This window comes from Panthera pardus, unplaced genomic scaffold (assembly GCF_024362965.1).
Source record: "Panthera pardus isolate Hobbes unplaced genomic scaffold, ASM2436296v1 HiC_scaffold_25, whole genome shotgun sequence".
Taxonomy (NCBI): domain Eukaryota; kingdom Metazoa; phylum Chordata; class Mammalia; order Carnivora; family Felidae; genus Panthera; species Panthera pardus.
The window spans coordinates 47153796-47297974 of NW_026526821.1; positions in this window are offsets into that span (position 1 = coordinate 47153796).

A 144179-nucleotide genomic window follows, 5' to 3' on the forward strand; every position below is an offset into this window, starting at 1 on the left:
GCCCCTCCCCTGCTTGGTCTCTCCTTCGCTGGCTCACTCTCTTTCTCTTTCTCTATCTCAGTCTCTCAAAAATAAATTAAAAAACATTTAAAAATACTTGCAATGTGAAGACCATTGTGAATCATTATATTATTATACCCATAGTATAGTAATTTTTTACTATTTTTTTGAGCTACATGGACACAGTCAGCCAGTTTCATGTGTCTGAGCCTGCCCAGCAGTTATGAAATAGAAGTCACCATTCATTGAAGTGTTGTTATGTGCCAGGTAGCCCTCCAGACCCCTTATATTAATAACTCAATCCTCAAACAGTCTATGACTTAACATTATCATTAGCCCTGTTAGGGGATATCGTCAATAATAATAATAAATATCTTGGCCAAGGTCACGAAACCTAACATTTCAACTCAAGTTCAATCCCAGAAGTCAGGATTTCAACCCAAGTCTGTTTCATGAACCTGGCCGAGTCTACCATGCTGCTCTCAGTATTTGTTTATTTTTTTTAAGTTTCTTTGTCTACTTATTTATTTATTTAGAGCATGAGCAGGAGAGGGGCAGAGAGAGATGAAGAGAGAGAATCCCAAACAAGCTCCACACTGTCAGCACAGAGCCCCACATGAGTTGTATCTCACCAACTGTGAGATCATGACCTGAAGTTGAAATCAAGAGTTAGACACTTAACCAACTGAGCCACCCAGGCGTCCCCAGTATTTGGTCATTTACATGACTCTGGGAGCCTCAGAAGTAGCAGCACTTTCCTGTTCACTCTAGTATCCCCAGCATCTGACAGAAAAATTAGACATTCATACACATTTGGAAAAGGAAAAGAATCATTTTTAAAAACACCTTGAAACACTTTAGTCTATGGTTTCACCTGGACTAGAACAAGCCCAACAACTACAGCAAATTATGAAAACCCAGCCTTAGCAACTCATTTGGTCAAAAGGGACTGAGTGCCCACTGCATCCCTGGCATCATGCAATGAACAATGGTGAAATCGAATACTTTTCTCCCAACCCAGATTAAGCTTAACAGGCTGAGCAGGGCTGTCTACTCTGAAGGCTCCTGGCTGCTCCCTGTGTGATCTGCCTCAGACCCTTTGCCCTCCTGGTGTGCCAGGAGCTCTGACATTGACAAAAAAGAGACCCAAGTCCATCCTCTGGCCTTTAGCATATTAACAAGGGAGCTCCGTTCCTCCTTGGGTCCCCTCCCCCTCTCCCCTTCTTCCCCTGTAATTATAACAGGTTAATATCTCAGATTTATGGTGAGAAAAAAATGTGCCAGCACGGATAGTGTTTCAGAACTAATTGTGAGTCACCGGATCAGGTTTCTAAAAGTTGAATGCACTGTGGAAAATATTCTCTGACCACCGAGAATTAGAATCACTTCTTATGTGACTCCTCTGTGACTTATAGCTTGTAACTGTTAACTATTTCTAAGGGAAGGAATTTGCTTCAAATTGTTTTTCTTTTTCTCCATTTTCGTTTTCCAATGTATCGACAAAACCACCATGGTGTATTTTTGTTTAAGAAGAAATAATATAAAAACATTCTCCTCTGTTCTCCTCTTGAGTTTGGTGAGTAATTATGGTGATGAATAATTTTCCATTCTCAGATAAGGATGAAAAGGACTCTTCCTTTCACATCCTGCTCCTGAAGTACAGGTCTGGAGGCAACAGGGAGTGATTGGGGTTTCAGAATTCCCAGGGGCAGACAGCCGGCTCTGGCTCAAGGTCTCCACCCCTGAGCCTCCATTCCTTATCTATGTTGTCTCCCAAGCTGAGACATTTCTCAAAGTGAAAAGGACGCTCACTTTTTTAGAATTACCCTGGGTTAGCTAGAAGCTGGATTGTCTCAGGTAAACCTTGCTCTGATGTCACCATGGTCCCAGGGAAACATAAGATCCCTCCCAGCTAAAACATCCAAAATTACAGGCATTTGGACCCCTACTGTGTGTCCCACAAGGGCCCAAGTAAGCTCCATGAGCCATCATTAGCTATCAAGCTTTAGCAGTAAAGGAGAAATGAACTCTGTAGGGGACATATCCAATTCCGATTTAAATTTAATCTGTGTGGTCAATTATTTGTATAATAATGGAGGAAAATAAAGACTATTTCACCAAAGTCAACTCTGTAATTTTAGAGCCTTTAAGACATTTGAAAATGCCTTGTGCAATTATGTGGCGCTTAATACTCAGATAATGGAACAATGAAAGATGTATGTTTGCATTTTGTAAAATTAAACTGTATGCAGTTATTTATCTTTTACCTTAATTGTTTGAGCTTGTTTCTAATGTAAACTGTTGTAATTTTAAATAAATACAATAGAAAAAACTTTCATAGGTATCAAGAATCCAGAGTAAATTTACTTTGCAAATAGGCTTTGTAGGTATGTTTTATGCTGAGGATCTTAAACTGACACTTTCATTCAAAAATCTTTTGAATTACTCACTGTTTGCCTCTCTGAGGTCAGATGGATTTTGAGGAGGCTGGATTTCACAATGGAGTTTGGGTGACTTCATCTTATTCCAAGTCTTGGAATATGGGAAATGTACAAAATTGGTGTGCTGGAAGGTTGGAAGTACATTCTGGATTGACGTTCATGCTTTCATTTTTTATGTTCTTCTTTCATTCCTGGGTCCAATTTGGTCTCCTTTCTGGTCAGATTTCTCATCTGCTTCCACTTTTCTAGGTTGATATATTTATTATAAAAAGTTGTAAGTATCTGGGGGTGGGGGATGAGAGAATTTATAGTATATGAATACATTTTCTAATATTTAATATGGTCAATATGAGCCAAATATACTATTGTTTGAATTCCAATGTTGTGGGTCTTTCTGATGTGATTGTCATACCATGACAACAAATACTTGTATGATAAATAAAGACAGAAGGTAAAGCAGAAATGATTCCCCTTGGACTTCAGAGCATTGCAGGATGATGCTCAAGCACATCTTGATCGATATTTTATAACTTCAATGTCACTGAGTCACTACAGCACAGAGCTTAGAAATATAAACTTTGAAACTTGATACACATTCCAGCTCTGCCATTTACTCACTGTGCAACCTCAGGCATGTCACCTGAACCCTCTGAACCTCAGTTTCCTTATCTGAAAAATAAGAATTGTAATCATACCCAAGTCTTGGAGGAAGGGGTTGTTTGTTTCATTTAGTGAGATTTGAACATATCAATATATATATATTTTTCATTTTATTTTTTGAGAGGGAGAAAGAGAGAGTAGGTGCACACATGCGAGCAGGGGAGAGGGAGAGACAGAATCCCAAGCAGGCTCCACACTCAGCATGAAGCTCTATGCAGGGCTCTATCCCTTGACCATGAGATCATAACCTGAGCAGAAATCAAGAGTCGGATGCTCAGCTGACTGAGCCACCCAGGCACCCCTGAATGTATCAATATATTTTTAAATTAACAGTACCCAACACAGATTAAGCCTTCTATGGGTTATGCATCGGGTAAAGTTTTATTTTGGAATAACTTCAGATTTACAGAAAAGGTGTAAAAAATGTACAGAGAACTATAAATTTTTCTCTCTACTTGTCAATATTTTGACATCTTTGGATATCATTATTAGTTTTCTATTGCTATGTAACTACCTATCATAAATTTAGCAACTTAAACCAGTGCACATTTATTGTCTCACAATTTTCAGGGGTCAAGGGTCCATATACAAATCTACTACTGGGTTCTCTGCTTAGGGTCTTGCTCTTGTTTTCAGAGTTCTCTTCCAAGCTTGCTGGTTGTTGGCAGAATGCAATTCACTCCATTGTGGGACTGAGGGACCTATTTTCTTGCTACATATCAGATGGGGATCATGCTTAGCTCCTAGAGGCCTCCTGTCATTTTCTGCCATGTGAGCTTCCCACAGCATGTCAATTTGACCTCCAATAGAAGAGTATTTCTCTGAAGGTTCACCTTTAGTTAAAGGGTTCACCTGATTAGGTCAGGCCCACCCAGGGGAATTTCCCTTTTGATTAACTCAGAGTTAACTCATAGTCTGTCTAATCATGAGAGTGGTATTCCATCATACTCACAGGCTCTGTCCAGACTTAAGGAGAGGCAATTATATAGGCATGTACAACAGAATTTGAGAATCCTAGGGATTATCTTAAAATTCTGCCAAATGTATATTTTTCCCTGAATAAGAGTAAGACAGACATAATTTGTCATCATCCCTAAATACTTGAGGATCTTTTTCTGTGATGAAAGATGTTATCTTACAAAACTACAATATAATTGTTAAAATCAGAAAATTAAAATTGACAAAATCATCTGCTTTAGAGACCTTACTTGTCTATTGCAAATTATCCCCAAATTGTCTTTTATATTAAAGAGAAACAAAAATCTAGTCCACGATACAACCCACATGTTGCATTTATTTGCCATGGTTCTTTAGTCTCCTTTAATCTGGAATATTTCTCTAGTCTTTAATTGTTTTTAGTGACCTTGACACTTTTGAAGAAAACAGCCTAGTTATTTTGGGGGTTGATACTTTTTCATAATTAGATTTAATGGATACATTTTTGCCAGGAAAATGGTAGCAGTGATGTTCTGTCCTTAGATTATCATATCAAGAGGCAACTATGTTAGTCGGTCCAATTATTGATGATATGGTTATTTGATCATATGGTTAAGATGGCGTCTGCCAGGTTAGTTACCATACAGTTAGTTTCCACATAATTAGATGAGCATTATACAGGAGTAAAGAGTTAAGAGGAACAAACACAATAAACTTTCACATATCATGCACGGGCTTCAAAGCATGTTGAGGGTTAGCCAGTAAACAAGTCTAAGTACGGCTGTCTATTAAGCAACAATATCCTTGTCGTTCAAGGGTTCTACTGCTGGGTCATGCAACTTTTTCCTATATCAAAATTGTCTCCCTCTCTGGGAATGATTCTCAACACAATATCATCACATCTTACTTTGTTTCATCAGAGACTACGTTCAGGGTCTTAATCTCCTCACTCTCCTCTTGGAATGGCTCCAATCTGGCCTCTGTCCTCATCACAGCACTAAGAATAAGACAAGTCATGTCAAGGTCACCACCAATCTCTATGACACTAAATCCAATGGATGTGTCTCTGTCTCCATCATTTTTGAGCCTTCAATGGCATCCAACACAGTCAGCCACAATCTTCTTGAAATGTCCCCACCCCAGCATTCTCTGACAACATATACTATGGGTTTCCTCTTGTTTTGCTAGCTGTTTCTCTGGAGTCTCTTGAAGTCTTAGATATTCTCCATGGGGACCACTGGACTGACATGGTTCTGCTCCATGTGGTAAGTCATCCTCCAGCAGGCCAGCCTAGGTGTGTGTCCATGGCAGTAGCCCAGGTCCCAAAAGAGGGAATCACAGCATGCGGTGTCTTAAGGTCCAGGCTCAGTTCTGACCCTCATACATTTCTGCCACACTTCCTAGGCCACGGTGAGTCACAGGGGACATTGTATAGGTCAGCCTTGATTCAAGGGGAAGGGAAATAGATTTCATATCCTGATAGGATGAGCTGCAAAATCTCATTGCAGAGTATGTAAATACAGGGAGTTGGGGAGAACTGGAACCATTTTTGCAATTAATCACTGAATCCACTAACAATAGCCCTGGATGAGAATGGCCCTAACTATACTTCCCGCTGCTTCTGTATTTTTGGTCAGGTGTAGTTCATGGTTCCTACAGATTTTGACATACACTCAGATATTCTCATGCCCTTTTTTTTTTTTTTTGCACCCACCATTCCTCCCCCCCACCCAGTTTTATTGAGACATAATTGACATATAACACTATATTAGTTTCTGGTGTACAACATAATGATTCAATATTTGTATATATTGGGAAACAATCATCACAATAAGTCTAATTAATATCCATCACCACAACATAGTTACACATTTTTTTCCTTGTGATGAGAACTTTCAAGACCTATTCCCTTTGCAACTTTCAAACATATAAGATAGTATTAACTATAGTAACTACACTGTGCTTGACATCCCCAGGACTCCTTTAGCTTATAACCAAAGGTTCATACCTTTTGACTACCTCCACCCTCTTCCCTCACCTCCTACCCTGGCCTCATACAACCGCCCATCTGTAAGTTCTATGAGTTCAGTGCTCTTAACTTTCACGTACAAGTGAGATCATACAGTGTTTGTCTTTCTCTGTCTGACTCTTTTCACTCTCATGTGCCTTCTGATAAAGACCTTGGCTTCTCCCACACTTGTCCATGGAAATTTCCTGCTGACCCTGACCTCTGTGGATTTCTGTTTCTGCCAGCTCTGTATTATATTAGGTTGTAAGGTTATCAAATGATGTGGGGAGGAAACTTAGAGGGAGGGGCACCTTGTTGATACCCAGCAGAGCCATACGATTGATCATAGAGTTCACTTCTCCTACATCAGAATTTTCTAATTTCACCCTATTAGCTCCAGCTCAAGTCATTCACTTCCTTTGTCATATTTATCAGTCCTAAGGCATAAAATAAAATAAAATAAAATAAAATAAAATAAAATAAAATAAAATAAAATAAAATAAAATAAAATATTTGGGGTGTTTTTCCTTTGGTTGAGAAACCCTCTGACCCTCTACTATTTATTCTTTGAAAAGACAGATTCACATTTACAAACCAAATGAAATTAGAAATGTAGTCTTTTTTCTTCAATGTTGTGCTAAAAGGAAGTTCAACCAAACTGGACACATTTTTGGAGATAGGCTTACTTGCCATGTCTTTTCTATTTATCATGGCATCCGTGAAGGCTGTGAGACCCACTGGGGCATATATATTCCTTCTAAGCATATCATTGGAATCACCTGGGTTGCTTAGAAATAATCATGGCTTGTCACCACCCCAAGGGATTCCAAGGGTCAGAATCACCTGTGTCTGGATAGAACACAATTATCTGTACTTTTCAAAATCTCTTCAGCCCCTGGAATTTTGATGATCAACAGGATTTGAATGAATGCTGCTTGAATTATCCCTCAACCAAAGCCCACCTAAATGCCATACAGGTGGAATGACTCCTTGTTCCTTTTTAAAAATGTTTTATTTATTTATTTTGAGACAGAGCAGGGGGAGGGATCAGAGACCAGAGAGAGAGAGAATCCCAAGCAGGCTTTGCACCATCAGTGCAGAGCCTGACATGGTGCTCGATCACATGAACAATGAGATCATGACCCGAGTTGAAATCAAGAGTAGGCCGCTTAACAGATTGAACCATCCAGGCATCCCATTCCTTGTTCCTTTTAAATAAGTCAGAGAATAATGTCCAGAGTATCAGGCATGGTGACTTAGATTCTGCATCATGTATTCTCCGGGTAATGTTTCAGTCCAGCTCATCTTGATTCGTTTAGAGAATTAATCATGACCACATTGGTGACCCTCTGCCCTAGTAGAATTGAAAATTAGGAGGTGGGCTACTCTATAGGTTCAGGATAATAAGATTTCTTGTCATTCTACAGGAGATGAAAGGAGGTAGTCTTCTACCTTTGGAAGCAGATGGGGCAGACTGTCACAAAGAAATGATGGAGCTTTGATCCCAGGCATCATGAAAAGTGTTCTATGGGCATCCGTGCAAAGGGAAAGAAACAAGTGGGATGTGATGCACAAGATCAAGTACTCTGTTAATAGTGCAAGATTCAAAAAGCTTTTGGCTTTAGGGTCTTATGTGAACAAGTCTCTTTCAACAGACAGGAAATATGTCAGTGCAGTTGTACCAGACTTAAAAAAAATGAGGGTAGGGGGCCTGGGTGGCTCAGTTGGTTAAGTGTCTGACTCTTGGTTTCAGCTCAGGTCATGATCTCACTGTTCATGAGTTCAAGCCCCGCATTGGGCTCTGCAATGAAGGCATGGAGCCTGCTTAGGATTCTGTTTTCCTATTTGTGCCCCTCCCCTTCGCTATCTCTCTCTCTCTCTCTCTCTCTCTCTCTCTCTCTCTCTCTCAAAAATAAATAAATAAACTTAAAAAAATGAGGGTAGCATGTAAAATATGCAAGCCATTTTGTCAGAAAGAGGGAACTAAAACTCTACATTTTGATGTGATTTTGTGTGTGCCGCAAAAACTTGAAAATTTACATAAGAAACTAAGAATATGAATTACCCAGTTAGAAGTGTGAAGTCTTGATAGGGGTGGACAAGAATGGGACAGAGATATTTTTATTCTATCTCTTTTGGCATTTTTCTGGTTTCCAAACCATGTGATTTTAGTGTTTATTCAAAAATTTAATAATACTAGTCTTATCTATTGAGAAAATACCTAAAGAGACAGTTCCTGTGAAGTCAGCAAAATGTTTACATTAATTGTGTTTTATCAATCACCGCAGCATTTTTGTATGTTTGAAACAGAATAGTGCAGATTAGCTCAAGACATATCTCACCAGGCTATGGCTGATGCTAGGAGCACATATGGATTCATGAGCCCATCTTAATGATTCCTTCACATGCCATGTTCCAGGGGAACCCTGGTCTCCGGAATGCCCAACTCACCTGACATTCCTGGGTCACTCTCCTCTCCATAAAGCCAAGTGTTGGACAGATTTACAACTTAATATCCTTAATGTTGAAACCTTATAATACTTGTAACAGAGCTAGTGAGATGCTTAAAAAGAGCTCAGAACATTTGTTTCCTCCTTTCTCCCCCAGGGCATGGCGACTAGCTGGTCTCCCTTGGCTATATTGCACCTGTGGAGAGAAAGGATGGCTTTCATTATTCTCCTTGTGCTGGTGTGTACTGTGCTTTCTGATATGTTAATATTTCCACAAAAAAGCAGGTTGTAGCTCAATGTTTTGGGCAAACATAATCCCATCAGCCGCTGTCCCTCCTTTAGCGGCCACATCAGCCCTTTGCCATATCATCCTGCCTTCTTAGCACCCACAGGCCACAGTGCTGAGTGTTATGAAGGCAGCCTTTACTTACAGACCCATCTGGAACATCACAGGCACCTTCACAGATTAAAAAGCCTTAGAGTAAAATAACTTTCTTAGCTTCATTTGAACCAGCATCTCCAAATTCACTTTCTACTCAAGTCTTTTTTCAAAGAACACTTGCAAGTACCCCAAGAAGCTCTGACCTAAATATTATTAACCTCCTCCAAGGAGACTGGGCAGGGGCTCCTTACTTCCCATGGGCCCTCAAATCCCAGGAGCAGCAGGCTTTCTCTGCAGTACAAAACACATCCTTAATTCGGTAAGTATTCCCTTCCTCCTGTCTGACGCACTTTGTAGAATATAAAGGTGGTGGGTCACACTTGAATAACAAGGACAGAGGCAAACCTTTAAAGCCAAAACCTCCCCTCAGGAAAAACAAAACAAAACAAAACAAAACAAACAAACAAACAACAAACAAAACAGTGGAAGAAACAGAAATCTGACTCTGGTTGCCTATCATTTAAAGATTCCAACGAGCTTTCTTCTGTTTGAGGGAAAAGCTCAAGCCTTGCTAAAAGTCTATGATATGTCAATACACGTTTTCAAAAGAAACCACTGCGCTTTTGACCACAATTGCTTCCATCTTGGCCGTGTAAAAAGCCAAACGATACCTTTTTTTTTCCTTCTACTAAACCAATGGGAGACATTCCAGCTGGGTCCGCTTGCTCTGACCTCTGTGAAGGGCAAGCAGCCCTGTCCCTGTCACTTGTGCCTGTTGCCCTTGTAATGGATGGTGGTGAAAACCCCAGGCTGGCTGTGTCTAGACAATACAACTGAGCCAGCTGGGGAATGAGCAAGTCAGCACTGCCCATTGCCTTAGCAAAGTACCAGTGCATCCCTCCACCTGAGCTTCTGTGGTGCATCAGTTTGGTTGTTTAAATGACTAAAATTATTCAGTGGTCCCTGTTCCGGTTGGCTAAAAATGCCCTCCATTCAAGGAATGTACTGTGTGGTTTGCCACATTTGGGATTCTCAGCCTCTTTGGGGATGCTATCTTTAGCCTCAAACCTCACATCCATTCAGTGCTGTTAAGCAGATCTCCAGGGTGTAGGTGACAGTTCAAGCAAGGGTATTTTCAGATCTATTAATACCCCTTGGTCACCAAGTGGCATTTGTTTCCCATATATTTCCATGAAACAGAACAGCAAGGGCCAAGTTTTCTCTGGCTTATGAAAAGGGGCTCACTCTACTGAGACTGTTTGCCTAAGTTAAAGTTAAAAACCCAATGGGTTTCTCGGTCCTGCTCGGATGAATTCATCCCCGGATGAATTTTTGATGAACTGGGAAATCACATCCTTGAGGCAGGGAAGGGGGTGAAGTGAGAATTTAAGCCAGAACTCTGTGTATGCAGGGGAATGCACATGAGGATGTGGGGGAGGGGGGTGTTTTATTTCTACAAGTCTGTTTAACGGGTAGGTCTAATGGGGAAGAAGGAGGACACTACTAAGCCTTCCAGTTGATCCTGATTTTTCATGAGAACCATCACACAGGAGCAGTGAACCCTCCCTTTCTGAGAACAGCCACCAGGTTATTCCACTCATGACCTAGCGCTTCTAGAAATACCATGGTCCTGGAAGCAGGTAGACTTCTCTGCTGGTTGCCGACAGTACCAATTTGGGGTGGTTAATTTGGCTTCTGTTTCACACTCCTTATATGTACAGATGAGACTCCACGTGAAGATTGAGTGCTAAATGTTATATTGCATATCTAAGAGCAAAACATCTGGCGCAAAATGATCTTTCCATACCTCTTCTCCCCTCCCTCTCCCTCCCTACCCTCTCCCCCCCCCAACTGCCCTCTTCTCCCCTTCCCTCATCTTTCCCTCCTCCCTCCTTTCTTACCTCCCTTCTCCCTTTGCTTCCAGCCTGCCCAATCCATGTCACTTGTCTGTAGTCTGTAGTGGTCTGAGAAGGTCACTATGGAGGGGATTTCAGAGAAAACTGGTAGCATCTGCCCAATCCCTGACTCCACAGAGTGGCCATCGATCTGTGGAACACAGTAGGATTCAGTTTTGTTTTTTGAGTTTAGAAATCCAAGGGCAGAAACCCAGCTGTCCAGGGACTGGAGGAGACTGTCCTGATGAAATGCCACCCATGTGGCTGTGCTCTCCTCTCCGTTAGATGGCGCCATTTTACTGCAGTGCAGCCATGAGAATCCTTGCTCCGTTTCAATTAGTATTCCTTGTGCAAAAATAAGAAAATTCCTTCATTATGCTGGTGGCTGGTGGCAATGTGATAATTAAGGTGGTGCACCAGCATCTCTATTATAAACTCCATTTCTCACATAGGGTTGCAGCTCAGCAATAAAAACTTGCTAGCAAGGTCTTAACCTTAGGACATTTCAAGATAAACATTGCATTTAGCTTTTAGAGGGTCTGTCTTCTTTCTAATTATATATGTCAAGTGTCATCCAAGAAATTTTTTTTTCTCCATGTTACCACAAAGGAATTATATGACTTTATGTAGGATTTTGATATTCTCAGCAAGGTATCAGTTTGTGTTAAAATAAAATGCAAAATGTGAAAGATATTTCGATAGAAAATTGAGAGCAACATAATCTTTTGAATTTTGAGATTTGGGCCCCCAAAGATGGGTTGTGCTTAATCATTTCTATCACCTCCTCCTTTTGTTTTGTTTCTGGGCAAATCTAACAATGAGGCAAACCTAACTAACTTCTGAGACCATCAGAACATTCCTTTGGGAATTACCTAAATAATCCTTTCATTTCCTTGCTACACTTTTTCAGTAGCAACGTGATCATGGAATTAATGCAGAGGTGACTTCACACTCTCAGCCACTCCATGGGACAGGAAAGGTGTCTGGCAGTTACAATCCACGTGCACCCAAGGCAAGACTCCTGGATATTTTCAGAGCAATCCCCATTTCAGATATCCTGTCCACTTATTAAGCATGGTAGCAAATCATGTGTGCTCTCTTTTGGTCACAAAAATACCCGGTCAGATAAACATCTGGACCGAAAGGGGTTTCCAACCTATTGAACGATACCCGTACATTTTCACCCCCTCCGCCTACATGAGCCACCCCAAGTAAAATCTCTGACCAATGATGGCTTTCTACTACCTGTACGGATGCTTCTTGCTTTAAAATGATTGACAATTGGAAGTTACTTAAATGTTTTCTATTTAATTTTCTGAGAGAACGCCATTAAAATTGGAATTTGTGAATTAACATAAATGAGTAAAATCCTAGGTTTTAATCATTGATAAGGTTTCTCTGCTCTATATTCACTTTGTGTGATCAGAATAAAATGTTTTGGGGAGACTGGCTGGCTCAGGTTGGTAGTGTGTGCAACTCCTGATCTTGGGGTAGTGAGTCAGAGCCCCACGTTGGGCACAGAGTTTACTTAAAACAAAACCAAACTGAAGTATAAAATTCATCAACAAAAAAAGAATAAAATGTTTCAGGTGCACATTTGAACTGATTCACATAGAGTGATATCTGAATGTTTGATACTAACCTTGATGCTAGCTGTTATAGATGTTAAATGAGAACAATTTGCTTGACTGAAGAGACTCAGACTTGGGACTAGAATAAAGCAGGTTACTGTTACAAGAAGAAATGTTCTAGAATTTGTGCCTCTGAAGAGCCCCAATGCATTCCAAGAGAGGTCATGCATCCTGGTGTTGGAGGTGAGACCAGAAGGGAGACTATGTAGGGGCACTTGGGTGGCTCAGTCAGTTGAGTGTCTGACTTCTGCTCAGGTCATCATCTCGTGGTTCGTCAATTTGAGCTCCACATCGGACTCACTGCTGTCAGCACAGAGTCTGCTCTGGATCCTCTGATCTCCATTCTCTCTGCTCCTCCCCCACTCATGCTTTCACTCTCTCTTCAAAAAAAAAAAAGAAGAAAAAGAGAGAGAAAGGGAGATTATACAGTGTCACTGAGGACTTTGCAAGGTGCTAAACAGAGAAACTGAGCGTGAGTGGACAGAGCTGAATGTCTTTTGTCTTCCATGATATGGGGTGCTCCTAAACTAATATCACCTCTTATCTTTTCACTTCCTGTCAAATAGTAAGTTTGGATTTGCTTTTTAAATTTTTTTTCAATCTCAAAGTTTGGCCTCAACTTGAATTGCAGATGACTCATAGAGAAAGACATTGAGGTGTAGGGGTGTGGAGGTGATTACTCTGAGTGGCAGGTAGACCCCAAAGCCTTGTAGTGGGATCCAGAGTGAGTTAGGGGTTCCCTAAGATGAGCAGGGAGGTTGTCTGTGGCTTAGTGGCCTTTATTTGAGGTAAGGGATAGAATTTTGCACACTCTGTTGTGATTATAAGACACAGTTTTTTCTCACAACCCCAATTTCAAGCCAATAATGTGTCTGGTCAACTCTCAATTTTCCATGATTATAGACACAAGGATCAATCAATGACTATACCTCTCAGAGAGTACAGAAGATTTGAACTTGAACTTTCTGGAAGTGTCAACCCCTGCTACAAACCAGAGTGAATTTATTGATTTTTTCCTCCTGGGCACCTTCTGGTACATGTACAAATGAGCAGAACCAAGAATGAAAGAGAGAAGAGAAGGACAGGAAACACATACAATTTGTTGTCTCTGCTAGTCTCTGTAGTTACATTGAAAAAAAAATGTTCACACATGACTCATAAGAATGAGAGTAGAATTACTTTTGTGTAACTGATATGGACGATGGAAAACAACTCTTTTGTCTCTCTGGTATTGGTTTCAGACCACAGTGTCTATTTACAGAGATAAAGAGAGAAAGAGGGAAAGAGAGAGAGAGAGAGAGAGAGAGAGAGAGAGAAAGGAAGGGAGAGAGTGAAGCAAGCAAACTAGATTTTGAAATGTTAGCTTTATTGAAAATCAAGGTGGATGACCAGGAAGTTTCAACTGGGTAAAACTTGGCAAAAGGAAGGTGGGAACAGAGTAGAAGCAGGGTTGTAGTGACAGGGATGTCCAGAGAAAGTGGGGGTTAGTTAGGTATATGAAGAAGGATGATTGAGTCCAGGTTGCTGCACTGCAGTGAATGGCTAGGAAGAACATGGCAGCTGTCACTCATAGGTCAGCTAGGAAAGTCCTGAGAGGGGAAAAATGTATTGCTAAGAGGCTTTTGGGGATAAACTGTTATTCAAGTAAGTAAGCTGAAATAGAAACTAGGAGACCTACTGACATTTCAGAGTTTAAGTGGCTACAGATAGAGTAATTTTCACCTGAAAACATTGATGTGAAAAAGTGGAACCATTGTTGGAGACTGTACAAGGTGATTTTATAACCAAACAATGTCTATTGCTAAATTTACCTGAACCCTTAAGTTCTTGAGGATAAAACAAAATGAATTGTTCCCAACTTCACAGTGGTGAAGTGGTCTCAAATAATAGAAACAAACAAACAAACAAACATGTAGTCCAGAAATGGACTTGACCCCCTTCTTTGCCAAACTCCTATTCATCCTTCAAGACCCAACTCTACATGTCTCACTCCTTCTGTGAAAGCATATTCAGTTCTTTTCTCATACCCAATCTTCCTTCTGCAGCATTTTGTTCATATTCCTTCCACTGTGAAATGTACTCCTATAGAACACTCACTAGATTAGAAAGCCATTCTTCTTGCTAGACTGAGTTCTTCAGGATGAGATCTTATTCAATTCTGTATTCTCAGTGCTTGGTACAAACCTCACATATAAGACTAGATAACATAACTAGACATTGGTTAACAGATGATGAATGTATACACAGATGCTGGAAAGCTCTTGCTCTATGGTTAGTCTTTTATACTTGAGTGGCTATGGAGAAATCACCAATGGCAAAAAGCCAGAAAGTTGTCATCGTGGCTGCTGCAGATGCTTTTGGCCAGTTTCCACACAGTAACCTAGTTTGAAGAGAATGCCCAGAAACCAACCTGTGCTCTAAAATGAATGCATAGAACTTCTTGGGGGGTGGGATATCAATCTGGTTGAGGATTTCATTCCATTATTTGCCCCAGGACTCAAGCCAACCCTGCAACTCTTGGAGTAAAATGACTGCTCATTTACAGGAAGCATTTGGTGGCTGGAGATGTGGTCAGTCAGCAATGTATTGTTCAGATACCTGGTCTCTGTTTCCTAGGAGATCGCACGTTAAGTACCTGCTGAATCATGAGCTTCCATTGGGTAACGATGGGCTTCTCTGACAAGATGTGGGAGGTTTGGCTGCAGCAGATACTTGGCACACACTTGACTGCCTGAGCTAAGATAGAGAGAAGGAAAGGGAAATGTGCAGCTTGACTCACTGAGAATATATTTTCATAGGGTTTGCTTCCAAGGGTGTGTTCTCAGACCAGAAAGAGCCAAATTTTTTGCTTCATTCATTTTTTTTTAGAGAAAGAGAGAGTGCAAGTGGAGGAGGGAGATACAGGGAAAGAGAGAGAGAATCCTAAGCAGGTCCCACACTGAGAGCAGAGCCCGACACAAGGCTCGATCCCATGACCCTGAGATGATGACCTGAGCTGAAGTTAGGAGTCACATATTCAACCAACAGAGCCACTCAGACACCCCTTACTTCATTCATTTGTAATAGTTCTCCAACTCTCCCTTTATGTTATCATATGAAACTAACTCCCTTTTAGTTCTTGCTGCATAGATTTAATGACGTACTTATGAGTGAAAAGCCAATGCAATGGCACATCTTCTAAACAAGGGGTAACTTTATAACAATCTACCTTAAAAAGGAAGTTAAAGGTCAATAGATGAAAAACAGTAAATCATGGGTCAGTTTCAGTGAAATGCAGGAAAAATTTTCAGCATGGCAGAGAAAATAAATTGGGAGATAGTTAAGCTATCATGAAGTCATAATAGTCAACCATGAAGCTTGAAATGTAAATATAAACCCAGATTCTGTTTTCCAAATGTTCTTCATTCTCCCCTTAAATAGTCAAGATAATTGTCTATGATACCTGGAATCACTAGCACTCCAAGACCCTGCAAATGTTAATGGCAAGAACCAACAAGGACTTGGGGACTTCCACCTATGAAATAATGCTGAAGACTTCATTTGAAATTCCACATTTCTGCTTCCTAAAATAAGCAAGAAGCATTTTGGTAGGAGATATTTTAAAGGCAGGAGTAACCAGTTGGCCAACTCAAGGAAGAAAAAAAAAACATTAAAGACTCATCTAGAACTTAGTGGATTTTGGTTGGTCATTGGTTTGGTTTTGGATGACTAGGCTGAAACTAAACTACCTGGGAATACAAAACTAGTTAAAAATTGGAAAACAGGGGCACCTGGGTGGCTCAGTAGGTTGAGTATCTGACTTCATTTTAAAAAGCTAGAAAACAATGGTTTCTTTAGAAAAAAATTCTTTATCCAGCTATCCCACTGGGAAGCCATCTTCTTTCTATCTTGGGTCTTCCTTCTCCTCGTGTCTTAAAATTTCATACCCTCTGTGAAGCTCCTGAGAAATTCTAGTTATTACAATGCACCAAAGCATAGTACATTCATCCTTTATCTCTGTTCTCTGCCTCTTTGCACATGAACTTGGCTTAAAATGAAGCATGGTGGTCAGTTGACTCCTGCAGGAGAAGGGGCCCTGATGGCCACCAAATGTACTGCAAGCTTATATATGTTATAACAGCAGTTGAAAAGTCAAACTGTTGATCAAATTATATAGTTGTTAATTCAATGCCAAACTAAATATATGTTATCTTCCCCATAAAATTGGTTAATTTAAAGAAATCAACTTTTTTTCAACAAAATGAGTAGACACTGATGAGTATTATAAAATATATTAGGATATCACATAGGTGGTACTCTAAATAATTTATATCAGAAAACATTAAAGGGCATGTTTTCAAAAAATATGTGATGCCATGGGGAAGTGCTCACATATTATTTAAAGAAGAAAAAAAAAAGAAAGCAAGAATCTACATACAATATGACCCTGAATCTGTAAAAATGCATATGTGTATATATCAAAATACTAATAATGGTGATATCTAAGCTGTATTTGCAAATCACCATGTATTACTTGTGTAAATAGAAAAGAAGCCAGAAAAACAATGTTCCCTTATTTTAAGGAGCTATAAAGAAAATTATGACATGGAACTTTCTAAAGCTTTGCTTCTATTAAAGGAGCCTAATGGCTCATTGTATAACAACATTTAATTATGAATATTTGCTTTAGATATTCTGCCTGTGTTTAACATAAATACTTTGCTTCAACACATCCATGTGTAAGAAGAGATCAACTACACAAAAATACAAGGGTAAAGTGAAAAGAATGTTAGACACCTCAGGAAATTTTCTAATGTGGTCCTTCCCCAGCCTTCATTCAGAATATGAAATTTCAGAAAGGATTTGTGAGTAAGAAACTGCTCAGCTTATCCAGGAAGAAAACATCTACATAAAAAATTCAACCTGTTAGCTGGGTTAGATCAAGTGCATGTCAATTCTATAAAACCACAAATGCAGTCTATCCATAAAACAAATCACACTACGATGTTTAAAAGTTGAAATTTTTCTTGAGAGTAGTCCTGTTTTCCTATGAATGAGAAGTAGGAATTATTTCTTTTTAACACATCTTCCAGGAACCATAACCTATGTGACCTCATTTCTTTGGAAGACGGTTTCATCTTCCCCCACCACCAAGTCCTACGTATGAAAATGCGGCCTTCCCCGTGGTGAATAAAACCTCATTCGAATGGGTGCACACTCTCGCTCACATTTTGAAATATGTTTGCATAAGAATTTATTTATGGCTGAAAAGGTCCATGAGGTTTCCCCCGCCTCCCGCCTTTTACTCTCTCAGGGATTTGTGATATGGTGCCTGCATTGAGTCTATCACATAAGCTCATACTCAGGCAGACACCTCTGTGTCCTGTGCCTTTACTTCCCCATATGCCAAGTGGTCATCCTGATTCCTTCCCCTTGTTTTTTTGAAATATATTTTTAATGTTTATTTTTGACAGAGAAAGAGTGTGTGTGTGTGTGTGTGTGTGAGAGAGAGAGAGAGAGAGCGGGGGAGGGGCAGAGAGAGAGGGAGACACAGAATCTGAAACAGGTTCCAGGCTCTGATCTGTCAGCACAGAGCTTGAAGTGGGGCTTGAACTCACGAACCATGAGATCATGACCTGAGCCGAAGTCTAACGCTCAACTGACTGGGCCACCCAGGTGCCCCTGTCCTTCTTAAGAGAAATGGGGATAACAAGGCAAGAGACCTACAATTTATGGAAACATTTTATATCGTTGTCTTATACTTGCAGATTTAACATTTACTAAGGGCCATGCATTAATTGTTCATTTGCAGAGGGACAAAGTTGAATAGGACAGATTAAGAGGCTGGTGTATAGAAGCAAACACTCAAACTACTGAATCAAACCAGCTGCACACCTAATGCCCCCACCTGCCTGGCTTTTGCTGTAATTTGGTGCTTATTCCAAAAATTCCCAGAAATGTAGTGGTCACCTCATGAGGCTAGACAAGGAAACAGGGGTTGCTGGTTATAGAATGATCACAGAATTGATGGAATTCACTTTCTCCTTTAAGTGATATAGTACTTGGTTGAAATGAATTGGGAGACATTATAATCTATGGTGGTCTTTTCAAATTTAGGGATGTGTGACTGCCTCAGGATGCATTTCTCTCAAATATAAAGATTCCATGACAAATGACTCCATGATAGTAGGGACAGAAAATAATTTAACTTTTCCCTCTAAAAACTGTTACCTAGGTAGAATTCTAACATGAAGGAAACAACCACCTCTTAAGTATAAAGCCTGCTTCGTTTGTTGACTTGCAAGACTTCTGCCAATTTAGACAGAACTAAACTAATCTTTGAAGAAATCATGAGGTTGGATGCCATGGTGAGGCTGACTTCGAGCCCTACCTGCATACAGAGGAATACCTGGAAGGGCATACCTTAAGAATAGATGGAGCTTGGGTCCGTTTAACGAGCGATGGATAGGGCAGTCAGAGCAGCAACTGGGCACATTGCTAGAAGCCAGAAACATGGCCATCCCACCCAGCTTTCCTACTAGCTCTGGATTTCTCTGGCTAAGGGGCTTCCGAGCACACCACTGGAGGTCTGAGTTAGACTTGGGAGCACCTGCCTGCAATGTTCTGGCTTCCATTTCTTGGCAAGCAGAGGTAGAATAATCCTATCTCATCAAAAGGAATCTCTAATGAATGGGCTCCTCTTCTGCTCAACCTCACCTTCTGCCCCCTTACCCCTATTCTGTATGGACCTCAGCTGCAGGGAGGATGGAACTGGAAGCCAAAAAAGAAGGAAACTTGCATCAGTACGTAGAAAGCTCAGCCACCTGTCTAAACGGAATGTTTCCACCAGGCTGAGGTGGAGAGACAATGCCTCCAGCTGTTGGGGTGGGAAACCCATCGTCCTTCAAGGGAAGGGCTCACTGGTGTTGGGGCTGGGGATAGGCTGTGCATCAGTTCTGAGACTGCCCCTGGAGAGGAGGTGTGGAGGTGTTGGCTTGAAGTCCTGCCTCCTGGGTGCAGACCCTGCTGGCAGATTAAACAAGGAGAGGGTTGTTTGTGTGGACAAACAGAACCCAGATGGAGGTCCCAGTGCGGGAGGAGCCCTATTCCCTTTCATCCTGGGTGGGATGGTTGACTTGAAAACTAGGAGACTGTTCGAGAGGGAGAAGATTCCCATACTTCTTGGAAGGGTAAACACGTTTCAGGTTCTTTCCCAAGGGTCGACCACCTGTGTGCTTTCCCATCTATTCATTCTTTCCATCAGCATTCACTGGGTGCTTGGTGCACAGTGTTAGATGCTGGGGGTGGGGAGGGGGAGGACAATATAGCTTGGCCTCTGCAGGCACAAAGCTCTTACTCACCTTCCAAATCTTCATAAACCGTGCCTGCTCCACCTGGTTCTCTTTCCCTGAGATGTGATTCCCAAACTCAAGGACCAGAGGTGATGAGCACTGCTGTCACCTGGCCCTGGGGAACCAGGTGTTGTTGACTGTTACTAAGTCGTAGGAAGCTAGGATGGGAGAGACCAAGAGTTAAGCTGGTCAACACCCTTGTTTTCAAGTGGGGCCTGAAATCAAGGCATGCAGGAAATTCAAGGCAAGTGAGATCAGACCCATCTCCCTGACTCCTGACCTAGTGCTCCCTGCCCTGTGCCTGGTGCATTCCACCTGCAGGAGCCTTCTCTCTACTGGCCTAAATGTGGCTGAAAGTTTTATTCAAATATGAACAGAAGGGAAGTACTCATTTAGACAACTTCTTACTGTAGTTACTATTTGCTAAGTAGTTTTGGAAGACACAGACTTTCCCCTTAAACAGTTCAGCAGCTAGTAAACGTACTAAATCAGTAGTAGCCAAATCTCCCTTATGACGATGCCAAATGCCACACATGCCTTCAGTATGAAGATTTGTCTTGAAATAGGCTTTTTCTCCTGAGACCAAAAAATAAAAATGCTTCCAGGGTTTTCTTCTCTGAAGCATTTGTTTCTTTAAAAAGCAGGTCTTATGGTTACATGGCAAATTCTAATGATGATTCTCATAAATTATTAGGTACAATTGAAAACTAAACGTAACTCTTCTCTCTTTCAAAGCAGAGATACTAATTTTTAAAAACAGTGTTATGAAATCTTATATTTTGTATTTCTCTGTAATCTCCATACTTCTTACTCTGTCACAGAAAGGAAAAATGAGTTAACAACAACATTTGACATGGAATTTGAAGTGTTTTGAAATAATTTCACTCATTTGATCCTGAGGAAATTAGGAGATTGGCAAAAGAAGCATTATAACCCCAATTTTAGGTCTTCAGCATTTTTTAAAAATTTCTTTCTTAATGTTTATTTATTATTGAGAGACAGAGAAAGATAGAGCATGAGCATGGGAGGGGCAGAGAGGAGGAGACACAGAATCTGAGGTAGCCTCCAGGTTCTGAGCTGTCAGCACAGACCCTGACGCGGGCTCCAACCCACAAACCACGAGATCATGACCTGAGCCGACGTCGGACACTCAACTGACTGAGCTACCCAGGCGTCCCTATGGGCTGCAGCATTTTTTAAAAGAAGAAATATATTTAAAATTTTAGGGGACTCCATATCAGCCAGCAAAGTGGTGGCAATGCCTGCATTAGAACTTGGGCCTTTTGATGATTAGTTTGGAGACCTTGCTGCTCAGCCACATTAAATGTACTGCCGTCATCTTGCCATTGGTCTCCTTTGAAGATACTGCTATGTAAAAATTTTGATTACAATAGCATGATATCAATATAAGAATAGACAGGTTAAAGGAACAGAACAGAAACCTAGAGAGTCTAACATGTATAAAAATTCAGGATGTGATAAGAGTAGGTTTCAAAATGATAGAAAAAGAAAAAAAAATAGAGCTAATCAGATAATTCATTAAATATGAGGGAAAAATAAAATTTAAAGTCCTATGTAATATCAGACATGCACTCACATGCATTCCAGATGAATTATAATTTCTTTAAAAAAAGATAAACATTGTCATGAAGTAGAATCAGAATAAAAACAAAGGGGATAGAGGAATAGATAATTTCAGGAGAAGAAAGTGTTGTGTAAGCATAATAGCAAACAGATAGCCACCATGTAAATGAGTGCTGTACTGATTATGTAAAATATCAAATTTCAAAATACACACACATACTACGATATACATAGCAGACAAAAGACTAATGTCTTCACTATATAAAATATTTTATAAATAATTTTTTTAAAAAGAAAAAAAGAACCTTATTGCACTGTTGGTAGGAATGCAAACTGGTACAGCCACTGTGGAAAACAGTGTGGAAGTTCCTCATAAAGTTAAAAATAGAACTACCCCATGATCCAGTAATTCAACTACTGGGTATTTACCCAAAGAATATAAAAACACTAACTTGAAAAGATATATGCACCCCTATATTTATTGCAGCATTATTTACGATAGCCAAAATATGGAAGCAGCCCATGTCCGCTGATAGCTGAACAGCTACAGATATATGGAATATTGCTCAGCCATAAAAAAGAATGAACTCTTGCCATTTGCAACAACATAGGTCTAGAGAGTATAAGGTTAAATGAAATAAGCCAGTCAGAGAAAGACAAATACCATATGATTTCACTCATATGTGGAAGTTAAGAAACAAAACAATGGAACAAAGGGAAAAAATAGACAAACAGAAACAGACAATTACCTATAAAGAAAAGACTGATGGTTACCAGAGGAGAGGTGGGTGGTGGGATGAGGGGAATAAGTGATGGGGATTAATAATTTACTTATCATGATGAACACCAGGTGATGTATAGAATTGTTGAATCACTATATTGTACACCTAAAACTAATAGAACACTATGTTAACTATACTGGATTTAAAATGAAAATAGATACATGATAGGTAGATAGATAGATAGATAGATAGGCACATCAGTAGATCAGTAGTTTTGACAAAAGATAAGAACAGGCAACTCATCAAAGAAGAGTAAGAAATGAATGATAGATGAAAACAATGATCTCATTTGTAATCAAATTTCAATAATTTCAAAATTTAGCGTTTGGATGCATATATTCAACGTTTATCCTATAAAACTGGCCAAAACCATTTTTAATGAATATTCCCAACCCTTAGTAGAAGTGCAAAAAAAAAAAAAAAAAAAAAGTTAAGCATTCATGACAGCTCATGGAAATGTAAACTGGAAAAACCATTCTTAGGGGTAATTTTACAATAAATATAAAAGCTTTAAGAATACATTTTGTAGGGGCACCTGGGTGGCTCAGTTGGGTAAGCATTCAACTCTTGATTTTGGCTTGGGTTATGATCTCAGGGTTCGTGGGTTCAAGCCCCGCGTAGGGCTCTGTGTTGACAGCAAGAAGCTTGGTTGGGATTCTCTGTTTCCCTCTCTCTACTGCCCCACCCCTCAAAAATAAATAAATAAACATAGAAAAAGAATATGTTTTCTATTATCCTGGAGTAGCCAGATGGGGCCCAATGTACTCACTCGGACCCTTACAAGAGAGGGCAGGAGAATTAGGAGAAGTTAGTTGAGAAGGAGAAGGGAGGACGGAGGAGAGATTCACAGATGGAGGAAAGAACCCCAGCCAAGGAATGCAGACAGCTGCTAGAAACTGGGAAATGCCTGACACAAATCCTTCCCTAGAGCCTCCAGGAGGGAGGCAGCCCTGGTGACATCTTGATTTTAGAACTTTGACCTTCGTAGCTGTAAGAAAAGAAATTTGTGCTGTTTTAAGCCACTAAAAAATGGCTTTCTCTTTGAAGTAGGATATACGATGTCAGGATACGAGACTCTCCTAAGGATTCAAAGAGGTTGGCGGAGAGATGTTCACTGTGGCATTGGTTATAATTGGGAAAAAAGGGAAACAATCTAAGTATCCAATAGTAAAAACATCTAACTAATTGTGGTGCGTGTGCACAAGATTGGAGTCACATGAAGATGGTAGATGTCATGTTGCCAACAAACATTTAATTATGGAAACAATTTGCAATGTATTTCTAAGGGAAAAATTACCAGAGTATGTGTATTCCTTCATTTATCCAACACATTAAATGCTGGGCTTAATTACATAAATAATAATAGTTTATATCTATATGTAAAGAAAATAGAGAAAAGACAGGAAAATAACAAAGATTACTTTTAAGTGTTGAAGTCATAAAGAAGAAAATGGAAATCATCCATAATTCTACCATTGTTCACTTTAATAAACATGATACTTTGTAAGTCAGAGTAATAATGAAGATTTAAGATTTAACATGCTTTAACATGTTATGTTTTTTAAGACCATATTTTTTGCTCTTTAATATGGCATGCTTTAACATCATGCTTTTTTTCTGTTATAACATGCCATGGTTTTTATTTTGCAAAATGCCTTTCTCTAAGAGTTTAATAAGAATACAGTCAATTGATAGAGTTCCAGTTGCTTTCTTTGCTTTTTCTCTGTTTTCTCTTTTCTTTTCTTTTCTTTTCTTTTCTTTTTTCTCTCCTCTCCCCTTTCTTTTTCCTTTTCCTTTTCCTTTTCCTTTTCCTTTTCCTTTTCCTTTTCCTCTCCTCTCTCCTCTCCTCTCCTTTCCTTTCCTTCCTTTCCACTAATTACCCTGAGCCACTTTGAACTAATTACCCTGAGGGTCTGTCATCTGTCCTCCATCAATAATCCACTGAAAGTGGTCTCCTAAAGATCAGCAACTATTGACCACTGTGAGCTCCATCAATTTCCCCCACATCCTCCACCTGCATTTCCTCTTTGAACCAGGCCCCCTGCTGATTACCTACCAGCTGCAGAAAATCTCTTTTGGTTTCTTTATCTGCTACCGAAATTTGCATACTGCTCAGGGTTATGATGCAATATTTATCTTTTCTAACCCCTTGTCTCTCATATGTAAACTTACTGGTACTTTTAGTTACAACTATGTTTTCATATATGTGACTTCTAAACTGGAGTCTCTAGCTCACCTCTCTCCTGAATGGATACAACCACCATTTCCTCATCCCCATCACCAGCCCTCACCTTTTATCTCTGACCAATTGCCATAACATCCTAACTTGTCTTCCTGTCTCTAGCTGCATGCTGCTGCACCCCCCCCCCCACCTTCTGCAATCATAATTCTAAATCAGATGTGGTCAGAGCTCCCAAAGACCCAGATCGAAACTTGGGGAACATAAGGAATAGTTACTCTCCCTTAAAACTCTGTACAAACATCTTCAGGAAAGCCAAGAAATATTTTTAGAACTTAAGAAATATTCAAATCCGTGATGGCTGTGAATATGAAATGTGCCCCCCTTCCCAGAGTTGTGCAGTACCCGACTTGTACAACCATATGCAGGGTCTCCGGTACTGGTCATACATTCTATAGTCACCACATCAGAACAACTAGATTGAAAGTACCTGTAAAGGTCATTGATCCCAATACTTTAGACTGTCCACATTTCCAACAGTCTTTTGGGCCTGCGTGAACATCTCCAGTGACTGGGAATATGCTATTTCTTTTTTTTTTTTTTTTTTTTAATTTTTTTTAACGTTTATTTATTTTTGAGACAGAGAGAGACAGAGCATGAACGGGGGAGGGTCACAGAGAGAGGGAGACACAGAATCTGAAACAGGCTCCAGGCTCTGAGCTGTCAGCACAGAGCCCGACGCGGGGCTCGAACCCACGGACCGTGAGATCGTGACCTGAGCCGAAGTCGGACGCTCAACCGACCAAGCCACCCAGGCGCCCCAATGCTATTTCTGAAAGTATCTCTCTGTTTTCCCTTATTGAGTACAGAAAATGAACGTGCTGCCTCTTGAGATTGTATTTATTGGTAAGCTGGACATACTTTAGGATCATTTGGAACAAGAAATCAGAATAGGATAGTGGTAAAGGGCATAAGTTGAATAATCAACAGAGCTATGTCAGAGTGGTTTTGCTATTTGCTAATTGACCTTGGACAAATTCCTTAGTTTCTCTATCCTTAGCTTCTTTATCTGTAAAATAGGGATAATAACATCACTGCTTATCATCTCCTTTTAGGATTTTGAGAATTGAATGAGGTGATTCCCATAGCAAAGATGTTGTTAAGGTGCAATGTTAACTACCAGGCATTCATTTCCTCCTGCCCAGGTAGATTTATTATTATTATTGAAGTATAAATGACATAGAATGTTATAGTAGTTTCAGGTGGACAACATATCACTTTAACAATTCTATGTTTTACTCAACACTCACCTTGGTAAGTGCAGTCATCTTGGAAGATGCCCAGGTAGTTTTTTTCACATTTTCTTCAACTTTCTGTATCTTACATGATGGGTGGCTCTTCCCAGGTCCTGAACACATTCTTCTAAATGCAGCCCCTCAGAACTAGGTGTCTGGACTTTGGATATCTCCACATCTCAGAGTGGTAAATTCACCCTGATTTTCATTTAAGACTCACTATTATTCACGCAACCAAGAGTTTTGGTAGGTGTTGAGAGAGCCACATGATACTTTCAACTTCTAAAGTGTTTACAGAAGAGGAAGCTCCCAGGTGCTTTCACTAATACCTGCAGCTCTGCTATATCAAAGATCCTCAGGCCCGTATTCCTCTTTCTGTGCTGCAATCCATGACTTCCAAGCCTGCTGTTAATAGCATGCACAGTTGTCCAGCATGTGGCCAAGCAAATTGTGTGTGTTTGCCTGTCTCCTTTTAGACTGTGAGTTTCCTCAAGGTGTCTTATCCTCTTCCTTGTGACCTACCATGCCCAGCGCATCACAAATAACCCACAAATATTTATCACATTTTAGCTTGGTTTTGATTTTAACTTTTACTGCCTTCATGGGTAGAAATAGTCTGAGATGGGGAGTGACCTAATTTGAGTTAATATTCATGTGTTTTCCATTTGTTCCTCGGAATCCTACGCAATTCTCCCTGAAAGCTTGTCTTCGGCTTTCTAACAGTCTTGGTGGTCAGTTTTTGTTTTCTTTCTTTATTTTATTGTTTTTTTAAGAGCTTTATTAAGATATCATTCACTTGTGATGAGCACCGGGTGGTGTATGGAAGTGTTGAATCACTAAATAGCACACCTGAAACTAATATTACACTGGATATTAACTATACTGGAATTTAAATAAAAACATTTTTAAAAAGATAGAATTCATATACTGTAAAATTGATTCAAAATGTAATGTTCAGTGGCTTAAGGACTTGTGCAGCTATCACCACAATCTAATTTTATAACATTTCAGTCCCTGCTCCAAACCCCCAACCCATTAGCAGTTATTCCTCATTCTACTGCCAGCTCCAAGATCCTGGCAATTGCTAGATATGCCTATTCTGGATATTTCACAGAAATGAAATTATATACTATGTGGCCTTTTGTGACTGGCTTCTTTTACTTGCCATAATATTTTCAAGATTCATCTGTCTTGTTTTGTTTTGTTTTGTTTGCCAAGTAATAATCCCTTGGATAGATATGCCACATTTGTTTACCCATTCATCATGGTTCCCACTTTTTTAGCTACCACTTTTAGCGCTGGATGGATCTAGCCTAAGAAGGCTCCCAGGAAGACAAGTAGAGTGTAATTTTCATACTCTAGTAAATGGCGTATTCACCAATGCAGCAAGGTCAGAGATGGCCCATGGCTTGCCCATGTCCTCATCTGGAAACTCAGATCTCTGTCCCTTGGTGATTATTCCTTCATTTCTTAGTTATTATTATTTTTAATACTAAATATCAATATTCAATTTGTTGTAGACACACTTTACTTCCTGAAAACTCTGTAACTCAGCCTTGAACATCTTTGAGTGCGGGAAAGAATGGGCCTATTGACTTTGTGAGATCATTTACTCAACTGTGAGCCTCTGGTTTTTTGGTGTTTTACAACCACTTCAGACCAGAAACAATGCTGTGTACAATACGCTAGGTTTCTATGTGTGTGAACACAGAATACTGAAGGAGAGATTCTAAAGTGACTTATTTCCTCAAATATATATTACTCCCCCACACATGTACTATTTTTTCTTACTCTTTTTCTACTGTAGACAATATGGCAATTTCCTTTCAAACACTGGAAAACCTGGCCATAGTTTTGGTAGTAATGAGATGCTTTCTCCTTATTTGTGTTAGTTTCTCAAACTCCCACTCATTTAACTTCAAAAATCCTCAGCTTAACTCTGACCAAAGAAGTTGCTAAATACGCTTAATCATTTGTAATTACTACTTGTAATTATTTGCAAACTGTACCCAAATAGGAAGTTCCTATAGGATCTGCTATTAAAGCTTTGCATTATTCTATGTGGTTATATTATTTTTTTAAAAAGAATTATTTTGTAGGCTATAAAGCAAATGTATAAACGTGTCCTATAAGAATGTCCTTTGATATTCTAATTAAAAAGTATTTGTATCTGTCAAATAGTTTTCACTGTTTCTTTTCTCTGACTCAAGATATTTTTCTGCTCTACAGTGGGCAAAATTTCCAGACTAGCTCCAATGAAAAATAAATACATTTTAGAATATATTAATATATGCTATGATATTATATTATATGTATCAGATATAATAATATATAATATATATATGCACACATATAAAATCCCCATCACCTTTCTGTGTACTTTGCTGTGAGAGAAAGTAATCTCATTCTGCTTCTTCATTTTCTACAATGAATTTTGGGGTGTGAGCAAGTGGAGGTGAAAATATCAATACAGATGCCTGCAATTGTCTCTAAATGTTTTTCTGCACACTCAAAAGCCTCATTATGAACAGAAGTCTTATGTTCCTTCACACACTGATGAGTGTTGACTTAGCTTGAGAAGAAAAACTAATTAAAAATGTTGTGGAAAATGCAAAACATGGTTGATTCAAACAGCCAAAAGAAATTATCCCCCTGTAATGTAAACTACCTATGAAGTGTTGAAGTTCCTCGAATCAATTATAGTTTTTAGAAACCAAATAAATGATCTTCGTCTTGTGCCCAAATGATGAAACAGAGGTTTGGTGGAAGCATACTTCAAATTCAAGTGTTCACACTGGTTTTTAAGATTTTACTCTTTTTAATTGTTAGGTAGTTAAAGACTGAAAGTAGCTAAACAGGATGTTTTAATTCATGGTGATGGAATAAGATTCATGAAGTCAGATTTTATTTTGTTTTGTTTTGTTTTGTATGTTTTGTTCTTTCTTCTTCACCAACCCCTCATTCCAGAGTTTCATTTTGGAGTTTAGCAGAGCCAACTGCTTCCCAGCCCTGTTCTCACCAACCCTGTTTGCTGAGCTCCACGGGGTTTGCCCACAAGTTCTACTTGAGTGAATCGTATTTGGACAACTGTATATTTCATGTAGGTCTTTGGCAATGACTGGGCCAAGGTCAGTTTTAGATCCTACTGAAATCATACAGTGACACTTGAGATAAACAGAATGTTTACTCTCTCCATGTGAGCTGAGGCTGATATGTAAATTTATCCTTATTCGTTCATCAAATTTGCATTTCTCCTCTTAGCCAAACATGACAGGGTTCCAAATCAAACAGTTTTAATGATGGTCAACTCTTTATGACCGATGGCCATATCAGAGGAAGAGAAATAGCAATTTAGATTAAAATGAAAAGCACAGCCACAACATAACCCTCCTCTCTAGGTTAGTGGTAATTGGATGAACTTTCCGTACAAGAGGTGTTTTGATGCTTCACTGCTTAGCAGTAATTACCACAGTCTTCCAGCTTTGTGTGTGCCAGTTCAGCCCCATGTTATCTGCTATGAACACACTGCACTCACCTATCACCAGTATTTTTTTTTCCTGGCTGAATAAACCAAGTACCTTTAAACAGATCCTTTATGTTAAAAAAGGAAGAAAGAAAGGAGGCTACAAAGGGAAGGCTTGATCTTTTCTGCAAAGTGGCTAACGCTAGCAAGGAAGAGATTTCTTGGCTAATGCCAAGAAGAAGATGCAATAAATAATGAAGAGATGCAATAAATAATGACAGTATCCAAAGTGGAATGTGAAAATCAAAACCTTGGTTTTTGTAGGCAAGGGCTGTTTTCCTTAGAGATTATTCTGTTTCCAGCATGTAGTTCTACAAAGGTGAATGGCCCTGGGGCAGGAGCCTGTGTTCCTCACTTACTCCAAGGTGAGCAGGAATCTCATAGGTAAGAAGCCAAGAGTATCCAAATAGCCTCTGGCCCCATGAAAACCACTACCAGAGGCTTAAATCTCTCTGATGCAGTTAAACAAGGGTGAGCCTCTGAGAACGTGAGGGATAAAATTAGTACCTGTGTTTGCTCTCCATTCTTTCTAAACAAAAGGAACTATTTCTGTGTTATGAGTTTGCAGAACACAGAGGGGATTAAGCAATGAGACCACACAACTCATTCCTCTCAGGCTGGGGGCTGGGTTAAAGACTAGGGCCCAACCCCCAAGAGCAGTGACAGCCCACCGGTTTGTTATTCCCTCCTGAAATTCGGGTGGTTTGGGCCTTGCTCAGGGAGGAATAGTGCTGGATGCTCACTGCATAGCCCTTCTTATGCTGTGTTTTGTTTCTGTACCGAATGCGATGTTAGCAAGTTCAAAGCAAAGGGTCTTGGAGGCAGGCCGCACAAAGAAGAAAAAGTGACATTCTTTCGGGGGCTCCCGGATTCTGCTTCCTGTAAGGAATAAAAAATGAAGACTGTTGGCTCTGAGCCTTGCTAGGTTACTGAAGATCTCCCACTTGGAATGTCAGACACATCAGTAAACGGCTTGATCCAGCAACAGAGCTAACATAATTCACACCATCAATATAACAAGACGAGTGTCTCTGCCCAACTTCAGTGCTTGTCTTATGAAGAAGAAGACAGAGAAAAAGAAAGAAAGGAAAAGAGAAAGCAAAGAGGCAAGGGGGTGTGGGTGAAAGGCGGGGGACACAGTTTCCTTTTCAGTGTGGCTGTCAAATGGCGATCTAATTGTGGCCAGGCTGCAGGAGAGCAGATAGCTTTTCTGAAGCCTGCAAGTATTTCTGCCATTCATGAGGCCGAAGGATGCCACACACAGTCTGTTTGTTCAACATAAGCAAACAGATTGTAAACTGGCTGATAATTTTTGTACTGACAATGTCATTTACAGCTGTCAGCCTTTCGTCTGCCTTGTTTGCTTTATTCAAATATGAACCAAGTGGACCTCCCTTCCAGCGCTTTCTTCTGCATTAAAATCACATCCATTCCCTTCCAAGCTGTCTTATCTAAAATTCATTGGAGGCCAATCAGTTGGCTGAATGCTTTGTTGTTTCCATGGAGGCAAGAAGTCTAGTGTGGACTTTTGGGGATTAGGAAGTTTCAGATTTATAGCCTTGAAGTGTGCATTTCTTTCAGTTAGGTTGGCTTCTTTTGATTGCATAGAGGCAGGAAATTTAAATGTAATTTTATGTCTGAGCCCAGAAGAGGTGCTTACGAAGTGTCATCACGCTAGCTTGCAGCTATATTGCACCAACACTTGGTGTCTCCTCCTCTGATTTAGTCCTTGGAATGTGCCACCTTTGGGGCACCTATTGGACTTCTTGGCTCCCCTTCCCCCCACCCCCAGCCCCGGGTCATAATAGCTCCTCTGCTGGCCAGCACCACTAAGTCTCACCTCCTCTCCAACATAGCCTGATTTGGGTTGCCAGCTTGCTAGGGGATCACCCACAAACCTGGATGCCTCCTCTGTTATTAGGGAGGTCCTAGTACTTTCTGTTAAGAATTCCCACCAGACCAGCTGTCTGGTGGCAGGCAGGTGGCTGCAGATACTGCCACTTTGCTGAGTGGATGAGGCATATCCTTAAAAAAAACACCAAAGAACAAAAACAAAAACAAAAACAAACAAGGGTTCAGCATGGTCACCTACCTCACTGCATCAGGTGCTGGTAATCTGGCTGTTGCATGTCCCAGTCTCAGGAGGCACTCAGCTGTTTGTACTTCAGTCTCATACTTTAAGGACAGCATCAACCCAGAGGCAACTTTTCTGACAGATCGTTTGCTGCCTTCTTTGAGAAAGAGTGATCTTTCAGAAAACCTGTGATTTCTTGGTCAGATCCCAAGTACCACGGCCATGTATTAGACAATCTATTACTTAAGTTGGAACCTTTAAAACATAGTACCACTGGCTGATGTACTCTAATTTGATTTATGACTATGGCAAGGTGCTTAAACTCTCACCTCCTCAATCTTTAAAATGGGCCTAATGTTAATCAACCCCAATAAACGAATACTGAGAATAAACTATATGTATCAAGAAATGAACCACAAATGCTTTTACATACTCAGGAAAAGTGTTAAAATCCAGCCCACCTCAAATTTGCAAGTTATTCTTTAAGTCGACTGCAACCAACCTCATACATTTGTTTAGTACCAAATATACTAATGTGTTTACTCTGTGTTTAGTACCAAATATAGTTTAGTATAGTATAGTTTAGTACCAGAAATAGTTCACTATATGTTTAGTACCAAATATACTAATGTGTTTACTATATGTTTAGTACCATATATTTGTTTAGCTTAAGAAACAAACATTCTAATAGATGTACTGAATGGGTAAGATGCATGAAGTCATTTGAGAAGAGTTTGAGATAGTATCCAATCTCATGTTAGATGGAATCTGGATGGAAATATAACAAAATTCAAATTTCAGAGAAAAGAGCTTTCCATGGAGACTGCTAACTGGGGACTATTCATTCTATTTAGTAAGAGTCATCTATTGAAAAGCTGGTGATTTTAAGTGATAACAAGTATTCTATTATAAAATAAACTATATTATTTCCTCCTATGTGAATAAGTTTGTTGTAAAGACTGTGTTGTGATATACAGACATGTCTATTCTTTCTCTTTTTTTAAGTTTATTTATTTTGAGACAGAGAGAGAAACACAGCACACAAAAAGGGAGTGGGAGAGAGAGAGAGAGAGAGAGAGAGAGAGAGAGAGAGAGAGAGAGAGGCAGAGAGATAACCCCAAGCAGGCTCTGTGGTGTCAGTGCAGAGCCTGATATGGGGCTTGCACTCACGAACCGTGAGATCATAACCTGAGCCGAAATCAAGAGTCAGACACTTAACCGACTGATCCTCCAAGGTGCCCCAAGATGTGTCTATCCTTTAACACAGAATTTTATTACCAGTTTATGGTCCCAATGGTTATGACATGTCCCTCCTAACTCAGAAGGCCACTATCTTCCTTGCAACTGAGTCCTTAATTCCCCAGGACGCCAAAAGATCCCTTCTTGGTGAGAAAGCATTAGCCTTTGCTTATCACCTTTAAAACTTAAATTCTACTCTGCTGTGTGTGTGTGTGTGTGTGTGTGTGTGTGTGTATGTGTACGGGGGGTGGTATTTAGCAGGATGTTGTCAACATCCTGCCATTTAAAGTACTGTTGAGATTATTACAATTTTAATACTGTTAATTAAAACAGAGCTGATCTATGTACTAAGTTTTCCATTAAATGCGGATGCTACAGAGCTGATCTATCACTAAAGTATAAATCTAGCACCTATCCTTCATCATATAAAGAACACAGTCCTATCTATAGCCTTTATATGCAGCCCCCAAAGCAAGGAGCTGGAATACTGACACTTTGACACCAAAACTCAATTGGTGACTCCAATTGACATGAATGGAACTGAGAAGATGTAAAGTCTTTGTTATTCTGTATTCATCTGCTGCAGAAATATTTATGTTTGATTACAGGATTGCTGCCCTAGACCTCACAGGGGATGCTATTAAATACATGCAATATTACCCATCTTACCTTTTTAAAAGTCTTGAATTGCTGGATGTTGAAACACAATTTGGATCCAAGGGTTTTGGACAGTGTTGTGCATACCTGTTAAGGTATGTTCTGTGCAACTCCATGGAAAAGCAAGGTAACGCTCATCCAAACCATTAAACTTTGTGGCTAATGGTACTTTGCTGTGAACAAAGAAGGACATCATAATTAGCAAAGGAAGATATCACTCTATTCATATACAAGAATGTAGGGAGGGAATGAGGATATAAGTTGCTACTATACGAACCAATTTGGCCTGAGCAGTTGACAGCATCAGTTTAATGTCTGGCACACAGTAGGTGGAGGAAAGAGAGAGAGAAAGGATAATAAAACAAATCAGACCAAATCGAAACACACATAGAAACTGAATAAAGGGTGCACGGTATTTCTTTGTACTATTATTGCAACACTTCTATGAGCTTGAAGTTAAATCAAAATATTTTTTAAGTCAATAAAACCTCAAGGGGAACAGCAAAGAAAGAGAAAAAAGAAGATTCATGTTGGATGTTTCCTCTCCCTATTTCAGGTGGCTGAAGCTGAAGCAAGGAAACAGGAGAGGCACAAGAAGAGAAAATAAGAGAGAATGGAAGAACAGAGAAGGACAACTGGATGGAAGGAAAAAGAAGAGAATCACAGCCAAGAACCATGTTTTAATGTAATCTAACTCTAGGAGTAGCTTACTGAGTACCCCTTCATCTGTGCGTACCTCAGTTTTTTTAATCTGTAAAATGGGAGTAACACAGAACCTACTAAGTAGGACTGCCATGGAGACTAAACAAAGAGTTCAGAACATGTTTGGGATGTAGCAAGCTGTCAACAGACATTGGTCATATTTACTGTTGTGATGCTAATTGCTGTTATTATTGCTGTATCCAGGGCTGGTGTGCCGAGAGCTCCACATCCATTACCGTTTTTTCCTTAATATCCCTAAGAAAAACTACATCGTGGGCAGGTGAGCAGGTGAGCAGGTGAACAGCTAAGCTAGTCAGTCCTTCCTCCTCCTCCCCCATGGGCATTTGCCCACAGGTAGTGGTGTCCTAGTAAATGTATAACAACAACTGACTCTCTGAAAAAAAAAGTGTCTCTGTGTGTGTGCCCACATGCATGCATGTATCTTTATTTGTTTATTGTATATTTCACTGGTATAATGAATGGGTAGTATGCAATTTACAAATCATAATAAAATATAAAATACTCTTTACTTTAAATTGCCTATAGACAATTGATTCTAAAAGAATGCTTTTGTTGATTTTGCTGAACTTTTGTATGCATACCCAACCTATGATTGTAATTCAACTATGAGTTTCAAAAATAGGCTACAAATCCTTGATTACTACTAAATTCAATAAAGAAGCTGTTCCTCTCATCTATGAGCAAGTGTAGCTCCAACATGAATGTCATGTGATATCTTTTGTTGCTATCAACTACTAAAATGAAAAGTAAACCATAAAAACATGTGTAAGAACTTCATTTATCTGTCAAATGGCCTAAGTGGCTTCTTTACTGAATTGGAGAATATTCAAATACTGGAAGAATATTTCCTCAAATGTGTGTGCTTTACAGTACAATGTCTATAAACACAGTACACTCTGAAATGTAATCTGTTCCATTAGTATCTTCTCCAGCACTTTCTTAAATCTCGTCAACAAAACAATAAATCAAGCTCTGATCAGTAGCATTTGTCAATTGTTGTGGTTAAATACTCTCATCAGGGCAGACTGCAAGCTGCCAACATGACGTCACTAAACAGAGATTTGGGAAGAGACACCATAGTACACCATTATCTAAAGGTTGCATAGAGGAGGTAACGTGGGAACTTGAAGTTTGAAAAATGGGTAAATTTTTACAAACATAGGCAAGGAAAGGGCACTTCAGGCAAAAGATACATCTTAAGTAAAAGCCAAATAGAAAAACCATTTCATTGGGGTGCTTGGGTGGCTCAGCCGGTGAAGCGTCCAACTCTTGATTTGAGCTCAGATCATGATCTCATAGTTTGTGAGATGCAGCCCTGTGTCAGAGCTTGGGATTCTCATTCTCTCTCTCTCTCTCTCTCTCTCTCTCTCTCTCTCTCTCTCCCCCCTCTCTCTCAAAATAAATAAATAAATACACATTTTTTTAATTAAAAAAAATTAAAAACCATTTTGACCTCTAGAGACTTTGAGGGGCCTAGAGAGGACACTAAGACCAGGTGGGAACATGGAAAGGAAATCTGGAGTCAAAGTCAGAAGGACTCTAAATGACTTTCTTATTCTAAGGATTTTCCTTTTACCTCATAGAGGTTTTGTTTTCTTTTGTTTTTGTTTGGTGGGGGATAATTTGCGTGTCTGTATCATTCTGTTTTATTGTTTCGTGGAATGGAGGCCAGCAGGAAACAAGATGGAGAGTGTAAAATGATCAGATTAGATCTTTAAGGACATCACCCTAATAGGCTGGGTCCTGGAAGGGTTGGGAGCTGGCTAATGAGGTGAAGGGAGTTAGGAATAATTCACAAAGCCAGCACCAGAGGGAAGGAGACCCTGTACCAGGTCACAACAAGGAGACTATAGGTTCCAGTCACCAGGATCAGACCTGAGTTATCTGGGCTTGGCATGTAGAGGCGGTTAGTGACATTTTCTAATGAATGAACAGTTGAAATGAAAAGCTGGGAGTGACAGGAAGAGATCTCAAGCAAGTGTATTACCTGTGAAACAGCTTCAAAGAACATCAAGTTCCATATGAACACAACACATTCTTGATCAAAGTAGGTAAGCCAAGATACTATCTGATTAACCCAGGTCTGATGAGAAGTTGAAAACACTGATTGCAATCAACAATCTTTATAGGAACCTCTTGAAGTAATGTGGATTTATTGGCAACTACTTCTAGTGATTTTTGACAGTTTTACTGGATAAAATAAAAGAATATAAACTAAAAAAAAAGTAGTAATGTGGATATCAAGAGTTGTTTTTTGGAATCTTGGTCCCATTTTTTTTCTGGATACCTGTTTTTGTCCTTATCATTCCAACACTAACATCATTCTGTCACTACTCCCAACTCAAGGAACTAATAATATGTAAACAGTCTGGAAAATGCTTTTATGTAAATTCCCAATTTAAGAAATGCTTCCAAGGAATCCATCTGGGAGCAATTTGGGTTTTTATTTATTATTATTATTATTTTTTTAATTCTAAGCTTCCTTTTCTTCCAGGTGGGGACAAGTTGGGAAGGGTTCTAGTGAATTACAGGAATTCACACTGAATCCAGATTTTGAAACATATTAAATGCTGTGAACTTCCCTGTCTGAACACCAGGCATGACTCAGTATGAAAGTACTGAGCTCCTGGATGATAAGAAGTCTGTGTCTGTAGGTCACCATTGTATGTACAAGGCCGGTTAATCATTACAGGTTTCTCTGCTAATCACCACAGCGGGGCTGACCACTGGGGCAAGCAAGGGATGATGGATTAATACCCAAGCCCTGGCAGGAACTGAACTCCACTGTTTTTATTCTGAAGCTGCTAAGAGATAGCACCTCCGCATTTGCCCTTATCAAATTTTATTCTTCTGCTTCCTTTAAATCAATAAGACAATGACTCAGTTGTTTGCTTCTTGGTATTACCAGTGGCAACTGCCCATTTCCAGGCCTGTGGGTTTTGATCCGATGCTCCAGGTCTTCAGCTGTGGCAGGGGGAGGGGGGGAAGGGGAGGGGGAGATTGGGGCAGAGGGATGCCAGGTTTCACTGCAAGATGCAATGGGTTAATTTGCCAAATTGTAGCTCCTAATTTTTTTCAGAATCCAGGAAACATGACCCCACTTATATTTAAAGTCAAGGGCTGAACTTTCAAAGACCACTTGTTAAATATCTAAGCCCCCTCCTTACACTGAGATCTCTAAAACAAGATGTTCCATGTTGTGAAAAGTTTAACATAAAGAAACATGAACACAGCAGAAATGTATCGCCCAGTGAATTTTCACAAACCAAGCACATCCAGTAACTGGCGCCCAGATCAAGAAACAGCACATGGCCATCTCCTTGGAAGGGCCAGCGGTACACCTTCTAGTCACTTCACCCTTTCGAAAAGTCCCCACCATCTATCCAGCAGCATGGATTCATTTTTGAATTCTAAAAAAGTGGAATCCCACTGTATTTACTCTTTTTTGCCTGGTTTCTTTTACTCAACCTTATCTTTAGAAGATTTAACCGTTTTTTTGTGCTTACTTGCACCTTACTCTTTATCATTGCTGTATATTGTTCCATCGTATGAATATGTTTCTACTTATTCATTCTAAATATGTTTTTTGCCTTCAAAACATCCAAGAGAGGAATTTTCATCACACCTAACACATTCAGGCTGTGAATCACCATTTTTTTAAATCCCCTTTTTATTATTTTCTCCCTCTCCCATTCCGATTATTCCAATAAATTTTAATGATCTTGCAGCTTCATCCTCCTTCCCCTCAGATTCACCTTGCACACATCCCCTGAGAGCACTGATCTGACCACATCTCTCTCCACTCAAAACCTTTTCTGCTGTAATTTCTTTACCCAGGTACCAATAACCCTCCATGGCTTGGCTTTTCTTTGAAAGCACACAGCCTGTGGGGTGCCTGGATGGTTCAGTTGGTTAAGCATCCAACTCTTGTTTTTGGCTCAGGTCATGATCTCACTGTTTGTGAGATCAAGTCCCATGTTGGGCTCTACACTGACAGAACGGAGCCTGCTTAGGATTCTCTCTCTCCCTTTCTCTCTGCCCTTCTCCCACACACTCTCTTTTTCTCTTTCTTAAAATAAATAAACTTAAAATAAGATAAATAAAATAAATAAATAAATAAATAAATAAATAAATAAAAGCACATAATCTACTTTTCTTTCAGGGACTCCAATCAGCATTTTCCTGCCTTATGGAACTTGTTCAAGGATTTCTTCAGTCTGGACATCACTTACAGATTGTCAAAAACTGCCAACCCATCCTTAAAGACCCAGCTCATGTTATTCCCAACCCCTTTCCTCAGGTTGCCTCATATCAAAGTTTGTTCTGTAAGGATCTACCTCTCCTGCTTGACTATGAACTTATGAGTGGCTGAGATCCTCACATTCCCTTCCAGGTTCTCAGTTTTGTTCAGTATCTGCTCAATGGCAACAGCCTGCATGTTATACACCCCATCACCCTGGCTTCTTTCCACATCCTTGGTTACTGTCCACCTCTGTTTTCTAGAACAATACCTATGGGAGGGCATGCCTTTCAAAGGCTGCGGGTCATATAGAGATGAGAGAGGAATGAAAAGCTATGCTGATGACCAGTTATAGAAGATTCATGTCCAGCTTGTTCTCTGAAAACTCCACTGACTATACTTTCTTAGGATTGTTCTCCAGAAAGAATGAAGAGCAAAACAGCGGGTATACAAGCAGCTAAGATGCCAAAATTGCATCCAATCCTGCATGTTTAATGTGCATGGAGGTGGCCAAGGGAAGTGAGGAAGGATATACATAGGAGAGGGAAGAGTATGAAGCACAGCAGAACAAACTTTCTACCACTGTTGTTCTATGTATGCATAATAGTCCTTGGTGTAAGAATTTTGTCATTATAGGGGCACCTGGGTTGCTCAGTCAGTTAAGTGTCCGACTTCGGCTCAGTTCATGATCTCACAGCTCATGGGTTCTAGCCCCGTGTGGGCTCTCTGCTGTCAGCCCGGAGCCTGGAGCCTGCTCTTGATTCTATGTCTCCCTCTCTTTCTTCCCCTTCCCCTCTCACAGGCTCTCTCTCTATATCAAAAATAAACATTTAAAAAATTAAAAAAAAGAATTTTGTCATTTTACACACTGAAATATCACAGCTACTTTATTTTTTATCTCACACTCCTAACACTTCATGTGACAGATAATTCTTTTTCCCCCTTTATGTTTCCTGAGGCAAAAAAAGCAAAAGCAAAATAAACCATTAGGACTACGTGTGACCAAGAACTTTTTCTGACTTGTGAATTTATGTGAAAAGTCTTATAATGGTAGAAGATTTAAATAATATGTAATTATACAGTCATTTAATCCCCTTTTCTGAAATTAATATGATTATATACAATAAGAATTGCCCAGAAAAATGTACTCTTGGTCCTGTTGTTATGTATTGTGGAGCCCATACCATATCCATTGATTAGATTTTCTCTAGGGTCTTGGAAAAGAATTTTGATAAGAGGCTCTCAAACTAGTTTTGGAAGAAATCAGAATGACTTTTCTTGAAACCTAGGAGATTTGCTGAAAAAAAAAAATCATTCAGAGAAGAAAAATGAAGCAAGGTATCCAAGGTAGAAAGTCAAAAACTGGCCAGTCACATCAATGATATGTTAGCTCTCAACATATCTTTCCTCCTGGCATGTGACCTCAAGATTATAACCTTAAGAGAATGAGTTCTAGGAAAATAAAAGTAATCAAGAATTGGCTGGGATTTCTATTGCATTTTAAACAGCTCATTCATATTCTCCTTGCACCCTAAAAGACCAACTCAGAAGCAGTGATGAGCATAAAGCAAGAAGCCTCTGGAAAAAAAAAAAGTCTTGAAATGATAAATGTAATGTTTCATGTCAGCAACTGGAATTTTTTTGCGGTGTTACTGTCTTGGCCTGCTGACAACATGATTTAATGGCCTGGTTGCTCCATGGGTTGATATGGCAACCATGGAAAATGCCATAAATATCTCAGTTGTAGACGTGAATGGTATGTTTACATTTTGTGTGGTGTATTGTATGACATGTGGTGGCTGTTGTCCCATCCAGTCGGAAACGTCTGGAATTGACAGATATTTCTTAGCATCATTTGGGCTAAAATGACTCTCATGACAGATACTTTATTGCAAGTCCAGAGCTATGTATTTTTGTCTGTATTTGAGAAATTAAACTCAGTGTTTAATGGGTCATGATGCCTTAACATAGTGTTTTATGTACCATGAGCCACTTCCTATGTTAGAGTTGAGACAATGTTAGATTCTTTATGCATTTAGCCTGGTCACAAGTGATTAGGACATTTATTCAAGACAGAATCTGAAGAAAATGTCCATAGATTTACTTAAACCCAAATCCTAAGGTTGGAAAGATTTTTGAAATAACTTCTATTTCAATTATTTTATCCCTTAGACAAAGTAACACAGACAATGCTTATTTGTTTCTCATTCCAACTTCTCTATGAAAAACAAAAAAAAGAATACATATTTCTCTGTGCTTAGTAGATTTTTGTACATTCGAAAAAGTGGGAATCATGTCTTAAAAAGAAGAAAATAATCTGAAACAGATTGTGTTGTATTGTCAATTCCCCTCAAAGACTACCAGAAAAACCTACTTATCAAGTAAAACTATGTGTATAAGGCCCACTTCGTCTTACAGAAAGAGAAATGTTGTCAATGAATAATAGTCAAATTTGCCACATCTGTAGTAAGGAAGAACATCACTTTGGTGGGTCTTAATAGTGAATTAAAATAAAAATTAGGATAGGGTATCAATAGCATCTTTAGGGCCCAGGCTAGATGATTTTTTTTTTTAAATTTTTTTTTCAACGTTTTTTATTTATTTTTGGGACAGAGAGAGACAGAGCATGAACAGGGGAGGGGCAGAGAGAGAGGGAGACAGAATCGGAAACAGGCTCCAGGCTCCGAGCCATCAGCCCAGAGCCCGACGCGGGGCTCGAACTCACGGACCGCGAGATCGTGACCTGGCTGAAGTCGGACGCCTAACCGACTGCGCCACCCAGGCGCCCCAGGCTAGATGATTTTTAAGGTAGTTCTTCCCATTTGGGGACCTGGCTTGGACTGGATAGAGTTTATGATACTATAGCTTTGGATTAGTGGGCACGGCAGAGAGAGCATCTTGAAGAGAGTCTTCCTAAGAAAGCTCTTAGTCTTGATAAATAAAATGTTAAGTGGTTTGTGGTCTTATTTTCCAGAAACAGATTCCTGGAACAAGCAGTTAAAGTACTCTTGCTTGGCCTCAGTGTTATTTAATATAAGGACAGGAAAGAATGACAAGTTTTTAAGACAGGGTCAAGAAATGATGTTGGTTTCTACTTTCAGTTGCCTTCTGACTCTTAATTTCTTTGGGTCTTGTTATGCCATTCATTTAGTCATTAATTCACCTTTTCACTAATCATATATTGAGAATTGGCTGAATGCATATACTTAGAATACAAAGGTAAGACTTGATGGGCACCTGGGTGGCTCAGTCGGTTGAGCGTCCCACTTCAGTTCGGGTCACAATCTCACAGTTAATGAGTTCCAGGCCCACGTTGGGCTCTGTGCTGACAACTCAGAGCCTGGAGTCTGCTTCAGATGCTGTGTCTCCCTCTCTCTCTGCCCTTACCCTGCTCGTTCTCTCTCTCTCTCTCTCTCTCTCTCTCTCTCTCTCTCTCTGTCTCTCTATCTCTCTCTGTCTCTCTCTCTCTCTCTAAAATAAATAAAAACATTAAAAAAATAAAGGTAAGACTTGATATCTGCCCTCAAGGAACTCACAATATATATTCTTGGGTCCTTTTAATGAGTTACTGTTCTGTTAGGCTCTTTTAAGTTGAAGGAACCAAAGCATGCTCAGGGAACCATGCATATGCATATTTATCATGAGTGCCCCCCAGGAAATTAGAAAGCACAAGAAACTATCTCAACAGCCCCCAAACCAGGTGTCATGGAGGCCAGAAACACTTTTGGCTACAGTTAAGTCTACTATAGTAGCTCCAGTGATCTGGCAGCCATTCTGGGAGGTCCCATCTCATTTCCTGGAGGAAAGGAGTGATTGGTTGATTAGCCACAATCTAGGAAGGATGGAGTACAACTGTTTTCCCAGATTTTCAAACCAAACCAACCCATCAACCAGCCCACAGACAATGGTGTCCCTAGATCAGTGCCAGGAGCCAGTTATGTGTCTTTAGATCATGACAGAATCCTGGCCCAATCAACTGTGGCCCATAAAACAGGTTACACGACAAAGTATAAGAAATCGCTTGGGGAGTCTTTGCTCTCAAAGTCCCTCACCTGGAAGGCCCTATTACAAAATATAGACCTTAGTAGCAGAAGGGATTTCCACTGCATGCATTTTTCCCCTTTGTAGGTAATGTCTCATCAAGCTCCACTTCCTTTAGTTGAAATCCAAACCATCACTGAAGTTGAACATAGTTCTCTTTGTTAATGTTATTTTGTTGCTTTGTTTTGTTTTGTTCTGTGTTTTGTTCTACGTACCTTATTAGATTCATAACAATTGTGGAGAATATCTCAATGAACCAACAGATAGAAATAATCAGAGAATTGAAATAGGAAGTTTTTCAAAGCTTAGTCTTTCTTTTATATTTTTTTTTCCACTTCAATCTTGGTTTTGCAGAAGAAGCAAAATATTGTCAGTGAAGAATAGACAAATTTGTCACATTTTAATTTGAAGGTAAAGAATTGCCTTCAATCATTGACCTTTATTTCTTTGTCTTGGGATCAAATTGTAACTATGGAGCCTGGTTTAACACGATGCTTGAGAGAAAGGGTTTAACCTCATTGAAGGTAAAGGAGCGTTGTCCTTCTCATGCCCATCAGGTATTGATGTGTTTGGTTTAGGGACTCATTCATCACAGCTTCATCAGCAGTCATCTGTCACATCAGGATGGGGTCTTCGCCTCCCAGACTTCTAATTTACCTTGTTCAAAACTCAGAATTAGCCTTAAAAAAATGAAAACCACTCTGTGGTTTTCCATATGTACCACATGGAGGCCATTTTTAATGTTTTGGAGGTGCAGTGCACAGACAACTCTTTCCAGTTAGACTGTTTCTGTCATGTGGGATATCTTCATTGTGAAAGACCAAGTTTTTAAGTCACTGTCTCCATAGCTCACTTCTGTGACTTCTAAACTGACACTATTGTGGGAAGTATAGAAGCAGATTCACAGTTAAAAAGGTTAAGTATAGTACGCAGATGCAAAGAAGAAATGCCACTAGAAGTAAGGATACCCCAGTAGCAACAGACACACCAAGCACCCAGAGCTTGGTGTCTAATACCATTCTCCAGTAAAAGAAACCAAGACTCCTTGGAGAAATGGCTGATTCTCACACTGGGGCAGAGAATATGCAAGATGAACCTGGAGCATCTTGGAGTGCCAAGAAGCAAGGAAGTGCTTAAAAACAACAACAACAAACAAAGCACACAATGATGGAGGGATATCCAAAGGACACAGCCCATGGAAAGAGCTCCCAACAGCCAAAGCTGGAACAGCGTGAGCAACAAAATATGTAAAATATATTAGACTATAACCCAAAATACAAAATAAAAAGCCATGAGCCTGTATTGATATAAATGTAATAAATCAATAAATGAATTAGAATAGACAAATCTCCCACACAGAAAAATGCTGAACAGTTTTTGTAGATATCCTGATCCCCAGAAGATGGAGTATAAGCCCTCACTCCTTACATATAGGCTGCACACAGTGACTGCCTTCCAAAGAATACAGTATGGAAAGGTGGACAAAGAGGAACTTTATGGTGGGGAAAACACAAACACCACCTGATCCAGTCAATCACAGTCCATATTGACAGTGATGCCATTTCGATAGCAAGCACCCTTGATATCATGTGATGAAAATAGCACTTTACTTCTGTGATTTTCTTCCCCCCCCCAGTCCAAACCCTATTGGAATCCTGAGTAAAACATTAGGTAAATCTCAAATAAGGGGCATTTTGCAAAATGTGCTGACCAGTCATCAAAAGCAAGGAAAGTCTGAGAAGCTGTCATGGACAAGAGGAGTCTAAGAAGACATGGTAACTAACTGTGATGTGACATCCTGGACAGGATTGTGGAATAGGAAGATGCCATTAGGTAAAGACTAAGGAACCCTGAATAAAGTATGGACTTTAGTTCATGGTGTGTCAGGGTGCCTGGGTGGCACCTGAGTGCCTGGCACCAGGGTGCCCTGAGTTAAGCGTTTGACTCTTGATGTCAACTCAGGTCATGATCTCATGGTTCATGAGATTGAGCCCTGAATTGGGCTCTGTGCTGAGCATGGATCTTGCTTGGGATTCTCTGTCTCCCTCTGTCTCTGCCCCCCTTCAAATAATAAATAAGAAAAAAATAATAATAGTGTGTCAATTCTTCAAAATTATTAAAAAAGACAAAAAATATATTTTTGATTTTCCAATTTATCTGCTCCTTCTCACTATGCTTCACCCCTCTGAGTAGTAAGAATGGAAACCATCATAACTCCCAGTCAACGTCTTAAAACAGCCCCAGGTATTCTTTTGTGGCTCTGTGTTAAGCACTTTTGGGACGAAGCAAAAATAACTTACCTGCTTGTTCCACGAATACAGGCTCCTCAGAAATAATATTGTGAGTCAACTCAAATAGTTTACTTATCAAAACCAGCAGCTTACTCAAGGAAAAATTTGCTTCAAAACGCTTATCTTGTGGGGCTCACCAATCCAAAGCTGCTAAGTCATAAAGTCGGCCCCATCCCAGCCTGCTCTCTCACCCAGAGAAACCTTCCTTCCCTAAAGATCACCCTGTGCAGACTCTGACTTCCTCATTCTGAGACACGGCTGAGATCACTGAGGTAATGTTCTCTCAGACTACAGTAAATCTGAAAACCTGGGTTTGTTGCATCAATAGGTTTTCCTGGGGTCTTCTGGAAGTTGACAATCAATAGTAACTGGGCAGAAGTAATAAGGAGGGGGCAAGATAATTTAACCTTGTCTTTAAAGGTGTCTCAGTATCTTCCACTTTAACACAAGCTCATTTCAGGTCAATATTCAATTGAATCAAAGTTAGCTCCTATCAGGGTAACTCCTAATCCTTTCACTAGTCCTGTCCCAAGATGGCGGCTATGGGTGGTTTTGGCTTTGGATACTTGGTGAAGGAGGGAGAAGCTGATCCTCCAGATCCTTGTTGTCCCAGGATTTGTGTTGCTGACCAAATCTGCAACTTATGGATGTATGTCTACCCTCCTTTTAATTTTTTTTTTTTAACGTTTATTTATTTTTGAGACAGAGAGAGACAGAGCATGAATGGGGGAGGGTCAGAGAGAGAGGGAGACACAGAATCGGAAGCAGGCTCCAGGCTCTGAGCTGTCAGCACAGAGCCCGACGCGGGGCTCGAACTCACGGACCGTGAGATCATGACCTGAGCCGAAGTCAGACGCTTAACCGACCAAGCCACCCAGGCTCCCCTGTCTACCCTCCTTTTGAGCATGCTGAGTAGTTCCGCCTCTCTAGCCCCACAAATTCCCTGAGCTCCAGCTTTACCTGCCAATTTGGTCTACAGTCAAAGGATTAATCTCAGCTAGAGAGTATTTTGTCTCCACCACAGTGGTGGTACCCCACAGACCCAACATCCACCACAGACAGCTCTCCTCCACACTTGCTGTGAAGCAGGCAAGGACTTCTGTATCCTTCCTATAGTACACAGCAACTCAGGTAGACTCCAAGGCTAATTTAGGCTTTATTTCTGCCTAATCAGGCTGATGTGTCATTGTCATTCAACTGTGGTCATCCCTCATGAACTCAGGGCCTGTCTCCGTGCTCTCCAGCCAGGGTTTCCAGTTTTTGGTTTTTTTACCCTAACCCCTCATCCCACCAGATTTCCAGCCACACAAGGAAGATCATGTCACAGGTCACTGACCACTCACTTCCTTTTGCTTCGACTGTCTTTCCTCCACACTGACCCTCCCTCTCAGAGAACTGTTTCCCTTTACTGTCTGTCTGGAACTTCCCTGTATCAGAGCCTCCCACTGTAAGGTGACACAGTGACACTCATGGCATCTGTGACAGACACACAGATGCACCACTCAGATCCTCCTTTAAGAAAGACCTGGTTACCCAGCCTCAGAGAATGTCAGGGAACTGACAGCCTCCCGCTGTTTACTCCCTTAGGTCTGCCATTGCTCTCCAGCTGTGACACTTCTATAAGGGGGAACCTCAAACAATGACTGCACAGGAGAACCAGAGCACATACATTTCCTCCCAGTGAGGGACCAGTCTGTGAGCCATCTTTATGCCAGAGCTCCTTGCTGGTCTGACAGAAAACTTCTCAGAGCTGTACTGCCATCTGAGGCTCTACCTTCTCACACTTCCTTCCTTCTGCTCTCCTTTCACAAGTCACAGACCTGCATCACAGTCTGGACTCTTGCAGTCAATGCCTGCTTCTTCTCCACTTTGTCCTTCACAGTCGTTAACCACAATAAACCTCTTGCTCTTCTAACTTCTTGGTGTCTGCTTCCTGGAGGACCCAATAACCAAGTCCCCAGGCAGAAGAGCCCTGATGGCAAATGGGTGAGAGGGAATACAGTTTAGGAGGAAGCAGATGAAAAGTCCACAGGACTTGTAATTCCACACTATGTTCACACCTGGTGATATACAATTAGCTCTTTATTATTGTTATTGTTATTGTTATTAAATTCAAGTTAGTTAACATACAGTGTAGTCTTGGTTTCAGGAGTAGTAGCCAGTGATTCATTACTTATATATGATATCCAGTGCTCATCCCAACAAGTGTCTTCCTTAATGCCCATCACCCAACATTCCTCCAGGAAATCCCAGTTTGTTCTCTGTATTTAGGAGTTTCTTATGGTTTGACTCCCTCTTTCATTTTACTTATTTTTCCTTTTCTTTCCTTATGTTTATCTGTTGAGTCTCTTAAATTCCACGTATGAGTGAAATCATATGATATCTATCTTTCTCTGAGAAAAAAAAAAGCTATGCTGGATATTTTCCTTTCGCCTTCGATATACAATACCCACCTTTCGCCACCCTCCTCCACTGGAGGGAGCCTGATTCTCTTCTGCTTCTGGCTGGGCTTGGCCAATGGGAACCACCAGCAGGAGACTGGACAGAATCTTCCCAGGTCTCTCCCCACTGAGGGGCCATGGGTGGGCTTGTCCCTCTACTGAAGGCCTGATCACTTGTCAGTGGGTGGTACCTTCTCAGGGTTCTGGTAGCTGCTTCCTCCCCTAGCCCCTTCAGGACCAGGAGCCCTAACAGTTCCTCATTGTGGTGGTCCTGTGGAACTGCATTCTTCCTGGGGTTTCCCCCTACACAGTTAGATGTGCCTGCCAGGAAGCCAAAGACAGTTTTATTGAGTTATCCAAATTCATTTGGCATAAGCTTATTTTTTCTGTCAAGAAATTTCTAAAATTTTGAGTGTGAAGATCCTACTATTTCTCAAACACTAAGGGAAGTCTGGGTGGCTCAGTCAGTTAAGCGTCCAACTCAGTCTCAGCTCAGGTCTTGATCTCAGGGACATGAGTTCAAGCCCCGAGTTAGCCTCTGTGCTGAGCATAAAGCCTACTTAAAAAATAAGGAGAAACATGAATAAAATCATTAGATTCTATTCAATGAATGGGTTGAGATATTGAAATAGAGTCTATCTGAACCTCATTCTAGTTATTTTAATTTACCATAAGTAACAATAGAAACTGTCAGAAGCAATAAACAATCATATTAGGGCTTATTAAAGTTCAGCATACTATATGAAATAAAATGTCCCATCTGGATGAAAAGTCTCTCAGAATTAACAAATGGGATCCTTCTGATTAATATAATTGTTTTCAGTCCTTGAGCAAATATCTCCACCTCAAGTGGGACTCTCATTTCTCCCATACATTTCAAGGGTGAATTGAAGAAAGTAATTTAAGACAGTGCTTCCAAAATTCTTTATTTCTTTATATATATTTTTATGTTTCTTTGTTTTTTAACTTCTCCTTTGAGGTTAAGAGAGCTTTGAACTTTCTCTCAGACACAGTATGAACATACCCATACTTACAAAATAATGGCTACGGTTTCAGAGAATTTTGGAAAAGCTTGTGTACTATAGTTCTTGAGCCTCACATTATGAAGTTTTGGACAACAGGCAGGTAAGAAAACAGCACAACTCTAGAGGGCTTGGTTTGGTGGACCACAAGCTGGTGTAGACACTGGTGCACATAGCACACCTGCACACACATACATGCACATACAATGCCCACAGTTCAACAGCAGAACTCTGAATATTAGTCAAGGAAAACAAGACACCAAATATATATAGGTACATCTGTGTGTGTGTGTGTGTGTGTGTGTGTACATGCACACACACCAAAATGCCATTTTTTAAATGTCTTATTTATTTTTGAGAGAGAGAGAGAGAGAGAGAGAGAGCAGGGAAAGGGCAGAGAGAGGGAGACACAGAATCTGAAGCAGGCTCCAGGCTCTGAGCTGTCAGCACGGAGCCAACGTGGGGTCTCGTGAACCACGAGATCATAACCTGAGCCATATCAGATACTTAACTGACTGAGACACCCAGGCACCACCCCCCCCCCCGCCATGTCATTTTTAAGTAAACACTTCAACAACAACAAAAAATCTGTTCTTATTACACAAATTTATAGTTAGCAAAACCCAGTCTAGGATTTTCTAGCAGACTTTTGGCTTATTCTAATGCTTACCCAATTCATAGAGACGATGTCAGGAAATTTGAGTGTTTCCACTAGAAAGTACTACAAGTCTCTTAAAGTCAAAATTGGAATTAAAATCATGATCATCACCCTTTTCTGGTGTTTGTCCCATCGCAACCTAGTGCAAACTTTCTTGGTTTACACACAAACATTTACAAATTGCCTGGGCTGGAAGCATGAGTAATGTTGATGATTTCTCTCCCTCACCAATAAATCTTAACAATTATGTCTCAAAAGCATCTGAGATGTGCTCTTCCTTACTCCCTCTTCCAGGTTATTCATTATTCACCCCTTCACATATACTGTAAAAAGTGATTCTATTTCCTCACTTCTTTTCATTTTCACACCACTGCTGGTTATCTTACTGAAATGCACAGCTGATCTTGCCATTGACTACTCCTGCTTGGAACATCAGAAGCATCCTGTCTTTATTTCTTCCAGGAAGAACGTCTAAGCTCTTCACCTCCCAGGGTGTGAGGAAGCTTATCACCTCAGCCCCTCTCCCCTACCTGCCCCCCTGTTTATACACAAAGGCACAAATCACTGCTGTTTCTCAATGCCGCCTGGTTTTCTCAAGCCTTCATGTCTTTCTACCCCATGCCTTGACTTCCATACACTTGGATAGGGCTTGGATAGGTGTGCATAGATGCCATGTCTTCAGCAGCCCTCATTGACCATGCCAGAGCAACTAATCGCTCTCCTTCCTGCTGCAGGAACACCCTGGCTTCTGTGATGGCATTAGTGAAAGGTGATGTAGATGTTTGTCTACACCCCTCTGGGTCCCCAGGATAAGGTCTGCTCTCTGAGGTGGGGCTGGATATCCAGCTAATTCAACTGTGTTTTCCTGATGCCCAGCATATGTTAGTCACCCCAAATTTATTTATTGATTCAATAACTCAATGAATTTCTATATCCCTTCTTGAGAAATACTGTCATTAATTACTCTAACATTCACATTAAGACGAAAGACCAAATGATCTTATTGAATTACTTTTTATACATTTATAATATTTCTATGAATTAGGTTATGAATTTTCTGTTCTGGTTAGAGGCAAATAAAGAGGTGATGGAAGTTAGGGGCACCCGGGTGGTTCAGTCTGTTGAGCGTCCAACTTTGGCTCAGGTCAGGATCCCGTGGTTCCTGAGTTCGAGCCCCCCATCAGGCTCACTGCTGTCAGCAGGGAGCCTGCTTGGGATCCTCTGTCCCCCTCTCTCTCTTACCTCTCCCTTGCTTGCACTCTCTGTCTTTCAAAAATAAATAACATAAACAGCTTCAGTGTTGCCTACGTCCTACGCATATACATGTGCATACATGCACACATACATGGACATGCATGTGCACATATGAACATGCGTTCATACACATGCATGCTTGCAGCCACATGTGCATTTGTAAACACATAAATTTGCATATGGAAGCAGCTAGAGGTGCCTCTGCAAAAACACATTTATGGAGTGCTTGGTTTACTCTTCGATGCTAAGCTGTTTCACATATATCCCCAAATTTAATATTATCACAACCTTGAAAACCGACATTATTTAAAATGTGGGTGTATTTTATAGATACAGTGAGGCCTAAAATGGTTGACTAGCTTGCCCACTGCCAAACGGTCATTGCAGGGAGGCACTGGCTTTCCTGAGACAGTGATGTAGAAATCCATCTGTTCTCCACCTAGATGCTTCCCATGAATGCATTCTACCCCCTGCACAGCATCTTTCTCCCACTCTCTGGTCAACTGATACAAGTTAGCTTCCCAGTGGGTTTGTGTTTCCCACAGCAGGTTCACTGGTGAAAAGTAGCTAGGGAAAATGATGACAGTTCAGGCAACAGAATTGTGGCCTTTGGGACAGGGGTGAAGGACACTCTAAGGTGAGAATGCAAACGTGTACCATGATGAGGATTATAGGGAATTGACATCAATTTATTGCTACATGAAATGCTAGGCTGATGTTGGAGCATTAGAGATAGAGAGTGCTAACATTTAACAGACCTGAAATTCACTCCAGAATTAGCTGAAAAATCAACATGTGTTTATTTTATGTTTTTACATTTCATACATATATATGTACATAAATTTAATATATTCTGTTCAAAGAGTAAAAACACCTAAATCTAGAGATGTTAAGCACACACACACACACACACACACACACACGTATTTTTTCCCCTTATAAGTATTCACACATTCCTCCCCAAATTACGTTTTACAGGAAAAACTCCTACTTTATTATCACTTTTTCTATTGAGGTATAATCACACATAACATTATATTAGTGTTAAGTGTACAACATAATGATTCAATATTTTATATGTAGAAAAATGACCACCACAATAAGTTCAGTTAAATCCACCTATTTTCTAATACTCCTAATAACGACCTCTTCTCTTTTTACGGATCAAATGCTAATTGCTTCTCTGAAGATCACATGCTGTTTTCAGCTAAAGCAAATCAGAAGCATAAAGCAACTGGACTACTCAACTAACTCACTCTAATAATACCAAAGGATGTCTAAATTTTGCTATGGTTACAAATCTGCCCACACATCTAGTGAGGAAGGCACAAACCCTCCAGCAGCAATGAGAGGAAGAAACAAATTTCTAGAATGCATTTCTTCATTACTAAATTAAATAAATAATGCAAAGTAAAGCAAAACCAAAAAACAAAACTAAGGCCTTGGAGGTAAATCCAAAGTCAACTTTGAGATCTGGGAACATCATGCAGTTTGAACAGTTTAGGAAATGTATTTAAGTTGACTATTGGTCTAAACTGTGCATTCATAAGTTAATCACTGACAGAGCTTGAGATACTCACAAAGCCTCTGTGAATTGCCTTCAAATCCCTCCCTCAGTGACAGGGAGTACAGCCCCTCCAGTCCACTCTGAATGTCTACCACAAGTGATAAAAGAGTGGGTTGGGGATGAGTAGATGACTCAGGTGAAAAATGGGTAGATAGCAAAAGGCAGATAACAAACAGTACTCCTCAAAAACAGAAGAGCCATTTCATGCATTTCATTTATCCCCATAACTTCCAGCTTTTTTTTGTTAGCTCAATTTGCCATTAAGTATGCAGGGAAAACATTTTATTTCTGTCACTGGTGCTGCCCTGAGACTCCCAAAATAGAAGAGCACTGGATTACTGGGAGCCTTGCAGCCATGGTTCCAGCTCTGTCCTGAGAGGATCTAGTTCTGTGACCTTGCTCCAGTCTCTGAATCTCTATGTATCTTGGTTTTCCTTTCTGCCATGGGCTGGACTAGATGGCGGAGGAATACCTAAGCCCTGTCTGCATTAAAAGCTTTACCCAATGGTCTTTCCCCAACCTCTTCTCTCAGTTGTACCATCCAGAAAGAAGAAAAACTAATGTTTCTTGGGCTCTTGGGTTTGGATGTCTTCTCATTTTGAGCCCAGGAGATGCATCACTGAACAGGAAGTACTGACTGGTGTTGTGGAACAATTCCCATGGTAGCAAGAACTCCTCCAGTGATTCTTTCTTACTAGTCTCTGGAGGTGTCAGCTTGGAGAACTCATTCCAAGACCATTGAAAAGTTTCCCCCTTCCAGCTATAGGACATTAAAAACTTATAAAACTTTTGGGTGGAAACTACTTTAAAAGCTTAATTGCTACTCTGCCTTTTTATACAGAATACCTCAAATCTGGATTAATTTTTAATGGCACCTCAGGACCATTTCCATGAAAACTTTAATTATGTTTGGGCATGTTATGGACTGAATGTTTCTGCCCACTTAAAGTCTGTATGTTGAAGCCCTAATCCACGTGATAGTACCTTTGAGGGGGTAAATCAGTTTAGATGGTGTCACGAGGGTGGGACCCCATGATGGGATTAGTGCCCTTATAAAAGGAAGAAGAGACACCAGAATTTCTTTCCTCTGCCACACGACGGACACAGTGGGAAGGCAGCCATCCTCAAAACCCCACTTTTCTGACACACTGATCTTGGACTCCCAGCCAAGAGGCATAGATATCTATTGGTTAAGCCAGCCTGCCTGCAGCATTCTGTTACAACAGACAAAGACAGCGTGTTAGTAAACATTTTTCAGTGCTTATGTGCATCAGCCTCTGCCTACATTTGGAAATTTGCTATTTCCAATAAGGCCTGAAAACTCAGCAGCCTGAGTTAGGGCCACTATGTGCAAAATAGAGAAAGCTGGCTCCAGCAAGTGGTCATCAGCGTCCTCACTGAATTGAGGGAGTGTGCTGAGGCTGTGGAGACGTCATCTTTTTGGCTACTAAAGCACTTCTCATTGGGGTGGCAGTTCTTGAATCTTTTCTGGTGGACAAAGCAGGTCATCAGAGGTGTGTGCATGAACAGAGGCCTGGCCCTGGCTTCTTAGATGTTTGCTTATCCTCAGTGGGGACTGTGATGAAAATCTTATGAATACTATTGGGCTTTGCTCTCTCTGGCTGGTTTTATAATTATTTTGCCTTCTTCTAAATGATTTCTATTTATCAGATTAAATGAAGCGTCATGAATGAGGATGAGTCTCTGATTTAATATCTTTCATTTACCCGAATTTATCCCTTGCTGTGTAACAACCACCCCAAAGTTAGTGTAAAACCACGGGAATTGTTTGTTGTGTTCTCACATGGCTCTGCGACGTGACTGAACATGACCTGGCAGGTCTCACTTGGGATCTTCCATGCAGGAGCATTCAGGCAGCAGCTGGGGCTGGAATCAGCTCACAGAAGACTCAAACAGCCAGGGATCTTCAGGCCTCTATCTCTGTCTCTGTGTGGCCTCCCCACAGGTTTCTGTCTGGGGGACCAGGGCTTCTGAGGTGGGTATCCTGAGAAAGAGCACTAGGTGGAAGCTATACTGCCTTTTTCCACTGGCCCTGGATGGTACACACCTCACTTCTGCCCCATCCTATTCATTAGAAGTGAGTCACTAAAGCTAGTGCTATTCAAGGGGAGGGATTTTCCATGCCACCTCTTGATAAGAGGTTTTGAAGAGTGTGGAGACATGTTTAAATCATCACACAAGTCAATATTGGGCCTTTGACCAAATCACTGACACATCCCTTCCTTCTTGTCAGAGCTTCTTTTCTTTTCACCATGGGTCATGGAAGGTAGAATCAGAAAAAAAGCTAGAAGATCGTTGTCATCCCATTTAGTCTTTGAAATGCCTCCCACCACTGCTGCATTTGTACATGGAAAACACTGAGACTACATAGTCTGAATCATCCAACCCTTCTTTACAGCAGTAGTGCCCCAGAATTCTTTAATTTTCTATGGAAAACAAAAGAATTAAGTAACTCAAACTACAATTCCCACAGTTGCTCAGAGGGACTGGGTGAGAGTGATGGGTTTTCTGCCTCTGGGGTGTCCATGCTGAGGCTAGATGCCAACTTGTTTGTGACATCAACGATATTATGGAGGGTTTATGGTGGGTTGAGTGTTGGAGGAGAACAGTGGTTTCCAGACCATCCAACATCCCCCAAACTGCTGTTGTAGGTAAGGTTTTCCCTCTTAGATGGAGATTCATGTGCAGGATGTTTATGAGGGAGAAGCTTTAGGACCAGAACCCCTGGAAGTAAGCCACAGTGGGTTCTAAAGGGCATTCTAAATGGAGTGCCTCTTCAGAGTGGTCCTGAAAAGGCCTTTGTAGACATGTGTCAATGGTCTTTGGTTGCTGGTCTGAAAGGGGCATGAGCTGGACTCTCGGTGGGTCACACAACAAAGATGGTCCATTGGTGAGCCTCCGAGCAGCTAGGATTCCTTCCTTACAAGGGTGTCAGGCAGCTTATCATATTTATTTGTTGTGAATCACAAATGACAGGGCCCTTGCCCTTGGAGATTATGATTCAGTAGGCCTGAGGTAGAGCCTGGGATTCCATGTTTCTTTTTTTTTCTTTAAAATTTTTTAAGTTTATTATCTATTTTTGAGAGAGAGAGCATGCAAGTAGAAGAGGGGCAGAGAGAGAGGGAAACAGAAGATCTGAAGCAGGTTCTGCACCAACAGCAGAGAGCTCAATGTGGGGCTTGAACCTACAAACTGTGAGATCATGACCTGAGCTGAAGTCAGACTCTTTACCAATTGAGCCACCCATGTGTTCTGGGAATCCACTTTTCTAACAGGCTTCCTGGTGCTTCTTAATCACAGTGAGGTTTCCCCGTGCACTGGCCCTATGGTCATGATGCTCTCCTGAGGTTGACAGAGAGATTCCAGGATGCTGAGTCTGAAGGTGTTTCCTTGACTGAGTGTTAGAATGCCGAAAGTCACATGCAGCCAAGGTGAAGATCAGTGCCTTGATTATCTAGACATCCCAAGCCCACCACTGAATTGTCTGAGAGAGAGCTGGCAGAAGGTCCCAATTCTTGCCTCCTACAGCTGGCGAGTTCCAGCCAGCCTTATCACTCCCGACAGCAGGCTCTCAAGGAAGGCCCACTGAATTGAACTTTCAGCTCACTGAATTGGCTCATTCCCCAGCCGGAGAAAACAGCCCTATTATAAACACACAAGACTTGAGCTGGGAGCTGGAGGAGGAGTTACAGCCTCTTGCCTAAATCCATCCTGCAAAATTGACTTTTCTCTCAGTGAGAACACAGCTCTGCTTTTACTTCTCCTGTGTGCTTTGGCAGTTTCACTGTGGCTGTAAAATTTATCCAAGGAAAACTGGCATTTATCTTGGGTTCACTTGCACCCGGCAAAACTGATAAACAGATGGGGGCTCGCCAGGCCACGGTTAATTTGGTTAGCACTTTACAAAATACCAACGTCACCCTTTATTTCTGCTGGGATTATTTATGGTTAACTGGGAAGTTATTGGTCTGTTATATTCTAACAGGATCATTCACACCGTTTAAAGGATTTACTTCCCAATTTGGGGGAGACACTATCCAGTATACAGTGAGGGGAGGGAGTGGAGAGTGTGTGTCCAGGTTGCAAAGGGACCTCTGGCACTGCTGGTAATAAAGGAGTAAAATAGCTCTACTGGGTTTGCATATGCACACACAGCACACTTCTCTGTAAGGCTTGTGGAGAAAAAGAGAGAGAATGAAAGAGAGAGAGAGAGGAAAGAAAGAAAGAAATCAACAAGCTCTGACTGTGAAGCTTGCAAAGGGGATCAGAATTCAGACCAAATGTCCCACCCTGGTGTCTCAGAGTTTTTTTTCTTTTGTGTCCCAGCTAAAGGAACTGGGAGGATCAGAGACCTCATCCCAGCTCTGTTTACTTTGGGAACAATCGCTGATGTATGAATAATAATGGCTCCCTGTGACCAGGACTAATTGAATTGCAGCATGCTGGCGCAGTGAGGGGGCTTCGAGGGACCAGTCCATCACAGAGGCTTCTCAAGTAGCCATGGACAGTGATTGATGCCACCGAGCTTCGCAGTGAGCATCCTTGAACACCTAAGAGCAGGGGTATGAACCTGCATTCTGAGTTTCTATTAACCAGGGCCTCCCAGGGAGGAGGCAAATGTCAGGAGTCAAAGATGGGTTTGCAAATTACAAGGGAGGAGGGGACAGACTGTTCCCCAATCTACCATTTTTTCACCTGATTTTAAGTGAGTCTTGGTGGTGGGGATGAATGAGAGTGGATCAGCCCGGTGACCACGCAGCCCACAGTGGGGCTACCTCTTGCTGAAGCCAGGCGCGTTGATAGTATCTGGCTCGGTTGGGGTTCAGTGCCAGCCCCTGTCTGGAAAACAGAATGGGCAAAACAACCAAAGATTTGTCCCTTAAGAGGGTGTTTTGATGCTAGCACATGAGGTAGAGGGGAGGCAGAAGACAAGAGGGGGCAGTGGAAAAGAGTCTATGGCCATGTCTATATTCTAACAATGGATCTCACAGGGGCCCTAACATTTGGCCGTCCTGGTTGTCTGCTCTGTGTTTACACAGCCCTACCGTGCAGCTGGGACCCCGGGCTCAGTCGGACTTTGTTCTCACAGCAAGAAGTTGACCCCTGGTGAACTGTGATTGAGAAGCTTACGCTGCCCACCAGTCTCTCCGGTGGTCTAGACACAGTGGAAGTCGTCCAATTACAGGGTCACCAGTTTCCATGTCTGCATGATTTACCCAGGCCAAGCCCCAGACTGGTACCTTTTATGAGAGGTGTGCCTGCTGCCTTGGTTTTTCAGCCAGCAGTGGCTGGCTGGCAGGGGGCCTGCTTCCCTTGTCCATCCCCACTGGGCATGCACCCATGGGGGAAGCCTGGGGATCCATGCTTGTCAGGTAGCCAAGATCTCAACATTTTAAATTCCCCCCACAAACACTTCCTTATTAGTTTTTTTTCATCCACTGACTGTGCTTTAAAAATGAGTCATAGGATTGATTTTCTAATATTGCTGTGAATGTTAGGACAGACATAGGATTTCAAAAACAAAATAAATCTAGGTGGTTTAATGGGGATGAATTATCATTTCTTTTTTTAATGTAGCCAACTCCTTTCAATGTGCACAGATCTCTGCAGCAAAAGAACTGGACCCAAATGGTCTGCATAAGAATAATGTTGCTCATTAAAAATAAAATTAGGCATAGTTGTCACTACCAATAGTTATTTTACTGTGCCTCAGTCGGTTAAGCATCTGACTCTTGGTTTCGGCTCAGGTCATGATCTCACAGTTTGTGGGTTCAAGCCCCATATCGGGCTCAGGGCTGACAGCACAGAGCCTTCTTGGGATTCTCTCTCTCTCCTTCTGTCTCTGCCTCTCCCCCACTTGCATTGTATCTATCTCTCTAAAAATAAATAAATAAACTTTATTAAAAAAAAAAAAAACTATTTTACTGCACATGAGCTTCCCAGCCCCCATTTCCTGTTTAAGAATGAGATACTCTCAGTGGTTCAGTCATTAAGCATCCAACTTAGGCTCAGGTCATGATCTCACCATTCACGGGATTGAGCCCTGCATCAGGCTCTGTGCTGACAACTCAGAGCCTGGAGTCTGCTTCGGATTCTGTGTCTCCTTCTCTCTGCTGCTCTCCACCTTGTGCTCTCTCTCTCTCTCTTTCTCAAAAGTAAATAAACTTAAAAAAAGAGAGATACTCTCTGCCCATTCTGACATCATAGAAATAACTTCTAAACTATTTCTATTTTACTTATCTATTTGTCTGTCTATAAATTTGTATATCTTGGTGAATAAAATAAAACCAGGAGAGGAATTTCTGTCAGGTGTGTGAAGGGAGCAGTTCCTAGCTCAGGCAGAGTGAGGGCTCTGTTTCACATGGCCAGCCTTCTTCAGATAATTCTGAATCTATGCAGAAAAAAAAAAAAAAGATCTTTCTGGCATATCCTGCTTCCTAACCCCACTTGACCAAACAGAGAATACAGCCGAGGAAAATGATAATTTCCCAGGGCTTGTAGCAAACATGAAATATTGTCAATCCTTCAAATCCGGACTGTTTTAGTTCCAGGTTCCCAATCCCCAGCCCAGCCTAGTAAACAAACTGTGTGCCCACTCTGGTGTAGGCCACACTCCTAGGGTTAAGATATTCCACCTAGAATCCCTCCACTCTTCCTTTGCTGATATTCATGGCCGCTATTCTTGTGCTTTGAATACCAAACAAAAGAGACAGGGCTGGCTTAGTGGCTGCACAAGTGAGGGAAGGGATGGGTAAGGAGAGGCATTTCCCCTTCAGTTTGTATCTAGAATCAATATTCCAAACCCTTGCCAGGAAGCCAGGATCTTCCCTTTGTTACAGAGCAGCAGAATTTATCATGAAAGATAGCTGAAACCAATGTAAGTTCTAGAAAGACTGCAGAAGACAACCTTCCTGTGTTGGAGACTGTGTCCAAACCCTGGTAACTTCACTCCCTTTGGCTCAGAGGTGAATGGTGCCTCGTGCTTGAGGGGCTTTGAGCGAGACCACCTTGCAGCACCTTCATGACCCCATTACTGCGCCATTACAACTTTACATTTCGGATCTAGATCAGCCACACACCACTGCTCATCCACCCAGTTAAAATATGGCTCAAAGAGTTATTTAAGGGGAAGATGGTCAAGGGAGAGGGGAGAGCTACAAGAAAGACAGCAAAGATTTCCAAAAGGAGAGAAGAGAGTAACTGAAAGAGAAGACAGAATGGAAGCAAGGAATAAGCCTTTTTTTAATTTTTAATTTTTATTTATTTTTTTAATATAGTTTATTGTCAAATTGGCTAAACTGTGCTCTTGGTTTGGTGGTAGATTCCTGTGGTTAATCGCTTACATACAATACCCAGTGCTCATCCTCAATGCCCATCACCCATTTTCCCCTCTCTCCACCCCTCCATCCACCCTCAGTTTGTTCTCTGTATTTAAGAGTCTCTTATGGTTTGCCTTCCTCTCTGGTTGAAACTATTTTTCCACTTCTCTTCCCCTATGGTCTTCTGTAACTTGCTCAAGATCCACATATGAGTGAAAACATATGATATCTGTCCTTCTCTGACTGACTTATTTCACTTAGCATAATACCTTCCAGTTCCATCCATGTTGCTGCAAATGGCATGATTTCTTTCTTTCTCATTGCAAAGTAGTATTCCATTGTATATATAAACCACAATTTCTTTATCCATTCATCATTTGATGGACATTTAGGCTTTTTGCATAATTTGGCTATTGTTGAAAGCGCTGCTATAAACATTGGAGTACATGTGCCCTTATGCATCAGCACTCTTGTAACACTTGGATAAATTCCTTGTAGTGCTATTGCTGGGTCATAGGGTAGTTCTATTTTTAATTTTTTGGGGCACCTCCACACTGTTTTCCAGAGTGGCTGCACCAGTTTACATTCCCACCAACAGTGCAAGAGGGCTCCCTTTTCTCCACATCACCAGCGTCTGTAGTTTCCCGAGTTGTTCATTTTAGCCACTCTGACTGGTGTGAAGTGGTATTTCAGCATGGCTGTGATTTGTATTTCCTTGATGATGAGTGTGTGAGTCATTTGTCTGTTGGCCATCTGGATGTCTTCTTTAGAAAAGTGTCTATTCATGTCTTCTGCCCATTTCTCCACTGGATTATTTGTTTTTTGGGTGCTGACTTTGGTAAATTCTTTATAGATTTTGGATATGAACCCTTCATCCAGTATATCATTTGCAAATATCTTTTCCTATTTCGTAGGTTGCCTTTTGGTTTTGTTGATTGTTTCCTTTGCAGTGCAGAAGCTTTTTATCTTGATGAGGTCCCAATAGTTCATTTTTGCTTTTAATTCCCTTGCCTTTGGAGATGTGTTGAGCAAGAAACTGTTGCAGCTAAGGTCAAAGAGGTTGTTGCCTGCTTTCTCCTCTAGGGTTTTGATGGTTTCCTGTCTCAAATTTAGGTCTTTCATCCATTTTGAGCTTATTTTTATGGATGGTGTAAGAAAGTGGTCTAGTTTCATTCTTCTGTTGTTGTCCAGTTCTCCCAGCACCATTTGTTAAAGAGACTGTCTTTTTTCCATTGGATTTTCTTTCCTGCTTTGTCAAAGGTTAGTTGGGACCCATACATTTGTGGGTCCAATTCTGGCTTATCTATTCTATTCCATTGGTCTATGTGTCTGTTTTCATGCCAATATCATACCATCTTGATGATTACAGCTTTGTAATAGAGGTTAATGTCTGGGATTGTGATGCCTCCTGCTCTTTTTTTCTTCTTCAATATTACTGTGGCTATTTGGGGTCTTTTGTGGTTCCATATAAATTTTAGGATTGCTTGTTCTAGCTTTAAGAAGAATGCCAGTGCAATTTTGATTGGGATTGCATTGAATGTGTAGATGGCTTTGGGTAGTATTGACATTTTAACAATATTTATTCTTCCAATCCATGGGCATGGAATGTTTTTCCATTTCACTATGTGTTCTTCAATTTCCTTCATAAGTTTTCTATAATTTTCATCATACAGATCTTTTACATCTTTGTTTAGGTTTATTCCTAGATATTTTATGGTTCTTGGGGCAATGTAATTTGGATCAATTCCTTTATTTCTCTTTCTGTTGCTTCATTATTGGTGTATAAAAATGCAACTCATTTCTGTACATTAATTTTGTATCCTGCAACTTTTCTGAATTCATGTATCAGTCCCAGCAGTCTTTTGGTGGAGTTTTTCAGTTTTTTCTATGCAAAGTATCGTGTCGTCTGTGAAAAGTGAAAGTTTGACTTTTTCTTTCCCAATTTGGATGCCTTTTATTTCATTTTGTTGTCTGATTGCTAATACTAGGACTTCCAATGCTATGTTACCAACATAAACAACATAAACAACAATGCTGAGAGTGGACATCCCTGTCGTATTCCTAATCTCACAGGGAAAGCTTTCAGTTTTTCCCCATTGAGAATGATATTAGCATGGGGTTTTCATATATGACTTTTATGATGTTTAAATATGTTCCTTCTATCCCAACTTTCTTGACAGTTTGTATTAAGAAAAAATGCTGTATTTTGTCAAATGTTTTTTCTACATCTATTGACAGGATCATATGGCTCTCACCCTTTCTTTTATTAATGTGATGTATCACATTGATTGATTTGCAAATATTGAACCAGCCCTACAGCCCAGGAATGAATCCCACTCGATCATGGTAAATAATTCTTTTTATGTGCTGTTGAATTCAATTTGCTAGTATCTTGTTGAGAATTTTTGCATCCGTGTATATCAGGGATATTGACCTGTAATTTGCCTTTTTTGTGGGATCTTTTGTCTGGTTTGAGAATCAAGGTAATGCTGGCTTCATAGAATGAGTTCAGAAGTTCTCCTTCCATTTCTATTTTTTTTAGAACAGCTTGAGAAGGATAGGTATTATCTCTGCTTTAAACGTCTGGTAGAAATCCCCAGGGAAGCCATCTGGCCCAGGACTCTTATTTATTGGGAGATTTTTGATAGCTGATTCAATTTATTAACTAGTTATAAGTCTGTTCAAATTTTCTATTCCTTCCTGTTTGAGTTTTGGTAGTGTGTGGGTGTGTAGGAATTTGTCCATTTCTTCCAGGTTGTCCAGTTTGTTGGCATACCAGTATTCTCTGATAATGCTTGTATTTCTGAGGGATTGATTGTGATAAATCCATTCTCATTTGTGATTTTATCTATGTGGGTCCTCTCTCATTTCTTTTTTAGAAGTCTGGCAAGGGGGGTAATCAATTTTTATTTTTCAAAAAACCAACTCTTAGTTTCATTGATATGTGGGGGGATTCTATATTGGTTATTTCTGCTCTGATCTTTATTATTTCTCTTCTTCTGCTGGCTTCCAAGTTTCTTTGTTGTTCTGCTTTTAGCTCCTTTAGGTATGCTGTCAGATTTTGTATTTGGGATTTTTCTTGCTTCCTGAGATAGGCCTGGATTGCAATGTACTTTCCTCTTAGGACTACCTTTGCTGCATCCCAAAGGGTTTGGATTGTTGTGTTTTCATTTTCATTTGTTTCCATATATTTTTAAATTTCTTCTTTAATTGCCTGGTTGGCCCATTCATTCGTTAGTAGGATGTTCTTTAACCTCCATGCATTTGGAGGCTTTCCAAACTTTTCCGTGTGGTTTGTTTCAAGTTCATAGCATTGTGATCTGAAAGTGTGCATGGTATGATCTTAATTCTTTTATATTTATTGAGGGTTGTGTTGTGACCCAGTATGTGATCTATCTTGGAGAATGTTCCATGTGCACTCAAGAAGAATGTGTATTCTGCTGCTTTAGTATGAAAAGTTCTAAATATATCTGTCAAGTCCATCTTGTCTGATGTATCACTCAGGGTCATTGTTTCTTTATTGATTTTCTGTCTAGTTGATCTGTAAGTGGTGTATTAAGTCCCATGAAATTACCACATTCTTACCAATAAGATTGCTTATGTTTGTGATTAATTGTTTTATATATTTGGTTTCTCCCAAATTTAGTGCATAAACATTTATAATTGTTAGCTCTTCTTGATGGATAGACCCTGTAATTATCATATAATGTCCTTCTTTATCTCTTGTTACAACCTTTAGTTTAAAATCTAGTTCATCTGTTATAAGCATGGCTACTCCAGCTTTCTTTTCACTTCCAGTAGCATGATACATGGTTCTCCATCCCCTAATTTCAATCTGAAGGTGCCCTCAGGTCTAAAATGGGTCTCTTGTGGACAGAAAATAGATGGGTCTTGTTGTTTTTTTATATATCCATTCTGATACCCTATGTCTTTTGTTTAGAGCATTTAGTCCATTTACATTCAGTGTTAGTACTGAAAGATACAGATTTAGACTCATTGTGTTACTTGTAGTTTCCATGCTTGTAGTGGTGTCTCTGGTACTTTGTGGTCCTTGAAACATTTCACTCACAGAGTCCCCCTTAGGATCTCTTATATGTCTGGTTTAGTGGTGATGAATTCCTTCAGTTTTTGTTTGTCTGGGAAAACCTTTATCTCTCCATCTATTCTGAATGACAGGCTTGCTGGATAAAGGATTCTTGGCTGCATATTTTTCCTATTCAGCACATTGAAAATTTCCTGCCACTCCTTTCTAGCCTGCCAAGTTTCAGTAGATAGGTCTGATACTACCCTTATGTGTCTACCTTTGTATGTTAAGGCCCGTTTATCCCTAGCTGCTTTCACAATTCTTTCTTTGCCTTTGCATTTTGCCAGTTTCACTATAATATGTCATGCAGAAGATCGATTCAAGTTATGTCCAAAGGGAGTTCTCTGTGCCTTTTGGATCTCAATATCTGTTTCCTTCCCCATATTGGGGAAGTTCTCAGCTATGATTTGTTCAAGTACACCTTCAGCCCCTTTCTCTCTCTCTCCTTCTTCTGGAACTTCTATGATATGGATATTGTTGGTTTCATTGAAGCACTTAGTTCTCTAATTCTCCCCTTGTGATCCAGATTTTATCTTTTTTTCTCAGCTTCATCTCTTTCCACAATTTTATCTTCTATTTCACTCAATCTCCCTTCTGGCCTCTTCAATCCTTGTTGTCACTACCTTTACTTAATTTTGCACCTCATTTACAGCATTTTTTAAATTCATTATGACTATGTTTTAGTTTCTTGATCTCTACAGCAATAGATTCTCTGCTGTTTTCTATGCTTTTTTCAAGCCCAGCGATTAATCTTATGACTATTATCCTAATTCTTATTCAGTTATACTGTTTTGCTTTGTTTTTAATTTTTGTAACACTTATTCATTTTTGAGATACAGAGTGTGAGTGGGGAAGGGGCAGAAAGACAAACATATACACACAGAATCTGAAGCAGGCTCCAGGCTCTGAGCTGTCAGCACAGAGCCTGATGCAGGGCTTGAACCCACGAGCCGTGAGACCATGACCTTAGCTGAAGTCAGACGCTTAACCGACTGAGCCACCTAGGCACCCCAGTTATATTGTTTATATCTGTTTTGACCAATTGTTTAGCTGTCATTTCTTCCTGGAAATGAAGGAGAAATCTTCCATTTCATCATTTTGGCTAGTTTTCTGTCCCTTATGTGTTTTAAAAGCTTGCTATGTACCCTGCACCTGCAAGCACTACTATATTAAAGAAGGTTCATACACTGTCCAAGGGCTGGCTTCAAAGGGACATTCCTATCCCTGCACACTTGTCACTGAGACAGCCTGGCTTTCCTACACCTGCTAGGCTGTGAGCAAAGGCAGGCTTTCTCCCACCAACTCTTAACAGTCTGGCAGGTGATATCTAGTTAGAAATAGGAGGATTTATTTTCTTTGAAAGACAATCACATTAATTACTTGAACTTATAGAGAAGAAAAAGCACTTGAATCTATTGTTTCCAGTGTGCCATGCACAGAGTACATCCTGTATTCCAAATTCATTCTAATCCTCCTAATAACTTAGGAGGTAGATACTATTTTTATCCCTACTTTGCAGATGAGGCAATGAAGGTGAGATCAGGTCAATGCCAGGTAGTCTGACCCAGATCTTCTCTCTAACCACTCACCCACAGGATGTGCTAAACTCAGCCCTGACCTCTGGGATTTGTGTTTGGAGTTTCTGAGCAATATTAATCTCTCAGACATGTACAACATGCAAGGATGAGAACATTTAATGACTAGCAGCTTTTGAATGTGGCAGATTACAAGACACCCTGGGGTTGTCCAGAGCCCTTGGCTTTCTTGGGGTATTAGACAACATGTAACAAAGACAAGATTCGGGTCTGCAGATGACAAGTAACCTTTCTATATTCCATGATAGTGAGGACATTTTTGGCTTCAAATATTTGCTTCAAACAGCCTGAATCCCAGTTAGTTCTCATGATACAAATTGGTAAAACCTTTTTGAAACTTCAACTTTTAAAATGTAAATGAATATATCCTTTTACTTAGTCATTCTGCTGTGGTGTGTTTGTTCAATAGAAAAACAGAGTTTTGCAAAGATCCATCCAACAATGGTCAGTGGGGCTTTATCTGAAATAACTAAGTTCCAAACACCAGAAATGTCCTTCCAACAATGACTACATTTCATATAGCACACCTTTTCTAAAGCAAGAAGTTGCAGCTGTATAATCTACAATGGAAAATTATCTTGGATACTTAAAAAAAAAAATTAAGTGTGTTTACTTATTTTTTGAGACAGAGGCAGTGTGAGTGGGGGAGGGGCAGAGAGAGAGAGATAGAGAGACAAAGACAGAGAATACCAAGCAGGCTCTGCACTGTCAGCACAGAGCCCGATGCAGGGCTCGAACTCACCAACTGTGAGATCATGACCTGAGCCAAAATCAAAAGTCGGACACTTAACTGACTGAATTACCCAGGTGCCCCAATCCTGGATATTTTATTAAGTGAATAAAGAAGTATGTAAAGAGAAACATCTCCTTCTTATGAGATAATTGTTTTATGAAATAATAGTCACACAGAGGTATCTGTGGAAAATGTTCTGGAATAAAATTCTCCAGTTTCCTGTGAGGTTGAGTTCAGAAAGGCTACCCACCGTCTACGTCATGTTGACCTGCATTCTTTGAATCTTTATTCTTTAATGAATATGTATATTTTAACAGGAAAGTAAGGGATTCAAACATTACTGTGTTTTTCAGAAGATATTCAGTCATCACCACCACCATTCAGCAATCGTATATTAAAACATCCACACCGTCAGGTCATCTAAGCTAGTACCTCTTAAAAATTAGAATATTTCATTACTCAAGAGGTAATCATACTTGTTACTTGGTGTTCTCACACTGTTTCTAAGCCCTCTTTCCCTGCTGTTCTGAGGTCTGTAATTACTTTAATGTTTATTTATTTTTGAGAGACAGAAGAGATAGAGCCCAAGCAGGGGAGGGGCAGGGAGAGAGGGAGACAGAATTTGAAGAAAGCTCTAAGCTCTGATCTGTCAGTGCAAAGCCTGACATGGGGCTTGAACCCATGAACTGCAAGATTATAACCTAAGCTAAAGTCAGACGCTCAGCTGACTGAGCCACACACGCACCCTTGTAATTACTTTTATACAGGCCATTTTATACAGGTCATTACTCACAGATTCCATATTTGTGAATGGGACCACAAGCGAAAGTTTTTTTATAATTTTTTTAAGTTTATTTATTTATTTTGAGAGAGAAAAAGTGTGGGCAGGGTAGGGGCAGAAGGAGAGAGGGAAAGAGAATCCCAAGCAGGCTCCGTACTGTCAGTGCAGAGCCCGATGTGGGGTTCAAACTCACAAACCATGAGATCACGACCTGAGCTGAAATCAAGAGTCTGATGCTTAACCGACTGACCAATCCAGGCTCCCCCAAGCTAAATTTATTTGTTAGCCCCAAATTAGTACTCCGAGGGGTTAGGGTCCATTTGAGGGCATGGGTAGTAGGCCATGTGCACATCCCCAGCTAAGGTCAAATGAGGCAACTACAAACAATGTCTTCTCAACTTGTCTGTTCTCAACTATAAACAATGTCTTCTTAAAAGTCTGTTTAGTGTGTTCTGTTAGTGGCATTTTGTACTTTTTGTTGGTAATTTCCTTTTTAAAAGATCCCCAAACATAGTGCCAGAGTGTTGCCTACTTGTGCCTATACACAAAAAGGCTGTGATGTGCCTTACAGAGAAAGTACATAGGTTAGCTAGGTTTTGTTCAGCCATAAGTTATATAGGGTGACATTGACCATGAATTCAATGTTAATGAGTCAATAATATATATTTTTTAAAAAGTCTTCTTTTTGATTAAATAGAAACTCTCCTAAATGAGGTGATGTGTTGTTGATAAGTTTGGAATTATTAGGACCAGATGCTGACAGGAACCTAAGTCTGTGCCTCTCCAGAAGCAATGGTTCAGCTTTCTCTCATTCAGTGTTTGCCACAACCTGATAGAACATAACAATCACAAATGACAGGAATTGACTCTGCTTCAGTCTGGGCAGCATCAGTCTGGGCAGTTCCAGGGACTCTGGAGTTTCAGCTCCTACTGCTGGTGACATCAATGGTACTCAAGATATGTGCATTGATGAAAATGGATTTAGAGATACCTCCCCAACTATCCCTTCATGAGCAGGTCCCACGTCCGGCCAAGCGAATCCCTGTGCTCTTCAGAGCACACTCTAGCTGAGCAGGGGTCCAGGCAGTGAAAAGAGGATTTCCAGGTGGCTGGGATGACTCTAGAAAGGGTTCCAGGAGCACTGTCATGTCTGCCTTGAGTCCTCTCCTGTGAAATGGAAGGGATGTGATGTCACAGAGCACCTGCAGGGGAGGCAGCAAGAATTACTTTGTAGCTGTTCACTAATCAAAAAAAAATAATAATAATAATTGGTAGCAAATGCCTGCACTGGAGAATTTGCTCTGAGACTCCTTTTCAGGATAACTTGGCAGCTAACTTTCACCACTTGTAACTTTTCAGGAGGCCCATAGAAATTCAGGGAAAGCAAATCAGTTTTAGTGATTTGGCAATCTCCACTGGGGGCATTGGGTCACCTCCCTGGCCAAACCACAGTCATTATGACCTTGGCAATTGTCTTCTCATCCCCAGGGCAATTAAGTTGGTGAAAATAAAAATTAAAGTGGCACCAAGTTGTTTTCTAAAAGTACCAAAAACCGTGTAACTGCTTCACCAGAGAAAGCACAGAATTCCAGTAGAGTAGGAATGAGTTTGTTGGGTTGTGGAGTGCATCTCTCCCACTGCCCACACCCTAATGTAACCACACTTGCTTTCACCTACCACACTAGAAGCATATATATTAATTTAGATGCAACTTATATGAATTTACATGGGATTGCTGTCATTCACAGATTTCAAATAAAGTATCCCAAACTTAAGTAATTGCTTCTTTCCTTTAAAAAAAAAAGTTACTAAGTGAAAATGCAAATTATAATTCCCAGCTCTGATCACAAACTGGAGTAACCTAAATACAGAGACTTGTATGGATTGCCAGTTATCCTCACTGGCTTTTTCTTTCTTCCCTAGTCTCTGTTGCCTCTAAGGAAAATCCAGCCTTTTTTCATAAAATGCCATCTCTGAGCTCCATTTTAGGGTCCATCAGATCAGGCTGTAATGTGGAGACAGTCTTTGGGGATGCTGTGATGCTCTGTCTTCATCCTCCTTCAAATAGTACTTGTCACTCTGGCTGCCAAGAGGGCCCTCCAAGGATGCCACAGCCATCCAGAAGTCCTGGCCTCAGGCCAGGCTCTGCCCACATCCCATGACTGGTGGTTGTGAGTGAATATAAGCCTGCCCATCTCTGAGATTCAGGATGACCCTAAAAGGACCCTCCAGCTCCAGAGAGACACTTGGCTTTTGTCAGACTTTTTCCATGTTTATATTCTTTGGTTATTTCTTCCTTTCCCCATTATTTACAAAATGGACAAATGTTTACTTTTTTTAAAGTTTATTTGAGAGAGAGAGTGCAAGGGAGAGAAAGAGAGAGAGAGAGAGAGAGAGAGAGAGAGAGAGAGAATCCCAAGCAAGTCCTGCAGTACCAGTGTGGAGCCTAATATGGGGTTCCAACCCACAAACTGTGAGATCATGACCTGAGCCACAACCAAGAATTGATCAGTTAACTGACTGAGCCACCCAGGCACCCCAAAATGGACAAATATTTAAATCATTCGTGAATGATGAAGAACACGAGTCGTAGTGACTTTTTCCTGCCGCTTGGAACAGGTCATATGCAATGAATTTCTGACGGCATCCTCCTCCCTGTACCGTATTTGTGAATGTCCTTGTTTCTTTTTTAATTTTTTTAATGTTTATTTATTTTTGAGAGAGAGAGACAGAGTGTGAGCCGAGAGGGGCAGAGAGAGAGGGAGACACAGAATCTGAAGAAGGCTCCAGGCTCTGAGCTGTCAATACAGAGCCTGACGTGGGGCTGGAACCCACAAACCATGAGATCATGACCTGAGCCAAAGTCCAGAGCTTAACTGACTGAGCTACCCAGGCACCCCAAAAGTAGGATATTTCTAACAAGAGTGGCACATCCCTCTGTTAGAAGTTTGCATCACATGACTACTATCTGATTTGACAAAAAAGTACATTTGGCTTAATGCATTCCTTGGGTCTTTCTCTTCTAATTTTGCTGGAAATTCATTAGCCTGGCTGGCATAGAAATGGAAGAAAAACACACATCGTGCTCTGCAGATGAAGAACCTGGGCTAGAATTGGTCCCAAACAGTGGCAGTTCTGATGCCTTTTCCTTCTGGCCTGTCATTTTTTTTTTTTCCTTCAAAACTTGATTCAGTAATTGTACACTTTCCTTTCACTTTTCCTTCTAATACCTAGTAACTTTTATTTCTCTGACTCTGGTACTTTTTTAATGTTTATTTATTTTGTATGTGAGAGAGAGACAGAGAGAGAAAGCGAGTGAGCTCAAGTCGGGGAGGAGCAGAGAGAAGGAGAGAAGAATCCCAAGCCAACTCCACACTGTAAGTTTAGAGCCTGATGTGGGGCTCTATCCCACCAACTGCGAGATCATAACATGAGCAAAAATCAAGAGTCGGACATTTAACCAACTGAGCCACCCAGGTGCTCTGCTGACACTGGACTTTTTAATCTCTTGGGATAAATTTTTCAATAGCTCAACATTTTATCTTGGAATTTTTGAACATTTTGAAATAATTTATAAATTGACATTTCACTAAATTTAAATATGTATTACTTTTCTACTAGGTGAATTTTCCATAACAGCATATTAAATTTCAATCAGAAATTCATGTAATAATTACATTATGGATTTTTTTAAGTAACCTTCATGCCTAGTGTAGAGCCCTACATGGGGCTCAAACTCATGACCCCAAGATCAAGACCTGAGCCGAGGTCAAAAGTCAGATGTTTCCAATGTTTATAGCAGTGCTATTGACAATAGCCAAAGTATGGAAAGAGCCCAAATGTCCAACGACAGATGAATGGATAAAGAAGAGGTGGTATATATATATATATATATATATATATATATATATATATATATTTAATGGAATATTACTTGGCAATCAAAAAGAATGAAATTTTGCCATTTGCAACAACGTGGATGGAACTAGAGGATACTATGCTAAGTGAAATTATTCAGTCAGAGAAAGACAAATATCATATGACTTCACTCATATGTGGAATTTAAGATACAAAACAGATGAATGTAAGGGAAGGGAAGCAAAAATAGTATAAAAACAGGGAGGGAGACAAAACATAAAAAACTCTCAAATATAGGGAACAAACAGGGTTGCTCGAGGGATTGTGGGTGGGAGGATGGGCTAAATGGGCAAGAGTCATTAAGGAAGACACTTGTTGGGATTAACACTGGTGTTATATGTATAAGATGAATCACTGGATTCTACTCCTGAAATCAGTATTGCACTATATGCTAACTACTTGGATGTAAATTAAAAAAAAAAAAAAAAAGTCAGATTCTTAACTGAATGAGCTACCGAGGCACCTCATTAATCTTTTTAAAAATTTTTCCATAATTTGGCTATTGTTGAGAGTGCTGCTATAAACATTGGGGTACAAGTGCCCCTATGCATCAGTACTCCTGTATCCCTTAGGTAAATTCCTAGCAGTGCTATTGCTGGGTCCATCAGGTTATGAATGGATAAAGAAATTGTGGTTTATATACACAATGGAGTACTACATGGCAATGAGAAAGAACGAAATATGGCCCTTTGTAGCAATGTGGATGGAACTGGAGAGTGTGATGCTAAGTGAAATAAGCCATACAGAGAAAGAGAGATACCATATGGTTTCACTCTTATGTGGATCCTGAGAAACTTAACAGAAACCCATGGGGGAGGGGAAGGAAAAAAAAAAAGAGGTTAGAGTGGGAGACAGCCAAAGCATAAGAGACTCTTAAAAACTAAGAACTGAGGGTTGATGGGGGGTGGGAGGGAGGGGAGGGTGGGGGATGGATATTGAGGAGGGCACCTTTTGGGATGAGCACTGGGTGTTGTATGGAAACCAATTTGACAATAAATTTCATATATTGAAAAAAAATTTTACATTTAAAGACCCTCACTAATGAGTTCATTATCACAGAATCTTTACTTAGAAGCACTGACTATTTCAGATGTTAGATTAACACAATCATTTGGTTATTACCCTAATTCCTTAAGTGAAAAAGAAGACTTGCTCTATTTCCATTGTCAAAAGTGTTGTAATATTCAAACTTCATTTGATCATGACATCTTATTGCCATCTGCTGGAAAATCCTCACAAGTATATCATTCACCTGTCTGAGGAGCCTAACAATAGTATGATAAAAATAGGCAAAAAAAAAAACAAAAACAAAACAAAACAAAACAAAAAAAAACAGAATGGAAAGATGTCAGCGATGTACAGTGGTGTCCTACAAATGGGATGTTTTGTTTGGGCCACAGTGTCACATGGTGCCTGGCAGGCCCTTGATAGCCCTGACAGTGTCACTGATCAATTATGACATTGCTCTTTTCTCACTTGTGAAATGTGGCAGCATTTGCAAGACTGGGCAGCATGCAGTAAACACTCAATAATGGTTAGCCTTTTTTGCTTTTCATTTGAGAGGAGAAAACCCTTTTCTAAAGTTGAAAAGTAGCAAAAGTTTAAAAAAGAGGGTTTTATATATAGAACAGTATTTGTCTGACATATCTTAATGTATAGGTTTAGGCCAGATATTAATTGGCAAAGTCTGATTTTGATTCACCTTTTCATTCACTTAAAAACGCTAGCATTTGCAACCCAAGTGTCCATCACTGGATGAATGGCTAAACAAAATTTAGTATACATACAATGGAATATCACTCAGCCTTAAAAAAGAAGGGAATTCTGACACCTGCCGCCATATGGATAAACTTGAGGACATTATGCTGAGTGAAGGAAGGAAGACACAAAAGGAAAAATGGGATATGATTCCACTTACATGAGGTGTCTAGAGTGGTCAAACTCAGAGACAGAAAGCAGAGTGGTGGCTGCCCGGGATTGGGGGCCGGGTGTGGAAGAGGGTCAGTTTAATGGGTACAGAGTTTCAGCTTTGCCAGATGAAGTTGTTCTGGAGGTTGGTGCATGATAATGTGGATGCACTTAACACTACTGAACTGTGCACTTAAAAATGATTAAAATGGTAAATTTTATGTTATTTGTAATAGACCCACAATTTGAAAAATTTTTAAATGACCAGAAAATTTGGAATATACCCAAGAAGTTATTCAGAAAATGAGAAGGACTATAAGGCAGAACACAGTTGGAAATAGGAATTAAAGAGAGAAAACAGTTTCATGTTTCTAAAAAGGAAAAAAAAAATGCCACCACCCACACACAAAAAAACCCATAAGCATTTACTAAGTTCCACTATATGCTAAACCCAGAAACTAAGCCTACCGTCATGTGGGCAAAAGATACATGTGAATGGATCAATAAATATGGAAGAACAGTGATAACGACTCCAATAACAGCATCAGGGGAGAGCTTCAGAATAAGGAGGCTACTCAAAGCCCATTCTTGGATACCAATCAATAAACCCTTCTCCACTCCACTCCAGCCTATGTGACTCTCTTCCCTAGGGCCACCGTATTTAGCGGGGACTGTATAGCAGGTCAGAGTTGAAAGACAGCTAAGGGAACGTGGAGGGCATGCAGCGCCTTCACTTCAATGGTGAGAAGGCTGAGGTTGGGCTAGGCCATCACAGGGAGCACTGGGCAAAGCACCTCACTCTTCATCCAGGGTCCTTTCTGCTACTTTACTTTCAAATAATTCCCAGTTTCTCGTACTTCTCCCCAGGCCAAATGTCCTTATCTTTCTCTATTCCTGAAGTTTATTTTTAAAAGAATTTTTAAACAGTCATAGAGTCTATTAGATGAATAGATGGATGATTTAAATTGAGTAGTAGAAGCACGTGACCCTGCCTCTTCATCAGTTAGGCATCAACATTTCAGGAGGACAAACCCATAAGCAATGGATGATTGTTTTGTTTTGTTTTCCCTATATTCTCCACATAATAAAAAATTAGTTTGAATGGGGGGGAAAAGCCATATGTTGCTATAGTCATTCCCATAATCCTGGGTTTTTATACCTGCCTGACTTCATGGACAGCCCCCATGTCCCTTTGCATGAGGTCTGTCCCTGGGCCCTGGAGCCCATGTGCAGCAGACCAGAATTCCTGGGATTTAACACCAATTCGGAGGAGCCCTCAGCCAATTACTGACAGGAGTTGTTGGATAAATACCCCGACTCCCTCACTCCTCAGGTGGAATAGCTCAGAAATACGTGTTCCATGCTGTTCCCAGAGCCCCCCACCCCACCGTGGAATGAGGTCAGGTGGGTCACTGTTAATTTGCATGCTAACACTCCATGGCTTGGCTGCCTTTCTTTCCCCACTCAGCTCCCAGTGCTTCCTGAAGCCATCTCCCGAATGAACTACCTACCTGGCATTCTCATCTCAGGACATTTTTTCTTTAGTCAGACTCAGACATCTTTAGTGATCATTTTCACAAAGCCTTGTAAATTTCTCTTGTTTAAAGCAAAAGCAACCAAACACTGATGGCTGCATACAAAGTGAAGAGGGAACATCTCACCTCTAACTTTCCAGCTGCTTTCATTCAAATATCTAGCCAAAGTCCCAGGGTCTCCTTATGTGAACTGGTTTACTCAACCCACGTATAGACACTGAAATCCCTGACAACCCAGTTTGCATGACAATTTCAGGTCTGTGTACACTCCATAACTTAACTCCCCTGTAAAATTTCCACAGGGAAATCAACGTCTGCCTGTATATTTATTTGTTTGTTTTTGAAGTCAGCTGGGCTGTCTGTGTTTATCAACTCAGTCTGGCTTGCATATATATTGCAGATAAGGACAAATCAGGATACTACTCAGAATGCTTTCTCTTTAGATGTTTTCTTGTTCTTAATATTTCTATCGTGAAGAAGGAAGCAGAGAGGAGAGACAAAGGTGGGAGGAATATGTTATTTAAATTTTCAATGGAATTTTTTACCCTTAAAAGGAAGATGTTATATTATATAAGAAGAATATGGTTTCTTTTCTTAAAATACAGCAAAGCATCCCTGCCCTTTGTTTTAGATAATGGAAATCAAGTGGAATAGTAGGGAGAGGATATGGAGCTAGATTGTACACTCAAAATAGAGTGACAAATTCCCATGATGTCAGACTGCTAAGTAGTTTCAAGATGTAGCCATTCATGCCACCAGGCAAATGCCTGCCTTTATTCCAGACTGGGGGACAGGAACAGAGGGTGCCAAAACTCTCAAATTTAGAATTAATAAATACATATTGAGTATTCCTTCTGTGCTAGCATAAAGAAAACAAAGATGATTAAGACATTATATTCTTACTCAAGAAACATATGATCTGATGCCAAAAAAATGGGCAAATAAATGTATTAATATAAGATGGGGTGAACATACATACATACTTAAAAATAAAGAAATATGTATATTACATATCAAGGTAGCAGAGTCAAGAGGTTGAATCAGCCTGGGAAATTAAGAAAGGCTTTCTAGACAGTCTCTCTGAGATGGGTTTTGGAAGATGATAGGAGGGAATAAAGTAGGGAAGGGCATTTCAGGCTAAGGGAACAGCATGTGCAATATGGGAACTACATCAAGATGGGGGATAAAGAACATGCTACAGCATCCAAGTCCTGTCCCCAAATCTAAAACTGACAGGATAGAGGTGCCTGGGTGGCTCAGTCAGTTAAGCATGTGACTCTTGATTTTGGCTCAGGTCATGATCCTACAGGTTCAAGAGTTCGAGCCCTGTGTCAGGCTCTGCATTGACAATGCAGAGCCTTCTTGGGATTCTCTGTCTCTCTCTGTCTGCCCCTTACCCAAGCATGTGCACGCTCTCTCTCTCTTTCTAAAAAATAATAAATAAACATTTTTTTTTTTTTAGTGACAGGATAAAGAGTGTTATGGAAAACCCATAACAGTGCTGAGAAACAAGAGGGAACTCTCAATGACCTGAAATTTTGAGGAACCCTAGTAAGATGGATGACCAGTAAAATTGGATGAAAGGGGAGTCCTGCCCCAAGTGAAGGTAGAAAGTCTGTGCTGTAAAATAGAGACCAAGCTCTTTTTAGGATTCCAAGATCTAAGGCTGCTGACAAAGGAGACTGAAGTAGTTCCAAGGATGGTAGTTTGGAAATCTGAGTAAGAGTGGCCCCACCACTAATGGTCCAGCTGTGTTGCACCTGTGTAAGTGACCCCACCACTCATGGTACAGCTGTGTTGCACAGCAGCCAGCAAAATGGCCACTCAGAGGTGAGAGCAGTGAGGAGAGAGCCCTGGTTCAAGATATGGGGAAAGAGTGGGGAAGTGCTGATGCACAGGGGGAGCCCAACACTCCCTGACCTAATGTCAGCTCCATCCCACAGTCTGGCCCACAGGATGCACTGCCCACCCCTCTCCAGTATTGGAAAAGGGTGGGGCAAGGGACTCCTTAAAACATGGATTCATAAGGAATATCAAATATGAGGAAAATGTGCAACCAAGAGTTACACACATGTAAGGGAAAGTAGCATTGTAAATGTGAAGCCCCCACAAAATAAACTTGCCCAGAAATGCGTTGACCTCACAACACTTACACACCACCTAAAAAACTCAATACTGTCTTAAAGAGTGGAGTTAAGGAAAGAAAGTTATAGGAATTTAATGGTTAGCATTAGTCCCCGTGTGGCCTAGGCAAAGACTAATCAGAATAGGTGAACTAAGTGATTTGAAAAGAGTAACTGGCTTTGTTTCTGGAGCAACGAATCCCAGTTGTGCCATGAGTAAAAATAATTGGCCCGTGGTCCTATGAGCATATGTGCCTCACAAGGTGGGGTCAAACAATCTGACCGTCTGTGTTGTGGGACACGACATGGCACAGTTTATCATTTTGAGAGTCATATGATTTTGGTCTTGTTTCTCACAAGAGAGACACAAAACTCAGCAGAGAGATCTGTAAGTAAAAGCTGGCTTGTTTACAAGAAGAAAATTGAAAATCCTCCCAGGATAAGTGGGGAAATCATTCCTGCAACACAAGTGTGGGCTCTTATGGGGAAGACCTGAACAGAGACAGTTGAAATAAGAATCCAGTCCTTCCACACAGTGGATGGGCTGAATAGGGGGACAGATGCAAGTTACACAAATTAATGTTAGAAGCCAGAATGAGGGGAAAAAAGATGCACAAACGGGAGGCATAAAATAAAGTTTAAATGTGGTGAATGGATCTAAAAGATGCAAATTCCTTTAAAGGGGAGATGCAAAGAAAAGAATACACATTGCGGAAGGCACAAGACAAGCAAAGAAATAGCGCAAGAGGTTTTTCCAGAGCTTAAGAAGACAAAACAAACAAACAAACAAACAAACAAAAAACATAAACTTCAAGAGTTCCATGAGCACTTAGGATGGACAAGGAGAAACATCTATAAATGAAATTGGGGAACTTCGAAAAGGAAGAGCAATTTCCAGGATCTAGAAAGAAAAAGAAAAGAAAACAGGCCTACAGAGAAATTGAATACAATGTAGCAATTGCACCTGAGTTCCAGAATTCTATACCTGCCTAGAATTCTATCCACTGTAATCTAAGGGCTGGACAGTGAATCAAGGAATTAAAAGGAAAGAAGAGGAGTAAGAGAGAAGGAGAAAAATTTCTTAACTGTTTAAATATAACAATCAGGGGCATCTGGGTGGTTCAGTCAGTTGAGTGGCTGATTTTGGCTTAGGTCATGATCTCACAGTTCATGAGTTTGAGCCACACATCAGGCTCACTCTCGTCGGAGCAGAACCAACTTCAGATCCTCTGTTCCCCCCTCTCTCTGCACCTCCCCCACTTTGTGCTCTCTCTCTCAAAAAAAAAAAAAAAAACAAAAAATAAATAAATAAAAATAAAAATAACAATCCAGAATTAAAATCCTATAACAGCTCTGCCCACAACTGAAATTTTAAATTTTCTGGTAGCCACAGCTCAAAAAGAATAAATACAATGTAAAGTAAAATTTCACAATATATTTTATTCAAACCAATATATCTAAAATGTTACCATTTCAACATAGAATTGATGTTCAAAGATGTACATGAAATATTTTACATCCTTTTTGTTTAAGTCTTTAAAATATACCAAGGATTTTATCCCTTCTTCATTCAGAGCAGGCATATTTCCAGGGCTCAGTAGCCACATATGGCCAGTGGCTACTGTACTGGTTAGCAATCATAGATGACTTCACCATGGTAAGAGGTATGAGAAGGAGTAAGGAGAAAATAAAGTCCAAATAAGACAAATCACAAGTAAAGTTGGGAGGGGAAAATAATTCTCAATATTGACAGAAATGAAATTGTAATATACTTAAGCACAATACAAGTGATTATAAAAATAATCATCAAAGAATAGACATAAAAGATATAAGTGCCAAAACATTGCAAAAAAACATAAAACAAAGTTGATAAACCCTCTAAAAGCTTGGGTGCACATAGTAAATAAGGCCTGTGAAAAGGAAATTTAAAAATGAGATGGCATGAACATGTCCAAATAAATCTATAATCACAACTAATATGAAGTGATGAGATTCACCTGGTAAAGGACAAGAGATATTAAGATTGGACTTTGAAAACAAACAAACAAAAAAAAACAAAAACAAAAACAAACAAAAATCTATGTACACTCACTTGAAATAAAATGAAATGTTGAAATAAGAAACAGGAAAGGGACGCCTGGGTGGCTCAGTCGGTTGAGCGACCGATTTCGGCTCAGGTCATGATCTCACGGTTTGTGAGTTCAAGCCCTGCCTGGGCTCTGTGCTGACAGCTCAGATCCTGGAGTCTGCTCTGATTCTGTGTCTTCCTCTCTCTCTGTCCTTCCCCCACTCATGTTTTGTCTCTTTCTGTCTCAGAAATAAAGAAACATAAAAAAAATTTAAAAAAAAGAAACAGGAAAATATGCAAAACAAATACTAACAACAACAAAAAAGCAGATAGAGCTAATGTCAGACAAAAATCAAGCAAAAAACCTTGAAAGAGCAAATTATATTTTGTATTAATAAAAAGAAAAATGTACCAAGAAGATATGCTATTTACAGAACTTTATAGGCCTCAACAATATAAAATAAAAACTGTGAAAAATAAAAAGAAATTTATAATTTTAAAAATTAAGCAAGAGATTTTAACACATTTTCCTTGAAATTCAACACATAAAATATACAGAAATTAGTACAAATAAAGGTTTGAATAATGCAGTTAATATACTTGATCTAAAAACTATGTATTAATTTTTCCTATCTGAAGATAGAAAATGTGGGGCACCTGGGTGGCTCAGTTGGTTAAGCCTCCAATTTCAGCTCAGGTCATGATCTCCAGTTTGTAAGTTCGAGCCCTGCATTGGGTTCTGTGCTGACAGCTCAGAGCCTAGAGCCTGCTTCAGTTTCTGTGTCTCACTCTCTCTGCCCCTCCCTAGCTCACACTAAAATAAAATAAAATAAAATAAAATAAAATAAAATAAAAGTAGAAAATGCACATTACTTTTTCTTAATTAAAGTATTAATTATAAAACACAAATCAGCAATGTGCCAGCTTGCAGGGTCCACCCCTATCTCTAGCTGTTTGTCCCTCTAGAGGGACTCTCCTCTCTGTGAGGTGGATCCTCACAGACCATGCATGGCTTCCCTGCTCTCTGCTTTCTGTTCTTGGAAAAACCTGGCAGGGGACCACAGGGGGTGGGGAGGAGAGTGAGCTCAAGGTTCCTCCCTCACACCTCCCTAGCTCTTGTCAACTTGCCTTCTCCCAGAGCTCTGCCTCTGGGGTCTGAAAACTGACTCTCCCTTCTCTCCTCCAAGCCTAGGACTGTTACCATCTTTTGAGCAACCTTGACTAATGTCATCAGCATTTTACCATTCTTGACTCACCTGTTCCCAACTCCAATGCACACACACTTTTATTTGGGGCAAGAGGCTATTTTAAAGAAAATTTCATGTATTTTTATTCTTAATTAGTAGACATCTCAAGTCTGGAAAAAAAAAGGAATTCCTTTAATATAATCACCATGCCATATGATCCTTAATAAAATAAAAATTATATTATTTTTAATAATAAATTTTAAAAATATGTCCTGATAACATCTAATAATCTAGATATTTCCAACTTTCCTTAATTATCAATATAATCTATTTCACAGCAGGATTTTAAGTTTATTAATTGTAATCATTTGTTATATTCCTTAAGGCTCTTTTCATCTGAAATTGTCCCCTTTTCTCCGGTGCTATTGTCTTGTTAAAATTATTGAGGCTATAGGGTGTCCTATTTTGGGTTCACCTGACTACGCCTACCTGATGCTCTTCAACCTGCTCCTCCACCCCCCACTCAGCCCCTAGACTGGAGACTGAATGCAAACGGCTCATTAAATGTATGCTACTTTGATTTATTTGCAAGAATACATCACACATTGTGCTGTCTGTTTCATATTACAACACATAGAACTTACACTATATCCACTTGCGACACTTTCATAGATCTTAATATTGATCAGTGTGTTCAAGTGAGAGTTTGTATTTGGAGGTGTGGGAGGCCTTTGTTGATCTTCTATTTTATGTATTTTTAAGAAATAAAATTCTTAAATTTTAAGAAAGATGAATTTTACCACATCAATGTTTGAAACTTTGTAGCAACACATATCCCCCACAATAAAAGTAAGACAAATGATATACAGGGAGAACATATTTTCAAAATATAAATCAAAATAATTGTCTAAACATAAATAATTGCAAAGAAATAAACACAGCTCGTACCTAACAACTAAAAAGAAAGCAATGTAACTAGTAGGAAAGTAAGCAAAGGATGCCAACAGGATATTCCTAGAAAAGGAAGGTGATTGTCAATAAAAGTATGAAAAGGGGTCCATTTCAGTAATAATCAGGGAACAAATTAAAATATGAAGATACTAGGATGCCTGTGTGGCTCAGTCAGTTAAGTGTCTGACTCTTGATTTTGGCTCAGGTCATGATCTCTCAGTTCCTGAGATAGAGCCCTGCATTGGTCTCTGTACCGACAGTGTGGAGCCTTCTTGGGATTCTCTCTGTCCCTGTCTCTCTCTGCCCCTTCCCGCCTCATGCTTTCTCTCTTTCTCTCTCAAAATAAATAAACATTAAAAAAATTAAATGAAGATACTGCCTTTACCTTATCATATTGGTAAATGTTAATAGTTTTATAATAAACATTCATTCATTTATTCAACAAATATTTTTATATTCCAAACCTGCCCCAGGCCTAATGCTAGGCATAGATGAGTACCAAGTAGTTCCCCTATCTTTGAGAAACTTGCATTTCTGAAGGGGCAATCATCAATAAATAAATAAACAAACACATAAAGAACAACTTAATGTCATATAATTACATCACTTTGTAGATTGGAATCAGAGGTTGCTTAAGCTGTACAGGGAAGACCTCACAGGATGAATGGTGGGTAATTGAGATGTGAGTATTTGGAAGAAGGGATGGTGTTGGGGTGGAGGTGGGGGGTGGGTAGAGATTTCCGGAAGAAAGAGCTGGGGAAATAGCCAAAGACTGGAATGAGTCTGGATTGGAGGCACAAGAAGCCAATACGTCCAGAGTGTTGTGAATGGTGTAGTATGCGTCCTATTACATCATGTCAAAATTTACATAGTATATTCATTTGTCCAGACCAGGGTAAGAAATGAAATTCCAGAATTAGAATGAAACGATATCAGGAAGGGATCAAAACAGCCACTTCAAAAAGGTTGGATGTGACTTAAAATGCTGCAAGAATCCCCAAAAACTTTGAAACAGAGGAGAGATGTGATTTTTTTTAAGTTTATTCTGGGCGTAGGTGGGAAAAGTATTGAGGATAGAAGAATGGAAGCAAAGAGAGTAGTTAGGAGTTGGAGAAGAGAGAATGGGCACAGGTTGTCTTTTGGAGGAAGAGTCTCAGGTCTTGCTAACAGACTGAATAAATAAGAGGAAAGGAGGAACCAAAGATAGCTCCAGGTTTGGGCTTGGGCACCTGGGTGAATGCTGGTGCCATTGACTGAAATAAGAGAGCGAGGTCCTTGGAGTGGTCTGAACATGACTGCTGGCTAATAGGAGCCACTGAACACACCAGCAGGGGAAGAAAATCAGATTGGCCATTTTTGAAGAATGATTTGGGGAAGGCTAATCCTAGGGTTAGTTTAGTGGTGAGTATAGGGGTTCTTGCAACAGTTTAAAGGACTCAATAGTGAGACTCAAAACCAAGGCCAAGGGAACAGTGGAAAAGAGAGGACAGTTTCCAGAGAAATTGATAAGGCAAAACATAGAAGCCTGTTGGATGGTTGAGGAGGGAGACAGGAAGATACACTAAATATCCATGAGGACCCCTAGGTTTTTGGTCTGAGTACAGGTGTGAAAAAGGTATCATCCAACAAATAAAAAAAAGTTTAAATAATTGAGAACAAATGTCTTTCTGTGGCTAAAGCTGTACATTGCTCAAGGATGGGGCCCAGCACCAAATAGTGGTGGGTTTGAAATGAGCAGATTAATACAACAACAATGGTCATAATAAGAACACTGAAACCACTGGATCACTCCCTGAAAATAAATTCAGTTAACTTACTACAATATTGTCACTTGCTACTTGAGAAGTAATGACAAAGAAATTTGATTCATTAAGGGTAAAGTGTAGGATGGGGGAATAAATAGGGTAGGAGAATTTCTTTATTTTTGTTCATAAACAATAATTATGAATTTACAGACAACCTTTCAAAGAGCTGTTTGGGGGTGTGCAGGATAATGAATAGAGGATTGGGCAAGCTGCTGGATCAGAAGATAAAAGAAGTCCTTACAGATGGCCCATCCTCAGCATTGGCTTGAAGACACATAGGTGAGTCCCAGTCAATTAATCTTATTTGTCAATAACATTAAAACGCATAAAGTACATTTTATATTTATTTTCCTTCTTTTTTAGCATTACTCAAAGAATATTTTTAATGGACTAATGTATTTTGTTCTATTTTTTACAGATCTTATCCAAAATGTCTGTCTGAGGAACTACTGAATTTCCTTTTACTTTAACAACTGGATGAATGCAACTCAGTTCAACTGTCATCTCCCTCTAGTGATTATTCATTACAGATGACTGATAAATAGTTCAAAAAGTCATGCTTACACAATGTTGAATACCAACTTTAAAATGTATTACTTCAACAATTTCAAATAAACTTCCAAACAAGAACTGATTTCATAATGCATCTAAATATTGACCTTCTTCAACTTTTGGGTGTTTCACTAGCAAGATAAGTAAATACAAACCAAGGATTAAAATCCCAAGCTTGTGACCATTACACATTCGTGTGATGATATACACAGACATGGAAATAGTGAGCACCAGTTAATCTGGCCTGTAATGCCTCTTGTTTCTCTTATATTTCAACTGGACGTATTTGTATTTGTTTACTATCTATCACTAATAAATATTCTTTCCTTCTTTGAAGTCAAGAAGCATTAGCTATATGATACTCTGTTTCCACTCTAACTTGTACTCTGGTTACACTAAAAATTGGGTATTACAAGTCTTAGTGATATGCCACATAACCCAGAGTGTCATAAGGTCTCAGAGAGATGGTTGATCAGATGCCAAAACACTGCTAGTATGGCTTTCTCTTGTGCCCAGAGGAGATGTTTAAAGGAGTTGTATTATTTCTTAAACTTACATTCCTGCTTACTACACCTCCTGGGTATGAGAAGATTTATATAGCAGTGTTTGTCCATGTTTTATGCTAAGATAGGACATGCCAGAACTACCTGGATTTCTGATTTGTTTTCTGTAGGACTTTCCAGCTCTTAAAAAAACCCCAGGTTTTTCTTAGATTTTCTGATATTTAGAGTTATAAGTTATAGCATTTCCCAAATGTATGGCTTGTTTTAGCCTAGACTTTCATGTGACAAGTACATATTTTTTTCTCTCATTGCTGACATGTCCTGGGAAGCACACTTTTATCAACATGAATGAGATCTACATAAGGAATAGTCATGTCTTTATTAAACATGGCTGACTTTTAAAAAGGTTATAATTTGACTCATTTTGCTTTCTTTTTTTAAGTTTATTTATTTATTTTGAGAGAGAAAGAGCAGCACAAGCAGGGTTGGGGCAGAGAAAGAAGGAGACATAGAATACATAACAAGTTCCAGGCTCTGAGCTGTCAGCTCAGAGCCCAATGTGGGGCTCAAAGCCACAAACTGCGAGATCATGACTTGAGCTGAAACCAAAAGTTGGATGCTTAACTGACAGAGCCACCCCGGTGCCCCTCATTTTGTTTTCTAAAATGTAAGAATCAACCATTAATCAGTCAATACATCAATAGACAGACACAAACGAATTTCTTAAAATGTGTCCCTGAAGTTCACTGATGCTCATGCCTATATCTCCTGAGACAAGGCAAGGATAGAAGTAGAACCATTTTCTAAAAAAAGGAAATTAGTGGACAGAAGCACTTCAGCATAGTCAAACTGCCTTCCTATCACATGCTAAAGACATACATTAGAGAGGGCAGGTTAATAAGAATAAGCATGTTAAAATAAATTATCCAGAATAATGCAATTTTTTATCTTCTTAAAAAATGGGCACAAGACATGAACAGACATTTTTTCAAAGAAGACATACAGGTGGCCAACAGACACATGAAAAGATGCTCAATATGAATAATCATCAGGGAAATCCAAATCAAAACCACAATATCACCTTACATTTGTCAAAATGGCTAAAATCAAAACGATAAGAAATGACAAGTGTTGTTGAGGATGTGGAGGAAAAGGAACTCGTACACTATTGGTGGAATGCAAATTGGTGTAGCCTCTGTGGAAAACAGTATGGGAGTTTTCTCAAAAAATTAAATATAGAATTACCACATGATCCAGTAATTCCACTATTGCATATTTACCCAAAGAAGACAAAAACACTAACTTGAAAAGATATATGCACCCGTATGTTTATTGCAGCATTATTTATAATAGCCAAGACATATAAACAACCCATATGTTTATCGATAGATAAATGGATAAAGAAGATGTGGGAGATATATATATATATATATATATATATATATATATATATATATATATATATATATATAAACAATAGAATATTACTCAGCCGTAAAAAATAATGAGGTCTCACCATTTGCAACAACATGGATGGAATTACTGAATATAATACTAAGTGAAATAAGACACAGAAAGACAAATACCATATAATTTCATTCACATGTGGAATTTAAGAAACAAAAGAAATGAACAAACAAACAAAAAAGACAAAAAAACAAACTCTTAAATACAAAAAACAAACTGATGGTTACCATAGCAAAGGTGGGTGGGGGGGATGGGTGGCATAGGTGAATGGGGATTAAAAGTACACTTATCTTGATGAGTACTGAATTATATATGGAACTGTTGAATCGTTGTATTGTACATCTGAAACTAATATAACACTGTGTGTTAATTATTCTTCAATTTAAAAAATAAAAATAAAAGTAATAAATTATCCCAAATAATGCAATTTTCTAACAATCCCATCCAACTCTCACTTTAAAGATGAAGGGAACTGAGGGTAAGAGCAAGTGGCATTCCTGAGACTGGAACCCAAGAGTTCCAATGTCTAGCCCATTGTTCTTCCCATGCAAAGATTTTCCTCCTTGGTAGTTTAAGTAGAGGTGACCCTGGTTCAAAAACAAAGGTTTTAGTATCAGGAAAAAGCAGTGAATCTCAAAGGCAGTCTCAACGGCAAAGGAAGGGAACGAAGGACTATAAGGCTCATAAGATTTGGCCAAGAGTTAACGGAAGGGAGGGCAAAGTTACCTGAGCCAAACCCAGCATGCACTGCAAGGCAATGGATGTCCTGAACACCAACTAAATCCCCATGATGCCATCAGGCTTATAGATCACCTCATCACTTTTTCAAATGATCGGGCTATTTAACCATGCACTCGATTTCTCATTTCTTCTTCAGTACCTGACTATACATTCATTTTGGCAAAATGATCTATTACTGACTTGGAAAAAATCAGGTACATTTTAAACTCCAAATTCCAATGCCAGGTAGAGGATTTATATAGATTTGAATCTAGGTGTTCCTCACTTGATATGAAGACAGTCAGAAAAAGCACACTCCTTGTCGCACAGAGCTGTAGTTTTAGAATGGCTTGCAATGCCAGTGGTGGGATCAAAATTATTTTTGGATAAATATGATGATTGAATCAAAGAAATTTCTTTGTATGTCATACAAAGTAAGGTAAGATGTTTGTACCTCCAGTCAACATTTATGAACCATGTAAAAGTTGAAATGGGAAGTCACAGAAAAGACGGGGATATAACAGAGCTTGCTTTGTGGTTGGTTGAAGACCATGTTGCTGCCTCACCCTTACCAATTCAGTGAATGCCCCTCTACTCCCAACTGCTGATCTCTGCATCTCTTTTCTGGAGGACTTGGGTTGCTGGGGTTGCTCTTCCTGAAGGAGCTACTGGCTAGAACTTCTGGAAAATGAATATCCCTGGAAGCAGACCTTGACCAATCACTGAGAGAGTTAGTAGGTAAATGTCCCAGTCCCTTAGCCCCTTGGTTGGGATGACTGAGACCAGTCTTTTACACTGGTTCCTAGAGGTCCCCTTAAGAATTCAGCTCCTGTTGCTCACAGTGGTAACTGGCTTAATGGCACACATTTTACTAACTACCTTCCTACTTCCTGACCAATGTTTCCTGGGACCACCCTGTAAATACACTACTTGCTCTTGAATCCTTCATTTTGTTTTTTTCAATATATGAAGTTTATTGTCAAATTGGTTTCCATACAACACCCGGTGCTCATCCCAAAAGGTGCCCTCCTCAATACCCCTCACCCACCCTCCCCTCCCTCCCACCCCCCATCAACCCTCAGTTTGTTCTCAGTTTTTAAGAGTCTCTTATGCTTTGGCTGTCTCCCACTCTAACCTCTTTTTTTTTTTCCTTCCCCTCCCCCATGGGTTTCTGTTAAGTTTCTCAGGATCCACATAAGAGTGAAACCATATGGTATCTGTCTTTGTATGGCTTATTTCACTTAGCATAACACTCTCCAGTTCCATCCATGTTGCTACAAAGGGCCATATTTTGTTCTTTCTCATTGCCATGTAGTACTCCATTGTGTATATAAACCACAATTTATTTATCCATTCATCAGTTGATGGACATTTAGGCTCTTTCCATAATTTGGCTATTGTTGAGAGTGCTGCTATAAACATTGGGGTACAAGTGCCCCTATGCATCAGTGCTCCTGTATCCCTTGGGTAAATTGAATACTTCATTTTGGTCTGCTTCTAGGGGAATGAAAATCAGACAATATGACTTAACCCACATTTCTTCTTAGATAGTTCTGCTAAGGGTTAGTAGCAAGCAGTTGGGGTGCACCATGAAGGCCAAGTTCTTGCTGATTGCTCTCTTGCTAATAAGTTTTCCAAATTCTAGTTGGGTGAATGCAGCCCACTTCTGCATCCCTTCCAACTGGGCACATCCGTTGCCAAGAGCAGTGAGCTTTGGGGTAAACATGACATTTTCCTCATGCTCAGCAAGACAGGAAGTTCATTAAATTTGGTATAAATCTTTGTCTTTAAAGTGCCAGTTGGTGATTTATTTTCTCCTTCTGTTTAGATTTTTTAAAGCATAGGTGCCAACCTCTGGAATCCAATCCAAAACCCCAAGCGAAGTCCTGTTGATAAATCAACAAAAGCCCTGTTTGCACAACGCAAGCCAAATGCAAATCCCTTATCCTTGAGAGCGAGTCTAATGATCATATTTCAATGTTATAAAAGGTGCCATGTCAAAGCATCTTACTAACTCTCACCTTGGCTTCTAAAAAACATCCTTTGGCTGCCTTCCTCCAAAGAAAATCCACAGACAAATAAAACCTCTAAAGGAACACCATGGCGGCAAATCCATCAGAGGTGAAAGAAAATTGCTTCAGGATGCACTTGCCAGGCACATTCAAACTTACCTCTATATCGCATTTGGACAACACAGCTCATCAGAGTGTGCATCCTCATCTATTTATACACAGGATCTTAGAGGAGCCCAAATAGCATTGTAAGACAGTGTTAACTTCTACTTGCTACCAGCTGAGACTTGAGCATGGGACCATATCCATCTGACCCTCTATTTCTTCCTCTTAGGATTACTGAAAGGATAAGATGCATTCATTCGTTTGCCCCCTCAACCAAGAAATAGTTATTGAGCATTAACTCTGTGCCAGAGTTGGGCCAGGCTTGTGGATGCACAGGTGGACACAGGGAAAGAAGGTCAGCAGCAATGAGGCAGCAAAAACAAAGGGACAGAGGAAAAATGAGTCTAGGAATTTTAGTGTGAGAGTAACCACACCAGGCCTCAAAGGCTGTGATGAGAAGTTTGTGCAAAGTGCTATGAAAAACCACTAAAGAGTATTAAGCCAGAGAATGAGTGGTGTGGGAATAAGAGGGAGGGCAAGAAAAAAATGAATGAGGTAAGAGATTACAGCATGAGTTACCTAGATCAGAGTCTCTGGTGCAACACAGGCATCCAACAAATGTAAGTTCTTGCCACTCTGCTCTGCCCTCTTCCCTGCAGATGCAAGAGTTCTCATCCTGCCCTTAACCACCTCCTCTAAGGCAGTATTACCTGGTAACTGTTAAGTTGTCACCTACCTCCATGATCCAATTATCCACATGGGGGCAAAGATCATTTTTTCTCTGAGAGGAGGAAATTGGGAATTAAGTTTTATGAGCTAACATAGAAAAGGCTTCTGTTGGACAAGAATCATCATAAAATTGTTATACATTTCATACCAATGCATCTAGTAAGACATAAATGAGGTTATGGGATTCTGGAAGTCATTATATGAGCAAAGACAGCTCAAAAGGTTGGGCAAGAGTGAAATAGATATGACTTCATAAACATGAGACATACATTCTTGAAAAGTTCTTAGCGAGTTGGCTAAATCCATTTTTGGTAAATAGAATAAGCATTTGAAAGAACAAGTTAATTAGGTATAGCTATTGTTTGCAATAGGTAATTTTGCAATCAGGTAAGACATAGAAGCTGTTGATTATAAGACTTTAGCTTGGGGGGCACCTGGCTGGCTCAGTCGGAAGAGCATGCAACTCTTGATCTCAGGGTTGTGAGTTCAAGAGAATGTTGAGTGTAGAGATTATTTAAATAAATAAAACTTAAAAAAAACAAAAGGACTTGAGCTTGGAAATTGTTGGACTATAGAGATTCGTGAAGGTAAAGACAGCTAAACAATTGAATAGAAAGGGTGCCTGAGTGGCTTACTTGGTTAAGCATCCGACTGTGGCTCGGGTCATGATCTCAGTTTGTGAGTTCAAACCCCATGTCAGGCTCTGTGCTGAAGCTCAGAGCCTGGAGCCTGCTTCAGATTCTGTGTCTCCCTCTCTCTCTGCCCCTCTGCCACCAAAGCTCTGTCTCTTTGTCTCTCAAAAATAAATAAACATTAAACAACAACAACAATAATTGAATGTGACTGATCAAAGAGATTTCTGTTGAGCTCATATATTTAAAATATACAAAAGATGGACAGAGACAGAGAACTGTGTCACTATCAAATGTTTTAAGGAAACAAGAAGACTAAATATTAATGATGTTTTCAAAAAAAAATTCTAAGAGCCTCCAGAAGGCTTTATTTTGTTATATTTAAATCAAGAAGAGCAAGGATGCAATGAAACCATTCCTGGGTATAGATTTAACAATCTATCAACAAGAATGATCTTACAATTGAAAATATGAAAGAGAGAAACAAAATCCAGCATTGAGGAAGTGCTAAGGGCCAGATTTTAAAGTGGGAACTGAAAGGACTGAAATCACATAGCTATCCTTGGTAATTAAAAAAAAAAAAAAAAAAAAACCAAAACACCAACCTTGAGAATTGCCAGAAGGGTGGAGAGAAATAATTCCTGCTATATTTTTAAAAGACTCATTAGATGGTATTCTGGACATGATAAACAAGGGAATCTGTGATTGGTCCTTAGAAAAACCTTGAAATGAAAACTTAAACATGATTTCTGAGCTCTCAATAAGCAGAGAGCATCAGGAACCAAAATAAGTTTATCACAAATCAAGTCCTTTGGCACAGCTGTTGATTTTGTTTTTCATTGTCTTACCAAAGAGGGAGATTAGGACCACACAATAGAGCCACCTGGGTTTATTTCTGGGAGACATGGACCATCACTTGCTAAAAGATAATTATGCCGGGTACCTAAATTGGAAAGGTTCATTGTTGATGTAAAATGAAGGTCAATTCCTCACTGTGTTCAGTCACATTCAGGCACTCCATCTGCTTTGGAATCAGGTTTTCATCCTGGACTTTCTTTGAGCATGGGTGGATATAGATAGATAGATAGATAGATGGATATATATATGGATATATGGATATGGATATATATATATATGGATATATATTTATATTTGGATATATATCCATATATATATCTATATCTTCATATATATGAGGATATAGATATATATATATATATTCCTATATATATATTCCACATATATATATATATATATATATATTCCTTCCTACAAATTAGATAATGCACACCGAAGAGTTGGTTATCTGTGAATTGTTGGACATTGTCACTTCATATCATAATTTTTGTTAATATTTAATACTGTCTTTTCTAGCAGGTGGACACTAAGTTACTCTCATTTTCCGTGTAAAAGTGAAGCTTTAGTGATTTGTAGAAAAGCAGGTGTGTTTGGAATTAGCTAAGTGACAATCATCCTATGGTCCTAAACTGATTTGGCCAGGGGAATGAAGTTAAAATTCTTTGAACATTGAGGAAAGTGCCCACCCCTTCCTCAAGAGTTTTAACTTGGCAAGGAACCAGGCAAGTTTTGCTTTAACATGGACAGTGGTGCCTGCATTCTGATCCAGAGAGCCCCATTCCAACATGGCCCCAGAGAAGCTCTGCACAGCAGAGCCCTTACATCATCTGCACTATATGTACACTTGGTCAGGCTGTGTAAACTTTGACATGTGGGTGTCAATCTTTCTCATATTTGCAGATGGCTTTATCAGAGCATGATTAGTTTCCAGAACAAATTTGAGCAAAAGAAAACATTACCTACAGTATGTAAGCCAACAGAGCAGCTAGTTTTCAGATTTGTCTATTTACATGGGCACTGGATGTTTTGCTAAGGCTCTCTAAAACTGATGGTAATTGAACAGTGCCAGTGTGTTAGTGGAGGCTGATGAGTTGTAAAGGTTTTATAAACAACCAGGGTGGATTTGGCCACAGCCTTTCTAGTAATGTTTGTTAATCTCCCTGAGCAAGTGTGCACCTAACACAATGTAAATACTCCAGAATTTGGAGGTGTCAATAGTGTAACTTTTACTGTTTGTAAAATCATTCTTTGATATCATCAGTAAGTTTACTGAATGTCCCATGGCCAAATATAATAAAACCTTAAGTAAGCGCTTGCAGAGAAATAAGGGAAAACATGTGTTTTATTTTTACCCCATTGCATGTTTGTTAAAGGATCATCGTAGACTGATAAATACAGTCGTGGCTCTGCCTGTGTGTAGATTTCTGTTTGGCTTCCAGGGAAGGCTAGTTTTATTCCACTCTGAGAAGGGAACGTATCTTTTTACAATTATTCAATGGCTTAGTGTATGTATTTTGCTGAGAAAGACTGACCAGAATTTCTGGGGAAATCTGTATTGTCCCCAAATTATCAGCATCTAAGACAAAGTTTCTTTAAGATTTATCTCAATTAGAATTCAAGGTGTGAGTGTAGCCTGTAATAGCTCTGTTCAGGTATTGAAATTCCTGTGCATACACCTGTTTGTGGGTGTGACTGTGTTTACAAATGATGTCAAATAATGTCTGATGAGACCTCCCCTTCTATCTGAGCACCCTTGTAAACCACTAGAGGGCCTATCCATTTGCAAGGTTCTCTGGACAAGGCAAAACAATCCTGAATATCAGATAAAAATCCTTGTAAGTTTTTGGATTTGTTTTTTATTATGTTTTTGGTGAAGAACCTTATCACTGGTCCCACCTACACCCTCTACCATTGCTGGTATTCATGAAAACTTTGGGAATCTACAGTGGCCTGGGATGCACTGGACAAGACAACCACCCTCAGGGTTAATGACCAGCCTCTCTGGCCGCAGTATTGATGGATGGCAGAGAAAATGAAGCGGCGGTGACATTTTCAAGGGGAATTTGTGAACCACAGATATGAGCATGACCAGCACAGCGTAGCGGCACATAAAATCAATACAAATAACCCATACCTTAATACCTTGATCCAGGGAAGAGGCTGGCTTCATCAGACCCTGTGAGGGGAGCAGCCTGAGGCCACCTGAGCTGGGTGAGCATGCTATTGACTTGCTCTGCAGAGGCATTAAACTAGCCACAATTAGGAGTGGTTTTTTTTTTTTGAGGCATTTCTTTCCCCAGAAACAATTTTCTCATCTTTGAAATACACCCTTGCAGTGACATTGATCATGCCTTATTGTCATTGCAAAAACTAAGGCACTGCATTTTTTCTCCCCACATTATACAAGTCATCTGTTTTTAAATCTGTTAAAATAATCCCGAAGACAAACCCTCCCTTCTTCTGTCGTTTCTGAAGGTGAGGAATGAGGCTTCCATTTTGTGAGCTCACAGTTATGCTCTTATTGTATACTGTGGGAAGAAAGTCACTTTCTCTTCTTTATGGCATAAAATTCTTATGTGCATAAGTAAGTTTGTACAGCTAGCCAAAAAAATCAATGGGGGCTAAGACCCTGTATTATAAAAGGGAGGGTCTCTATTGATTGCAGTATTAAATTTTCTCTTTTTGCATAATCACATCTAAGGGGATGAGGACAAAGAAGCCTGTGGTCAATGTACTTCGGAAGGTAATTTTGAAGAATATTCTTTATATTTCTTATTTTGCCTCCTCTTGATATGTTATGGCAAAAGTGACTTAATTTTACAAAAATGGAGAGGCTTGGAATTAACACTGTTTCAGAATGATAAGGTGTGTAGGATGAAACGGTGGGGGGATCCCAATGTTTTCAAGTACCTCTTTCTTATGTGTAGTCCTTCTTCAGTTCTACCTGGATGGAACTGGAAGCCACAGTGAATGACAGATACACCGGTGTGTGGATGAGTCCTCAATGTTGGGGTGGAAAACTGAATATCCTCTAAAATCGTTCAATCTCCTGTTTCTGGCTAAATTTCTGAGTAACCAGGCAGCCTCATTTATAAGAAACAAAGACTTGGCTGATTAAACAGGGCAATCTTTACATAGCATGGGACCAAATCTCTCACAAAATAGGAAAAAAAATGAAACTACGTGAATTTATTTTTTCAGTCATATTAGTCAATGCTTACAAGGAAAGCAAATAGCTGACTTTTCCAGGCCCGTGTGAGTAGAAGGATAAAATGGGTAGATTCCTCTCCCATTATTATTTACTTTTTAAAAGGGTAACCCTCTGACTTTTACTTATGTGGGATGTGGGACGTCCGGGCATAAGAGGCGTCTGTCTGTAACAGTGTCTCCCTCAACTGCAAGGAGATGGCAAGCATGGTCCACACACCCCAGTATGGTTTGGTCCCAGGGCCAAATGCAGCTCCAGCCTGGGTGGGAGTTCCCCTTCCCCCACACCCCTTGTCTGTCCCAGACAAGCCAGGTGAGAAAGTTCTAACATGGAAAGGTCTCAGGAGATGAAGCCCTGGGTTCTGACACCTGTGGAGTCCTTTTCAAATGCCTGTGTGAACCCGAGGCTCTGGGAGGTGAAAGTCACGGAGGCACGGAGTTGCATGTGTTAATGTGTGTACAGAGTAACTCTGTTTGTTTGTAGGTCCTTAGTAGAAGGGTGGCTAATGTTGACTTTTTGAGGCTAAAATTGTTTGAATTTTCTATCCCGACTCTAAGCTACCTAACAGAGGCCTCTTTTTGCCTTGGCTGTTTGTACATTCATTACTTTTTAAAATGTCTTGAAGTAGTAAACAGTTCAACAGTTCTCCCTCCGTCTACTTCATTGTCAAGAAGAATGGGGGCCAGACCGCCAAGGGCAGCGTCAGAGGCTGTGGCTTGCAGCTTGTCCTGGTAATAAATATTTAGAGCTTTGGGGCAATTATTCTCACACATTGTGCAGCCCTCCCAATCCTTAGTTAAAGCCAAATCAGATACTCGGAGAAAAATACAGAGCCCAAGGAGTGCATTTCAAATAACATAATTAACACTAGGCTCTGGTTTTTGGTTGGTAAATGGTTGTGAAGAAAGAAATAAGCATGAGAAATAGAACCCCCCCTGCATTTGTATGAATGTGCTGTGTGCGTGGATTTTCTGTAACTGAAACATAACTCCTAAAAGACACACTGCATTTTGCTTTCGTTCCAGCCACAGACATGGGTTTGCAATTTGCTTCTCAGGGGAAAAAGAAAATTATCTCATCCCAGCCACCTCATGCCCAGTCTTCGTGCATGAAGATATGAACACACATCTCTATTCCTTTTGCTTGGGATGGGGGTGGGGAAAGCCCAGGGACAGGAGAATCTTTCCATCTGGCTCCTTGATGTTCCTGGTGGGAGAATTTCCCTTTGTTCCTGCAGGCCAGCAAGTTAGAGAAGGCTTATCATGCCTACATTGTCAGGTTAAATTAAACACAATGCCCTTGTGGTGGCCTTTCAGCTTAAGGAGTGCCTTCCCTCTCAGGGCTCCTGCGGAGTGTCCCACAAGCCCCTTATTGTGTCAATTAAAAGGCCACGCAAGTCAGCCTATCCCTGTTCCTATTCCTATTCTGGAACAAGGTCCCAGAGCATGTCAGCCTTGGTTTTGTGTGTGTCTCTCTGTGGGGTGGGGGCAGTGAGGTGGATTCAGTTTGAAACTAAACTGTCCTGCCTTTTACACTGTCTCCATGCAGAAGTACATCTGGGAAAGTAATGGTTGCTCTGTGGACCATGGAGGGAAGCACCTCCTACTAATAAACAGAGAAGGGTCCGCATGCCCTGGGACGGAGCCAATTGGAGCTCAGCATGAGTGAACCAGCCTGAGTGGCAACTGACAGCAGTCTCCAGGAAGAAGGGAAACCCAAAGCCATCATCATGTCCCATTTTCTTCATAATAATGACGGGGCTAAAGTGTATTTTCCAGAGGTGGGGCAGCTCTATATGAACCAGAGGTTGCCTATGGCCATGCTTATCAAGCCTCAGCCCAACTTTACAGTATTCTGAGCAAGATCCAAAGGACTTATCTGGACAAGGACTCTGGGGTTCAGGGTTTGGCATTGAAAGAACTAGGTCCAGATCCCCATCGTCAAACATCCATGAGCAAAGACTTAGATAAATCTCCTGAGCTCTGTGAATCTCCTGTGAACCTCTGAGGGATCAGTGAGGTCAAGAGTGGGAAAGCAAATGACAAATTGCCAAGTTTGGGAAAATGCATAAAGATGTGATATTTAGGAGAGAAGACAAGGTACCAAATATGTTATCTGCAACTGGAAAGAGTTTGAAGGAAAATACTCGGTCAAGGGAAGGAACAAGGTAAAATAAAGATGCAAGCCATTTCCCCCAGTTTTATTGAATCTCATTAGGGAGTTTGTAAGTGACAAGTGTCATCCTCTGACCTGACAAAACTGCTGGCATTTACTGCAGTTTATAAATAGGCGAGTCCCTAAAACGTTGGGTCATGGAAAGGACCACCTTCCACCCATCCCTCGTAAATAATAGAAGAACACAAAAGAATTTGTGTTACTATTGAAGGCCAGGTTCCCTGGGATGCAAACATTGAGTGGAAGCCAGGGATGCAAAATGCTTATTGGGGGATAACCATGAATAAGGAAACAACGGAGAGCAGCAAGGATGGGGGCCACCCAACCATAGTGCCATAGACCTGGCCAAGTCTATGCACATTTGAAGAATGGCATGTTCAACAGAGGTTGCTAGGCTTTTATACCACTGCCTTGTTCTAGCATTGGCCAGGGCCACCTATGAAGGGTTCAGAAGCTGAGGTGTGTCTGGCGGCTGGGGAAGGGGAAGCTAAGCCTTGCATCTCAGTATCTGGCGCACCGACAGAAAGCAACTTACCCTTCATCACCCCTTGAGATGCACAGAATTTCTGGAAAATAACTTCTGCTGAGGACTTAATCCATTACAACATGTTCACTGTCCTATGTATAAAGATGTGCACAACAGAAAAGTTTTTAAAGAATTGGGTCAGATAAAACTGATGATCTCTTTAAAAACTATCTGTTTCCTTTTTACCATGTGATAATTTTATAATACGTTGTGCAGTTTCTCTTTTCACATTGGCTGCCAGGAGTCAGAACTACAGGGAATTTTAGCAAAGTTTTTTTTTTTCTCCAGATTTTTATGTTTTGAATATTGTAGGTGTATAGCTAATAATTGCTGAAGCCAGAATTGCTTCTTAGCTTTGTCACTGATAGTGTCTATGACCTCTTTACTCTGCATATTTTTGAACTTGTGTTTAACTATTTTATTCCTCATATTTTACGTTTAGCATCCATAAATGTTTTCTTAGAAGTATGGAGACACAAAACTTTGATATAGATGTGGATCTAGATAAGCATAATTTTAGGGAATCATCCCCATAATTCAGAGCTTTTGGTTTTTTTTATGGTGATATTTTATTTTAATTCTGGTATAGTTAACATACAGTATTCTATTAGTTTCAGGTGTACAATATAGTGATTCAACAGTTCTATACATCACCTAGTGTGTATCATGATAAGTGTACTCGAGCACCTGGGTGGCTCAGTCAGTTGAGCATCTGATTTTTGATTTTGGCCCACGTCATGATCCCAGGGTCATGGGATTGAGCCCTGCATTGATGGTAGAGCCTGATTGGGATTCTCTCTCTCTCTTTCTCTCTCTCCCCCACTCGTGGTCTTTTTCCCTCTCTAAAATTAAAAAAAAAAAAAAGCCTTTTTTTTCTTCTTTTTTTCCTTTGTTCACTATTCTGTTTATTAAATTCCACATATGAGTAAGATTACATGGCATTTGTCTTTCTCTGACTTATTTCACTTAGCATTATACTCTCTAGCCCCAACCATGTCTTTGCAAATAACAAGATTTTATTCTTTTTGTGACTAATATTCCACTGTATATGTATGCCACATCTTCTTTATCCATTCATCAATCAATGGATACTTGGGTTGCTTCCATACCTTGGCTACTATAAGCAATGCTGCTGTAAGCAACGGAGTACATATATCCCTTAAAATTAGTGTTTTCATAGTCTTTGGGTAAATACCTAGTAGTGCAATTTCTGGGTCATAAGGTAGTTCTATTTTTAATTTTTTGAGCAGCCTCCATAGTGTTTTCCAGAGTGGCTGCACCAGTTTGCATTCCCACCAACAGTGCAAGAGGGTTCCTTTTCCTCCACATCCTCCCCAACACTTGTTATTTCTTGTGTTTTTTATTTTAGCCATTCTGATCTAAATGTGAGACCTGAAACCATAAAAATTCTAGAAGAGAGCACAGGCAGCCATTTCTCTGGCATCAGCCATAGCAACTTCTTTCTAGATATGTCTCCAGAGGCCAGGGAAACAAGAGCAAAAAATAAACTATTGGGACTCCATCAAAATAAAAAGTTTCTGCACTGAATTGTTTTTATTTGAATATATTTTCTGGTCCAGTCAGTTCTGCTTTTTGTTTTGCTTTTCGTTTCTCACTCAGTCCCTTCCATGCAGTCAGGCGGTAGTATCTGCATCCTCACCATCACTTTACATGAACCCACTCCAGGAAACTTAGCTCAATCTTGGGTGTACCAACACCCAAAGACACAGAACCCTTTCTCAGCATATTCTGTCTGCGGTGTGTATTGGTGACTTTCTGTTGCAGCATGTGGGCTCTGCTGTGGACATGTGGCTTCTTCCCACCCCACTGCTTAGAAGCAGGCCATCGGAGGAGTCATGGGACAGCTCTGAACCTCCATTTCTCTTCTATGAATTGAGTCAGAGAACACCTTCCTCTCGGTGTGGTTCAGGGAGTGAAATAAGACATCATATGCAGAGTACTCTGTGCCAGGAGACCCTGGAAGCCCCACTTTCCATTCTTGAAATCTACATAGTGGTTATGGCCATGTTACAGCCGAAAGCACTTAACCGAAGTCTTACAGAGTGTTTCTAAAGTGATCAGGCACACAGGTACATGTTTCCTATCTCTGCATTCCTTGAAGGATAGGCAGTGCTTTGTCCCACTCTTCCTATATATCGCTTGGTAGCTGGCAATGCTGGTAAGAGCTTCATACATTATTGATCATAATGATGATAAAACCCCATCCAGGCTGTAATTTCATCAAAACCTTTGGCTGAGCAGGAAGTATGGCATGTGGCTCTTAACCCTCATGAGTCTACCCCAAATAGATGTTTTAAGGAAACAAGAATAACAGTTATCAATGTTACTTCTTATCTTCTTTTTTTTAGTTTTATTTTATTTATTTTGAGAGAGAAAGAGAGAACACGGAAGGGTCAGAGAGAGAGAGGGAGAGAGAGAGAATCCTGCACTGACAGTGTAGAGCCCAATGAGGGGCTCAAACTTACTAACTGTGAGATCTTTTTTTTTTTATGAGATTTATTGTCAAATTGGTTTCCATACAACACCCAGTGCTCATCCCAACAGGTGCCCTCCTCAATGCCCATCACCCACTTTCCCCTCCCTCCCACCCCCTATCAACCCTCAGTTTATTCTCAGTTTTTAGAAGTCTCTTGTGGTTTGGCTCTCTCCCTCTCTCTTTTTTTTTTCTCCTTCACCTCCCCCATGGGTTTCTGTTAAGTTTCTCAGGATCCACATAAGAGTGAAACCATATGGTATCTGTCTTTCTCTGTATGGCTTATTTCACTTACCATAACACTCTCCAGTTCCATCCACGTTGCTACAAAAGCCCATATTTCATTCTTTCTCATTGCCAAGTAGTATTCCATTGTGTATATAAACCACAATTTCTTTATCCATTCATCAGTTGTTGGACATTTAGGCTCTTTCCACAATTTGGCTATTGTTGAAAGTGCTGCTATAAACATTGGGGTACAAGTGCCCCTATGCATCAGTACTCCTGTATCCCTTGGGTAAATTCCTAGCAGTGTTATTGCTGGGTTATAGGGTACATCTATTTTTAATTTTTTGAGGAACCTCCACACTGTTTTCCAGAGTGGCTGCACCAGTTTGCATTCCCAACTAACTGTGAGATCTTGACCTGAGTTGAAATCAAGAGTCAGACGCTTAACTGACTCAGCCACCCAAGCACCCCTACTTCTTATCTTCTTAAAAACAAAGTTAAAATCAGTCCAATCATGCTATGGAGGACCTTCCCTCCCTAAACAACTCAACAGTGTGCTGTGGAGGAATATCAAAGCACATCTGGAGCTGGGCATCTGGGAAGCATCCCTGTTCTAGTTCATTAACAGAATTGATAGAAGACAGTAAACTAGTTCCCTAACCACCAGAGAAAGAGTCACCCACGTCTATGACTAGCCTGGCTGAGTAGTAAATACCCAACTAGGAAACTCATATCTGAAGAAATACCTCATATTTCAGCACATTGATACACATAACTCAAGGCACTTTACTGGAACATTTCATGACAACATGCAAATGGTACCAAAGAGAATTCTCCATCTCCCTCATGCTCACCTAGCCCCTCCACCTTACTTGCATCCTCCTGGCCCAGCCCAAATATCTCCTATGATGAGCTATATGTCTGTTCCAATGACAGGTCCTATAGTTCCTTGGAATATTCGAAGTGGTGCATGTACCCGAGGGAGCAACAAGAAGATCCACAGGTGTGGGAAGAAAACATTAAAATATCTATTCAGGGGCACCTGGGTGGCACAGCTGGTTAAGCTTCCAACTCTTAATCTCAGCTCAGGTCATGATCTCACATTTCATGAGTTCAATCCCCTCATCTGGCTCTGCGCTGACAGTGCGGAGCCTGCTTGGGATTCTGTCTCTCTCCCTCTCTCTCTCAGCCCCTCCTCCACTCATGCTCTCTCTATCTCAAAATAAATAAATCTCAACAAATTTCTTAATAAAAAATAAAATGTATATTCCTAAGTAACTATTTTTCATCATTTAAAAAATCAAATTTGTATGTTTTATACTATTTACGATATAATTATATATAAATATTATATATATATATATATATATATATATATGTATATATATATATATATATTTGCATGTGTTAGGGTACATGTTCTTCTTGTAACTTATAGGGAACTTGGCCAAAAAATATCTGACACAAACACCATAAAGAAGACCTCTTCCAGATGCAAATTCCTGTCACTCACTTATGCACAAACTCAGTGATTCTCAGATTTGAACTTTAAAAAGAGGCAAATAGTGCTGCTGCTTTGCAAAGTGCAATGCTAGTCTTAAATCACCAGCTTGATATAATCAAAGCTGACTTTTGCTTCACTCTGTGTGCATTTGGGTTTCTCCCTGTCTCTGCTTCCCTGCACAAATAACACCAGTTCGGGTGAGGCATGGATATTGGCTTCCATATCGAGGAAGAGCACATTTCACTTTATCGATTACCTGCTACCTACACTATGAACTGCAGCCATCAGGCAGGCTAATGTCAGACAGTGTCTCTTGAACACAGGTCGAATTACCTTAAACCTTTACCTCAGACTCCGGGGAAATCCAAAGCCCCCCTAATATTTCCATACATCCCTGAAGGACTTGTGTAGGTTCTCAAGGGTGACTATGTTCCCAGGTTCCAGCTTTAACTTCTCGTGTGTGTTTCCAAATCTCATCCTGATATTGTGACACATCTCCTTTGTCCACTTCCATTTTTTAAAAAAAACACTGCATTGGGGTGCCTGGGTGACTTATTCAGTTAAGCGTCTGACTCCTGATTTCTCCTCAGGTTGTGATCTCACGGTTGGTGAAATAGAGCCTGACCTCAGCCTCTGTGCTAACAGTGCAGAGCCTGCTTGGGATTCTCTCCCTCTCTCTCTGCCTCTCTCTCGCATGAAAATAAATAAACTTATTTTTTTTAATAAATAAAAAATAAAGCCCATTGCATAAAGCACTTGATAATGACTTAGACTTCAGTGAACATTTAGGCATCAAATTGGGGGTGTCATATTGTGCCCCAAATTAAACAGGTAAAAGTAGTTTTTTAAATGTTCCTCCATTAGTATCATTGCTTCTCATGGTCCCATCCCCCATGGGGCAGCCAGCTTTCTGCCATCTTAGTTCATTGTTTCTTCTCTTATATTGTACAAGGAAATCTGCATTCTCTTCCTTCTGTTGAATAAGGAAATTTAGTCGTTTCCAGCTCTGAAACTGCACACACAATCCAATTCGGCAGAGCAGAGCTAATAGAATTTCCCAATGATCCAATGGATTTAATAGAAAATGGTTGTGAGATAAATGACAATTTTTCCTATAACATGAGTATATAACATAATCACGCTGCTTGATTCAAAGGCTCTTCTTGCCCTGAAATATACTCCATCCTACACCATCCCCAAGTGGAGTTAACCATTATGGAAATTCAATGTGTGTTTAGGTGCCAGTGATTGAAAGGTACCAATATTTAAGAAAATAATTTGATATTTGACAGTGTTTGAAAGTACCCATGAATGCTTTCCTGGACCTGGGGGTTGGAATTGTGCACCTTTGTGTGATTACACAAGGAGCTCTTTGGATGGGCAAACACCCATTCCTACACTCCCAGGGCCAAAGGAAACCTGATGGAGCCTCTGGTCACAGAATGCTCATGAGCAGGTGGGTAAGGGTGAAGTCCAGTAGCCCAGCTCTGCTCAGGTATGTTCTATCCACCCTCCCCTCACCCCCTGACTCACACAGGACTTCCTCACCCTCCCCTTCTTCTTTATTTCTGAAGCTACCTTGTCCTAGATCCTTTGCCATCCACCCTTAACACGGCCTAGGACAATTTGTTCTGCAAATACACAATACTGAAGCCTGTCTCTGTCCCCCTTTAACACCCCCTATAGCAGTCAAATGAGAGTTTACAACAAGGGATGCATATCAATGCTTCCATGTAAGACTAGAGCCACTAACTCTAAGATGGTTATGGTGGTTTTCCTCTAAGAGGGAGATTTATGGGTGATTTTCGTTTCACTCTATTTTTGTCTGCACTTTATAGGAGGAAAATTTTCTATGAGAACATTACTTCTCTTTATGAAAAAGAAAATGAAACAGTAAGTTATATTTGAAGCAAGGCTATACTGAGAGGTCACACTGCAGGCTTTCCAAGGTCAGGGGCCCGAGGCCTGCTGATATTTCCATTAGCCTGTGATTTTTTAAAACTGAATTGGGTGTTGCATTTAGCCATCAAGATAGTCTGCGCATGAAGCAGACATGGCTGTTTCTCTTGAAAACTCCTGTGAGGTCTGTCAGTGAAGCCTAGGTACCCTCCATCCATTGTCAGCTGCAGGAGGAAATTTTAGTTACTTAACAAAGGCTGTGGGGGAGCCCCATCGGATCATCTACTGCCTTAGGGCAGGGGACCATGTGGCCCCTTCACAAGACATCCCAGGTGGGAAGCAAGGGGAGAAGCGCAGGGTGGACCTGCCCCGTGTACCTGTTTTCCAGTGGGCATGGGGCTGTTTGCAGAGAGGAGCTGGTTGGGGCAGTAAGAGGTGAACAGACAGTAAGGGAGCTTTACCACACCTCTTCAAAGAGAAAGGAGCAGGCATGGTGGGTGGGCCTGACCGATTTAAATAAGAATCCAATGTCTCAGTGCTTATCAAAAGCAAACCAAGCCTTCAGGCCCTTTTCGGGTCTGTGACTCTCCAGTCGAATCCAGGACCTTTCCTCAGGATTAAATGAAACTTCATCCTGCTAAATAAACACAGGCACACAAAATCACTGTGAGTCGTTCACCTGGCATCAATCAGCACTGCCCACCACATTTCTTGTTTGACAGCTTACTGGAGAGAGAGAGCCCTGAGCGCTCAGGAACAAAGGCGAGGAGAGAAAGAAAGGAAAATTGCAAGAGAAAAGGAAATCTTTATGTTGAAGTCTCAGGAAGGAAATTAAATGAAGGGAAGCAATTATAAACAGGAAGATAAATCCAAAATCAGGTGAGAGGTTTTGTGGTGGCCTCTTTTTAATCCATTGTAACAAAATACTTGACTGAGTTCACTCTGAGGCAAACATTGAACTGGACGCTATATCATTTGTTCATTCATTTGCTCCTTCATATATCCATTCATTCATTCAACAATGTTTTCCAAGAGCTAGGAATACTGTGATCAACAAGGCAGAGCCCCTGCTAACTGAAGGAGACAGAAAATAAACAAGTGAGCACATGACTATATGATGTTAGAGAATGGTGCATGCTACGCAGAAAATAAAACCTAGTAAAGGGATCAAAGACTGTTTTAGGTCAGAAAGTCCTTTCTGAGCAGGAGACACTGGCTCTGAGACCAAAAAGCAAGAGCCATCAACAAATGGTCCTGGCAGGATGCTCCTGAAGAAGAGAGAGTGGAGGCAAAGGCTCTGGGGTGGACCTCCACTTGGCACATTCAAAAGGCATCAGGCCAGGGGGCTGCCCTGCACAAGGAGTTCTACCCATGAAAATCTAGTGAGTGGGAGCATCTAGTGATCAGGAATGTCAACCCTTCATCTGAAGTTATGTTCTAGGTGAAAAGACAGCTCTTTTTTTTTTTAAGTTTATTTATTTTGAGAGAGAGAGTGGAAGAGAGGGAGAGAGAGAATCCCAAGTAGGCTCTGTGCTGACAGCACAGATGTGGGGCTCGATCTGGTGAACTGTGAGATCATGACCTGAGCCAAAATCAAGAGTTGGATGCATAGGGTGTCTGCGTGACTCAGTCGGTTAAGCAGCTGACTTCGGCTCAGGTCATGATCTCATAGTTTGTGGGTTCGAGCCCCACATCGGGCTCTGTGCTAAAAGCTCAGAGCCTGGAGAGTGCTGTGGATTCTGTGTCTCCCTCTCTCTCTCTGACCCTCCCCACTCACACTCTGTCTCTCTCTCTCTCTCAAAAATAAATAAATATTTAAAAATAAAAAAAAAAAAGAATCGGATGATTAACCACTGAGCCACCCATGTGTCCCAAGGCAGCTAGTTTTAAAGACAAGTTCCTGTTGCTCCTAAAATCCCATCACTTTTTCCAGGGATCTGACATAGACATATAGTTATACCCCAAGGCAGAGGCAAATGCATTGATGGCAGGTGCTAGAGAAATCCTGGCCTGACTTCTCACCTGAAATTGGTTACAGAGCTTTCCCCAGGGGACTGGGAGAGCTCTGTAGGAGACTTTCCAGGAAGACTGCTGGGTGGTGCTCTGCTCTCCAAGGCTGTTGCTACCATCTAGTCATCCAAGTTCCTTAAGCCCATTGTCTCGGGGATGATTTCTCTGCAGAGAATCGTTTGTGGCCTGTGTCCTCTGAGTGCCTCCAAGAGATACCCACTTGTCCTGGGCCAGTAAGTAGCCATTCCTGTAGGTGCTTGTGTGACATCTTCCAAAACCACCAACCTACAAGGCTCAGGTGCTCAGAGCTCAGGCTCACCCACGGGGCAGTCCAAGTTCCAGGAAATTAGTGCCTCGGAGAATAATCTCAGGGATGGCTGGTGGCCATCCGTGAACAGGCACTCGCCTCCATCTCCTCATGTGGGACGATTCTAAGGCATGCTCCCCACCCTTTCCCAGAGGTCTTCAGAAGGATGGAGTCATCCTAACCTGATGATGACAAACTCTGTTAGCTGCCTTCCCTTTCCTTCCCTGTTTCACCCCACCACCCCTGTGGTCCTTCCCAGGATCACCTCCCAAATAAATGTCTTGTCCTCATTCCCTTGTTTCAGAGGCTGCTTTTGGGGCACTGCTGAAAGTGTTAGCCAACATTCATTCTTTAGTACTCAACTTGGAAGTTACCTCTTCCTCGGGACACCTGGGCGGTTCAGTCAATCATTCGACTCTTGATTTTGGCTCAGGTCATGATCTCATGATCCATGAGACTGAGCCCCGAATCTGGCTCTGTAGTGACAGCATGGAGCCAGTTGAGATTCTCTCTCTCCCTTTCTCTCTGCCTCTCCCTGGCTCACACGTGTGGTGTCTCTTTCTCTCAAAGTAAGTAAGTAAATAAGTAAATAAATAAATAATAAGTTGCCTCTTCTGGAATCTTTTTCCTTGACCTCCTCAATCCTCACCCCTTCCCCACAACACTCAAGTTTGGGTCAGGAGTCTTTTCTGAGTCTCTCTTAACACATAGAAGATGCTCAAGATTGCTCATTAACAAATTAAAATAATGCATCTCTAGATAACAGGCAAATGCAAGGAGGGAGGTTTGAAGCCCCTACATTCCCCCAGAGCCTCCTACAAAAGCATCTCTCCAGCTCCCCTCTGCCCTGGCCTCACTTTCTGATCAGGACTGTCCCTCCTTTGGAGGACCTATTTATTAGCTCTTTGGGGACGGTTCTATTGACCATTCGGCTCTTCTCAGAAAAGTACAGCAAGAACAAACTTTCAGATTTAAGCCAGCCTCCATTGCTTAATATTAGCTGTTTTTCCTAGAAATATCCATTGGGGAGGGGATGTTAATTACCAATAGGGATCATTTCCCAAACAACAGTGTACAGGTGGACCCCAGCCAGTGAACTCTAACATTTAAGAGTCAAGACTTTTATTTTGCCATTTGACCCTGTCCACTGGGGAGCTATTTCCCTTCCCTCAGGGATTTCCACTGAAAAAGTGGCTTCCTCAAGTTTAAAGTATCCAAGCAAAGCAACACTAAGTCATATCTCTATAGTTCAAAGAACAAAAGTACTTAAAATAGATCTTCATTTGTCTGAACTTGAAGTTATTTCACCTGCAAATAAGTCAGATTAATTTCTTGGCCCGGGACCAAAGTAAATGGGCTTGTGTTCATTGTATTTTAAGGTAAATGTGTCTCTTGCAAATCTGAACTAGTTCAGTGTAGCAAAGAGCTGATAAACCCTCCAGGGGTTCATTAGTCATTTTCAGAAGGTATCTCTCTCAGGAGGTCCACCTACTTACTGGGCAATGCAAGCATGTTCCCCAGGAACTAAAACCATATAAACAGATATCTATTTCCTGGAAACAAACCAGAACAAGAGAAATATGCTGCAATGAAAAAAATCAAAGTATAGCTTCTGGGATCCTTGGAAATAGAAAGATGCCCTGATATGCCATATTTCTCGAAACCATAGAACTACCCTATGATCCAGTGATAGCACTACTAGGTATTTACCCAAAAGATACAAAAATACTGATTCAAAGGGGCACATGCACCCCCATGTTTATTGCAACATTATCAGAAATAGCAAGCTTTGGAAAGAATCCCAATGTTCATCAACTGATGAATGGATAAAAAAGATGTGGTATGTGTGCATATATATGTATGTGTGTGTGTGTGTGTGTGTGTGTGTGTACAATGGAATATTACTCTGTCATCAAAAAGAATGAAATCTTGCCATTTGGAACAACATGGATGGAGCTAGAGTGTATTACGCAAAGCAAAATAAGTCAGTGCAAGAAAGGCAAATACCATATGATTTCACTCATTTGTAGATTTAAGAAACAAAACAGATGAACATGGGAAAAAAGAAAAAAAAAGAGAGAGGGAAGCAAACCATAAAAGACTCTTAATGATAGAGAACAAACTGAGGGTTGATGGAAGGAGGTGGGTGGGGGATGGGCTAAATGGGGGATGGGCATTAAGGAGGGAACTTATGGTGAGCACTGGGTGTTGTATGTAAGTGATGAATCACTAAATTCTACTCCTGAAATCACTGTTACCTTATATGTTAACTAACTAGAATTTAAATAAAAAACTTGAAACAAAACAAAAACAAAACAAAAAACAAACAATAAAGACCATAGGAAAAAGCACTGTAAGGACTCCGCTAAATGCTGAAGGGGATTCAGACACTGTAGGTGCAGAAAGAACTGGCCAAAGTCATTTGCCAAATCCTTTCAATGACTCTATAGGAAGCTTCTCACATAGATGAAGACATGAGATTAGGCCAATGGGGGCCTGAGTGTGCCGAGGTTTGCTTGTTTTCTATGACATGCAGATGTGTGAGATGAGACACCAGTGTTCTGAGGAAGGATGAATGGACACTCATGAATGTCTTTTGTTTTCAGCTTCATGATGCTGCTTCAGACAAATCTCAATAGTGTGGCTAGTAACTGAGCTCACAACCCTGGTGAGCTCACAGGTCTATATACAGTCACAAAGGTTGGGAAACAATAGTCCAAAGACAGACAAGAGAGAGGGAGAGGAAATATAAGGGCAGGTAATGGGAATACAGTACCAGTCCGCATTGTGTGAAGCAGCGTCCAGTTAGAAGCCAGAAACTGATGTAAATGAGAGTCTCGGGCAGGTGCTCAGAGAACAGCTGTCTCTCACACAAAGAAAACTCATACTAAAACCACTGTGTTTACTGTACAATTACATTTACCTTTAATGTGTTCTGAGCATTATTCACATGCTCCATTATTGCCTAGTGAACATTTTATTTTACATAACAAGGGATTGATTTTTCATTCTGTCCCTACTGAGTAACCTCTTTCAGAATTAGGGAAGCCAGAGTGGTCACTGGGTCGACTTCTGAAAGACTTTGTCCTGACATTTTATAAACTATTATATAAATGAGGTGAGAAACCTGGGAAGGCTTGGGTTCTTTCCCATTTGACTCCACATCACATTTTAGTCAATAAAGCACTTAGCAGAATTCACGTTTGGTTAGGCAGAAGGAGAGACCGAGCCAAGCGGTGTCAGACAGGGTCTTCATGTCACACGGTACCAGCCTAACTCCCACCCCTTAAAATTAATCACAATGGAAGAAGCACCCCTCCTTTATTTAATAAGGATATTTTATAAGTGTTAAAATATGAAAAGTGTTTTAGAAGTTACATTGTAACTAACTTTCAAGAAACTACTTTTTATTGTGCTTTGCTGTGTCATTAAAAACTATCCACAGTTATCTGAAAAGGCTATTAAACACCTCTTCCTTTCCCAACAAACATCTGTATAAAGATAGCTTTTCTTTATATATTTCAAACCAAGTACATGACACAAACATAACACAACAGCTCAAATACAGAAGCAGATATGAGAATCCAGCTCTCTTTATTAACCCAGACATTAAGGAGATTCACGAAAATATTTTAAAAAATACCACTCTTCTCCTTAAATGTTTTTTTTTCTTTGCTCAGGAAAATATCGTTATTTTTATTAAAAATATATTAGCCATGTTAACATTCAATGGCTTTATTATTGTTCTTTCAAGATAAACTAATGAATATTTTTTTTATTTTTCTCAGTTTCAATTATAATATGGTGAATATCAAAATCAATAGATGTAGCCCACATAAATCAATGCTCTTTGGGGACATCAGTAATTTTTAAGAATGTAATGAGGCACTAGGACCAAAGAGTTTGTGAAGTGCTAAGTTCTCACCAACTTAGTTTTATAGTGAAAGGCAGAACCTTCAATCTACCTACCTATCTACTTGTCAATTTCAATCACAAGAAAGTCAAGATGTTGAAGGAATCTTTGAGGAATTCTGGAAGAGTTTCTACACTAATGTGTTAATCAAGTTCTGAGCTGAATCCCTTGACCAAAAGCTCTTTGATGGTCTCCACCAACTCTGTATAGTTGTATAGCCCTTGATCTTTCAAGGAAGAGACTTCAAAAATTAAGTGATTGCATCAGGGAGGGGAAGACACATGTCAAGTCCCAAGGACATGCTTCCTGTGGGGTCCATCTCCTCACAAAGGATTTCTCGGTCACTACATACAGCTTGGAGCTGCCCAAGAAAGCAGACACAAAGCAAGTGAAAGTCCCCAGCCCTGCTCTGCAGGAAATAATGAAGAAACAAAACCATACCAGGAGATGTGCCTTAGACACTTTCTGCATCTGTTTGGGTTCCTTGAGGTGGGTGAGTTGGAGCTGAATGGTATGCTGGCAGGATGCCCCCTGCACCCCACTGTCAGGCCCTGCAGGGAGGAACATTCCATCTGTTTGCTTCCCATAGGTAGTCTTGCTTCAGAGCACTCACCAGGAAAATAGCTAACACAGACTACGTTATGAGTACAAGGGGACACCCACCTTCTCTTATGATCCCTGAATGCCCTGTTATATCTTTGGCATCAGGAAATAAAAAATATTTTTAGAACATTTTGTTACTTTCGTTTTCAACCAAAGCCTGTGTACCACTATCCACATGATGTTTTATTATTGCATGTTTATAAAGCATTTAAATTATATGTAAAATGAATTGCTGATTAAAAAAAAGCAAAGTGAAAAAAAAGGTCATTTCTATTCCTCATGAGAAGACAGGAGCCTATTTGTTCAGTTTTATATCCTGGGGTTCCCACAATGCTTCACTCATCATAATTTGCTTTGTAATTTATTCATTTATTTATTTATTTGTTCAACAAAATTCCAAGTATATTCTAAGTAATGGGGTAGGAGTATTACAAAGAAATATTTCAAAATGCAAATCATGAGAAATATAACCCAAAAGAGTCACAATCATTTAATAAATATTAAATAATGGTATATGAAATAAGTATTTTAGTGTATCCACCTTTTACAGACTTTTTATTTAAAAAAATTTTTTTTAAGTTTATTTATTTTGAGGCACCTGGGTGGCTCAGTTGGTTAAGTGTCCAACTTTGCTTCAGGTCATGATCTCGCGGTTCGTGGGTTTGAGCCCCACGTTGGGCTCTGTGCTGACAGCTCAGAGCCTGGAGCCTGCTTCAGATTCTGTGTCTCCCTCTCTCTCTGTCCCTCTCCCGTTCACACTCTTTCTCTCTCAAAAATGTATAAACGTTAAAAAAAATAAGTTTATTTATTTTGAGTGTGTGCGTGGAGAGAGGGAGAGAGAGAGAGAGAGAGAGAGAGAGAGAGAGAATACTAAGTAGGCTCCAGGCTGTCAGTGCAGAGTCTGATACAGAGCTCTATCCGACAAACCTTGAGATCATGACTTGAGCCAAAATCAAGAGTCAGATGCTTAAGCTACTGAGCCATTCAGGTGCCCCTACAGATAATTTTTAAAAAAGAGATTCAGTAATTTGCCCAAAGTCACACTTAATTTTTTCAAGAATCAAGAAAATATTGGAAGGTTTCTTCCTCATTGCTGGTCCTCAAATAGGTATTTAATAAATATTAGTTTCAGGGTGCCCAGGTGACTCAGTCAGTTAAGTGTCTGACTTCAGCTCTGGTCATGATCTCATGGTTCACAAGTTCAAGCCCCATGGGGCTCTCTGCTATCAGCATGGAACCCACCTTGGATCCTGTGTCCCCCTATCTGTCTGCCCCTCCCCCATTTGTGATCTCTCTTTCAAAAATAAATAAACATTTTTAAAAACACTTTAAAAATTTTAGGGGCACCTGTGTGGCTCAGTCAGTTGAGCGTCCGACTTCAGCTCAGGTCATGATCTCGCTCTCCGTGAGCTCAAGCCCCTCGTAGGGCTCTGTGCTGACAGCTCAGAGCCTGGAGCCTGTTTCAGAGTCTGTGTCTCCCTCTCTCTCTGACCCTCCCCCGTTCATGCTCTGTCTCTCTCTGTCTCAAAAATAAATAAATGTTTTAAAAAATGCTTTCAAAATTTTAGCTTCTTTTCCTTTTCTCTGAATCCAGATTCTGGTCACTTTCTACCAAATTCCCTTTTTTGCTTTGTCCTTGGTAGTCACATAGAATTGAATGTGATGAAATAGACCTGCTGACTCAGTTACAGAGGGAAAAGATCACGAACACTTCTGGCTCCGAGTGAGTGCAGTTGATGGATGAATCCCAGCTCTCGGGGATTGTGCTTCAAGGGATACACCTGCCTGAGGTTGTTAAGGAGGGATCTATTTCTAAAGAGAGAACAGCCATAAATCAGAAAGAGATAAAAGCATTTAAAAACAACAAAGCAGGCAACATTTTTTGAGTAATTGAGCCTAGTTTTAGAAAACAAGAAATGTCGGTGTCAGTCCTTGCCTTTCAAACATTATTCTCTGTTTGGTTAAGCTATACAAACACCAGGACTCTGATGGAAGGAAGACTTTTCTTTTTGTACGTTGTACATAAATGTCTTTAATCTTTTGAGTTAGGAATTTATTGGTTGAGTCTTCATGGGTAAATTCAGCAAAGCTCTGAAATGGTTTTTCCTTGGAAAAGAAACTGAGGTGGGAGGAGGCAGGGAAGGGTCAGTGGGGCTCAAACCAGAAAATCAATCCCCACCCCCACCCTGCAAAAAAAAAAAAAAAGTGTTTTCCTGGCACAAGAGAATAGGTGAGAGTCCAGCTGACCTTTAGCCAGCTTGACTCTGGGGTGTAGGTCAGGTGGGGGCAAAGGGGCTGCCCTTGAGCTTAGCAGTTGCAAATGAAGGTGCTTGGGATTTCAACAGCAGCTACAAACAAAACAAACTCACACCAGAGTTTGAGTCTCACAGCTGGGCTCTGGCCACTTGCTCTGGTTTTTCTTTCTTTTTGCCTTTTCTACAATGCCATGGTCAAGGCCATATCACAGCATGGCCACATCAAGGGCAGCTTAGGAGCTGGGATTCAGCCAACTCTCCTGCTGGGCTGTTGAGAATAAGCAAGGAGTGCTTCCTGAGTGGGTTGAGAGACAAGGAGAGTGTATCAGAAGAAGCAAAGCTGCCACTTCTGGTTTCACTTCTGTTCCCTCTCCTACTATCCCTACTCCCAGCTTTTGTCCTCACATCTGCATTTCCAGCTCCGTGAAAAGATTTTGCACATGATGTCTGCAGAAGGCAGTTGGATCTGTGACAGTTTTGCTTGATTGTTTTAACAAGAAGGGTAAATTTTTAATGGTTGAAATATATGAAAGAGGTCTTAATCTTGACCCCCAGAAGTCTGGGAATTTGCTATTTTTTTTTTTTTTCTGGGAATTTAGAAGGGGTAACTTTCTATAAGATGTAAACCAAAAAACTCTTAGAAACTGGGTGTGGGGCGCCTGGGTGGTTCAATCAGTTAAGCATCTGACTTTTGATTTTGGCTCAGGTTATGATCTTGTGGTTTGTGAGATTAAGCCCCGAATCAGGCTCTGTGCTGACAGTGCAGAGCCTACTTGGAATTCTCTTTCTCTCTCTCTCCCTGCCCCTCCCCTGCTCTCTCTCTCTCAAAGTAAATAAGTTAATTAAAAAAAAAAAAGAAATTTGGTGTATTCGTTTGCTAGGGCTGCTGTAACGAGTGACACAAACTGGTTGGTTTAAACAATGTGAATTTGATGTCTCACAATTAGGAGGCTGGAAGTCTAAAATCAATGTGTGGGCAGGATTGGCTCCCTCTGATGGCCATGAGGAAAGGATGTGCTCCAGTCCTCCCTCCTAGCTTCTGCTGGTTTTCTGGCAACCTTTGGCATTCCTTGGCTTGTAGAGACATCACTGCAACCTCTGCCTTCATGTTGGCAGGGAATTCTTCCTGTGTATTGTCATAGATTGAATAACTGAATGAGTGGAGGGATGAATGAATGAGTGAATGTATTCACAAGTGTGGTTGGAACACTGGAGTCTAGTTTACCCAGGTTGAGTAACTTGAACCCTGGAGTTAGAATATCTGACTTTGAGCCCTCCAGAGTGCTCTACGACAGGTGTTTCTGCTATTGAGGGACAGGAGTGGAGTGTTCACCCACTGGAACTGCCCTCCAATGACCAAAAGCTGTTCCATATATGTGTTAAGTGTCCCCTCTCCCTCTTCCAGGCTCTGTATTCATGGATGACTGGACACTTCTCCAAGGCTGAGCTGGAGACAAGGGCCTGGTGCCTATAATTATTGGAGAGGTGACCCTAGAAAGGTGGAGTGTGGCAAGGGGACAGTGAGAGAGAAAAGGAGGAGAAGCAGGACAGAGTACCCCACTGAGTGGTTACTGCTGCAGGTGTCTGCTTGGGACCCTATGGAATGTCTCAAATCTGTGCTCCAAAGGTCTCCCTTACACACATGATCCTCTTCCATGCTGGGGGTGGCTTGGAGGAATGAGCTCCCTTGCTCTAAGGAAATAAGACCAGAGTTTTGAGAGCCCCTCCCCACACTTCTCCCACACCTGCAGCCCTAAATTGAGACTGAACACCTCTGGAGGATGGCCATGACCACCTCCCTGACTCCCCCACACTCCCCTCCTGCCCCCTAGCCCCTCTTCTTGCCTGTGCCTGAGCAGCCACCTCTCTCAGGCTCTCAGACATCCCAGGTGCACTGCTTCCCCCAGGATGACCCCCAACTCCTGCCTCTCAGCTGGAACCCTTCACCATGTGGAGCCAGCTCTCCTCACTGACTCCCTAGCTCCTTCCTGGCTTCCTGTGGTGCCTTCCAGATTGTAGGCCTCCAGAAAAACTGCCCCCCTCACCTGACTGAGAAATCCTATTTTTTAGGCTCCACAACTTCCATGAAGAAAGACTGCCTCCCACCCCCAAAACACACACACAAACATACACAGCACACACATACTGTATATACACACACCACACCCACCCTCCACACACACACACACACACACACACACGCACACATCACACCCACCCTCCACACACACATACACACACATCACATACATAATACACACACACATACCACACCATCCACTCCTCAAATCCCTCAACACATTACACACAAAAACCCTCACACATACCCCATGCATATAAAACACACATACCATCCACTACACATATACACACATCACACACACCTCACATACAGTACACATACCACACATATATACCACATACTACATACCCCTCACATCCCCCCACACACCCACACACAAATCCTTCACATCAACCCACATACCATACCCATACAATATACACACATATACCCACCACACACACACACACACACAAACACACACCACCACCACCACCACCACCACCAGCTCCTTGCTGTGTGTTCTTGTACTGGTTTAGTTACAGCTCTATTACTGGTCCCCACATTTTTGTGTTATGGTTATTTATACTCCCTCCCAATTTTTTTCTTATTTGGTCCATAGAAGCAGATTTTATGTCTGGTTAATTTTTTTTCCCCAAAACAAATCAGTGTCACAGGCATGGTGGCCTCAGTGAACATTAGGTGAATTAAACTGAATATGATAACATTGGAGTTAATTTAAAAGGTGGAGGACATAGAGCAAGTAAATGCACAGCAGTGGGGACTCTGCAGGCCCTTTAGGGAAGGTGAGCCTGCCATTTTCCTACATCCACAGACTCACCTCACCATCTTTCTGACTCTGTACTCACTGAGAGGCATATCCTGATTTCAAAATCATTATGGCAGGAAACAAACTTCGGCATTGGGTCCTGGGACTCAAAAGTCCCCTCTGATAGCAGCAGTGAAGGACCCAGAGGTGATGTTCAACCAAACAGAAGGGAGGCTGGAGCTGCTGAAGGCTGGAAAAGCCAGGTCAGGACTTGGATTTCTATGGGAAGGTCATGGGGAGCTGCCTCAGGGCTTGGAGCTAAGATGCAAAGTGATTGAATCTGTGCTTTAATCACTGACCATTAGGTATATTTATGTGGAAAAATCTTCACATTTTGCAAATAAGCCAGGTATGCATTGTCTGCCTCATCGGAAATTCCACACACAGCTAGACGCGCTCACAAATTCACAATTCAGAATTAATTGGTTTTTAGGCCATGCATTTAGGTCAGATCACCCAGACACTCCATTTCATGTGGTGAAAAGAAATTAAGTCAATTTTCCCCCACCAGACCCTCAGCTCTCATCTTGCAGGCCTGGCGAGCCGTCCCTCTGCACGCACGGGAGGAGACAACCTTTAAAGGCATTCTCATTATTTCTCAGGGAGATGTCATTAAGTACTGTAAACATGTCCTGAATGAGTCCATGTCACAAAGACTGAAAAGTGTTTATAGAATAAAAACCTATAAGCACAAAAATGAGATAAAATGGGGAGGGGAGGGAGAAAGAGGGAAAGAGAGATTTTTTTTTTTTTTTAAAAAGGAAAAGGAAATGTGTTCTTGACCAACTCATTTAGCTAAAGGTGCAGACTAAGGTGTATTTGTCCTGAGGAGCTTTGACAAGAGGAAAGCAGTGGTAGAATCTACCTGATCCAAGGGCCCACCCTTCCTGTTCCTGAGCTCCAGGCAGACATCACTAATTGAACACACCCATTTTCTCTGAACTCACACCTGGCAGACATTCCTAATCGATCACACCCACCTTGTCCTCCAAATTCACACCTGGCCTCAGAATTCTTGGCAATGGAATGGTCCAATCAAGCAATCTAAGTTGAGTTTAAACTTCCTGATATTTCTGTTTGCAAGAGGTTCAGGATATCCCCATTTCAAGTCTATGATACAGCATTATAACAAAGAGAATGATTGGCCAAGAAGAGATCAGCACACCATTTTTTTGGACATCCTCTTATTTGTTATTTTACTCTGTATGGTTGTTTACGATCAAGTTAAGGAGACAAGAGGCTCAAAGTCTGCACTGATTGTAATCCCCCAGAGCTGTACTGTGTGAGCATCAGGCCCCAGGATGATGTCAGGAATAGATGATAAATGGAATTAAGGAGGATTGCTGTGCTCATTTCCAAGGTGGGATGGCAGCATCAAGTTCTCTTTCGGGCTCCACCCTCAGCTACCAGAAACCCTTTTCCCCCATCACGCACACAGTAGAAGTGCCTGGGAATTTACACCACCACACCTTTGCCCCAGCAGGCCAGTGGTCTTGCCTTGGGGAGGGAAAATTCTGAGACACACATTATGCACCAGATACCCCTCAGGGTCAGGCTGAAGCTACCTTCTGAACAATTTTGAGATCACACACCTGCTTGACTTTCTTGCTTTGTGCTCTACTTCTTCCACCCACTCACCATCCCTGGGAATACTTTTTAATACATTATCACTTGCATGTGAATTCCCATCATGGACACTGCAAACCTTACCTGTGTTTTGTCACTCTTAGGTAGGCCAGACCCACTCCTGGGACCCCTCTTTACCTCTTCTCCCAGGCTGTATCTGGCCAGGTCTCCATACTAGACAACAGGGCATAGCTGGAGCAGATCTGACCAATTGTGCAGGTTTCTTTCTGTGATGAACACAGACATCACCTGTCCCTCATGCCAGGAGCTATGTGGGGACTGTGTGCCAGGCAGACCTTGAAAAAAATGTCACCACACAAATGACACAAAATCACAAAAGATCACCCAAAATCTTCCCAGGAAGAAGCATGAGAAGAAACTACAGGGAAACGTCAATCTCTGGTAGGGAAGTTTGGAAAAAATTTTCAGGTATATAAAAATATTTACTGAAGGGGTGCCTGGGTGGCTCAGTCAGTCAAGTGCCCAAGTCTTGATTTCGACTCAGGTCATGATCTCTTGGTTCATGGGATTGAGTCTTGCATTGAGCTCTGTGGTAACAGTGTGGAGGCTGCTTGGGATTCTCTCTCCCTCTCTCTCTGTCCCTTCCCCATTTGCACTCTCTCTCTCTTTCTCTCTCCCAAAATAAATAAACTTTTAAAAAATAAAAACAAAAAAATAAAAATTAAAGTAGATTTTTTTTATAATCTGCTTTTACTTAATCATAAATATGAATACAGAGTTAGCATTTATGAGGCTATTAAGTAATTTACAATGTATTTTTACTCATTTGATTTATTGTATTTCACAGACACAGTAATTTGTACTGGTTTTAAATAAACAAGGACAACTTTTACAGTAAGATGGGTAGTAGTTTCTTTATAGCAATAATTTTGGGGAACTATTCTGTTTCAAATAGGGGCAGCATTATTCAAAACAATCTTGGGTAATAAAATTTTCCTTAGAGCCTATAATACTTCTTTAAAAACACCAAAAGGACAGGACTCTTCCTATGTTTAAATGTTTAAAATCAATCAGAGCCAACTATTTGAGAAAGAAGAGGGGAAATGTTTAAAAGCTTCTGTAGTCAAAATTAAAATGTGGCAAGAAGACAACTGGGTCAGACGCTTCGAAATTTGTGCAAGGAGGAGAGCTGTGCCTCATCGAAGGACCACACTTAGGGTAAGTGAGCATTACACACACAGAAGCACTGAAAGGATGTCACCTACTCTGAGTTATATTTATATTTTGTTGCATTTCTACTTTTTATTCTATTTATTTTTTTAAGTTTATTGATTTATTTTGAGAGAGAGAGCACGCGCGTGTGAGCGCTTGCAAAGTTGGGGAGGGGCAGAGACAGAATCCCAAGCAGGCTCTTCATTGTCACCTCAGAGCTGGATGCAGGGTTCAAACTCACCAATCGTGAGATCATGACCTGAGCCAAAATCAAGAGTCAGGCGCTTACCTGGTGTCACCCAGGAGCCCCTTGTTGCATTTTTTAAATAGCCATCTCATTATTTCCAGAATATATTCAAAGGATATTATTTCCATTTCTATTGCCTTCCTACCCTGGGCCTCTGTTCCAAACTGTGGTTTGTGCCTGAAATACCCCAGGGGATGCTGTTCAAGACTTTTCTGAACCCTCCAGTCTGAATGTGCCCATCCTGAACAGAATTCCAAGCCTCTGTAGTGCTGGTCCCCATCAGAATGCCAGACCACCAGAACACCCTGCCCATTACATCTTTGTTAGCCCTGCCGGTGCCCAGTGCAGTGTTCTCAAAGCTGAAACTGGACATTTGGAACTGGAAAGACATACCCCAGTATGACATGAGAGGAACTGAAGCTGGTCCCTTTCCCTCTGCTCCCCTCTGCAGCCGAAGCCTGCACCTTAATATGTGGAGCGTGGCTTTCACTCCAGACTCTCGCTTTCTGTAACTGCGGTACCCACGCAGTAATCCTATGTTCTGAGGCCAGCAGCATTTAGTCTTTCTTAGAGTTCACTGTGTGTTGTTTTCCATCTGGAATATAGCCCTTGACATCTGAACTGAAATCCTTTACCTGGAGTCCATCATCTGGAAATTCCTAAAACTGAATGCATTTTTTTTTCCTTGCAAGAAGTATCTGTCACTTTAAAAAAAAAAAAAATTTAACGTTTATTTATTTTTGAGAGAGAGAGAGAGCAGGCGTGCACGTGCATGAGCGGGGAAGGGGCAGAGAAAGAGAGAGACACAGAATCCCAGGCAGGATCCAGGGTCTGAGCTGTCAGCACAGAGCCTAATGCCGGCCTCGAACCCAGGAACCTGAAGATCATGACTTGAGCGGAACTAGGATGCTTAACTGACTGAGCCACCCAGGCTTCCCATACATGTCACTTTCCGTAGATTCTGAAAGGGGTCTGTGTTCATTTTCTATGGCTACTGCAACCAGTGACCGCACAGTGGCTTAAAACACAGATTTCTTTTCTGACATTTCTGTTAAGTTAGAGGTCCAACATTGGCCTCATGGGGCTAACATCAAGATATGGGCAGGATTGTTGTGCCTCTGGAGGTTCTAGGGGGCCATTCATTGCCTGAGGAGAATCTGTTTCTTTGCCCATTCCAGCTTCCAGAGGCAGCCTCTTTGCCCATCTTCAAAGCCAACATGGCAGGGGTGGAGTTTTGAGTCCTTCCTCTGTGTCTGTCTTTTACAGTCACATCTTCCTCTGAACTCCCCATTTGTGCCTTCCTCTTCCACTTTCAAGGACTCTTGAGATTATTTTGGGTCCCCACAAACACCTTCCCAGAGAAAACAGACCAAAAGGCATGTCAGGAAATGTCATGGGTACTCATACATCAATACTTCACTGATACTTCCTGCATCAAGTATGTATTGAGTATCGAGTCCATGCCCATGTGTGTTCTTAGATGGTAAGGCACAATTAGAAACAAAAAATGTATAGGGTGACAACCATCCTGATTTGTGCAAGACAGAGGTTTCAGGGATGCAGGATTTTCAGTGCTAAAACTGAGACAGTCCCAGGCAAACTGGGATCATTGCACACTCTAGATGCCATCTCTCCCCTGAGGAGTTGATAACCCAGAGCAGGGCATGAACAAAATGTAGTTGACCATACTTCACCAGTTGCTGTATGTGTTTTGAAGGGAAAGGGGAAGGGGTGAGTTAAAGATGAACAAAATGGTGGCATACCTTCCTCTGGGAGCATCCCTTTTGGATAACACTGATTGTACTCCAAACACCTACCAGAGGCGGGCTAAGTGATCTTTAAACCTCACAGAAGCACCACAAAGTGAGGATAGTCATTGCCTACAGCTTTCAGAGGAAGAAACAAAGAGAAATAACTTGTCCAAACATCAGAAAACCACTGCTTTAGGTCAGGTGCCCCAGGAGCAGATCCTGACAAAAGGAATCACAAGTAAGCAATTTATAAGGAAACACTCCCAAGAGAAAAGGATAAGATCACAAGGACAAGATTTAGGAAAAGTTCCATAGTGTGCTCTCTCTCATGATCTGACAGGGGAACTCCAAGGTGTAAATTACCCCTCAGTTTCTCCCAACAGGAAGTGGAATCCATTCTCCCCCACCCTTAGTTGGCTGGCTAGGGACCATTCTGGGAGCATGTAAAACTACCAGGTGTTTCTGGTTCTGTCTGCCAGATGGGCAAAGTGGCTTCTGCTTAGGAACTGGACACCAAACAAGAGTCCTGTATTTGGGGCTGTTGAAAGCAGAAGACACCAAGGCTGGGAGAGAGGACACAGAAACAGAGAAGGTAGCCAAGGTGGTCTGAGTGGAGTATCAGCAGCATCCACATCTACTGCAGCTAGTAAGTGGTAAAGCAGAATGTGAACCAACCTAGCAAGTTCCAAAGCAAGGTTACTAAGCTTCTCTTCCAATCCATCTACTTTCATATTCTTACAAATTTTCTTAAAACCTAAGATCTGTGAGGGGGGGTGGTTCAGATTTTTTTCTTTTGCAGGAATACTTTTATTTGCCAGGATTGTTGCCATAAATATTAAAACTCAAAGTGTGCTGGCATTCAAAGTTGACCGTTGGTGTAACAGCGTGGCACGTACATAATTTACTATAGTTTCCTTCTGACAGTTGACTTGCTAATAACAGAACTGATTAGTATATCATTGATAAGATTATGAAGATTAAATACAACTTTCTGGATTTCAGTGATTTTTCAAATGGCTTTTAGGTGTCATAACTCATGTTAGAATTTCCTAATACACACAGATTGTAGTTACGTCAGGGCCTTTGTGCAAACGGGAGTCTAGGAAGCAGTATTGTGTCTTTTCAGAATTGTTATAGGAGTGGTAACTCCTAATTTCAAACATCAGAAGGCCTTCTTATTTACTGCAAATGTGAAGTTATAGTGTGACCTTGGTTCTTTACTATCTCAGAGAACAGATCCTTTATGGGTTCCAGATGGGAAGTGTAAAGTTAATAACCCCTCGTAGACTAATACCCATATGTTTTCCATGCACTGCAGAGATGTACTTTGTTCACAGTGTCATTTATTTAAATGAAATTAACATATAAATGATGATAGATTGTTGTTTCCGAGTTTTGTGCTAGACATAGCAAAAAAAAAAATTTAATATAGGCATTAAAAAGTCTGGCAGAAGAAATGGGTCATCCAAATGATGATTAAGGATCACCAACCTCTCTTGTAATCGTGTGTGTGTATGTGCCCTATGTATGTTTGGAACAAGCCATTCTTGTGCACCAAAGTAAACAAATACAAAAATCATGGTTCAAATCTGCCAAAGATTTATGTATTTGCATTACTTAGAACTAGGTTTGACCACAAGTAACAGAGATCCACAATGAGACAAGAAATAAATTCATTTCCCTCAGACATAAAATCTAAATCTGCTCCATAAATTCCTGACAGCTCACTAATCAGCTATCTCTAAGCTATGGCCCTGGTCTTCATGATCCAAGATGGCAAACCATATTCTGTTTTTAGGCAGGAGGCTGGATTAGTTGCCTTTGAAGGAAGGATTCACAAAGTGGCTCCACACTTCTGCTTTTATCTTATTGGCCTAGCTAGTCACATGGCCCTGCCCAGCCCCAAGGGAGGCTCAGGAATGTGGTCTTCTCCATGAGTAGCCAAGGGCCCTGCTAAAAACTGGGGAAATATTACTGTGGACAAGGGATGAAAGGATCTCAGAGAATAAAAACAGCCTCTGTCACAAGCATTCATGATAATGTCTGAAAATGTCAGTATGGCTAATTTCAATAAGGACTATCTTTTTCCTCTTTGAGTCAGAGGGAATTGCTTTTAGCCCTCAGCTTGCTTATTCCAGAGTTAGAATAAATCTGAGGTCAACTCTAATTGCCATGTTGGATGAAGTCCTTTTGGAACATGTGAAATCAATCTGTGGCAACACTAGGATCCCTTTAGCAGGACCTTGTTCTATAATGGAAACTTTTATTGCTTCAAGAGCAGAAAGCTTCTTCACCCAAAGCCATGCTTTTTCTTCCAGGAGTCCCACATGCAGTGACTTATCCATGTGGGACAAATGCCCATTGGGTAATTGTAATCTTTAAGGAGAATATACTGTATCTAGGAGAATGGGCATCTGACTACCTGAGCTCCATCTTGGCTCTGCCATATCTAGACAATGCAATGCTGACTGAGTCAATTTCTTCCTAACATCAAGATAACACCCTCTGTTTCAAGGGTTATTGAGTTAAGTAAACTAGTATAGTTAAACTGCCAGCTTTTCAACATCCTCCTGCTGACCTTATCTATGCCCCAGGCTAAGTTAGAATTTACTTGCCCAAATAAATGGGGAAGGGCATGGCTTTGGCTTTCTTATTGAACTTCGCAAAGTTCAGGGGATCCTCAAAAGGAATATTCAAAACACTATGCTGGGGCCTCTGATTTTTCTTAGGGTGACCAATTGTTTTTTTTTTTTTTTTTTCCTCTAGTGAACAGCCATGTTAACTATGTTTGATTTTTGACCTTGGATTGCTACTCCAATTGCTTCCAACTATTGGATTATTTTCCCACCTTTTCCTCAAGGCCCAGAAATTCTGCTTTGCTCAGAAAAAACACAGGGTTTTAATGTGCTTATTCTCAGAACATTAGTCAAACTACTGATGTAAAATATGGAAAACCTAAGAATGGCAGGTTAAAGTAGTGGTTCTCAAAGTAGGGTTCATTGACCAGGAGCATCAGCATCAGCTGGAAACTTGTCAGAAATGTACATTCTTGGGCCCCTGTCCAAATGCACTGCATCACAAACTCTGAGGATTCAACAATCCATTTTAACCAGCTCTTAACTAGGGTCCTATAAAGTTGGGAGGTACCTGAGAGGTACCCAAAGAATATAGACAGGAGAGCCTTCCTTGAGAATATTGCACTAGTCTTAAATCCCCCCACCTCTTCCATATATGGTCGGGATTTGGGGGCTTACCTTAACACAAGCAGGTTTTCCAAAGTTGGTCCTGTGCCTTTGGGAAAAAAATAAAAGCAACCATACATTTGTGAAAAATTTACAGTAAATAAATACTAGACTTGGCAAATCTTTCCCAACCTGTCCTCCAGAAAAAAAGAAAAATGTTGATAAACTTTTAAGCCACATGAGCTGGAAAAGGCTCCAGCCACTGACGGTGAATCTAACCACTGTGCAGGCAATAAAGGGCTGGCTAACCTGCCTTTATTTGCTTTCTGCTCAAGATAAACATTTATCACTGGGTGTATTGATTAACACCATATCACTTCCCTACCTTACACTTTCACAAAGGGAGCAGGCTCCCCTTGGGAACTCAAACCTTTGTGGGGCTCAAGAGACCCCTTGTGTTCATTGGGCCATGAAGCACCATGGACTACTAGAAAGTGTGGGACCCCCTCTGCCAAGGAGAAGCCAGGACCATATCCCAGAGTGGGTGTGAGTATTAGTGATGCTCCTCCTGGGAGAGCCAATCAGGGAGCAAAATAGTTGCTACAGTGTGAGATGTGGAATCCACCATACCATGCATAAGAGCTGGAGGAAGTGGCATTTTCCAAGTGCAGGATCCCTACTGAAGATGTCTACATTATTCATGATATGGAAAATTGGCTGCAAATAAACTTTCCATTTTTTTGAAGCTTTGCTTTGTTTCTGTCTTTTGTTTTTGTTTTTCTATTTTTGCCAATGATGGAAAGGCAGGGGAAACTAACAATATTGGCTTGATGTGTCATTTACAAAAGACATATTGATGAGTAGCTATGGTGTGAGAGTGTTTTAATATTTAAGGATGCCTCAATTTCTATCTAGAAGTTTGTGGGATATAAACATATAATTTTTTTTAAGAGAGAGAGAGAGAAGGGGAGAGCACATGAGCAGGGAAAGGGGCAAAGGGCATGGCAGTCTCCATGCCCAGATTGGAGCCTAACATGGGGCTCGATCCCACAACCCTGAGATCATGACTGAGCCAAAACCAAGAGTTGGATGCTTAACCGAGTCACCTGGGTGCCCCTGGGGTATTAATTATAAATACATGGATAAATATGCATTGATTCAGCTCCAGCTCTTTCTCTGATCTTTTGTTTTTTTGTTAATATCCATTCCTGTAGTTAATAATGTGGTTATTGAGCTTATACAACTGGTAAATTAAATAATCTGTATTTTAAAATCGTGATTATGCATCCTGAGAAGGATATTTTTATTAAATGTAGTTTAAATATAGTTTAAGGAGGTTACTTTATGATTAGTTACATACTGTGACTAACCTGGCCAACTGTTTTTCAGACAAATTACTGTACCATTAAATTTAACAGTTTCTTAGTTTGCTCTTTTGGTTCGGGAGAGTACCTTGGTTATCTGTTTTTTAAGGGAACTGATGTGGAAGGAAGCCTTTGAGTTTGTAACTATGAGTCCCTGGAGAACCAATGGGTGGCACTAGGGTCACTGGCTACAATTGTTTTTTCCTGCTTTTTCGCAGATACAATCTGGCTTAAAAACTCAAAAGTCACCCTTGTTAAAACCTGGCACAGGCTTTTTTTTTCAAACTTTAGCTTTATAATAATTGTAGATTAATATATAGTTGTAAGAATGCAAAGAGATTCCATGAACTCCTTAGCCAATTATAAAATTATTGGATAATATATCACAACTGGGATAGTGACATTGATATGGTCAATATTGAAACATTTGCATCACCACAAGTCTCCCGCATGATGTCCTTTTACAGGCAAACTGTGTCTTTCCCATCTCACCCTTTCCTTCACCCCTGGCAACCATTAATTTGTCCTCCACTTCTGAAATCTATATTTTGTTATTTCAAGAATGTTTTATAAATGGAATGACACTTTATGCTACCTTTGGAGATTTAATTTTTTTCCCTTCAGTATAATTCTCTAGAATTCATCCAGGTTATTGTATGTATCAGTACTTTGTTCCTTTTTTATTGCTGAGTAGTACTCCATGATATGGATGTAGCACATCCTATTTAACAATTCACTCAGTGGGGACACCTGGGTGGCTCAGTTGGTTGAGCATCTGACTCCCGATTTTGACTCAGGTCATGATCCCAGCGTCTTGGGATCGAGCCCCATGTCAGGTTCCATGCTGAACATGGAGTCTGTTTAAGATTCTCTCCCTCTGCCCCTCTCCCCTGCTCCCACTCTCCTCCTCTCTCTAAAAAAAAAAAAAATCACTCACTGAAGGATATCAAAGTTATTTCACTTTCGGGCTGTTTTGAATGCAGTTTTCATAAATATTTGTGCACAGATTTTTATGTGAGCATAAGTCTTCACTGCTCTGGGGTAATGTCCAGGAGCACTACTGGGTCATATGGTAGTAGTATCTTTTGTCTTGAAAGAAACTGGTGAACTGTTTCCCAAACTGGCTATGGCATTTTACCTTCCCACCAGAAATATAAGACTAATTCAGTTTCTTTTCATCTTAACCAGTGTTTGGTATTGGCACTATTCCTCATTGTGGTTTCAATTTTTCATTTCCCTAATGGGTAATGATTTCCCTAATCCTTAATTAATTCCCATGTTATTCTTTGCAATCTGTATATCCATCAAATGTCTCTTTGTACCCAGTTTTAAATATGATTGTATAGGTCTTTGCTGTGGAGTGTTGGGAGTTTTTAACGTATTCTATATACTAGTTCTCTTTGGATAAGTGATTGGCAAGTATTTTTTTTCCCAGTCTGTGGCTTGTCTCATCCTCTTAACAGGGTCCTCCACAAAGCAAATTTTTTTTATTTTGACAAAGCCCAATTTCTAAAAGTTTCCTTTTATGGATCATGTGTTTGCTATCAAGTCTAAAAGTCTTTACTTCATCATAAATGCCTACAATCTTGTTTTATGTTTTCTTCCAAAAATTGTATAGTTTTACATTGAAGCCCATAATTGTCTAAGGGTTAAGACTTGGTCAAGGTTCATATTTTGCCTATGGATATCCAATTACTTCAGTTTCATTTATTGAAGAGGCTATCTTTTCTCCATTGAATGACTTTTGTAATTTTGTCAAAACTCTTTGGGGCATATTTATGTAGATTTACTTCAGGCTCTGTATTCTGTTCCATTGATCTATGTGTCTATCTCTCTGCCAGTTCCACACAGTATTGATTATGGTAGTTAAAAATAATGTCTTAAAATCCAGTGCACCGATTCCTTCCACTTCTTGTTTTTCAAAATTCTTTAAGCTATTTTAGTCCCTTTGCCTTTCCATATAAATGTTAGAAGAATATTCCTTATATGTATACAAAGTTTTGCTGGAAATTTGTTAGGAATTCCATTAAACCTGTAGGTGAATTTGGAGAGAATTGACAACTCTACCATGTTGGGCTTTCCAATCCATGAACACAGTATGTATTCTCCGTTTATTTAGATCTTCATTGGTTTCTTTCAGCAGAATTATATAGCTGTAAGCATGAGTCATGTATATGGTTTGTTAGATTTATACATAAGCAATTTGCTTTTTTGAACAATTATAAATGGTATTGCATTTTGTTGTCCATTTGTTCATTGCTAGTACTGTATATAAAAATACAACTATTTTTTGTGTGTTTCTCTTTTTTTAAATTTTTTTAATGTTTATTTACTTTTTGAGAGAGAGATCGACAAAGTATGAGCAGGGGAGGGGCAGAGAGAGAGAGGAAGATATAGAATCTGAAGCAGGCTCCAAGCTCTGAGCTGTCAGTACAGATCCCGATGTGGGGTTCAAACCCACGAACTGTGAGATCATGACCTGAGCCGAAGTCAGATGCTCAAGTGACTGAGCCACCCAGGTGCCCCTGTGTGTTTCTCTTGTATCCTGCAAACTTGCTTAATTCACTTATTAGTTCTAGTAGAATTTTTTTTTTTTGTAGATTCCTTGGGATGTTCTGCATAGATAATCATGTCATCTGTAAATAGAGATAGTTTTATTTATTTATTTCTGGTATGTATGCCTTTTATTTACTTTCCCTGCCTTATTGCATGTGCTAGAGATTCCAGCACCATATTGAATAAGACTAGTAAAAGTGAACATCTTTGTCTTACTCCCAGTCTCAAGGGAAAGTGGTCTTTCACCATTAAGTATAATGTTAGATGTGGGTTTATGTAAATGATCTTTGTCATGTTGAAGAGGTACTCCTCTATTCCTATTTTTCTGAGAATTTTTATCCTGAATGGGTGTGGAATTTTGTCAAGTGTTTTTTCTGTGTAGATTGGTATAATCATGTGATTTTTTTCTCCTGTAGACTGTTAATATGGTTAATTAGATTCACTGATTTTTAAATCTTGAACCAGCCTTGTATCTCTAGAATATATCCAATATGGTCATGGTATATAATTATTTTTACATATTACTGTATTCTATTCTAATATTTTAAGGATGTGTGTGTGTGTGTGTGTGTGTGTGTGTGTATTCAGGAGGGACTTGATATGTAGTTTTCTTTTTGCAAAGTCTTTGTCTGGTTTTGGCATCAGGGTAATGCTAGCTTTATAAAATGAATTAAGAAGTGTTTCTTTTGTCTTCTGGAAGAGACTGTTTAGAATTAGCGCTAATTTTTCTTTAGACATTTAGAAGCATTCTCCAGTGAAACCATCTGGGACTGAAGATTTCTTTTGGGGGTAATAATGAAATCACTAATTCAATTTCCTTCATAGTAATAGGGCTACTGAAATATCTATTTCATCTTGGGGGAATTGTGAGAGTTTGTGATTTTCAATAAATTTATCCATTCATTTCAGTTATTGTCAAGTTTATGTGCTTTGAGTTCGGTTTCTAGTATTTCCTTACCATCATTTTGTCATCTGCATAGTCTGCCGTGATATTGACTCTTTCATTCCTGATACTAGTAATTTCTGTCTTCTCTTTATTTTCTTTGTAATCTTGTTAAGAGGTTTATCAGTTTTATTTTCATTTCAAAGAATCCACCCTTTGTTTCATTGATTTTCTGTATTGCTTTCTGTTTTAAATTTTGTTAATTTCTTTATTAGTTTCTTTTTTTGCTGGCTTTGAACTTATTTTCTCTCCTTTCTCTAGGTTCTTGAGATGGGCACTTATATTATTAATTTGAGACTTTAACTCTTTTATAATGTGTACATTTAATGCTATAAATTTCCCTCTTAGCACTGCTTTAGCTGTGTACACAAATGTATTGTATTTTCATTTTTATTCATTTCAGGTTTTTGTCTGTTTGAGGACTTGAGACTTCCTCTTTGACTCATACACTATTTAGGACTGTGTGTTTAGTTTCCAAACATTTAGACATTTTCTTGTTATGTTACTTATTCCTAGGTTTACTTCACTGTGGCTCAAGAATATAGTCTGTATAATATAAATTCTTATAAGATTATGGAGATTTTTTAATGGTCCAGGATATAGTAAAAATTGGTACATGTTTCATGGGCAGTTGGAAATAATGTGTATTAATTCCACTTTTGTTGGGTAGAGTGTTCTATAAATATCAAAGAGATCCAGTTGATTGATGGTGCTGTTCAATCTTTTTTTTTTCCTTCCCCCTTGGTCAGCCTAACTGAAGCCTTGTTAGTTTTGTTGGTCTTTTCATAGAACTCACTTGGGACTTTGTTTCTTTTCTCTGTTTTTTTTTTCTGTATTCATTATTTTATTTATCTTCACTATAATCCTAATTATTTTCTTTTTTCTGATTTCTTTAAACTTAGTTTCCTATTCTTCCAGGTTTTGATTTGGTATCTTTTTTTTTAACGTAGACAAACATTGACAGCCTTTCATTTTTGCCAAATCATTGAAAATTTGAAGGAAAAAAGAAAAGGGGTTTTTGTGTGTGTGTGTGTGGATAGTTTTTAGCATATGACCTGAGATTTCATATATGACTTACAACCTGGCTTTCTCTAAATATATAAGTCAGTAATCCATTTTCACTGTTGGAGCCAGAAATAAATATTCTCTCTGCTTTTTTCTAATTAATTAAACATTTGAATATAATTAGAGTGGTAAAATAGGAAAGTCCAGCTTCTGTTACATGCTATTGAGGTTTGCCTTCTAAACATGGCCTCCTCTCAAGGATGGAATCTCTCATAAAGTCTATAGGTGAAGAGTTATCCTATTCAGTCTTGGATTTCCATTCTCTTCCATACCCCCATGTTTCTTTTGCCCTTTTCTTCCCAGTACCTACTAGGCACCCATGGTTTATTTGTCCATTCAAATGTTCATCCATTCATAAATTCACTCACTTATTCACTGAACCAAACCTATAAAGGGCCTACTACAAGCAGATCCTAGTATGTGAACAGGCATGAAATAACCCGAATGTTGACCTTGAGACACTCATTGTCCACGACTGTCCCATATGGCACATATCAGGAACCAATCCCTGGAGCATAGGCATCTGGCCCTTGATATGTTGTTTACTCTTCAGCCACATATTCTGTATGCTTAAAGTTGCTTGGACCACAGGGAATGAAAATAAGTTTTTGATTTTTTGAAAATCTAACCAGAACACATCCATTGAAGTGAGTGCAGAATTCTTCAGAGCAATCACTTCAGAAAGATAAACTCTTCTTCTGCTGATGATCAGAGAGATTTAGAAATTTGTAGCACACCCTGTCAGTGCTCCTCCTGTATCTTGGTAGCCCACCCCAGGGGTCACATGCAAAGGATCCAGACATGCCTAGATCCAAACATGCTTCCACCCTCTCTCTGCCTGAAGGAATTCTCTAGCCACAGGAGAGTGTGGGGATGCATTTGAGGCAGGCTGGAAACTCTGAGGTGCCAACAACTAATCAAACAGGGCAGGGAATTAGGGAATCAATACCCTTGGTAGGATGATTCTGAGGCATGTCCTACAGTTTCTCAGAAACTCCCCAGTTGGTTTGAACCCTAATGCTCAGACTTTGTGTTTTAAAATAACAAATGCATATGCAATATGCATGTACATATTTTTATATGGATATAATATTAACTAGAAAAATATCCTGATGAACACTTGGTAATGGAGGGGCAGAGGTGGGAAGAAGACTAACTTATCTATTTTGGGAACTAGACTGCCTGGATTTCAATCCCAACCACTACAACTGGCTATGTGTCCCTGGGAAAGTTGCTTATCCTCTCTGCAAACTGGGGATAACAACTGCACATACCCTACAGTTCGTTGTGAGGATCATAGGAATAAATATATGAAAAGTGCTTAGAACAATGTCTGGCACAGAGTAAGAATCATATAAAAACTAAACGTCATCAGCAACATCATCATTATTATTATTACCATGTATTTTGTTTCTTTGTGTTATTTTGTCCCCTATTTTTGTATTGAATTTTTCAAAAAATAAATAACTTGAAAACTTCTAGAGATGTGTGAAAAGACTAGTTTTCAGACTAAAACCAATCAGGAATCATTATTTAAGCCATAACTGCATGTTATCAGTGAGTGCTATAGGACACTTTCTCTGTACCTGTAACTTTGAAGAATTTAAGGAATACAATGATATCTGTTTAGATTGTAAAAGAACACAAAAGGGAAGACAAATCGTTGGAGATACACCAATAGCTGATTTTTCAGTTCACCCCATCAGAACGTTCCTTCATGCCAGTTTCATAATTGTGTTCCTCATAATCACTTATTTCTGGTTTGGCTACTGGAGGATGCTTATTGAACTACAATTTTGTGTTCTAAGTAATTCAGGCAACAGTGACGTCACCTGTCTGCAAGCTTTTGCAAGGGAAAGCCAATTATGTATGAGCTGAAAAAAAAAGTAATGATCCGTTAGAGTTGATTGCTGACATTGGGTGCCTGTATTGACTGGCGACCAAGTCTTCAGCAGGAAAAAAAAAAAAAATCAAAGTTTAGGAACGAAGGGGTCTATACAGAATAAACACTCCCACCACCCTGGACAATAAGCAGCATTGATAGATTACAGTAGCCTTGATTGGCGGTTGAGGGCTAGAGGCTGCTCACATTTCTTCTGGGGTCAGTGTCAGCTGGACCCCACACACCGCAGCTGTGTTTGACCTGATATTCACCAACCCTGAAATGCATTTGAGTAGAAAGACCTCGCAGGGTTGTTTTGTTTTGCTTCTTTAACTGGGAGTTCCGCAGAACGCTGTATTTAAATATCAAACACTGGTAATCTGTGTCAGTGGTACTGATAGTTTGGATAAAATGTCTTTCCAGTTGTAGCTAATTGCTTGCATATCTGCAAGCTGATATACTCTTTGTAGACATTTGTGCTGTCCTCTTTTTATAACTTTATTTCATTTTCTGTTCATTTCTGGTGTTGACTCAAGGGGCCTTTATCACCTGACCCTGATAATCTGTGCTTTATGGCTGCTGGTGTGATTGGGAGCAGTTGAAGCAGCAGCGAGCAATAATGCGCACATATAAATATTTGAACAGGAAAAAGAAAGTCTGTCCGATGTAGGCCAAGGAAGAAATGCATTTAAACAAATAATGCCACTAGAGGGACCTTGACTCTCCACCAGGACTAGGCAAGGTCACCCTACCCTTGCGCTACTGTAGGTGGCCACTAGGGCCACGGCGGATTTCAAAGGGCCAGCCCATTCCATACCCCACCTTAGGGCGCCCAGCCCAGGGGGCCGCTGCCTGGGCTTATGACGTCATTGTCATGGATCACTAAAATAACTCCCTCTGAGAAGAATATATTTGCTCTGACCAGGGGTTAAAGACCAGAGAGTTTTTAATTAGTTTACCCAGGCTTTGCATTTGGTCACCAAATGTTATTGCGGGTGGGGGTAGAGGGGTGTTCAAAGCACATGACACGGTGTGTCTCCCTTTCCCATTTTCCGGGGGGGGGCCTCTCCCTTTCCGCACCTCTTGTGAATAGTTGAAAATGGGCGCAAAATGACATTCGACTTAGAAAGTGAGAGCACCAGGAAGCAAAACTGGAGGCAAACAGAACAGCTAATTTGGCCAGGCATAGCTGGTGCTGTCCGCGGTTGTCCCTGACAGCGGGGCCGGCTCCGAACCACCTGTGTTTGCTCACTAGCTTTCCCCAATCTGCGAGAAAATGGCCCGGGCCGGTCACATGGCAGCCAGATAGGCCAGGCACCATGGGAATACAAAAGCCAGAGCTTTTAGCAGAGTTAATCATTAATGCGCCTTTTCTTTGTCCCATTCAGGAGTGCTGACAGGGCTTTGATAGCCCGTATTTGCCATGGGGCGGCTGCAGCCCTAGCCAGGTACTAATGAGCCCATTGGCTCCGAGCTCCCCTCCAAGTGCCCACAGAGCCGGACCTAGAACTGTAGGCTGCCCTCCGCCTGGCCCCCTGGCTGCGACCCCCTCCCCGTCAGGGCTTGGTATTGAGCCTCCCCTCAGCTTCAGTCCTCTGTGTTTCTGTTCATCTGCCTGAGTGTCTGGGGAACCGAGGGGGTGGTGTGTGATTACTGAGGCCGGTGAGCCTCTCTTCCCCAGGTGTTATCTTTCCTCCAACCAGAAAAATGAAAAATAAAGTAAAAAACAAAAAACAAACAACAAAAACAAAACTACACTGAATATGTTTTTTGTTCTCTTAAATGTGTACTAAGGATGAACCATTTTGCTCTCACAGCAATGGGCTAGTCTCTTCTCAAAACTTAGAGATTTACGCACAGGATAAGTATTCTGATATTTACATCTCAGCAACTAAAATGCAGGTTTCCCTGACAGATTTTTTTTTTTTTAATGGAAAAACCCACCTACCAGTCTTAACAGTAGGTAGCTCCTGAGTCAACAGAATGCATTCAGGGTAAATACAAACCAAATTAAAACGCTCTTGCTACCTGTTCTTTTATCTGACTCTGTGAAGCTGCCCCACTCCCATGCACAAAATAGCCAAACCCCTTGAATTTCTGTTTTTGCCTCTAACTTGCCGAAAATGTTTTTTCGATTTGTGCTGCCAGGGTACACCCAGCCCTCTTGAACACACAAAGTAGCTGTCACCACATAAACTGTGAGTATCCCATTGTCCTTAAAGAGTAGTTGAAAACAAGCAAATAAAAAGTACATCTTTGAAGCCTGGCTTATAAAGGACAGACCTTTTAAAATTTTGAGCCTTTAGGGGCTCTTGGGTGGCTTGGTGAGTTGAGCGTCTGACTTTGGCTCAGGTCATGATCTTGGGGTCTGTGGGTTCGAGCCCCGCGTCGGGCTCTGTGCTGATGGTTCAGAGCCTGGAGCCTGTTTCAGATTCTGTGGCCTCCCTCTCTCTCTGACCCTCCCCCATTCATGCTCTGTCTCTCTCTCTCTCAAAAATAAATAAACGTTAAAATTTTGAGCCTTTAAAGAGCAGAGCTTTTTCTAGGCATTGAGCACATGAAAATTTTACTGATGACTGTGGCTCGTGTATGAAGACATTGCCAGTAAAGATACTACATTCAAAACACAGTTCTCCACATGTTCATATATCTCCTGTTGGCCAGAGTCAAAATACCTTTAAAGATTTTATCCAATTGTCTTTACAACAACAAGGGCATACTGGATGATGACACATTTTATTGCCTTTTTTTTTTACAGATGAGGAAGTAAAAGCTGACTGACTTGCTTCTTCATCTTGGAACCATAACAACCTACAGATGATTAGAACCCCAGGAAAATCAGAGTGAGTGGCCCGTGTTTTAGGATCAACGTGCTGCTTATGATTGCATGCTGCATCCTATGCCTTGCGGCTTGGTTTTATTCTTAAGGAAATTGCTCATTCTCCCTCAAGTTTATTGGTCATCTACTATGTACTAGAGACCACTCAGCTCTGGAGGGAGTAAAGATGGAGACAGTATGAGTTCTAGTCCTGAAAAGCAGCTCAGCAGATAACACACATACCACAAATAAATACAGTGACCAAAGGAAATGTGTTCCACATTTAACTACCCCATGAAGAAACGTGAGAGTTTGTACATCCTCGTTGAGCTTTGCCCCAGATCTGAAAACTCTCCAGGGGGAGGAAAAGCTGATGATTTCAGAATGCCTGGATGTTAGAATGTGGAGTATTCAGTTCAAATAACATTATCAGTTTTAACATAATGAGTATGGGCTGTGGTAAATCAGCCTCTACTTTTTAAAATGCTTTTCATACACAAAGCATGACCAAAGTCTATACTCTGCATAATCCATTTCACCCCAGGCTCATTGAGCACAGACTTGTGTAGAAAGTTAAAGTTGACTCTACTACAAAAAAAAAAAAAAAAATCCATCTTTGTTTCTCTGCCCCATGCAGTTGGTCGAGAATACAAGCTTTGGTTTTGAAAGGGAGCAAAGCTGTTGACTAAGCATACATTGAGACAAATATATCTCACTGCACCCAAGGGACAGAGGAAAAAACTATTCTGTGATTTTGGGGGAAAAAATTATCTGAATTACTCCAGCAACTCAAATGACTATTTGGGGCAAATAATGGAGGTCAAATTAATGATTTGATATTAATTGATATTGACATTCTCCTGTAATTGCTAAAGTGACTGGATTGAATCAAGAGAGAGATACCAATCTGTGCTGTGCCTAGTCTCATTTCTTGGGGTGGAGACAGAAGTCTTAGCTTGGGATACCCCCTGCATGCAGCCCCTAAGTCAAGAATTTGAGTACAGAATGTTTATTTGGAACATGATCCCAGGAAACAGGATGAGGGAGAGAAGTGACAAAGAAGGATGAGAGCCAGCAAAGGACGTGTTATTATTTGTCAGGTTAGCAGGGTGGATGACTGGAGCCCGACCAGCAGGGCACCCAGTGAGAAACTATGCAGAACCCACTTCAGGACTGTCCCACTAAGGGAAGGAAACCTGGGCTATTTTCCCACCAATGCCTGTCCTTCTTAGATTGAGGGTTTCTTCTAGGATTGTAAACTCTGCAGCACTCTGACCACCCCACCCACCAGGGAACACATACCTCTGTTCAGAGTACACCCTCTTGCAGAAGAAGCGTTCCATATGTAGAGAAACTGTCTTCAGATGACGTCCTATGGGCCAAAGGGATATGGGCAGGGCATCAACACCATCAGACACAACAGACTTCACTGAAGCAGAATGGAGGGAAGACCAAGAAGGCTAACACTCATTTACACAGTTCATAACAAGAGCCATTGTCATGGAAATCTCTAAATATAAGATAACAAGATGCTACTTCTTGGACAGCCACTGTTCTCTCTGGTGCCTTCGATTCGCAATACAAGCATACTCTAGCCTGGAGAAACAGGCTCCACCAGAGCCAGAGACTGCAGGTGTCCATTGGGTTTATTGTAAAAGCATAAGAAAGCCATCATGAGCTCTGGGAGGTTCCACTACAAAGGCTTTGCAAATGCCCCATGTGGGCTGTGGGGTTCCTCATGGGAATTCATCTTCCCAACCATCTGGAGAGCTAGGTGGGTTGACTGTGATCATATTGAAATAAAGAACAAGGAAGTGGAATAAATGAATTTATTCATTCATGTTTATAGCATGCTTAGGGTCCTAATGTCTCTCACATTGTAGAAAGTCATTTTATATGTTCCATTAAATGAAGCCATGTTCCTTGATGCAACTCATGCCTTAAATCATTAATTCTCAAAGTGTGGTCCCTGGACCAGCCACATCAGTATTACCTAGGCCTCAGACCGGCTCCTTCAGAAACCAGGAGTTTCTCCAGGAATCTGTATTTTAATAAGACCTCCAGAGATCCTAAGGCATGCTAAGGAGTAAGAACTTTCTGGTGAAAGAAGTTCTGCTCACAGCTCCTGCCCTTCTGCCTGCACCCATTCTCAGTTTTATATGTATATATATTTTACCTTATTCCTCAGGTATTTTTCCCCTTATCCCTCAGTTTTAAATGGAATTCATTTCAAGATATGGTACCAAATTAATAAAGCCTTTCCAAAAGGAGGGGAGATTATCTTGATTGTATTGACACATCTCAAATGTTCACAAAACATGCAAATATGAAATGCATACACAAGAAGCTCAGAAACACAAGCATTCCGGGTGCCCCACATCTGACTGTAACAACAGCTAAAGCTTATTGAAATGACAGTTTCCTCTAGGGCTGTTTCTTACAAGATAATATTTTCTTCCCTCTCTGGACCAATCTTGACCTCAGGAGAATAGTAGAGAAAAGCTGTTCTTCACCTGGAGTGGCATGGAATTCAAGGGAATTCAGCAATAGCTTAGCACCATGAGGAAGGAGCTGATGTCAGAGTTGCTGGGCATGGACCCCATTATTCTTCCCCACTGACTGCATACCACTAATTTTGGCCCCTGCTGAGGTGCATCAGGTGGGAAAGGACCTGTGTTTTTCTGCTCACGTTCCCAGTCCTGCGTGCCTCTCAGGACACAGGCATCTTAACCATGGATGTCTTTGTCTACACAATGGTCTCTAAATGCAAACCCAATGCTTCTCCTACTGTTCCAGTTCAAATGAATGCCTCATTACCATTTGTTAAAAAGACTGTCTTTTTTTCCATTGGATATTCTTTCCTGCTTTGTCAAGATTAGTTGGCCATACTTTTGTGGGTCCAATTCTGGAGTCTCTATTCTATTCCATTGGTCTATGTGTCTGTTTTTGTGCCAATACCATACTGTCTTGATGATTACAGCTTTGTAGTAGAGGCTAAAGTCTGGGATTGTGATGCCTCCCACTTCGGTTTTCCTCTTCAATATTACTTTGGCTTTTCAGGGTCTTTTGTGGTTACATAAACATTTTAGGATTGCTTGCTCTAGCTTCGAGGAGAATGATAGTGCAATTTTGATTGGGATTGCATTGAATGTGTAGATTGCTTTGGGTAGTATTGACATTTTAACAATATTTATTCTTCCAATCCATGAGCACGGGATGTTTTTCCATTTCTTTGTGTCTTCTTCAATTTCCTTTGTAAGTTTTCTATAATTTTCAGCACACAGATCTTTTACATCTTTGGTTAGGTTTATTCCAAGGTATTTTATGATTTTTGATGCAATTGTGAATGGGATCAGTTTCTTTATTTCTCTTTCTGTTGCTTCATTATCGTTGTATAAAAATGCAACTGATTTCTGTACATTAATTTTGTATCCTGCAACTTTACTGAATTCATGTATCAGTTCTAGCAGACTTTTCTTGGAGTCTGTCAGGTTTTCCGTGTAGACTATCATGTCAGCTGCAAAAAGTGAAAGCTTGACTTCATCTTTGCCAATTTTGATGCCTTTGATTTCATTTTGTTGTCTGCTGATGCTAGAACTTCCAACACTATTTTAAACAACAGCGGTGAGAGTGGACATCCCTGTCGTGTTCCTGATCTCAGAGGGAAAGCTCTCAGTTTTTCCCCATTGAGGATATTAGCTGTGGGCTTTTTATAAATGGCTTTTATAATGTTTAAGTATGTTCCTTCTATCCCGACTTTCTCGAGGGTTTTTATTAATAAAGGATGCTGAATTTTGTCAAATGCTTTTTCTGCATCTATTGACAGGATCACATGGTTCTTATCTTTTCTTTTATTAATGTGATGTATCACATTGATTGATTTGTGAATATTGAACCAGCCCTACAGTCCAGGAATGAATCCCACTTGATCATGGTGAATAATTCTTTTTATATGCTGTTGCATTCAATTTGCTAGTATCTTGTTGAGGATTTTGCATCCATATTCATCAGGGATATTGGCCTGTAGTTCTCTTTTTTTGTTGAGTCTCTGTCTGGTTTGGGAATCAAAGTAATGCTGGCTTCATAGAATGAGTCTGGAAGTTTTTCTTCCCTTTCTATTTTTTGGAATGGCTTGAGAAGGATAGGTATTATCTCTGCTTTAAGTGTCTGGTAGAATTCCCCAGGGAAGCTATATGGTCCTGGAATCTTATTTGTTGGGAGATTTTTGATAACTGATTCAATTTACTTACCAGTTATGTCTCTGTTCACATTTTCAAACAGCAACATGCAGGACAATGAAACTAGACCACTTTCCTACACCATTCACAAAACCAAACTCAAAATGGATAAAGGACCTGAATGTGAGACAGGAAACCATCAAAACTCTAGAGGAGAAAGCAGGAAAAGACCTCTCTGACCTCAGTCGCAGCAATTTCTTACTTGACACATCCCCAAAGGCAAGGGAATTAAAAGCAAAAATGAACTACTGGAACCTCATGAAGATAAAAAGCTTCTGCACTGCAAAGGAAACAATCAACAAAACTAAAAGGCAACCAACGGAATGGGAAAAGATATTTGCAAATGACATATCGGACAAAGAGCTAGTATCCAAAATCTATAAAGAGCTCACCAAACTCCACACCCAAAAATCAAATAATTCAGTGAAGAAATGGGCAGAAGACATGAATAGACACTTCTCTAAAGAAGACATCCAGATGGCCAACAGGCAGTTGGAAAGATGCTCAACATCACTCCTCATCAGGGAAATACAAATCAAAACCACACTGAGATATCACCTCACGCCAGTCAGAGTGGCTAAAATGAACAAATCAGGAGACTATAGATGTTGGAGAGGATGTGGGAAATGAGAACCCTCTTGCACTCATTGTTGGTGGGAATGAAAACTGGTGCAGCCACTCTGGAAAACAGTGTGGAGGTTCCTCGAAAAATTAAAAATAGATCTACCCCATGACCCAGCAATAGCATTGCTAGGAATTTACCCAAGGGATACCCGAGTGCCGATGCATAGGGGCACTTGTACCCCAGTGTTTATAGCAGCACATTCAACAATAGCCAAATTATGGAAAGAGCCTAAATGTCCATCAACTGACGAATGGATAAAGAAGATGTGGTTTATATATACAATGGAATACTACTTGGCAATGAGAAAGAATGAAATCTGGCCAATTGTAGCGATGTGGATGGAACTGGAGAGTATTGTGCTAAGTGAAATAAGTCAGGCAGAGAAAGATAAATACCATATGTTTTCACTCATATGTGGATCCTGAGAAACTTAACAGAAGACCATGGGGGAGGGGAAGGGGGGAAAAAAGTTACTGAGAGGGAAGGAGGAAAACCATAAGAGACTTTTCAGTACTGAGAACAAACAGAGGGTTGATGGGGGTGAGGGAGAGGGGAAAGTGGGTGATGGGAATTGAGGAGGGCACCTGTTGTGATAAGGGATGTTGTATGGAAACCAATTTGACAATTATATATATTATATATAATAATATATAATATATAATTATATATTATATATAATATATAAAAATATATAATATATAAATATATAATATATTAAAATGCATTATATATAAAGATATATAAAATATAATATATAAATATGTAATATATAAAATATAATATATATAAATTATATATATTATATATAACTATATAATATATAATAAAAATTATATATAAATATAAATATACATATATATATATATATATATATATATATATATATATATATATAAAATGCCTCGTTACCTATTCAGGCTGAAGGGAAGGGAATGCTGACCGCTTCCACCCACTTAAAGGAGCAATATTAGTCTCCAGCGTGGCTCCTTCTGATAGGATTTTTAAGAATAAAATCTACAGATGTTGCAGGTTGGATTCTTGGACACTGAAATGGAAACTAGCAGGATGTTTAAACAGGGAGTGAGATCTCCAGCTGGGAGAGGAAAGAGAAGGAAGCAGATCTGGCAGAGGGAGTCCCAAAAAAATTCTTAGCTGTCCCCATGGGGAGTTCTAGAGCTGGGCTGGCCTTCAAGGTGGTTCCCCTTGGGGCAAGGAGGCTGAGCCTTGACCTCAGTGTTAATCAGGCTCTGGGTAGGACTTGCCCTTGGAAAAGGGCATGGCTTTAGGCCACACAGTATTCTTCAGGACCTGGAGAGTAAGGCCTTCAGCTCTGAAAGCGAGACCCCAGGACACATCCCGATGTCCACCACAATAGAGTTTGCCTTGTCTGTTGACTTTGGGATGACCCACACAGAAGAGGGACCCTGAAGTATTCTGATCTCCACTTACTATTTTGGATCATCTATTGGAAAATTGTCTGATTTTTAATTTTTATTGCAAAAAAAAAAAAAAAACAGCCAAAAAGTAAGACTTCACTTTCCCCAGTTTTAAAAAAAGCACAAAGTAAACTATGCTTTTGTGCCCTTTGTTATTATAATTGCCCTCCCCACAGGAGGAATTATTTATTAGGACACTAATTTTCTCCCTCAATAATCAAGTAGAGGATAATTTTTCATTCTCTATCCCATTCTGTCCCTAGAGTAATGTTTCAAACACAATATATATGTTCTGGATAATTTCATGTCACATCCAGATTTGAAAGTTTACCTGTGATGGGCTTGAGGGATGATGGTCAACTATTTAGGGGTCTTATGATAAACCTTAAAAGGTTAACCCATTTATAATACTAAAGTGAAAACAGACCAAGTGTCCATTAGCAGGTGAAGGGATAAACTGTGGGACATCCAAATGATGTAACAATACTCAGCAATGAAAAAGGATGAACTTTTGATACCACTAGTAACGTGGATGAATCTCAAAAACATCATGCTGTGTGAAAGAAATCAGGTTCAAAAGACTATGTGCTGCGTATTCAATTTATATAAAGTTCTAAAACAATTAAGATTAAACTACAGTGAAAACTTAAAGAAAAGCAGTAGCCTTAGGAAGGGAGGTACAACAAACAAACTGGGAAGAGGCAGGATGGAACTTTCTGGGGTAATAGAAATGTTCTATCTTGATAGGAGTTGGCTTACACAAGTGTCTACATTTATAAAAATTCAGTGAGCAGTAAATTAAAGGTTAGTGCCTTTTACTATATATAAGTTTTTACCTTGGAAAAACTGCAAATAATTCTTGAACACTACCCTGCTAATAATAAAATGCATGCGTTACATTCAGGGGTGAAATGCATGCATGTGTAAAACTCACTCTGAAATGTACCAGAAACATTGAGGGATGGGTAGATTATTGTGTGAGAAAGGAAGTAAAGGGAAATGTTAATGATTATAGAATCTGGGTGGTTGTTCATTGAATAATGCATCCAACTTTTTTATGTTTTTGAAATTCTTTATTATGTAATCCTGAGGAAAAACCACTACAAATGCATTTACCCCTTTCTCATTCCTGAAGTTGCCCTTGCTGGTTGGTGATCCCAACCCCTAAGCCATGATGGTAAAAATTAATTTCTTATACACAAGTCTCTTTGGGGACCTTTACATGAACAAGAGGAGAATCTCATGAATATTTTGTAAGAATATAATTTTTTTATTTACAAAAATTTTTTTAATGTTTATTTATTTTTGAGAGACAGAAAGAGAGTGTGAGCAGGGGAGGGGCAGAGAGAGAAAGAAAGACACAGAATCTGAAGAGGCTCCAGGCTCTGAGCTGTCAGCACAGAGCCCAACACAGGGCTCGAACTCACAAGCTGTGAGATCATGACCTGAGCTGAAGTCAGACGCTTAACCAACTGAGCCACCCAGGTGCCCCTGTAAGAATATAATTAAGTAGCACTGTTTGGTTTGTACCAGAACTAAGTTTTGCATCTGTTTAGAATGTTGTACTGGGTTACTCTTGAAGCTCAATCATTTTCAGCCCTCGTGCAAATAGGGAGGTTCTTCAAACCTGTGGGCATGTACAGGGTATGCATTGCTCTGGCTCCAGTGATGAGAATGCTTAGTGGAGTAAGCTTTTGGAATATTATTGAAATAAAATAATTCTTGTTTGTTATGGACTGAATACCTGTGTTTCCCCCAAATTTGCCCTAATTCCCAAGGAGATGGTATTTGCAGGTGGGGAGATCATTAGATTTGGATGAGGTCCTGAGGATGGAGCACACATGATGTGCTTAGTGTCCTTAAGAAACCAGAGAGCTTTCTTGCTCTCTCTGTCTCTATCTGCCATGTGAGGAGTCAAGCCAGGAAGAATGCCTTCATCAGACATAGGATCTGCCAGCACCTTGACCCTGGACTCTCTAGCTTAAAGAACTGTGAGAAACCTATGTCTGATTTTTTTTTATAGAGCCCAAGCAGACAAATATGTAGTTGTTCTGAATAAACTTCCAAAATTCGGGCTTATTCTAAAGACCAGATTTCACTAAGTGGCTTTAAATTTTCTCACTATTTAGTCTCATTGGTAAGTCATTCGACATCTCCATTCTCCACTTCTATAAGGTGGTGTTGTGAACACATACTCCAAGATGGCATCCACTATGGACAGGGCAGGGCCCAGGGGGAAAGAGAGGGGGAGGGACAAAGGATCCAGGTCTAATATCATGGAGGTGATGCTGGTTTGGTTGGTTGCCAGAGATGCCATGGCAGTGACTTCCGAAGGCTGCTTACTATGGCCAGTGATTACAGAGGAAGGTCAGAGCTAAGAGTGCCTTAGCCACAGGTTTACATAAGTAAGAAGACCGGTGGAGGCAGCACAGTGGGGACAGTGTCTTTGGAAAGCTTGATAGGGAAGAGTGGAGGAGACACTGAGAGTAAAGACTGCCAATATTTATTGAGGTCTTATTTTGTGCCAACCACCACTCTACTAACTTTCCACTTAATTGTTAAAATGTACAAAAAACTCTATAAAGTAAGTGCAGTTATCAGCTCCATTTGACAAAGAAACCGAGACTCATAGAGGTGAGAACTACCCAGTGTCACAATGCCACCCTGTGAGCTGAGTGCAGCTCTAACTCCAGCCCTCTTGGCCATGCCACACATGTGCCAACCTCAGCTTCTGGTCTGATCTGCGGTGTGAATGGTGGCTGCTGAATAGGGGTGCTATGGAGATTCAGTGAAATGGGGCAATGGACATGAATATGTTTTAGAAAATGAAAATCTCTCTGCAAACATCAGAAACTGTTGTAGTTGTTTTTTCTCATCTGTGCTGGAGAAGAGAGGATGGTCTTTCATCAGCTGAGAGAGTATGCTGGGCATGACACCGGAAGCTCTTCTATATCAAAGGTAAATAGTTGGCTGTTGGTCACACCGTGGAGTTAAAATCTCAGACCTCTTGTTGGCATGAACAATGATTTCACAGGCAGATGGCCCTGGAAATGAACTGCTGAGAGGATCTACAAGAAACACCTGCCTGCAAAGAGACCCCCCACATGTTCCCCTCCCGTGCCAATCCTCTTGCCCTATTTGTTCCCTCAGCTACAGGAAGCTCCCAACGATGATGCCTCATAACCTTGCTCATCTTTAGAGCAAGACCACAGATGCTGTGCTTGGGTAATTTGATGGGCACCTGACCCTCTTGATGGCAGCAGCTGCCTCTCCCACGTGACCTCCTTGTCTCCATCTAGAACGTGGGTTTGTGTTGAGTAGGGACAAGAGACAGCACAGGCTGCCTGGGGGACATGTGCTTCAGATCTTGTTTACAGACCTCCTCATCCCCCACCTCTTCCAGGGACCAGGAGCCCTCTGTGTGCTCAGCAGATGTTTTACCAATGCTGTTTTCACAGTAACAGCTTTTTCCTTCCTTCCTTCCTTCCTTCCTTCCTTCCTTCCTCTTTCTTTCTTTTTTTCTTTCTTTCTTTCTTTCTTTCTCTTTCTTTCTTTCTTCTTTCTTTCATCAAGGACTTCCAAACAGCTGTCCAATGGGCTGCTTGCTTCTAAGAATACATTTCTTCTGCAAACAACAGCTTCAGTCTGGAACAGCCCTCAGACCTAATACCCTCCCTTGATACCCCATCCTGTTTTTTTGCCTGTCTAAATTTCCCCAGGGGAACACCAGAGAAAGTAAAGTTAAGATGCGTTTTTGACAGTGACCAAGTTCTGCAGCCTCCTGCAGGTCAGCAGTAACCTTCGAGAAGCTCCAGCCAACCCAGCATGGGGAGCCTCTACCTTCCCCTCCACATGGTGGTCCTTGTGCCTGAAAGGGTCATCCTTGCCACTGAAGGAAACTGAAAGAAATTCCAGAAAACTTGAATCACCACAATTTAATATTTTTGTTGTATATTTATAGTTGTATATTTTACCCACAAAAACTCTGCCTGTCTCTAAGACTTTGATGTGAAGGTGTTTCCTCTGAGACCAGAAAGATCCATAGAACAAGAAGGTACAGGGAATATTTCAGAAAAGGAGGAACATAAATAGAGTGAAGAGGTGCATAGAGATGATGGTGAGGGCCCCAAACTATAGCTCCTCTTACATTGTACTTTGAAATGGCTGCCACTTTCCTCCTTTACCTTAAACAAGCCTCCTCCTTCATTCCCTCTTTGGAGTTCCTGTTGCTTCTTTCCATCACTACCTATCTTAAACTGACCCAGGGACTCAGTGCGCTCCACTTAGGGTCAACGGACCCAGGAGGCTGTGCTATATATATTCTTGGGCTTGACCACTTACTGGAGACAATTAATTCAGCCCCCAAAGGCTTTCTGTTACTTGCATGGATGCCATTATTGGCCAATCTGTAATGGGCATTATGAGAAAAATATGGGTGAGATCATAATAATCATTTTCAGCACTGGAAAACCAACTCCAAAATCATGCTCCCTATACAAGGTGTTTATAGATTATTGAATACATATTAAATATATATTGTTGCTTTGGGAAACAACAGACGAACACAGTAATTGCTGTCTCCTTGTACCTGGTGAAATGAACAGAGCATTAGACTTTGAATCATGACACATAAGTTTGAGTTCCAGCTTTGCTAATGGCCAATGTCTTGGGAAAGTCACTTAGCTTTCCTCTTTAACCACCTCAAAAATAATAGGCATAATCAAAATAATAAGCTATGCATTTTAGTTAGGAGTTAGGTGTCTGTAGTTCAGATGTAGACATCAAGGGCCCAAAGCTGGGGAGTAGAGGAATGGGATCGTCAGAATCTGTTATTCCTAAGGGGATCTCTCCATAGCCACACACCCAGGAAATTATGGATTTGTCTCACAATAGAAACCACCTATGGTCAGCTCAAGGCACTTGCCTTCAAGCTGTCACCTTCATCACAGTGCTACATGCTCATTCTGAAAGATAAAGACACACACTCATGGCCTTGCTTTGCACTGCTTTCTCAGACCCAATATCCATCCTATTTCTGTCTGTGTTCCCTGCACTCCCAAATAGTGCTCTCACCTTTCCAGTCAGCAATGGCCCTGTTTTCCTTTCCAGCTCTGCTGTTTGGGGTAAGCAGTTCTCCTGGTTCAACACAGCTGTGGTGGTTTACACTGTGTCAACCTGCTTAACTTGGGAATTATTTTCCCCAGAATCCCCTTCCCTGTATTGCTATGAGTTAACATTGACCAAAAGAGGGATTAGTACAAGACTGGGGCTGCAGAAGCAAAGCACATCCCTCAGGGGATTGCCAAGAGTGGGATACAATGATGGACAGAGGCAAAAGTGCCTGGTGGAGTTCAATTTGTACTGGTTCTTCTCTGCTCTGGGTCCAGTTCACTTTCCAGACCCTCAGGTCTGCTGACCAAGAACTGAATTTGATACCCATAGTGGTAGCTACACAGAGGAAACAGCCTCCCACAGATCCATCTCCAAGCTGCCCCATCACAGTCCCTCTTCTATGTCAGGTTGTGCTTGTCATCTCAGATTGACTGGCTGGTGATATTACTCTGATCTTCTAATTTCTTCTTCCAAATCTTCACTCCCCCAGGTATGGTCAGTAATATAAAAAGTCCACTTCTTTTCATAAATTCCTTTTTCTTTAAGACTCATCATATCCTTTCTTCCTGCCCAAATGCCACATTCTTGTGGCATTTATGCTTCCCAGGACCATGAAATATAAAAAGAATAAAGAACATTTTGGGAGCCTGTGGGTACCAAAGACCATTTTATTCAGCTACATCATTTTTATAATAAAAAGCTTCATTTTGAATTCTTTTTCACTAAATTTTTTAAATGCAGGAATCCTTTCTCAAGACCGGCAAAGACATTTCTTAGCACCTTATTTTCTGAAATCTTCAGGGTGATCAATTAGAGCAAAACAAACAAACAAACAAACAAACAAACAACAACAAACAGAACGGATGGCTAAAGGCTAAATCAGGGTCTCCCAGAAGGGGTTGATGATTTCTAACACCTGTGTGGGTCTCCATAAATGTGAAGTCATGTTTCTAAATTCTCAAATAATAAGTACCATAAATCTACACTAAACACAAAAGGTCAGGAAAAGAGATGGCCAATGAGAAATGAAGCACAAATCATTACAAAGTCAAATGATCAAGAAAATACCTTCCCTGGGAGGTTGGGAGGTGGGTTATGAGAGAGGTGGGGTTACTCTCTAGAAGTGTTGTTAGAGGTGACTCCCAAGACCTGGGTGGCCAGCACCCATGCTGTCGTGGCTATAAAGATAGCATGTCAGGTGACAGATGGGCTCCAACACTCCTTGGTGACATTACCTG